This window comes from Callithrix jacchus, chromosome 5, assembly GCF_049354715.1.
Source record: "Callithrix jacchus isolate 240 chromosome 5, calJac240_pri, whole genome shotgun sequence".
Classification (NCBI taxonomy): domain Eukaryota; kingdom Metazoa; phylum Chordata; class Mammalia; order Primates; family Cebidae; genus Callithrix; species Callithrix jacchus.
Window position 1 is genome coordinate 13,335,106 of NC_133506.1, and position 101,407 is coordinate 13,436,512.

The following is a 101,407-nucleotide window of genomic DNA, read 5'->3' on the forward strand; positions in this document are numbered from 1 at the left end:
ATGTTCCCGACAAATGAATGGGAAAAGGCATAACCCTGTACATAGAGGATCTTGATGTTCTCCACAGTGCCCAGGAGCGGATGCGGCAGGACTCAAAACAGTAAAAATCAAGTTCAAGTTCCTGAAATGCACAGCCCAAATCCTCTAGCATCCCAGCATTGAGAAGGGCTAAGGTGAGAGTTGAGATGGAGAAATGTGTAGAAGTGGAGGTGGAAAATTGAGTCCCAGAAAACTTTCCAATTCAGATTCCCCACACTCATGATTTTGGTGGGAAAAATCTCATAGAAGAAGATTACAAGTTTAGACTGACAGTAAAACCACAGCCTCAGGGGGAAAAAGAGCAGTAATTATATACTTGGCCACATTTTATGGATTTAGATAAAAATCAGAGACATAGATCTTGGTCCCACCCTTCCTTGTCCATTTTAGGAGAGAACTGAGCCCCAGAGAGGGAAATTGGCTTGTCTGAGGTTACACAGCATTGAGTTCCTAGTTACCCAGTGAGAAGGAAAGCTGATCTAATTCTCACTGCTTCGCACTGCCTCTGGGCTTATTTGCACAGCTGGCCTGGTCTCTCCTGCCCTGATATTAGCAGAGTGAGTTTTTCCTGCAGGTATGGCTAAGAAAACACACCTGGTAAGCATCAAAACACTGGGCAGTTTCAGGGGCTCTGACCCCTGCTGTTCTCATCTCATCCCCAGAACTCCAGGAATAAATTCTCCCAATACAGACTGCCCCCAAGACCCAGAACTGGTATCTCCTAAGTGGGTCCTGTCCACCTCTCTTTACAGCTCTTGCAGCCTACAGTGGGGTGATGAGGGCTGACCCAGGTGACCAGTGACTCCTCAGCCGGCTGCCCCTGCCCTGCCCTCCACATGCCAGCCAGCTATGCTGAGGGGTTTTCCCCCAAATATGGAGTCGGAATGTACAAGCCTGAAGATTACATTCTTCTTTGACACCAGAGATAAGCCAGAGGAATGGGAGGGTGATTGTGGGAGGAGACGGTACCAGGTTGTCAAATCTCCGGGAAGAGCCAGCTCTCCTGAAATGGAATGTAGAAAAGAGGCTTTCAAGTGTTAGAAACCAAGATATCTGAGTGGGCTCACTGACGTGGCTGACCTGCCTCTGAGGAAATGATCTGAAGGAAATAAAGTAGTAATGGGTTGAGACCATGTTTATTTTCTTGTTGACGTGTCACTCACCAAGTCAGATTTCAGCATGACGATTGATGGAATGCTTCGAATTTTAAAAGATACCATTCAAGATCCTTTAAAAATCCACAGTGGAAAAGATTCAAACAGAAATGCGAGGTCAGACTCTAACCTGCCACTTTATTTTGCATGTGACTGTAGGAAGTGGGATGGGACAGTGAATAGGAAAATTTACAAATTATATTCTGGAATTTACCACAGCCAGAGGCAGCATACTAGATGAAAAGGACCTTAACTGGGACACAAGATGCTGGATTCTCATTTCATCACATCTACCATCTTTCTGGGTACAATGTCTGTGTTCTTAAACTTCTGTCTATCTCATAGTTTTCATCTGTAAAGTAAATGAAATTGACTTAGCATTCAGTATACATATCTTGAGACCATGCTGGTGCATGATCCAGGTGTCCAGTATATAACATGGGGGCTCAGAGATGAACAGGACTTGGACCGTGCCCTCAAGCAGTTCCCAGCCTAGAAGGGGTAGAAGACAGAAAGAAATCATGCACGGGGTGAGCACACTATCGCATCACAAAAAGTTCATCTGTGAGCTCTGTTGGTCCAGGAAGTGTGTACAGGTTGTTCACAGCTGCATCTGAGTATCTGGCAGCACCTGCACACAATAGATGCTTAAGAGAGATTTACTGGGCCAGGCATGGTGGCTCACACCTGTAATCCCAGCACTTTGGGAGGCCGAGGAGGGTGGATCACCTGAGGTCAGGAGTTGGAGAGCAGACTGGCCAACATGGTGAAACCCCATCTCTACTAAAAATACAAAAATTAGCTGGGTATGGTGGCACATGCCTGTAATCCCAGCTACTAAGGGCTATGAGGCAGGAGAATCGCTTGAACCCAGGAGGCAGAGGTTGCTGTGAGCCAAGATTGCACCATTGTACTCCAGCCTGGGCAACAAGCATGAAACTCCATCTCAAAAAAAAAAAAAAAAAAAAGAGAGAGAGAGAAAGAGAAAGAGATATACTGAATGAATGAATGACTGTGGCTGTGCCTTCTCCTTCTCCTGTTTCTGATCACCTACATTCCCTTATTTGGAATTTTCCACAGAAGAGCAGTCAGGGTTGTCTGTGCATTTATTTAGATTTCTAATATGTTAACAAAAATTCTTTCAAAAATAAAAGTGCTTGACAAACAAAGCAATGATTTGGGCTCTTGTGAAGCTCAAGTGTTGTTTATTCCCCATTGCTACAGAAACATGCAGATGCAGTGTGGATGTTCAATAACATTTTGTTGAATGAAAAAACACGTGCTGAATAGCCTATGAGCATGTGCTCAACATCATTTACCATAGAAATGCAAATTTAAGCCACAATGAAATACTATAGTATACCACCTGAATGGCCAAAATTGAAATGATTGACACTATCAAGTGATGCCTAGGATGTGGAGCAAATATAGGTTTTTTGTTTTTTTTTTTTTTTTAGGTGGGGTTTCACTAGGTTGTCCAGGCTACACTGAGACTCCTGGGCTCAAGTGATGCCTGGCTAGAACTCCTACACTGCTGGTGGGAATGTCAAATGGTATAGCTGCTTTGGAAAATAGCTTGGCAGTATCTATGAATGCTAAGCATATATGTATCCTATTACTCAGCAATTACACTCCTGGGTTTATACTCTAGAGAAATGAGTATGTATAGCCACCAAAATAATGTTTATAGCAACTTTATAAATGCTCCAAAATGGAAACAACCCAAGGGACCATCAATAGGAAAATTGATGCATAAATCATGTTATAGTCATACCGTGGGTTACTATACAGCCACAAAAAAGAAGAAACTATGCCACGCTTAACAACACAGATGAATGAATCTCATAGATGTTGTGTTGGATAACAGAGGCCAGACAGAAAAGAGTATACACTATACAGGTTTATTTTTATGGAATTCAAGAACAGGCAAAACTAGCCGATGGTCAGAATAATGGTGACCTCTTAAGAGCATCCTAGGCGGAGGACCTAGAATGTGAAAGGAATGGAGGCTTGATAAGGAATGGTGTGTTGAGCAAAGAGGAGGTTGAATATGGTGGAAGAGTGGGAGGATGGTAGGGGCCATGGAGGAGGAGTGCAGGGAGGAGAGATTGAAAAGGTTATTTGGGGTCATTTTGTGAAAGGCTCAGTGGTAGTCATTAGGGCTATTGCCCACATCGTTCAGATTTTCCCTCTTTTGGCTACTGGTGGGATTGTACTGCCTGGCCCTTTGTGGTTGGGTGGGGCCACGTTTCCTTGTTTTGTTCTTGCCAATGATTTGCAACAGGAAGGGATGTGTGTCACTTCCAGATAATGCCATCCAATTGTAGGTGTGAGGCCCTCCAAAGCTCTTTCTTCCTCACTGGCATGGCAGTTGGCACTATTTGGGCTGGTGGTTGCTTCATCAGCCTGGAGCTCCCCCAGGGCTGATCACAATGCATATATAGTATGAGAAATAAACCTTTGTGGTTTTAGGTTGCTTGTTACCACAGCATAGCCTGTTTATTTGGACTGATACAGGCCTTGATTACAGTGTCAGTTTCATTGTTTCATTCATTCATTCATTCATTCATTCATTCATCATGTTGAAGGCTGCTCTGCACTAGATACTGTTCTAAATGCCAGAGCAGACATAGTCCCTCCTCTTAAGGAGCTTTCCTTCTGTTGGGGAATACAATGTGAAAACAAATGAACAAGGTAATTATGGATTTTTACATTTTTATTTATTTTTAATGTTTTAATATCTGTGGGTGCATAGTGGGTAATTACAGATTGCAATAAGAGTTATAAAGGAAATAAACAGGGTGATGTAACATAAAGGAATTGGAAAGGAGAGTGGAGATGGTCATCAAGAAGGGTGACTTCATTTGAACTGAGACCTGAGGATGAGAGGGAGCTGCCGTGCACAGGGCCATAGGAATAATGTTCCAGGCAATGGCAAGAAAGAGCCTGCTCTGTCTGAGACACCCTTGTTGCTGTGTGGATTGCAGGCAAAAGCAAGCTGGAAAGTTACCTCAGGAAGGTGTTGAAAATGCCCATTGGGAGGGGGGATGTTGCCCCCAGAGTACTGACAGTAAAGGTGAAGACAAGCACACAGATTTGAACTATGTTTTGAAAGTAGAATCAACAGATCTGTTGGTGGATTGGAAGTGAGTTTTGTTAGGCTGGATAATAGTCCCCAACGATAACCAAGCGTTAGTCCCTGGAACATGTAAATGTTATCTTATACGACAAAAGGAACTTTGCATATGTAATTAAAGTGAAGACGTTGAGATGAGATGATTATCCTGGATTATCCCAGGGGGCCCTGAATGTAATCACTGATGTTCTTAGAAGAGGGAGGAAGAAGATCTCACTATAGAGAAAGCAATGTGAAGATGGAAGGGAGGCCGGGCACGGTGGCTAATGCCTGTAATCTCAATACCTTGGGAGGCCGAGGTGGGAGGTTTGCTTGAACCTGTGGCACTGATGATGTCGGGGTCACCACCTGATGTTGGGGTCATCACCTGATGTCGGGGTCACCACCTGAGATGTCAATCACCATCTGTGGAAGTCTGTCCTGCAGACCCTGACTCAGAGATGGATGAATAAAATACACTCTCAGACAGAATACAGTGTAAGAGTTGGGATATGGGGTCATCAGCTGCTCTCAGAGGGCAATTGTAGCTAATGACCCCTAGTTGCTGTTCCCCCTCACATTTATTCAACATAGACATAATAACGGAGGTTCTAATTCAACACACTTGTGGTTAAAAGAGTGGTTTTATGAATGATAAAAGCTTTTGGTTCCGGAGCCCAGAGTAAACACCAGTAACAGGTGATCCCCACCCCCACATTGACCTCCCCCGGAGGACCATCAGACACAAAGTTTACATGAGTAAACAAGTAGAGCAGAGACAAAGGAATGTGGGGTAAACAGACAGCTTCTATTATCCCTAATCTTCATCCTATGACCTAATTCTCTAAGATAAGAACTGGCTGCCTTCAGCCCATTCCATAAGTTAATAAAACCTTGTTGGCCTTCCAAAAGGTTTGAGACTATAATCTTACAACTTTTCCTAATATTGTCCTTAATGTTTTGCCAGCCACCCTGAGTGAATCTCTACATGAGCCCAGGAGTTTAAGGCCAGCCTGGGCAACATAGGGAGACCCACCCCTTACAAAAAGTTTAAAAATTAGCCAGGACCGGGCACCGTGGTGCATGCCTGTAGTCCCAGCTACTCGGGAGGCTGAGGTGGGAGGATCACTTGAGCCCAGGCGTTCTGGGCTATAGTGCGCTATGCTGACTGGGTGTCTGCACTAAGTTCGGCATCGATATGGCGACCTCCTGGGGTCGGGAGACCACCAGGTTGCCTAAGGAGGGATGAACCAGCCTAGGTTGGAAACAGAGCAAGTCAAAACTCCTGTATTGATCAGTAGTGAGATCACACCTGTGGAGAGCCCCTGCATTCCAGCCTGGGCAATATAGTGAGACCCCATCTCTAAAAAAAAAAAAAAAAAAGGTAAAATAAATAAATAAATAAATAAATAAAAATTCGCCAGGTATGTTGGTGCATGCCTGTGGTTCCAGCTAATCTGGAGGCTGAGGTGGGAGGCAGAGGCTACAGCGAGCTGTGATTGCACTACACTCCCAGCCTGGGTGACGGAGGGAGATCCTGTCTCAGAGAAACAAAACAACAACAACAAGAACAAAACCAAAGGAAGACGCTACACGATGACTTTGAAGATAGAGAAAGGTACCATGGAATGCAGGGAATGCAGCAAGGAACTGGGCGGGGTCCTCCGGAGGGTGTGTGGCTCTGCCGACACCTTGACTTTGGCCCCGGGAAACTTATTTCAGGGTTGTCCCCCCCAGAATTTTGAGACAATAAATGTGTGTGTTGTTGTTGTTGTTACTTTTATTGTTGTAGAATATATATGACATATTATCATTTAAACCATTTGTTAAGTGTGCACTCCAGTGGCATTAAATACATTCATAATGATATTGTGTAACCATCACCACTATCTATATCTGAAACATTTTCTATACCTGAAACATCCCCAACAAAAACTCTGTACCCATGAGACAAGTATTCTAGAACCTCTATTCTACTTTCTGTCTCTATATTCTAGGTACCTTATATAAGTGAAATCATCCAATATTTGTCCTTTGGTTTCTGGTTGAACTAAGCATAGTTTTCAAGGTTGATCCATGTTGCGGCACATGTCAAGATGTCATTCCTTTTTATGGCTGAATAATACTGTGTTGTTCATTCTCACACTGCTATAAGGAGGTACGTGAGACTGGGCAATTTGTAAAGAAAAGAGGTTTAATTGGTTTATGGTTCCACAGACTACACAGGAAGCTTGACTGAGGAGGCCACAGGGAGCTTTCACTCAAGGCAGAAGGCAAAGGCAGAGCAAGCATCTTCACACAGTTGGAGCAGGAGAAAGAGGAAGAGCGGGAGGTGCCGTACATGTCCAAACAACCAAATCTCGTGAGAACTCGATCATGAGAACAGCACCAAAGGCAGAAATCCACCCCCATGACCCAGTCACCTCCTACCAGGTCCCACCTCCAATATTGAGGATTACAGTTCGACATGAGATTTGGGTGGTGACACAAATCCAAACCATATCAAATATTGTGGGTTGGTTTCAGCCACCGAATTTGTGACAATTTGTTACAGCAGCTGCAGAAAACTCATACATGAGGGATGAGAGGAAAGAAAACATGAAGGAGGATCCCCAGGCTTCTGGCTGAGAACTGGGTGGATTGAGATGCCATTTCCTGGGACAGAGAGATCTGAGAGAGCAACCGTAGAGGGGTAGGGAAACCACAGGCTTATTTTGGCCATATGACATTTGAGATGCCTGTCAGGCCTCCAAAGGAAATGTTGAGGAGACAGTTGGCAACCCAGCTCTGGAATTCAGGGGAGAGCTGGGGCTACATTTGAGAGGCATCAGTGTGAGATGTTGCTTACAGCTAATAGATGGATAAGGTCACCTAGGGAAAATTAATGGAGAGAGAAGAGAAGCTTCATTCTATCCTTTGAAGGTGCTCAGAGGAGGAGGAATGAGCTAAGGGGCATGAGAAGGAGCAGTTAGGGAGGTAGAAGAAAACTCAGGAAAGTTTGGGATCATGAAAGACGGGAGGCCTGTGTTTCATTGAGGAGAGGATATCTGATCAGGTTTTTAGAGACTAATTAAGAGGAGACATTTATGACCTGGACAAGAGCAGGGTACCGAGACTGAAGCAGGAGAGGAATGAGTTAGAACACGGGAAAGCATGTGTTAGCCTTCTTAACTCTCTGGAGAAGTTTTGTGGTGAGATGGAGCAGAAAGATAGGGCAAGGAAGAGTTTAAAAATTGTTTAAGGTGGGGGACATTGTTGTGGTTATTTCTTGCTAACAAGTATCCCAAAACTTAGTGGTTTAAAACAAGTCATTATTCAGTATATCTTCACTTAATGTTGTTTATAGGTTCTTAGAACCTGTGACTTTAAATGAAACCATGTGTAATGAAACCAGTTTTGCTATTAGGTGAATTGATACAAACAAGAATTAAGTTCCTGTGGGATATTTCTGGTCACAAAACATCAGCAAACTTACAAATAAAACCAAAACACTTCTAATGTTAAATTTTAAAATAAATGTGAGCTATACATGTATTTAAGAAAGATCAGTCTGGGTGTGGTGGCTCACACTTGTAATTCTAGCACTTTGGGAGGCCGAGGTGTGTGGATCACCTCAGGTCAGGAGTTCAAGACCATCCTGGCCAACATGGCAAAACCCTGTCTCTAATAAAAAATACAAAAATTAGCTGGGCGCGGTGGCAGGCGCCTGTAATCCCAGCTACTCAGGAGGCTCAGGCAGGAGAATCACTTGAGCCTGGGAGGCAGAGATTGCAGTGAGCTGAGATTGCACCATTGAACTCCAGCCTGAAAGACAGAGGAAGGCTCTGTCTCAAAAAAGAAAGAGAAAGAGAAAGAAAGAAAGAAAGAAAAAGGAAGGAAGGAAGGAAGGAAGGAAGGAAGGAAGGAAGGAAGGAAAGGAGGGAGGAAGGAAGGAAGGAAGAAAGGAAGGAAGGAAGGAAAGAAGGAAGGAAGGAAAGTTAATAAAAACAAGTAAGATCATCATTTACCTGCTTATTCCAGTTCAGGGTAGCAGGTGGCTGGAGCCTTGCCCAGCAGCTCAGGGTGCAAGACTAGAGCCAGCCCTGGGCAGGACGCCACCCCATTGCAGGGTGCACTCACACACACATACACACTCACTCAGACGTGAGCTATGTAGACACACCAATGAACTTGATATGCACAACTTTGAGACATGGAAGGAAAGCAGAATGCCTGGAGAAAACCCACACAGACATGGGGAGAACCTGCAACTTCACAGAGACCATCGACTGATTTTTTTATCCTCATCAACATTATAACAAAATGATAATGAATGAAACAATATGAATTGAGGACCTGCTGTTTGATTCCATTATTTTGTGTGTTAGGAATTTGGTTAGAGACCCCCTAGATGATTCTTTGGCTCCATGTATCATTGACTGGGGTCATTGGTGGTATTGAGCTGTTGAAAGGGCTAGTTTTGAGGATTCAAGGTGGCTTCACTCACATACCTGGCACCTTGATGGGGATGGCCAGAAGGCTGGGCTCCACCAGGACTGTCGACTGGAGTACCAACATGTGACTTCTCTAGCATGGTGGCCCCAGGATAATTGAAGTTCTTGCACAGTGGCCTCAGGGCTCTAAGAAGGAGTGCTCCGGAAAACAGGACAGACGCTGCATGGCCTTCCATGACCTGTATGCTTGGAGGTCACATAGTATCCCTTTTGCTGTACTCTATTGGTCAATCTAGCCACAAACCCATCCAGATTTAATTAGTGGGGACGTAGATACCCCCCCTTTTTTTTGAGAGAGAGAGAGTCTTGCTCTGACATCCAGGCTAGAGTGCAGTAGTGCAATCTTGGCTCCATGCAACCTACGCCTCCCGGATTTAAGAGATTCTCCTGCCTCAGCCTCCCTAGTAGCTGGGATTATAGGCGCATGCCACCACTCATTTTTTGTATTTTCAGTAGAGATGGGGTTTTGTCATGTTGGCCAAGCTGGTCTTGAACTCCTGACCTCAAGTGATCTGCCCACCTTGAGCTCCCAAAGTGCTGGGATTACAGGCATGAGCCACCGCACCTGGCCATACCCCCTTCTTGATGGAAAGACTGTCAAGGACTTTGCAGCTGTGTTTAAACCCCCAACAGATGCAGAACATGTTTACAGATTAGATGAGAAGGCACCGGGGACGGAGGAGAGGTGAATGATGCAGAAGAGAGAAGAGGAAACTGCAGAAATAAAGTCCTTCAGAGGACACAAGGGGACAATACTCCGAAGGCACCCCTCACTGGAACAAGAGGGATTAAGACATGGTGAGGACAGGGGCACAGTGAAAAGATGAGGCTGGTCCCATATGATGATGTCGCACTGCTCGACAATGTGCAGGTGAGCTCAACAGCTGAGGGGTGGATGCAGAGGGCTGAGAAGAACAGAGGGTAGGACGTAGTAATCTCAGAAAATTGGAAAGTTAGGTACTTTTTTGAAGCAGATTTTAATAGTGATGGCATTTTGTCATTTCTGGAAAGATTAAAAATATATGATTATTAATCCTCAATCATACATTAATAACACAGTCTCTTTACTAGCAATTATTAATTGTGCCAAATAATTTATGGAATCCACAAGAGATACTCCAAATTCTAGGTGTTGCTGACCAACTCTTGTTCACCACACTTATTTTAGGAGGGAGGCAAATGCTATTATTTCCATTTTATTGCCGCAGAAATTACATTCAATTTCATAAGGTAAATCTGATAAAGGACGTAAGATTAGAACTTTGAGACCATTTTTGAGGGGTGAGTATTGAGAACATGAAGAATACTTGCTTGTATTACTTGAGAGGTTGTTTGAATTCCCAACTCTTAAGAGAGATAAGAAAGAGTATCTGGCAAAACTTAGTCTTCAGCAAAATTACTTAGTAGGTAAAATCTTTTTGCAAATGGTGCTTCCAGTATCAAAAACATGTTTGTAATTCATGTTCTGAAATTGCTTTCAGGAGGAGTTTCTGAAACACACATGCACACTCCACAATTATCAGGGTTATTTTTATTTATTAAATTACTCACCCAAATGTTTTATTTATCATAATCTCATAATTCACCTTATGTAGTCTCAGATATTTTCAAAAATCAAACCCCCATGAAAGTAGTGAAAATTCATCAACAGTGAGAAACTTACAGAGATGGAGAATCAGGCTTTGCTGAGAATTTTCCAAGGGTGGTTCCAAGGATGGTCTGATCAGCACCACTGCAAAGGTCCACACATACGTCACAGAATCCCACTATATCAGGCGTGACTCAAGTGTTAGTCACCCAAAGAAAATCTATGTCCTCCGACCTCCCCTTCTTCTGACACTCTTTATAGTTATCTACGAATTGGGTTTCCATTCATTCCATCAGTCAAGCTAGAGATTGTAGGGTCAAGTTGACCCTCTGCTCCATTACTCTAAAATTCATCGTTCATTGCTCACCACGATCAGTTAGAAATGTGTTCATTTTTAAGGTACAAAAACCCCACCTAACAACGGCTTAAATACATTCATTTATTTTTCTTACATAACAAAAAGTCCAGAACTAGGCAGCTACTGGCCTCTCTTCAGTTGTTCCATGATAACATGGACGTTTTCTGTTTTTAGGCTCTGCCATTTTTAATATATTCCTTCCATCCTCATTCCTGTTGCCTTCTGGGTGCAAGATGGCTGCTGCAACTCCAGTCATCACATCCACATTCAAGGCAGGAAGAATGAGAAGGTGAAGGGTAAAGCCGGCTGAATTTCCCTTCTATCAGGATGGAAAAACCTTTCCCAGAAATCTCCACAGAATATTTCCTCTTAGGCCTCATTTGTTAGAACTGGATCCCACACCCCCTTCCCAGCCCCACTAACCTGCAAAGGAAGCTGATAAGTTAGGGAGTAAGATTGTCATAATTGGCACAGACCATTGGTATACATCTATGACTGATCTGGAGACATTGATTCATCTCAAATCAAGTTCTGTTAGCAAGGAAGGAGGGAAGTGGCTTTGGTGGGTAAAAAATGGTGTTGACCACAATTGCAGTCTGCTTATTTTAGTTCTGAGGCAGCTCTCAAAACTCCTTATGTCTCTTTGCAAGGGTTGGCTCCAGCCCAGTGTCTGCTTGTCCTCAGGCGATCACAACAATCTGTGAACTGATTCTCCAACTTCTAGTGTGACCTGCCTTCTTGCAGCCATTCTCCATCAGCCCCTGGACTTAGATTTTAACAATGCAAACTTGATCACAGCATGTCATGGGGACGAGCATTCCCTGGCTCCCTCTCCTGATATCCCCTCTGCCAAATGTCACCCAACTGCTGCCCTTCTCTCCACTTGGCAAACTCTTACTCATTCTTAAAAGCCCCCTCCTCTGGGAAATCCTCTGTCTTTGATTCCGACAAAACTAATCACTCCATTCTTTTTGTTTTCATATGTCTTTTTCATATATTTAGAATGATGCATGTATTGCAGCATTATAGAGTTACAGATGCTCCTCAACTTACAATGGGGCTACATCCCAACAAACCCATCGTAAGTAAAAAATACGGCTTTTTTTTTCCACGATGGGTTTGCCCCCAGAACACCGGTGACAAGAAAGCCACACTTAAAAGCCAAAATGGGAAAGGAAAAGACTCTTATCGACATCATCATCATTGGACACGTAGATTTGGGCAAGTCCATCACTACTGGCCATCTGATCTCCAAATGCACTGACGCTGACAGAAGAAGCCATGGAAAAACTGAAGAAGGAGGCTGAGAAGATGGGAAGGCGCTCCTCCAAGTACACCTGGGTCTTGGATCCACTGACAGCTGAGTGTGAATGTGGCATCACCATTGGTATCTCTCTGTGGAAATTTGAGACCAGCAAGCACTACATGACTGCCATTGATGCCTCGAGACACAGGGACTATACCAAAAACATGATTACAGGGACATCTCAGGCTGACGGTGCTGTCCTGGTTGTTGCTGCTGGTGTTGGTGAATTTGAACCTGGTATCTCCAAGAGTAGGCGGACTGTGAGCTTGCCCTTCTAGCTTACACTCCAGATGTGAAACAACTAATTGTTGGTAGTCACAAAATGGATTCCACTGAGCCACCATACAGCCAGAAGAGATGTGAAGAAATTGTTAAGGAAGTCAGCACTTGCATTAAGAAAATTGGCTATAACTCTGATATAGCAGCATTTGTGCCAAATTCTGGTTGGAATGGTGACAACATGCTGGAGGTAAGTGCTGACACGCCTTAGTTCCATGGATGGAAACTCACCCCTAAAGACTGGCAATGCCTGGCTGGGTGCAGTGGCTCATGCCTGTAATCCCAGCACTTTGTGAGGCTGAGGAGGGTGGATCACCTGAGCTTAGGAGTTCAAGACCAGCCTGGGCAATATGGCAAAACCCCATCTCTACCAAAAATACAAAAAAATTTAGCCAGGTATGGTGTTGTGTGCCTGTGGTCTCAGCTACTTGGGAGGCAGAGGTGGGAGGATTGCTTGAGCCTGAAAGGTGGAGGTTGCAGTGAGCTGAGATGGCACTATTGCACTCCAGCCTGGGTGACAGAGTGAGACTCCATCTCAAAAACAAAACAAAAACAGAAATCATGAATACTAAGCAGCGCATGCCTCACAAATCCCTGTGGTCTCATATCTGACCAACTGTGCCCATGTGTGGCTCTTACCCCACGGTAATGTGTGCAGCCCCCTGTCTTAAAAGAGTGAACTTTGCTTGAGTTACATGCAATGGATTCAGCAGCTTCTTGCTAAGTGTTGGCTGCCTATTTGCTCTCCTGATGTCTACCTGATTAAAAGAACTGTATAAAAGGAACAAAAGGTCAGGGTAAAAACATTTCATGCAGCCTCGAGAAACAGAGCTCGGTCCCTAAGGAAAAGTTGCCTGTTTCTCGTGAGACTTGGCACCATTGCCATGCACTAGTGAGAGTTGTGCCAACCAGTTGTAGGAGTGAAAGGGTCTCTGATTTGGTGTCATCTCTGTCAGGAAAAAGGCAGAACTCTATTCTCCCCTTCTGAACTCTACCTCTCACCCAGATTTGCAAACAAATGTCATATTGGACCAACAGTGGGAAGCTGAGAACTTTTTAGTAGCAATTTTCATGATTTTGGCATTTGAAACCTAGTGTAAAGTCATCGGAAGAAAAAAGTGTCTATGGAGTTTTGTAGGTCTTACTTAAACATGTTCTGAGAAAAATCAACTCAGGGACATTGTCACAAGTAAAGACTATCTAGGGTCCTTGGCTCAGGAGGCCTTGCCATTCTCCTGGGAAATCAAGAGTGGTACTGAGGAGCATGCTCAAGTCAGATGATTTGCATACAGATCCTTGCTTCCCACATACTAGCTGAGTGACCTTGACAAGTTGCTTGACCTCTCTGTGCACAGTTCCAGTGTGTGCTGGAGCTGGTGTATCCCTGCTGGAGAGATGGATGTTTGCATGTCTTCCCAACTCTGTGTTCACTGACGCCATGTTGGCTGTGGTGGGAACTGTTACACCGCGGGAATTGGCACATCAGTGTTCTCCCAGCCCATAAAGTTGCAAACATTTACCGGTGCACCACTGCATGCTTCCTAATTTGCACAATGGGCTGACAGTACCCTGTCTCACCTAGGGGATGATGAATTGAATAGGAGGCCAAAGTGATACCCCTTAATACACACTAGCTTGCTAATTCATGTAGCCATGTAAATGTTTGCTATATTATTGTTGAGACTGCTTTTTGGAGAGGTGGAAGCTGATTTCACTTGCTCTATCATTGGTGTGCAAAGCCCCTTACCCTCCTGGGATCCCTCTTGCTCCTGGGGCCTATTTGACTGGTATGGCAACCTGTCAACTTACCCTGAAATTCAGCAAATTATTTAACTCAGTGGCCTGACTAGGATAATGGGGTTCTGTTGGTGGAGAGACACTGGAGTCTCTGAAGAAAAGCACATGCATGGTACAAAGGTCCCAGATTATTACACCCGAGTGGCCGATATAGCATGACCTGATTGTGGTGGAGATGGAATGCAATCAATGAAGGAGTGCAACGGCATGATCTCAGCTCACTGCAACCTCCACCTCCCAGGTTCAAACGATTCTCCTGTCTCAGCCTCCCAAGTAGCTGGAATTACAAGCGCACTCCACCACGCCCAGCTAATTTTTATATTTTTTGTAGAGATGGGAATTCTCCATGTTGGCCAGGCTGGTTTTGAACTCCTGACCTCAGGTAATCCACCTGCCTTGGCCTCCCAAAGTTCTGGGATTGCAGGCATGAGCCACTGCACCTAGCCAACTTCCATGAATTTTGAATAGCTTAATAGATATTGTATTAAAACACAAAAAACAAAAACCAGGAGACAGGGTGGTATAAAGACGAGAAAGACACACTCTGAAATGCTATCAGCTGTGTCTTAGGACACTGCTAGAGTGAGATAGATTTCTTATTCTACTTTTCGGGGATATCTCATCCTGCACTAGTCAGATGTTCCACAGTGATGCTGCTTAACACACTACTTTAGAACTCAGTGGCTTACAATAACAAGAATTTATTCCCACACCAATTGTCTGTGGGTCAGTTGATCTAGCTCGGCTTGGTGTAGGCTGTGGACTCCATTCAGCTCTGTTGCATGGATTCCATTCAGTGGCTCAGGTGATGACCTGGGGAATCCTGTTCTCACAGTGGATGCAAGAGTGCAAAGGAATTGCAAAAGCACAGCAGAGGCCACTGCTCACATCATGCCCACTAACATCCCATTGGCCAAAGGAGGTAAACGGCTAAGCCCAACATCAAGTGGGCAGGTAGTATATGCTACCCACGGTGGGAGAGGAGGGGGAGCCGATGTTTGCTGAACAATGGTCCAAACTGTCACACAAACCATCACACTTATTTGAAAATAAGCTGATGAAATACTTTTCCAATTAAAAGTATGTTCTTGTTAAAAATAATACTTTACATTTGTCTTGCATATTTTGGTTTTAAAAGCATTTTTGCATCATTCTCTCTTATATTTCTTCCAGTGACAGAGTGGAAAGGCAGCATCCCCATTTTACAAGATATGAAGATTCTGGCTGCATTATTTTCCTAGAACGGCTGTAATGAATTACCATAAGCCTGGTGGCTTGGAACAGAAATTTATTCTCCCACAGTTCTGGAGCCTAGAAGTCCTAAATCAAGATGGCAGCAGGGCCGTGCTGTTTCTGAAGGGCGCAGGGAGGAATCCTTCCTTGCCTCGTCCCGGCTTCTGGTGTTTGCTGGCCGTCTTTGGGACTCCTTGGCCTGTACCTGCATCACCCCTGCCTCTGTTTCCATCATCACATGGACTTTCCCCCTCTGTGCTGCTTTTCCTGTTTTTTTTTTTTTTTTTGAGATGGAGTTTTCCTCTTGTCTCCCAGGCTGGAGTGCAGTGGCGTGGTCTTGGCTCACTGCAACCTCTGCCTACCAAGTTCAAGTGATTCTCCTGCCTCATCCTGCCAGTAGCTGGGATTACAGGCACCCACCACCACGCCTGGCTAATTTTTGTATTTTTAGAAGAGATGGGTTTTTAATCATGTTGGCCAGGCTGGACTCGAACTCCTGATCTCAGGTCATGTACCCGCCTCAGCTTCCCAAAGTGCTGGGATTACAGGCATGAGCCACCCCACCCAGCCTCTCTTTTCCATTTTTAAAGAACACCAGTCATATTGAATTTAGGGCTCACCCTAATTCAGTATGACCTCATCTTAGCTTGATTACATCTGCAAAGACCTTATTTTCAAATAGGTCACATTCATAGGTTCTGTGTAGATGTGAATTTTGGGAAACATCATTAACTCAGTGCACTGGCTGGCAGAATTTATGACACCTACACCCTTTCTTGACAATTTCTCTGGTGTCTGACATCATCCCTGCCAAATCCATGCCACATCTCTAAGGCCAAAGCTTCTTAAACTTCTCTGGGCATGCATATAGCTGAGAGTCTTGTTAAGAGTCAGACTCTGACTCAGAATGGTCTAGGCAGACCTCAGAGGTGGGACTAGTGTGAGCTAAGGAGGTGCCCTGCACGACCCTGATGGGAAGGACCTCCTTAAATGCTGTGCCCAGGGTGCGTCACTATGCCACCCTAGTCCTGGCCTTGTGAGAGTCTGCCTTTCTGACAAGTGCTGCTGGGCCAAGGACCACACTTGGAGTTGCAGTCCACGTGGGTTTAATGCTTGGAATCTCACCCTCAATAGCAATGAAATTATTTCTATTTTGAAGTTGGATGTCTGTAACTCCTAGAAACGCAACAGTGATTCTGCTATATATATAAATTTTTAAAATAACACTGGGTCACAGGAGCTGGGCTGGCTGCCAATAATGTTGGTTCTTTAGTGACATTTCAGGAAGTTCAGTTGGTAGCACAGAGATCCAGGGCCCCTTTGTAGGCACCTGGTCAGACTTTCATCCCTAACCTTCCTGGGTTCCCAGAATATCCCACCGTTAGTCCTGCCTCCCGACCTCCGTAGCACTGCCTGGAAGAGGTCATTGCTGTCTTCCAATAGCCTCCCATACCAGATAGGGGATGGGCCCAAACCAGCTACCTCATCACCAGCAACAGAGCCTATGCACTGAGCCCCGATCCCAGGCCTTGTTGCAAGCCCTACTCTTTCCTTAAAGTTATATATATATGTATTTTTTTATTTATATAATACATATGTTTACGAATTTATTTTAAAATTTGATTTTTAGAGACAGAGTCATGCTTTGTTGCCCAGGCCGGAGTGCAGTGGTGCAGTCATAGCTGTCTGTATGTTTGAACCTCATTTGCCCTCCCTGTTACCAGAGGGACATAAATACCCATTGATGTCCATCAACAGAAATCTTGAGTCAGAGGACACAGAATGGGGGCATTGGGCCCTCCCCTCCTCCAGGGCTTCTGCTTCTCTCACACAGGGCTCTGCCTTCTCCACAGGGTCCAGTTTTGCCTCTGAGGGTTGTCAGAGCAGTCAGAGGCCTCACCCTCCAACTTCCAGGGATGAGAAAAGAGACACTATCCTGTTAAGTCCTCAGGCAGTGTTTGTCATTTTCAGTGGCTGGGGAGATGTGGTGATAGGATCTTTCCTCTGTAATGACCGAAGACACTGAGGCACATGGGGACTTATGGGTGTTTTTGGAGCTCACACAGTGAGTTGGAGAAAGAAGGTAAATCCTTTTAGTGGAAAGAATCTTCCCCACAGGTGATAGTCAGGAGCATTCTTATTCAGGTTTTTTAAAAAATTGGGACTCCTCTGAGATAACTGAGCCTTTAAAAAAATTATTATGATTATTTTAAATAGAGACAGGGTCTTGCTGTTGCCCAGGCTGGTCTTGAACTCCTAGGCTCAATCAATCCTCCTGCATTGGCTCCCCAAAATTCTGGGATTACAGATGTGAGCCATCACTGAGTCTTGATGAGATGAGTAGGCAAATGTCAGGATGTCTTTCTTGTTGTTTTTTGTTTTTTTTTTGAGATGATGTCTCACTCTGTCGCCCAGACTGGAGTGCAATGGCACGATCTTGGCTCATTGTAACCTCCACCTCCTGGGTTCAAGTGATTCTCCTGACTCAGCCTCCCGAGTAGCTGGGATTACGGGTGTGCACCACCACACCCGGCTAATTTTTGTGTTTTTAGTAGAAATGGGGTTTCTCCATGTTGGCCAGGTTGATCTTGAACTCCTGACCTAAGTGATCCACCTGCCTGGCCTCCCAAAGTGCTGGGATTACAGGTGTGAGCCATCATGCCCGGCCCAGGATGGCTTTTTCTAAACCATCCAGTGTAGTGGCATCTAAACTGGGTTCCATGAAACCCTGGGCTCGGGGTGGCTTAATTCATTAGGGTCCTACTTTCACTTATTACTTTTAGTGGCAAAAACGGCAATTACTTTTGCACTAACCTAATAGCAAGAAAAGTTCCTTGCTAAAGAAGTCTGAGAACCACCATCCCAAGAATAGACAGCTGAACTTCAGGGCTTACAGAGGCATTGGTGAGGACAGAACAAAAACCAGCTAATTTTTTTCCCTCTTTCTGATAGCATTCAATATTTCCACACAACTCCAGTGAGGTGCAAGGAATTGGAAAAACTTTAATGCAAGTGAGGGCCAAGGGCTGACCTTCAGATTCTCCAGCTATGATTTCCTAGACTCAAGAGACCTTGGACGTAGGGGGCATGAGAAGGGAAGATGGGTGAAATAATAAAGAGGAATGCTCCCCGCTTCCCTCTACCACTGAGAGATTCTTGGGTGACAGGGGTGGAGGGGAAGGAGGCAGGAAAGTCACATTTGTATGAGAGAATAATGAAAATGAATATAGAGATACTGAATGTAGAAGCCAAAATTGTTTTTTTCTTTTTTTTTTTTGAGATGGAGTTTTGCTCTTGTTACCCAGGCTGGAGTGCAATGGTGCGATCTCGGCTCACCGCAACCTCCGCCTCCTGTGTTCAGGCAATTCTCCTGCCTCAGCCTCCTGAGTAGCTGGGATTACAGGCATGCACCACTGTGCCCAGCTAATTTTTTGTATTTTTAGTAGAGACAGGGTTTCACCATGTTGACCAGGATGGTCTTGATCTCTTGACCTCGTGATCCACCTGTCTCGGCCTCCCAAAGTGCTGGGATTACAGGCGTGAGCCACCGTGCCCGGCCAAATTTTTTTTTTTTTTTTTTTTTTTTGAGAAAGAGTCACCCAGGCTGGAGTGTGATGGCATGATCATAGCTCGCTGCCACCTTGAACTCCTGAGGCTCAAGGGATCCTCTCATCTCAGCCTCCCAAGTAGCTAGGACTACAGGTGTGTGCCACCATGCCCAGCTAATTTAGAAAAACCTTCGTAGAGATGGGGTCTTACTGTGTTGCCCAAGCTGGTCTTGAACTCCAGAGCTCAGGTGAGCCTCCTGCCTTGACCTCCCAAACTGCTGGGATTACAAGGTGAGCCACTATGCCCAGCCCCAAAAAAGAAATTTTGTGAATTAAAAAAATTTTTAAGTGATTTTAGAAAACAGGTATTACAAAATATCTTGACTTCTTGTATCAAAAAATGAGTTTTCAAATTAAAGCCTCCTCATTTCCTTACTTTTCTGACCTTGGGACTAAAAGTAAAACTTTCCCAGAATTAAAAAAAAAAAACAAAAAAAACAAAATAACTCTCTAAGCACCTCATTTCTCTGGCTTCCAGACCTTTTTGGTCTAGCCTCCTGCAGCTAACTGCTCCTAATGCCCCTGGTTCTCTCTTACTGGTGTGAGCCTGAGCTTGGGAAAGCCTGCTCTGGAGCTGGGGTAACCGGCATTGGGTTTGCTGGGTTACAAACACTGCTCATTGGCTGTGTGACCTTGGACAGGTTCACCTTCTGAGCCTTCTCCTTTGTAAAGCAAGCCATTTCTACCCCCTATGGGCTGACGTCAGAATTGCACAAAGGAGTATCTATAAACTGCATGTCATTAAAGCAAAGTGCCCTCAACATCAGCGGTCAGAATCAGAGGCTTCTGCTACTGTATTGCTGCTGGATATTTTTTTTTGCTTTTTTTTTTTTTTTTTTTAAATATAGGCCTAGAAAGAGACAAAAGAGCTCACGATAAGGCAGGATATGCCAGAAAATTTGTGACCAAGTCAGTGAGAAAGGAGTTGAAACCACCGGTTAAGTGAGGTTTCTGAGGTGCTCTCGAGGACCCCCGCCCGTGATCTGCCACTCCCGATACCATGGGAGCAAAAGACTTGGAATCTTGGTGTTGTGAGGAGAGACACATTTCTAACAGAAAAAACGGTCACCTTCATGGAGACAGTAGGTTGGAGAGAACACAACAGGACCGTACTCAAATCTATATAAATTTTTTACTTACAAGTCATATAAGAGAATAAAAAATGCAGATTTCTGACTGTAGTGTACATAAGGAAGCAAACGATGCTGAAAGGCGCCCATTAATTTAAAATTTCATCATAGGAGGTTGGGTGACCTTTTGCATCCAATATAAAAAAGATGTTAAGTTGCTTTTTGGAACAGTAGCATTTAGGGTTTTCTTGTCACGCTTGTTTATTTCTGTGGGATGTTGCTGTGTGTCGCAGAAGAAATGCTCCCCTGAATGCTGTAACCAAACAAAGTTTGTTCCTTTGTTTGGTTACAGCTAATTGGCTCACTCTCTCAAGGCAAAACCGGTTAGTTCCTTTGTTTTCATGGAAATGTCAGACAACCACGAAAAGCCAGGGAAGTGCGTTGAACTGAAGGTCCGCTTTGGTGAATTAGGCAGAGATGTTCTCAGCAGCAAACAGGTAAAATCTGACATCAAGATACATTATTTTAATGCAGGGCCAGTTATAATCTTAAATAACTGGCAAGGTTCCAAAATGATAGAGTCCAGGACTGAGAAATGACCAACACCATGTATAACACCGTACACTGAGCACCTGTTTCTATAGAAAACATTTCAAATCAAGTTCTTTATGATGTAAACCACATTTCCCAAATGCCTAAGCCACTTCCGAGATTTAACAAGGCCTCAGAAATTCAGCGGGTGCCTGGGAGGCTTCATTCACATTCACCTCTAAGGAGAGGCTAAAAGAGGAATTTCCAGATGGCAGCTGCTGGCTCAGGACCTTGGGGCCCCTCGCCAAGGCTGTCTGTACGTGGCTCCCGGAATTGCTGAGGTCTCATTTGTCAGAGGGCTTTGTTGGGAAATAAAACAACAGCTGACGCTCGTGGGCCTCGGAACTCTGGCCAGGCTCCCGAAGAATGCATCCTAGGAGAAATAGGATTGGAGCCTTTGCCTTATACTTGCAGCCCAAATTCTTTGTGTGGCAGGAGAACATCTATAAAAAAATGATAAAATATTGTCTGATATTTCCCTTTACTTTGGGTACTGCTTTTAACCTTCTCAAAACCCACCCCTTCCACCTCTAACAAACCGAAATGGAAAATGACAATTCAGGCAGCTGTTAATTGGCTCACTCTTAAGGCAAGCATGGTCTCAAGGCAGAGATGACACAACAAAACACCGAGCGGGGGAAGCCTATTACTGGCTTGTGATTTACAAAAGCCAAAGGCCTTTACAGAGAAGGCCAGGAGTTGTACCAACATAGATGCCAAATCCAGGAGATTTGGTATCTGACCAGCAGTAAGAGGGATGCTTCCCCATGACCCAGACCAGCCCAAAGTCCCTGTGGTGGCAGCCAGTGGGGAGCCATCAGAGCTTGGACATGGTGGTCTTTGACAATAGGTCTGCCCTTCTCTCCCTGACCAGTTGGGATAGAGACCTGACTGGAATCCTTGATGCTGGGAGGTGTTTCTATGGACAGAGAGAACTGTGCCTGTCTTCCTGAATGCCAATGCAGAGTAGAAGCAGTTGAGATGTGGATCTGCATTGAGGAATGGGTTTTCCTGTACCCTTGTGTCACCCACGTCTTCACAAAGGACTTATTGATGGCCGAGAGACCTGTAGGAATGGAATGGGGCTTGCAGGTGGCAGGAGAAACCTGAGACCAATGACCAAGACCAGATGTGGGTCAGTGGTCATCTTGGCAGATAGCGCTGTGGACAGATGACACTGAGGGCCACTGCTCGGGCCTTTGGTCGTCAACTGCTACCTGGTAGCCCTGCCCCTCCCCTTTCTGCCCCTAGACTTGGCCTCCAGGGAAAATGTGTGTGTAGGAACTCCCTCTGCCATTTTGAAAAGACAGGAGCTAAAATCACTTCCATGAAGGACAGGTGTTTCATTTCATACCTGAGTTTGTAAAATGAGAATTGTACTTTATGATGTAAACCAGATACATGATTTTTACCTTTGTCTTCTCCATTGACTTAGTAATGAGACAGATCAGCACAAGGACAACTTCTAGTCATACAACTGGCAGCTTCTGCAAGTCACAGATCTGTAGCCACAGGCTGGGCCTTAGAGCAATCTTAGGGCACCCCCCTTTCTCCTGCCCACCTATTTTATAGAAAAAACAAGAGAGGCTCCTTCCTGGTAGCACAGAGCAAAGTAAGGAAAGGGACGTGCCAAAAGGGAAAAACCCAGTGGGTTTGAAATAAGGTGAGGCTCCGGGTGACCAGAGGTGAACGGATATTGTCAGTTAGTCCAGGATCTACGTGCTGAGCAAGTCATGGATCCCATCCCTCCAGGGAGGGGCGCCTTTGGCTTGCCCTGCTGGTGTGAGTCGAGCAGGCACGCGCTTGCTTCAATCCTGACCGCCGGTCAATTTGTGGAACAAGTCCTCATCAAGTGTTTCATTCTGGTCCTTGGAGCGGGTGGACAAGAAAATGTAGCCCCCAATGTACTCGTGCACAATCTTGCAATCTGCGCTCAGGCAGGTGAACGCAGTAGAGACGTTTTGGTCAAACTCGATTACCACCTGGAAGAGGAAGGCCCAGAGAAGTTTAAACTCTGACAAATGATGAGAAACGGGCACTTTGCCGGACTGGCCCCTGGAGCTGAGGGCTGCTGAGGTGGATGACAGATGGATATCCCCCTAAAACGCACAGAAAACCATCACTTCCATTAAACGCTTCCAGAAAACATCTTTGCTCTCTTTACGCCCTCTGGTGGTGTCAACTTTGCTGCACATCTGGTTAAAAAACTGCCAACACATTTTCTGTTTGTAGTTTAAATATAAGGATTTCCCAAGCACTCCCTGTGTTGAGGGGCAGTGTGCTATTTTATTTTATTTTTTGAGATGGAGTCTCTCTCTGTCACCCAGGCTGGAGTGCAGTGGAATGATCTCAGGTCACTGCAATCTCCACCTCCCAGGTTCAAGTGATTCTTGTGCCTTAGCCTCCCAGTGATGGGATTACAGGTGCAAGCCAATGCACCCAGCCTGCAGGCTCTTTAATGGATAATAAAAGGTCTGCTTGAATTTTCCTACCGCCACTGCCCTGAACCCTCTCCTAGATGAAAGTCATAAACTCTAAGCTCTAGGAGAAAGACTTAAAGACTTTGCTGTTTCTCAACCTTGGCTGCCCATTAAAATTACCTGCAGAACTTTAAAAATTACTAATGCCTAGCCCCTACTCCCAGAGATTTAGATTTAATTGGCCTTGGGTCTGGGCAGTGGTATTTTAAAGCTCTCCAGGTGATCCTAATATACATCAAGGCTTTAGAGCCTGAGAAGTCATCTAATCTCTGACGTTGACTTTACAAATAAGCACCCAGATGGTTATCAGAACTGCTCAGAGGAAGCCAGGGTTCTTCACAAATGTGTGGGCCTCTTATCATCCCTCTTCATCAATGACCTTCTATTGGAAAACGAGAATGCCAAGGGAATGAGGGAAGATTGACTATATCAGCAACATCAGGATGTTTTCATTAGTTCAAGAATGAATGAAACAGGGTCTCGTTTTGTTACCCAAGCTGGAGTGCAGTGGCACAATCATAGCTCACTGTAACCTTGAACCTCAAGTGATCCTCTCCTGCTGAGTAGTTGAAACTACAGGTGTACACTGTCACACCTGGCTAATTTGGCTTTTTAAATTTTTTAAAAATTTTCTGTAGAGATAGGGTCTCATTATGTTGCCCAGGCTGGTCTCGAACTTCTGGCCTCAACTGATCCTCCCACCTCAGCATCCCAAAGCACTGAAAAGAATGTTTTAAATTTGTGGCAGGATGCTAAGGTGCCTCTAACTGCATCTAGAATTTTCCATGATACAGGCCTGGCCTGAACTTAGCTTCTAGGTTGGGAGAGGACGGGAGGCTGTAACACAGGCTAAGGGTTTGAGGGCTCCTGGTTTTAAGAACTAAAGCTTGGCCAGGCATGGTGGTTCACATCTGTAACCCCAGCACTTTGGGAGGCTGAGGCAGGTAGATCACGAGGTCAGGAGTTCGAGACCAGCCTGACCAAAGTGATGAAACCCCCATCTCTACAAAAAATAGAAAAATTAGCTGGGCATGGTGGGACGTGCCTGTAATCCCAGCTACTTGGGAGGCTGAGGTAGGAGAACTGTTGTAAGCTGGGAGGCGGAGGTTGTGGTGAGCCGAGATCATGCCACTGCACTCTAGCCTGGGTGGCAGAGCAAAACTCTATCTCAAAAAAAAAAAAAAAAAAAAAAATGCGAAGCTTTTCTCAGTGAACGTTATGCACCTCACTTGCTTCTTCAGCAGTTTTTCCTTTTTGGGACTGGAGTGATCTCCAGGCGAGCAATTGAATCTTCGAGTCCTCAACCAGATTTCTTGGCAACCAGTTAGATGAGGACTTTTTTGGATTTATATTGCATAGCAGTTACAGCTCCAGTAGTTTCTGCTAAGTAATAATCAACCTAAATCCTATATAATCCTATGCTGAGTCAATAGAAATTAATCAAACTGCTCTTAGCAATTTTAGAACCTGTCTGTATTGGAAGTCTGAATGGAGACTAAGCCAGCTTCCAGTGCTAATGCAAGAGCATTTGGCCTGTGCTTGTTAGGAAGCTGCTCAGAATTGCATGATTACATAGCAGACAATTACCACATGCCTGTGGTTTCTTAGCTCTAAATAGAAGACCACCTTTTAAAAATCAGAATAATCTGCAATTCTGAGGGAACACACATTTATAGGCTCAACACTGAACATCAAAAACTTTCACTGTACCTGCCGGGTTTCCCAGTTTACATTCCACTGTTTGATATTTGTGAATCTCCACGTCGTCATTGGAATCCCGGTGGCGGCATCGATTTTAATCAACCTGTTATATGAAACTCCCAGAATCTCATCTTTCTTGCTTCCTTTAAATCTGAAAAGAATCATAATATTAGTTAAGAGAATCAACTGCTTTCTATAATATGATGTTCATTTCCATATAACTTCTTAAGGATACTACTGGTATTTCTAAATCATTTTGGAGGAATGGGCAATGGAAGATTAACTTTCTGCCGGGGGGCATTTTTATTGTGATATAAACAGCATGAAAAAAGAATGAAGGCTATCCGGCAGATGGTCTCTAAGTGAAATTGACATCAAAGTAAAATATGATGGAATCAAATACATTCATTCAAAATTATTACCGACTGTGTCAGGCACTGTTCTAGGCATGGGGATATAGCAGTGAGCTAAATGGAAGGAAAATTCCTGACTACAGGAGGGAGAAGATCATAAGCAGGACATACATATGCCAGACAGATCATGGAAGAAAATGAGGAGGGAGAAGATCATAAGCAGGACATACATATGCCAGACAGATCATGGAAGAAAATGAAGTTGGAGGGGTACGGGGAATACTGGCAATGAGGTGGTTACCATTTAAAACAGGGAGGTCAGGGAAGGTCAGTGAAAAGGTGACATTTAATAAAAAAAAAAAATGGATATGCATGAGGATGTAAGCCATGAGGATATCTGGGGAAAGAGTATTCCAGGCAAAGGGCACAGCTACTTTTTTTTTTTTTTAACGTGCTTAAGGACCTGCCAGGAGGCCCACGTGGCTGACGCAGTGAAGGAGGGGAGAGAAATACGAGTTCAAGAGGAAAGGTCTTGTAGGCCACTGTAAGGATCTGGTTTTTACTCGGAATGAGATAAGAAATCCTTCAGATGTTTTTTTAAAACGTGTACGTGTGTGTGTGTGTGTGTGTGTGTGTGTGTTGTAGAGACAGGGTCTCCTTATGTTGCGCAGGCTAGTCTTGAACTCCTGAACTCAGGCAATCCTCCTGCCTTTGCCTCCCAAAGTGCTGGGATTACAGGCATGAGCCACCATGCCCCTCCCAGATGGTTTTGAGCAGAGGCTTCACAAAATCTGATTTAAGATTTTAAAAGGATCCCTTTGGCTGCTAAGTTAAAAACTTAGGGGGACCAGGGTAGAGGCAGGAAGACCAAGCAGGATCACTCTGGATCGGCACTGTGGCGGTGGTGGTGGAGGAGGGGGAAGAAGTGGTCGGATTCTGTGTACTTCGACGGTAGAGTCGCTAGGAGTTGCCTACTGGCAGGATGCCGGTGTAAGAGAAAGAGCAGAGTAAAGAATGACTCCAAAGGATTTGGCTTGAGCGTCTAGTGGGAGGAATTGCCTTCTACTGAGATGAAGAAGAATGTAGGGTGGAGCCAGTTCAGGGGGAAAATCAGGAATTTTGGACGTGTTTAGGTGAGATGCTCCTTAGATATCAAAGGGTCATTGAATCTATGAATCTTCAGTTCAAGAGAGAGTTCTGGGCTCAAGTATACATTTCAGAATAACTGGCATATAAATGAAGTCAAAAGAACGGCTGCACCCGAGAGAGTGCGGAGAGATTGAGAGGAGGAATGCTTTAAGAACTGAGGCCTGGCTGAGTGTGGTGGTCCACACCTGCAATCCCTCCCAGCACTTTGGGAGGCCGACGAAAGAGGATTACTTGAGGCCAAGAGATTGAGACCAGACTGCGGAACATAGTGAGATCCCATCTCCTAAAAAAAAGTCAGCCAGGTGTGGTGGCTCGCAGGCCCCAGCTACTTGGAAGGCTGAGGTGAGAGGATCACGTGAGCCCAGGAGTTTGAGGTTACAGTGAGCCATGATTGTGCCACTGTGACAGAATGAGACCCTGTCTCTAATTAAAAAAAAAAAACTTTGGGAGGCCGAGGCGGGTGGATCACGAGGTCAAGAGATTGAGATCATCCTGGTCAATGTGGTGAAACCCCATCTCTACTAAAAATACAAAAAATTAGCTGGGCATGGTGGCGCGTGCCTGTAATCCCAGCTACTCAGGAGGCTGAGGCAGGAGAATTGCCTGAACCCAGGAGGCGGAGGTTGCGGTGAGCAGAAATCGCGCGATTGCGCTCCAGCCTGGGTAACAAGAGCGAAACTCCGTCTCAAAAAAAAAAAAAAAAGAAAAGAAAAAAAAGAATAAAACAAAAAACTGAGGACTGCGCACTCCGGTTTCTAACAGATTGGAAAGATGAGAAAGAACCAGCGAAGGAGACCAAAAGCACCGGTCACTGAGGGAGGAAAAAAGCCAGGAAAGTCAGCTGTGTTGGAAGGCAAATGAGGCAAGTTGCCAAGGGGGGTGGGGTGACTCACCGTGTCACATGCTGCTGAGAGGGCAGCTGGCGCAAGGACTGGGGGTTGACCTATGGGCTCAGCAACATGAACGAAAGTCATGGATGGTCAACAGGTGACCTTGATGACAGAAAGTAGCAGGGCCAGTGGGGTGGGGAGGGAGAGAAAAACCTAACGAGCGGATTCAAGAGAGAATGGAAGAAAGGAATTGGAGGTAGTGGGTAGGTACAATACATTAAAGAAGTTCTGCTGTGAAGTGGGGCAGAGAACGGGGACAGCAACTGGAGGGGATGAAAGGAGGGGGTACTGATGTGAAAATTGACATTGCAGGAGACAGAAAAGCATAATTTTAAAAAATTCCTAGTTGAGTAAGTCACTTTTTATATCATTATCTTCTTCTTTTTTTATTTTTTGAGATACCATTTCATTCTTGTTGCCCAGGCTCGAGTGCAATGGCACGATCTCAGCTCACTACAACCTCTGCCTCCTGGGTAGCTGGGATTACAGGCTGCACCACCATGCCCAGCCAGTTTTGTGTTTTTAGTAGAGACGGAGTTTCTCCATGCAGGCTGGTCTCGAACTCCCGACCTCAGGTGATCTGCCTGCCTTGGCCTCCCAAAGTGCTGGGATTACAGGCATGAGCCACTGCACCTGGCCTATGATTCTTATCTTCTGCATGTCACCCTTGATTAAAATCTACTCTACTTTTCTGGAATTATTTCCACTTTATTCCTTCATTTCACCATCTTAATGCTTAATATCACAAGTGAACCCACTTCTGACTCCACCTGCTTCTCTCTAACCTATGGGAATTCTCTGGGCTGCTCTCCATCAGCCAGGGAGTGCTGAAACAAAGATCTAGGTTTCTCAGGTGTGGGCAGACCCCGATTCCGCCAGCCATCCTACACACAGCAGGGCTGCTCCAGCCTTTGACTCTGGCCTTGGAAAAAGTAGATCTTCACCATACCTGGGGCCACTGCCTCAAAGCCTCACCTCCATAAACAGGCGTCAGAGGCAGAGGGAAGTGCAGGGGGAAATAGCTGGTAAAAGAGGCTTTGTCCCCAGAAAGTTCAGGCCCGCACCACATGTCACCACGTATCAGGCACTTTGCTTGCAGGCTGCACTGGATTCTCTCAGGTTTGGAATGCCCAGTGAACACACGCAGAAGTTGCGGCTTGGGGAGGGCAGCAGAAATGCCCAGGTCACAGAGCTAGCAGAGGCAGAGGTGGTACTGAAAGCTGGGCCTGGTCAGTTGAAGTGTTTGTGTGTTTTTCACTATGCAGGATTGACTGCAGGGTTACAGGTGAGTGTGTGTCTGCACATGGACATGTTTGCACATAGTGGGTATCCAGCACAACCCTGCCTTTTCTCATTCTTTTGCTGGGGTAAGTAAAACAGAAGGAGTTGCTTGTTTGGGACAAACATTGGGGACTGATGTCAAATGAGCTATTTCAGTGTTGCCTGTTTCTGTTTTAGAGACAGTCTCGCTGTGTCGCCTAGGCTGGAGTGCAGTGGCACCATCTCAGCTCTCTGCAACCTCCGCCTCCCAGTTTCAAGTAATTCTAGTGCCTCAGCCTCTTGAGTAGCTGGGACTACAGGCGTGCACCAGCACACCCAGCTAATTTTTTGTATTTTTAGTAGAGATGGGGTTTTGCCATGTTGCCCAGGGTGGTCTTGAACTCCTGAGCTCAGGCAGTCCACCCACTTTGGCCTCCCAAAGTGCTAGGATTACAGGCATGAGCCACTGCGCCTGGCCGGAAAGTCTGGATAGCATGGAGAAGTGCAGTCTTTGGAAAGGGCCAAGAAAACAAAAATTGTCAACGCTTAAAAATACAAACCAATTTTCCCACTCCCAAATAATAAGATGAGAAAGTGACAGAGAATACTTGCTGTACTGCGGGATTGGGTGTAGATTTCGCTTAAGCGTCAGTCTTCTCTACTGAACTGAAAATGTAATTTGATTTACAAGTGTGCTGTGGACATGTTTTGGGAAACCATTGATTGTTTACAGTGGGGCAGAGCCATAGCACTGGGCAGGGATGACACATGAGGACACAGGGCTTATGCCAGGGTGTGCGCTGGACTGGGAGGTGAACTTGGACAAGTCACCTAAGCTATTTTTCTGGGGGCAATAGATGGGCCTCCCATGTATCTTTCAGATCCAGAAATCTTCAGAGACCAGTGGGAACAGGGTTGCTATCTGAGAAAGCTGGGTAGAAATAAGGCAGGGCTTGCTGGGACCTCTCTAAAAACCTAAAAATTCTGCAAAGCCACACCACGAGACACAGTATGGTATGCAAAAGGGAGGAAGCTGACATGAAAGAAAGTCATAGCCAGGTGTGGTGGTTCACACCTGTAAACCCAGTGCTTTGGGAGACTGAGGTGGGAGGACTGCTTGAGATCAGGAGTTTGAGACCAGCCTGGGCGACAAAGTGAGATGGCCCTGATCTCTTAAAAGAAAAAGAAAAAAGGGCCGGGCGCGGTGGCTCAAGCCTGTAATCCCAGCACTTTGGGAGGCCGAGGCGGGTGGATCACGAGGTCGAGAGATTGAGACCATCCTGGTCAACGTGGTGAAACCCCGTCTCTACTAAAAATACAAAAAATTAGCTGGGTATGGTGGCGCATGCCTGTAATCCCAGCTACTTGGGAGGCTGAGGCAGGAGAATTGCCTGAACCCAGGATGCGGAGGTTGCGGTGAGCCGAGATCGCGCGATTGCACTCCAGCCTGGGTAACAAGAGCGAAACTCCGTCTCAAAAAAAAGAAAAAAGAAAAGAAAGTACAGATTTCATAAAATCAAAATGTGATGTTTTCCCTGTGGTTCTGCAAATGTAGTTATCCTAAAAGAACCCTCCTTTTAAAATTTCCTTTCCCACAGTTAGCTGAGCTTCTCGGTGTTGGCACTTAGAACAGAAGGTACGGAAAATGTTTATGAGCAGCTCAAAGTGTCAGGGTTATTTGTAAAAGGACAGTAATCTACAATAAAAAGAGTTCTGTATTCTATGCTAAATGAGAAAACTGGGGCTCCCCGAAAGCCACTGAAAATGGAATGGGAAGTGTGAGAAGCAAGTGAGCAGTGTAATCACCTGACAAGGTAGTAGGTGAGGCCGAACTCAGGCAGTGACTGCCACGCCTGGATGAACCGCAGCTTGGCTTCGACCAGGGGCATCTGGGCCACGTTCTGGTGCGCCTCCAGGATCCGGGCAGCCAGCTGAGCAGAAACAGACATCAACCTCTCCTCACATGCACCGGCTGCTCTGTAATCACCCTGTTAGTTCCCGATCCCCCGTCAGAACAGTACACACAAGGCCTGACTGCAGCTCTAGAAAGACAATCTGTTGTCATCCATTCATTCTCTCTTTCTCTTTCTCCCTCCCTCCCTCCCTCCCTCCCTCCCTCCCTCCCTCCCTCCCTCCTTCCTTCCTTCCTTCCTTCCTTCCTTCCTTCCTTCCTTCCTTCCTTCCTTCCTTTTTGAGATGGAATCTCACTCTGTCACCAAGGCTGGAGTACAGTGTCGCAATCTTGGTTCACTGCAACCTCTGCCTTCCGGGTTCAAGCGATTCTCCTGCCTCAGCTTCCTGAGTAGCTGGGACTACAGGCATGCACCACCAAGTCTGGCTAATTTTTGTATTTTCAGTAGAGATAGGGTTTCACTGTGTTGGTCAGGCTAGTCTCAAATTCATGACCTCGTGATCCACCCGCCTTGGCCTCGCAAAGTGCTGAGATTACAAGTGTGAGCCACCACGCCCAGCCCTCTCTTTTTCTACAAGATACAACAATCATCAGGAGAAGCAGGAAAAAGATGGCAGCACTGGAGAGCTCTGGGGTCTCTCTTTCTGAGGTCCGTAGAGTGTCCACAGACAATGGTTCTACATGAATCAGCTCATCTGTGCAACTTTTAACCCACACCTATAGAAGCATAATTTTAATTATTAATTTGTGAGAACTAAATAATTAAATTCAGTCTGGGAATACCTACATGTTCAGTCAGCAGAACAGTCACCTCTAACAAAATTAATAATTTCATAACATTATCTAATATTCAGGACATAGTCAAATTTCACCATCAGCTGACTTTTTCATGAGATACTCTTAATCAGATGGAATTAATCTCTCCCCCCCCCCTTTTTTTTTGAGACAGAGTCTTGCTCTGTCGCCCAGGTTGGAGTGCAGTGGTTCAGTCTCAGCTCACTGCTGCCTCTACCTCCTGGGCTCAAGCAATTCTCCTGCCTTAGCCTCCCAAGTAGTTGGGATTAAAGGTCTGCACTATTACGTCCGACTAATTTTTGTATTTTTAGTAGAGAAGGGATTTCACCATGTTGGCCAGGTTGGTCTTGAACTCCTGATCTCAAGTGATCCACCCACCCTGGCCTCCCAAATTGCTGGGATTACAGGCATGAGCCACCATGCCCAGCCAGAAATCCTTTTATTTTTGTTTGTATAAAGAATTTACTGCAAACAACTGCCCTAACAAGATTAACAGTACCTGTTTAGATTTGTGTTTTTTTGCACACCGTGGTGACACAAAACATTCTGGGTTCACATCCATTTTTTCGAAACTGGAAGTCAGCTGAGACGCAGAGTTCCTGTTTTTCATCCTCAGAAATGAAAGGATGTTGAGGACCTCTGGCTGGTAGGAGCTGTCTGCCATGGTTTTTCCCTTCGATGCCAACACACAGGCAGCCATCCATTGGGCGTATTGATTCTCCTGCAGCAGACACCAGAAGGCTGAGAAGCAAGCTCAAGTGCAAAGCCCCCTGCTGCTCACAGAGGGAGACTTGGGCTTTCTTCCCCATTACAGTGCAAAACCATCACCTCCCAAGCAAGATGTGAAGGGGCACACATTCTGAGTGGCTGCTCATCACCTAATGTAAACCTGACAGTAGCTTTTGAGTCCTGTGTTGAGTTTCTAGATGCAAAGGAGCTAGAGGATAGGAATGTCAACTTTGATAAATTGCAGGCAGGGAATTTTGCATTTAAAGATGATTCAAGGGCCAGGCGCGGTGGCTCATGCCTGTAATTCCAGCACTTTGGGAGACTGAGATGGGTGGATTGCTTGAGGTCAGGAGTTTGAGACCAGCCTGGCCAACATGGTGAAACCCTGTCTCTACTGAAAATGCAAAAATTAGCTGTGCATGGTGACAGATGCCTGTAATCCCAGCTACTCGTGAAGCTGAGGCAGGAGAATCCTTTGAACCTGGGAAGCGGAGGTTGCAGTGAGCTGAGATTGTCCCAATGCACTTGAGCCCAGGAGACAGAACAATATTTGGTCTCAAAAAAAAAAAAAAAAAAAAAGGCGGGGCACAGTAGCTCACACCTGCAATCCCAGTACTTTGGGAGGCTGAGGCAGGCGGATCATGAGGTCAGGAGATCAAGACCATCCTGGCTAATACAGTAAAACCTTGTCTCTACTAAAAAATATAAAAAATTAGCTGGATGAGGTAGTGCGGGCCTATACTCAGCTACTCGGGAGGCTGAGGCAGTGAGCCAAGATTGCACCACTGCACTCCAGCCTGGTGACAGAGGGAGATTCTGTCTAAAAAAAAAGATGAACCAAGGACACAATGAAGTGCCATGGAGCACAGATAGGTGAAACCCCAAACGATCAGAGTGCTTTCCTTGATACATATTTCCATTCCTATATCACATCTGATCTCTATGAGAAAAGAAATGATGAAAAAAAAACTAGCCTATTTCCTATATTATTTGTACCCTGGCCTATCCTTAGTAAAGACTCTAACTCTAAGGTAGCATTCATGGCCGTTATGGGACCTTAACAAGTCAGTGATGGCTTCTATTGTTGTTTAATGTCTGTGCTCATTTCTGACTTCAGAGAGTGAACAGGAGTGGTCCTCAGAAGTACAGGGGATGCAGTCAAAGAGGGGCAACAGTGGGTGAGGAACATTGAATTCACTGCCCCTGATATGGTTTGGCTCTGTGTCCCCACCCAAATCTCATGTTGAAATGTAATTCCCAGTGCTGGGGAGGGACCTGGTAGAAAGTGATTGGATTATGGGGGCGGATTTACCCCTTGCTGTTCTCGTGATATTGAGTGAGTTCTCATGAGATCTGATAAGTAAAAGTGTGTGGCACTTCCCCCTTCACACTCTCCCTCTCTTGTCACAATGTGAAGATGTGCTTGCTTCCCCTTCTCCTTCCACTAAGGTTGTAAGTTTTCTGAGGCCTCCCCAGCCATGCGTCCTGTACAGCCTGTAGAACTAGGAGTCAATTAAACCTCTTTTTTCTCCCGGTCTCAGGTAGTTCTTTATAGCAATGTGAGAATGGACTAATATGTCCCCCTACCCCCATTCACACCCTTCGCCATATAACTTTACAGTTCCTCCCACCAGGGACAGTGAAATTCCCATCCGTTGACTGCAGGCTGAGTCATGTCATCTGCTTTGGCCAATGGAATGTGGGTGGAAGTAACAATGTACCAACTTCAAGGCTAAGCTTTAGGAGCTGCATGTATTGCCATGTGCCCTCTCACACTTCTGCCTTCACCAGAGGAGACCTTCCCCAGGCATTCTGGGACCCAGAATGAATAAAATCAGCTTAATCAGAGGCTCAGTCCAGCTAAACCTGTGTCTCCAAACCCAAATGACCAGCTGACACCATCCTGGATCATCCAGTCCCCAGACTACCTTTCAGCACATCTTTCAGAAAACAATGTTTATTGTTTTTATTTTTTTGCGGGGGAAACAGAGTCTTGTTCTGCCACCCAGGCTGGAGTGCACTGGCACCAACTCAGCTCACTGCAAACTCTACATCCTGGGTTCAAGTGATTCTCCTGCCTTAGCCTCCCAAGTAGCTGGGATTACAGGCACCTGCCATCACAGCTGGCTAAGTTTTGTATTTTTAGTAAAGACAGATTTCACCATGTTGGCCAGGCTGGTGTCTAATTTCTGACCTCAGGTGATCCTCCCACCTTGGCCTCCCAAAGTGCTGAGATTACAGGTGTGAGCCACTGCATGGCCAATGTTCATTGTTGAATGTCATTGCGATTTTGTTACATTGTGATTGTCTGTTACACAGCAATAGCTGACTGACACAATAGTACTGTAATGTGAAAACATTTTTAGGTTTTGCTCTTATGCTTAGTAAAGGTGAAGTGACTTAACATTTTTGGGGTTTTACTCACATGGTCACATCTCAAATACATTTCATTCATACCATCGGCCACAGGAATTAGTAACTTGATTCCAAATTTTCTCCCTGCTACGTTTACATCTGGCACAACTTCACAGCCTGAAGGATAAAGATCAGGGAAAAAACCGAGTTCTGAAGCATCTGTTAGATAAACATCAGGTGTGTATCTAAAATAAAGACTGAATATAAGCCCCTCAGATTTGGTTTTGAAAAATGGAGGAGTAAGCTGCTAACATTCATTAATGGATAACTAGATGAGACTTAAGAACAATTAACATAGACAAAGAAAAATACTTTTACAGTTTTCTTAAATCAAAAAGTCAATTTCATTCATCTTTAGGTTAATGTTGGCTCTCCAAACTCATAGAAAAAATTATGACTATGAACTTTAAAATAAATCAAAGCAGAAGGAATTCTCTGATTGCCACAATAATGAGAGTTGAGTGTGCTGGTTAATTAAATATTTCAATTAATCGATAGTTATCAGGACACTCACAGTGACCTTCAGAAATTAGAATAAGCATTAAAGTGACACTAAATTAAATATAACTGTTCTGGAATACAGAAAGCTTTTCAAGATCTTACAGCACCTAATGTCCTATACTCTTGGACATGAATAAACTCTGGACACACAGAGAAAGACAGAACAGCAGAATGCAAATAAACATGTTTATTAGACTGCATTCAAGGCCCATGCTCTGAAGAGCAGCTGCAGCCAGGATGTCATTTGGAAAAAAAACAATGACCCAGGTATGGTGGTTCCTCTGGAAGTAAACTGCTTCATTGTGTAGGAACCCAGCCTATAATCTGCTACCTGGCTTTTTTATCACCCAGGCTGGAGAGCAGTGGCGTGATCTCAGTTCACTGCAACCTCTGCCTCTTGAGTTTAAGTGATTCTCCTACCTCATTCTCCCAAGTAGCTGGGACTACAGGCATGTGCCACCATACCTGGCTAATTTCTGTATTTTCAGTAGAGACAGGGTTCCACCATGCTGGCCAGGCTGATCTTGAACTCTTGACCTCAGATTATCCACCCACCTTGGCCTCCCAAAGTGCTGGGATTACAGGTTTGAGCCACTCACTGCGTCTGGCCTGCTTCCTGACTTATCATGAGTCACAGCAAGAATGTAGGTAGGGTACTCTTACCTCTAAGATTCAGTTTTTCTACTGGTTCTCCTTGTTCAAGTTCCTTATTTTTAAAATAGGCTATGGATGTGTCTTTAAAGACAAACCAATACTGTTTGAAAGCTTTTAGTAGTAACTTCTTGGGCCTGCAAATTAAAGGAGAGTAAACATTTAAATCACCATCCAGAAATGTAGAACATACTGCAGATTTCAAGCAGATCAGATGCTCTAGATGCCCTGTCAAACCAAACGCACTTCGTTTTTTCAAAAATGATTTTCAAATTGCTAATTTCTAAACACTAGAAATGAAGTGCTGATATGAGATGTAGATTTTAACACCAAGGCTCCACCTGGGGCCACACTTGGCTCTGCTACTGTCTGCATACGTGACCTGGGAAAGATCCTGCACTCACCTGGGCTGCATGTACTGCCTCTCTGTGCTGGGGACAGCCGTAATCTGGGAACCCAGGGCTTTTGTGAGGATAGAATGAGGTCATTTACATGAAGAGCTTATCACGGTGCCTGACACAACCGAAGTGCTTAACTGTGATGGTGTATGTGAGAAACCTGTGTGAATCTGGTGACATCTGGAATCTCAGCATACTTCTTGCATTTGAAAAAGGTGTCGATATGGACAGCCCGAGCTTCAGGTTATCAGACATACAAGTCAGATATAAACATGAGCAGCATTTTCCATAGTTTCTTCTTGGCTCTTAAGAGAAACTGTAAGAGAATTCTCAGTGAGCCAGGGAAGTCAGCGAATCTACAGCTGGTCAATATAGACTCTACTGTTACTAAAAACTGTTCTGAGGGACGATATCCAACAGTGGTACTAGTATCTGTTGGGGCCAGGAAACCTTATACCGTAGACTACACAAAGTTGGTGGTGCCAATGGTAAGTCTAAAGTTTGGGTCATTCAAAATAGGCAACGCGAGAATGAGCTAGGGGGTAGGACAGAGGTCAGAGATAGGTAGAGAAAAGAAATACTGGTTCTGTGGAAGCATCCCGGCCTTGGGGGCTGATCCGAATATCTCATGCCAGAGGGGTGGAATTCTGCATCAAGAATGGGAGAAGAGAGGAATCTTGGTGGTAACACCATTCATATGTAGTTCGGGCCAGTTTTTTTTTTTAACATGTCAGTACTAGTCTTTCCTTAGCTAAAAATGTATTATCCTTTCCAAAAACATAAGAGAAAAGGTGGACATTAAAAAAAGGTATATGCCGGGTACAGTGCCATAATCTCAGCACTTTGGAAGGCTGAAGTGAGAGAACTGCCTGAGGCCAGGAGTTCAGGACCAGCCTGGGCAACATAGCAAGATCCCACCTCTACAAAACAAGAAAAATTAGCCAGGCATGGTGGTGTGTCTATAGTCCCAGCTACGTGAGAGGATTGCTTAATCCTGGGCAGTTGAGGCTGCAGTGAGCTATGATCACACTGAGTGACAGAGTGAGGCCTTGTTTCTAAAAACAAAATAAATGAAATTAAAAAACCCAAGAATCCACCCCCAAGTATATTATAGAAGAATATTACATACAAGTTATACAAATAAATTTGAAAAACATTATATGAAGTTAACATTTTCAGGATTAAGAAAAAACACTGTATTAAAGTAGTATTTATTTGCTGGGTGCGGTGGCTCACACTTGTAATCCCAGCACTTTGGGAGGCCATGATGGGCAGATCAATTGAACTCAGGAGTTTGAGACCAATCTGGTCAACATGATGAAACCCCGACTCTACTAAAACTACAAAAATTAGCCAGCTGAGGTAGTGCACGCCTGTAATCCCAGCTACCCAGGAGGCTGAGGCAAGAGGATCACTTGAACCAGGAGGTGGAGGCTGCAGCAAGCTGAGATCAGGCCACTTCAGTCTGTGTGACAGAGCAAGACTCCATCTCAAAAAAAAGAGCTATCTTAACTATAGCCCTCAACAAGATAAATACAAGTTTTTTGTTTGTTTGTTTGTTTCTTTTGAGATAGAGTCTTGCTCTGTCACTCAGGCCAGAATGCAGTGGCATGATCATGGCTCACTGCAGCATCTGCCTCTCAGGTTCAAGTGATCCTTGTGCCTCAGCCTCCTGGGTAGCTGGGATTACAGGTGTGCCCCACCATGGCCAGCTAAGTTTTGTATTTTTATTAGAGTTGGGGTTTCACCATGTTGGCCAGACTGGTCTTGAACTCCTGAGCTCACGCGGTCTGCCCACCTTGGCCTCCCAAAGTTCTGGTATTAAAGGCGTGAGCCTCCATACCCAGGCAGTTCTAAGGAACATATTTAGAAGGTTGTTTATCTAATACTCAGATTCTCCAAAATGAATACTATTTTGAGAATAATAAAGATACAACCTTTATAGGAAGGCTACAGTCACCATTTGGTTTGTGAAGGGCTTGATTTGTCCTCTACAGAGAATGTGGTAACTCGTTTTTTTGTAGAACAATTATGAATACTTTATTAAGATATATTTGTGGATTCAAAGTTTTACTTTTTTTGTATCTGACTACAAAATGAGTGAAATGCGGTTACCACCATTTATGCCATGGAAGTAAAATGAATGACCCTGGCTGGGCGTGGTGGCTCACGCCTGTAATCCCAGCACTTTGGGAGGCCGAAGTGGGTGGATCACCTGAGTTCAGGAGTTCAAAACCAGCTTGGCCAACATGAAACTCCCTCTCTATAAAAATACTAAAATTAGCTGGGCATGATGGTGGGTGCCTATAATCCCAACTACTCAAGAGGCTAGGAGGGAGAATAGCTCCTTCCTGGGAGGTGGAGGTTACAGTGAGCTGAGATCATGCCATTGCACACCAGCCTGGGTGACAGAGTGAGACTCTGTCTCAAAAAAAAAAAAAAAAAAAAAAAGAATGAACCTATTGTTTGTGACCACATCTTACAATCACAGTAAAAAAAAAAAAAACAAAAACCAAAACCACACCTGTAGAAACCTAGTGACAAATATTGTTACCTTTGGATGCTTATTTTTCATTTATATCTGCTTCATTGTTCATTCTTTCCAAGCCTTTCTTTGCATCCTGTGTTAACAAAAGCAGCTTATGTTTCCTTTAAAGCCACTGCCCCAGTGAAGTGCCAGTTGGTTAAGAAAAGTCAACAAACCATAAAGTGAAATAAGGAACTGATAGGAATTCAAAGAGCCTTGTTTCTTTCATCCTAACACACCCTGGCACCTCGCAGAGGTGGCAGTCCATTCTTTCCATGAAAAAAAAACTTCTCTGCCTTTTTAGCAGTTTCAGGTTGACTTGAGGTGATGGGGGAGTTTATCAGAAGCACTTAAACAGGTAGATAAACTAAGGTGACTACTCTCTGAAAGCTAAGGATCAAAGTTCTAGAGAGAAATGGCTTTTAAACTATACAAGAGCTTTCAAATGGTATCAGAGTACTTAGCCTTCCAGCTGGATCCTCTTAGAATCATGTTTATTATTACTGATGACGGCCAGGTTCATGCCGCCATTCACTGAGCGTGTACTATGAGCCAGGTACCGTGCTTAATGTTTCAGATGCATTATTTCATTGAATCCCCTGACAAACCCGAGAGGAGGCATATTCTCATTTTATAGATTGGAAAATGGAGGCTCAGAGACATAATGTATTGCCCAAAGTCACCTACTGGTGTGTGTGGTAGAGCTAGGATTCAATCCGCTGTCTGTCTGATGGCAAAGCCCACACTTTCACCGTTGAACCATGAACCTGCCTCAGGGACATACAATTTAAACTCCTGCACTCTTTATTTTCAAGGCTTTGTTATGAGTAACTCCTTTTCCCCATTAAAGGTTACTTACCTAAATAATTTGAGATTATCTGCAAGTGTAGGGATATCAGTAATGTCCTCCTAAGAAAAAACAGATAACGTTTCAAAAGCAGGAACTTTGTAAGTGATGCTGACATTCGGCCTGGACTGTCCAATCAGGCAGTCACTTGCTGCAAGTGGCTATTTAATGAATTATTTTAAATTAAATTAAGTGAAAAACTCAGTTCTTCAGTTACACTCGCCATATTTCCAATAGTTAGCCGGGCGTGGGAGTAAGGAGGGTCGGAAAAAGAACGGGGACCTGTTGAGGTTCCCGAGGTGGCTGGCAAAGTTCTATTTCTTGATTTCGGTGGTGACTTGAGTAACAACTTAATACTAACTTGTTAAGCTGTACATGTATGTATTTTTCACTTTTCTGTTTGTGTCATAGATGACAAAAATAAAAAACAAGAGATGAAATAAATGAAAAAATGGATCAAGTACTCCCTGTAACTATCCTTCAAGTTAAGAATCTGAATTAGAAATGAATACTTTTATATGCAAACAAAAGATTTTATAATTTTTACATCAGAGTGGGGAGCTTCAGCTACACCCAGGTCACTGATTAAACTCTCAAAGTGAACCTGGTTCGAAGTTCATTCTGCAATGTAGGTTGGTACCTACATTTTCCAACTGAAAAGCCTATTGTCAGAGTCACATAAAAATATTAAGGGAGAAAAGAGATAACTTTTTATTTGTTCTAAGAAGAATTACATGCCTGTTGTATTTATTCAGTGGAGAAAGTAGACAACAGAGAACTCCAAGTTCATGGGCCTTACGTGTTTATAAACGTGAGACAGGGCCCCGCATCTCTACAGAATCTTGGCATTTAGCTTGCATTAAGTATTTGCTCCTGAATGAGATCAATTCCTTATTTTAGGACACTTAATGATAAGAGAACACACCGAATGCAGAAGAATGGAGTAACTCATTCTAATCCACAATTACTGTTTACATTCAGCATGGTGGACCCACCTCTCTGATTCAATGCAATTAATAATTATCCCCATGACCAACGTTAAACAAAAGGGTGGCACCTCGGGAGTGAATTAAATAGGAGAGGCATTTCAGTTATAAAGCTGACATTCACCTTTCATGGATAAGGAGCAAGATATGACAAAATCATTTCATTTCTTTATGTTTTATTGGAGGGTTTTTGTTTATCTCCTGAAGTCAAAAGCATTCAGAAACTCTTTACAATGTCCCAGAAAAAAGGCCACGACTTCTGTCAAGCTTGTCTAGTTGAAATGGATGACAAAGTCAATAGAAATAAGGTTTTTATCTGCAAAGAATTTTCTTGGCCGGTCACAGGCTCATGCCTGTAATCCTAACACTTTGGGAGGCTGAGGTGGGAGAGTCACTTGAGCCCTGGATTTAGAGACCAGCCTGGCAACATGACACAACATCGTCTCTACAAAAAATACAAAAATTGGCCAGGCACAGTGGTGTGTGCCTGTAGTCCCAGCTACTCAGGAGGCTGAGATGGGAGGACTGCTTGATCCCAGGAGGCTGAGGCTGCAGTGAGCCTTGATTACACTACTGCACTTCAGCTTGTCTCAGAAAAAAAAGAAACAATTTTCTCTATTCTAGTCTGGCGGCTGCCCCATGCAATAGACAGGATGGTATTTTCTAGACTTAAGTTGAGGGACCAATTCCACATTCCATGCTAGTGAAGTGGAGCCCTCAGCAGTGGCTCCCTCACACCATGCCAACTTATCCCTAGGAAGAAATACAACACAAAAGTATTATCATTAGTAGAAATGAAAATATAGTCCCTTACAGAGCTAAGCTGAGAAAAGTTAGTTAGTTCTTGCTAGGTTGAAGCTTGTTAGGTAAAGAGCATCTTTTTTTTTTTTTTTCCAAAATCGGATGACATATTCTCTTACTTCTAATAAATAAAGGTTTATCTATACTTGTCAATCAGTTAGAAGAAAGCCACAATTCTGGGTGATCAGAAAAAGTTCATACCAAAGGGCTGTCTGCTTTTCCACCTTCCAGGGTTACTTCCAGATTAGAAAGTGCTGCTTCTATTTCATCAACCTCGGACTCGCTTGTAAAATCCTGTATTTCAGCAGACAATGACAGCTTGCTAATGTGGTACTAAAATGAAAGCAGAGGTTTTAGAAATGTTACAAACAGAAATGTTATAAAACATTATAAAATGAAGCCATTAGCCATTTTTTTCTTTGAGGACTATTCCCTCAGAATACTGAACATCCCTGAGAGGAGGTCTCCTTCCTATGCACATGCAGGGAAAATGACATTTTAACCTGATAATTCTGAGGTTCAGGGTTAGTCATGTTCACAAGTAGTTCTTTCTCATCACTGATTGTGCTTATGGTAGGGAAGAGATAATAATTGCAAGACTAGTGTCTTACATAGCATGTGAGTGTGTGTGGATTATGAGGAGCGTTTTAAATTAAAAATTTGTTCTTGTCTGAAGAAGAAAGCAAGATAAAAAATACAATAAAAAATACAAAAAAATGGCTCCCCTTATTTTCAGCTATTTCTTCAAAGAATAATACATGAAAAAAAACTAGTATGAAGCATATGAAACTTTAAGCAGAACAAACTTGGTTTGTCACCTTTCAGAGAACAGGTACTGAAGTTCCCATACCTGTAGAGCTGCAAAGATCAACATTTCTTCCTCTGTGCAATCAATTTCTTCTAAGAGAATGGCCCACCTGGCTTGTTCATAGAGTTGGTTTATTCGGACAGCATCATACTAGAGACAAAAACAGAGGTATGTGTGTAATGAGATATATTTATATCCTACAATACAAAAATTCTGAAAAAACTGAGGGCATTCTCTGTTAATTAGATGCAAACTTTAGTTCAGAACAAACTTTAGTTCAGGTAGCTGAAAGGAGTATTTCTATTGTGCCACTTCCTCAGCCCTCTTTCTTAAAAGTTTTTTTTTTTTTTGAGACAGGGTCTCACCTTGTCACCTTGGCTGGAGTGCAGTGATGCAATCTTGGGTCACTGCAACCTCCACCTCTTGGGTTCATGCAATTTTTGTGCCCCAGCCTCCCAAGTAGCTGGGACTACAGGTGTGCACCACCACACCTGGCTAATGTTTATATTTTTTGTACAGACAGGGTTTCACCATGTTGCCTAGGCTGGTCTTGAACTCCTGTGCTCAAACGATCCACTCACCTCAGCCTCCCAAAGTGCTGGGTTTACAGGCGTGAGCCACTGTGCCTGCCCTCTCCAGCCCATTTTACTTCTATATTCAGAACTAACTTTCTCCAAATATTTTTCTATAGCTGCTGCTGCTTCCTCACAACTAAACTTTGATTCTATTATCCTCTTTCTTTTTTATTACTACATATTGGTAGTAAATAGATAGTAAAAATGGTTTACATAATAGGAGAAACACCTAATGTAGATGATGGGGTGATGTATGCAGCAAACCACCATGACACGTGCATATCTATGCAACCTGCACGTTCTACACATGTACCCCAGAACTTAAAGTATACTTAAAAAAAGCCCAGTGTAATAGAATTGATCCCCAAGCTGATCTGCAAGTTCAGTGCAATCCGAAGCAGAATCTGATAGGAATTTTTAAACAAAATTTTATACAAGCCAATTCTCAAGTTAAGTTGGAAGACACAATGTTCAGATATTGCCAAGAAATTGAAAATGAACAATGTTGAGTAAAGCACTTGTTCTCCCAGACATTAAAACCTATTATAAAGCTGCAATAATTAAAATGGTATGGTATGTTGATAAAGTGTCAATAAAGCCTTATTTAGAAACAGACTTATGTATGTATATAAATTTAATATAGAACATTAAATTTTATATAAAATATAAAATATTTATTTTATAAAAAAATATAAAAATAACATTTTATATCAGCAGGGGAAGAAAGAATTCAATACTATAAACACTGTTGAAAATGCCTAGCCTCTTGGGGAATAAAAATCAAAACAAAAAAATAACCTTACACTATCTAAAAATATAAATTACAGATGGATTAAATAATTTAAACATATAAAACCACAATCAGAAACTACTTCACACCTACTAGAATGGCTCTTATCTAAAAGACAGTGTTGGTGAGGATGTGGAGAAATTGGAACCCTTGTGCACAGCTAGGTGTAAAATGATGCAGCCTCTGTAGAAAAGTTTGTCAGTTCTTTAAAAAGTTAAACAGAATATGATCCAGCAGCTGGGCACAGTGGCTCATGCCTGTAATCCCAGCACTTTGGGAGGCTGGGGTGGGCGGATCACCTGAGGTCAGGAGTTCGAGACCAGTCTGACCAATATGGTGAAACCCCATCTTTAAAAAAAAAAAAAAAAAGAAAAAGAATAGGATCCAACAATCCTACTCCGAGAGGTACACTGAAACAAACAGAAAGCAGCATCCAAACAGTACTTGTACAACAATGTTTATAGCAACAATATTCATCATAGCCAAAAGGTAGAAAGAGCACAGATGTCCATCAACAGCTGAATGGATAAATAAAATGTGCTGTATACATGCAATAGAACACTATTCAGCCTTAAAAAAGAAAGGAATTCTGGCTAGGCATGGTGGCTCACACTTGTAATCGTAGCACTTTGGGAAGCAGAGGTGGGCAGATCAGTTGAGGTCACGAGTTTGAGACAAGCTTGGCCAACATGGTGAAACCCCATCTCTACTAAAAATACAAAAATTAGCCAAGCATGGTGGCAGGCACATGTAATCTCAGCTACTCGGGAGTCTGAGGTGGGAGAATCACTTGAACCTGGGAGGCAGAGGTTGCAGTGAGCTGAGATTGCGCCACTGCACTTCAGCCTGGGCAACAAGAGTGAGACTCTGTCTCAAAAACAAAAACAAAAAAAGAAAATGAAATTCTAATACATGATACGATGTAAATGAAGCTTGAAGATACTATGCTAAGTGAAATAAGCCAAATACAAAAGGACAAATACTGTATGACTTCACTTAATATGAACTGTCTAGCATAGGCAAATTCACAGAGACAGAAAGTAGAATAGAGGTTACCAGGGACAAGGGAGAGGAGATAATGGAGATTTATTGTTTAATGGGCACAAAGTTTCTTTTTGGGATGCTTTGTAAATGGACATTGGCCCAGCCTGGGCAACATATCAAGATAGCAAGACTCTTGTCTCTATTTTTTAAAAAAGTGCAGCATGACGATAGTCCCAGCTACTTGGGAGGCTGAGGCAGGAGGATTGCTTAAGGCCGGGAATTCAAGACCAGTCTAGACAACATGAAGAATCCTTGTTTCTACAAAAACAAAAAAAAAATTATCCAGGCATGGTGGCATGTTCAGCACATTTGTGTCCTGATAAATTACAGTTTAGCCTTTCTTTTGATTATGTTTCAGTGGTTAAAAAAAGTGAGTCTGACTTATTTATACTGATATGCAAGATAGCCATGAAATATTACGAAGTAAAAGAAGCAAGCTACAGAGCAGACAAATGATTCTATTTATCTAGAGGACACAAAGTCTTGAAAATCCATTCAAAAATACATTTCTAAATATGTGTAAAAAAGTCTGCAAAGATGGTTGGTCACAAAGCTGTTAACCGCGGCTGTCTCTTAGGAGAATGGTCTGTTTTCCGTTTTTACTCTAAAGAATTTATTTCTTATTATGTTTGATTTTTATTTTTAAAATTTTTATTTATTTATTTTGAGATGGAGTCTTACTCTGTTACCCAGGCTGGTGTGCAATGGTGTGATCTTGGCTCACTGCAACCTCTGCCACCTGTGCTCAAGCGATTCTCCTGCCTCAGTCTCCCGAGTAGCTGGGACTACAGGCGCCTGCCCACCATACCTGGCTAATTTTTTGTATTTTCAGTAGAGACGAGGTTTTGCCATGTTGGCCAAGTTGGTTTCAAACTCCTGACCTCAAGTGATCGGCCCGCTTCGGCCTCCCAAAGTGCTGGGATTACAGGCATAAGCCACGATGCCTGGCTGGAAGTGTTTTTGAAACTGGAATGGGTTGATGGTTAAAATCTGTATAAATTGACCAAAAATCATTGTAGACCAAAATTTCACCTAATGAGTGAATTTTATGTTATGTAAATTATAGTGCAATCAAAACATAACAACTAAAAAATCACATTCCAAAAACACCGTGCAGCCAATCTCTTCCCAAAAGACCCCTGCTGTAATTCAGTTTACAGATGGAATCTTAAATAGTGTGTGCAGCTACTGAAATTTGAATGAAATTAACACACCGTCATATCCAGCTGTACGTCTGTCAGTCACTCAGTCCCAGTGTTTACAATGCTAATGCTGCAGGAGTCCCAGTGGGAAGTTAAGTTACTCTATAAGGCTTCTCTCAATGCAGTGAATAAAAACTTTAACAATTTACTAAAATCTTCCATACCTGAACATCCTAACAACCTGCCACATGCCAAATAAAACAATTCTTTGAAAGAACATGAATTAAATAAAAGTTACCTGCATTTACAGAAAAACAGGGTCTGGGATAAGATGTCTTAACTAGCTATGAGATGAGCTCTTTCTCTTGCCAAGTAACACAGGACTTTTCTGATGCATGCAGCAAAGCTCTGGAGTTTCCTCTCTGGAGGTCTGTTCCCAATTCTCCAGAGACAAGGCTGCATCACAAGGTTCCAGATCTTTCACAGGTCATTAACAGGCAAACTTATAGGACTCCCCCGACCCCACCTCCTGGCCCTGAGAACTCTTTCAGTGGATTTTCCAGTGACTTAGAAACAGTTTCCTTGGTGGGATTGGCTATGCATACCCTCTCCTTGGCCCATTTTTTTGCTTAATTGAAAATAGAGCATGGCATGGTTTAGGTCTGTAATCCCAGCATTTTGAGAGGCTGAGGCTGGAGGATCACTTGAGGTCAAGAGTTCGAGACCAGCCTGGCCAACATGGTGAAATCCCGTCTCAACTAAAAATACAAAAATTGGCCAGGTGTGGTGGTGGATGCCTGTAGTCCCAGCTACTTGGGAGACCGAGGCAGGAGAATCGTTTGAACCCAGGAGGCAGAGGTTGCAGTGAGCCAAGAATGTGCCACTGCACCCAGCCTGGGCAACAGAGTGAAACTGTGTTTCAAACAAAAAAAAAAAGAAAAGAAAAAAGAAGAAAAGAAAATACAACCCTCAAGCTGGAACCACATGGATTCTGCCGCCTCTCCACTCCTTGAATCCCTGTTTCTCCCTGTCTAGTCGGTTCAGTAAACCCTCTACCCTCCTCCGTCATTCCACCAACCAACAATAAAAGCAAATAACAAAATGTACCTATCATAGTTTTCCTGCTGTTTCTTAAGAAAGGGTTACTATTTAGATCTAAGCACTTAAGATTCCCTATTAGCCCGGGAGCAGCTTTCAGAATCCTCCAGCCCTCTCATTAAAACAGATGTGCTTTTCCTGTACTAAACACTAAAATACTGTGAACTATTAGAACTATTATAAAGTGTGTGTTTTTTTAAATTCACACATTCTGAACACATTTAAAAAGGGGCAAAAGAGTATATGATCAATGAATCCATTTATGAATGGACTCAAAAGGGACAAAAGTATTCAATTCAAAAGTCAGTCCCCCTCTCTACCGCGTCCCCCAGAAATGGTAGCTTCTCTATGAGGTGTTTTGCATCTTTTAATAATATACCTGGAATCTGTTTCATATCAAAAAAGAAGAGATTCATTCTTTTTAAAAACAACATGGTATGAATGTATCAAAATGTATTTAACTGGTTCTCTAGCGATGGACATTTAGGTGGTTTCCAGTCTTTTCCTAAAACAAATAATGTAATAACCGTCTTCGTATACACACATGTCAGTTTGCATGTGTGAGTGTAACTGTGCTATAAATACCTGTAGGAGTGGATTGGCTGAATCAAAGCTATGCAGAATTACTGCCAAATTGCCTTCCATAAACTGATTGTACTTTGACCTACAAGGAGTATATGACAGAGCCTATTTCCTGACACTCTTGTCAAGATAGTATGTGAAATTTTTGATCTTTGCCACTATAAAGCATTGTAGTTCCTTTTCTATGAACAATATGTTTACATCCTTTGCCCACTAGGCCACTGGGTTGTTGATCTTCTTATTATTGATTTTTAGGAGCGCTTTACATATTAGAGAAATTAGTCTTTTGTTTGTAGTATGTGCTGTAAAGACTTTTACTTTGCTTATAATGTTTTTTGCCAGGTGTAAAATTTTCATTTTTTGAGTCTATTATTATTGTATTTATTTATTTTTTGAGACAGAGTTTTGCTCTTGTTGCCTAGGCTGTAGTGCAATGGTGTGACCTTGGCTCATTGCAATCTCTGCCTCCTGGGTTCAAGTGGTTCTTCTGAATTAGCCTCCCAAATAGCTGGGATTACAGGCGCATACCACCACACCTGGTTAACTTTTGTATTTTTAGTAGAGATGGGGTTTCACTACCTTGGCCAGGCTGGTCTTGAACTTCTAACCTCAGTGATCTGCCCACCTTGGCCTCCCAAATTGCTGCAATTGCAGGCATGAGCCACTGTGCCCAAGGAATCTATTATTTTTGAAATGTTAAATTCTAGCATTTTATGTATCTGAGATTTTAATCAGTACCTGTTACTAAGGACCTGTGGCCAGTATGAATCTCTCCTCTGAAAGCCAGAGCAGTTCCTACTTGTAGGGTGCCTTGTAAATTTGCAGTGGCTTCATGGGTGCTGTCTCCTCTTCTTAGAGTTGATTATAGCTGCCAGGAGAACACAAACTACATCTTTTTTTTTTTTTTGAGATGGAGTCTGTCTCTGTCGCCCAGGCTGGAGTACAATGGTGTGATCTGGCCTCACCACAACCTCCGCCTCCCAGGTTCAAGCGATTCTCCTGCCTCAGCCTCCCGAAGTAGTTGGGATTACAGGCACGTGCCACCATGCCCAGACAAGGTTTCTCCATGTTGGCCAGTCTGGTCTTGGACTCCCGACCTCAGGTGACCTGCCCACCTTGGCCTCCCAAAGTGCTGAAATTACAAGCATGAGCCACTGTGCCTAGCCTACATCACAAATTTCTATATCCCCCTATATGTATGCAGCACAGAGTAGGAGTCTTAAACTTGATTTTATTTCTAATATCAAGACGGGAGGGAAGGGAGCGCTACCATAGGTAGTAAAGTGGCTGAGGATCACTGTGTGCCCCAAAGCCATGTCCTGCTATCCTGAGTCTTCCTGTCACCTTTGGGTTGACAGTTTCTGTGTGGCTGTCAGATTCAAATAGGTTTCACTTCTTAGGCTACGAAGACAGAGCGCCTCACCAATTAAGCAAGCAGAGGCTGGAGGCCAAAGAGCCTGAGACAATAGCCCTCGCGACCCTCAGCTTCAGTGTCTTTGTCCCCTTCTGGAGTATGATTCATTTCCTTTCTTCCACTTTTTAGACAAATACATTTTTAACCCTGCTCCTCTATATTGATACCAATGATCTGCCATTATCTGGCTTATTTGACTGTGAAGTCACTTACATGTTCCTGATGTTTTTTCAGGGGGCGGATGACTGAGCTGCATTCTTTTTAGCTCAAGCTCAGTTCTGAAGCAGGAGACTGAATGGGGGAGTCTCTTGGCAAAGAAACTGCTGGAAGGGTCCCCAAGGGCTGAGTGATCCTATCATCAATCAGCTGCCTAAAGTGGGAAAGCCTGACTCACAGCATTGTGTGGTGGTGGGGGAGGGGAACGGGGGGAGCAAAGAAAGTATCAGATGTGGTCTCTGTCTCCAAGGACTTGGTTCTCTATTTGTAGAAAAAACATCCAGATGTGGAGTGATTAGAGGTGTGAGTCCTGAAACTGTGCAGTACTCCTCTGTGGCTCAGAGAAGGCAAAGTCCCATGTGACCAAAAGTATTAAAAAGCTCCTTTCTGGAAAGAGTGGAACCTGAATATGGTCTCAGTGCAGGGGTTCTGAACCTGGGGTTCTTGGACTTGGGAGTTTGATTACCAGGTGGTCCACAGCTTGTATGAGGAAACACAACCTCTCCATTTGCACCGACTTCTAATGGAAATTTAGCATTTCCTCTCATGATGAGCATGAGCCATGAGCCACAACACTGCAGAGTACTTACCACTCTGCGACCACCAGAACCAAGACTTTTTTCCTTCTGTATGTCAGTTGTTGCTGCTGTCTTCAAGTAATGCTCACCCACCTCACTACTTTGAAATTATGGTAGTTAAGAGAACTGGCATCAGATCTTATTTATTCAATTAACTAAAAATATATTACTAATATTACTATATACATTTTGAAAAAGGGTTTGGTCACTACAGTTCATTATAACTGTTTCATTTTGTAATCCCATGTATCTTATTAATTGGAAAACATTATTTTAATATACAACAGTTTTGAGTTCTCAGTACCCAACTTAGTTCCTGGCCTAAAGTAGTTGCTCAATAAATAAACATATAAACAAACAACAGATGGGGCAAAGATTTGAAGACATAAGATGGGACCAAATTATTGACTTAGCAATTAGAAAATGCATGGGCATATTTTATTTATATGTTCTCTATTTTCAGAAAAAAATGCAAGGCAGCTTATTAGAACAGACATCATACAACAAGATAGCTTAAATTAAGAATTAAGCAGGGAAAGACTAAAGTTGAGCCATGAATGAGGCTTAAAAATAAAATAAAAAGTATGGCTTTGGTTTTAGCAGACAATGCAAAAACAAAAACAAAAACAGAAAACCATGGACAGTTGCATAATTCACAGTACAGTTAAAAAAAAAAATGCCAAGCTAACTGTGTAGGAGAAGAAGCACAGTAATTTCTCCTGAAGATTTTATTGAAGAAAAGCCAAAATCTGCCCTTTTGCCATGATTCACTTATGCATTCCAGATACAAGCTTGGTCCTTGGGATAAAAATCAAGGACTGAGCAGGAACTTCTCCTTAGAAATGACAAGGAACAAGGTTTGTTCTGAAGATGCCAGTTGGGGAAACAGTGGAAGCTGAGGTGAGCCTTTGCAGAACAGACATAAAGTCAGAACCAAGGAGAAGGGGTAGAAACACTGCTGTAGAGGAAAGGGTCTGTACAGAGAGGCTGACCAAGGCAAGGTCCCCCAGGTGTCTGGCAGTAAATGGAAAAGAGCAACAAAACACACAAACTAGTGACGGGAGCATGGAACACAGTGACTCTGCGCGCTCAGAGGAGCAGTCATCCCGTTCACATCATTGACATTGGGCCATTGTACCGCCGACTCTCAGCTCTGCAAACCAGCTCAGCAGGAACAAGGAAGAGGCAGAAGTTCAAAGGGCTTACCTCACTCATACGTTATCCTGACAGACTTTAGGTGGGAGATGGGCAGTGAAAATAGAGTCGACAACCATCTGGGTGACCAGCAGAGAAAAAGGGATTACACGGATGATCCCTTTCCCTCAATTCCAGAGAGTAGGCACCGGAGTTCGGAGTCCTGTGTGTAGCATCATGTGGTCCTAGCTTGTTCATGGGAAGCTGCCTTTAACCCTGATGTCTGACAACTCCTTTCCTTCCTCAGCATTAAGAACTCCAGCTCTGTGAGCCGCTCTTGTCTTGTTTGACCATTCCTGCGAATGGAGAGGGGCAGTGCGTGGCCACGCTAGGCACTAAGATCCCTAGAGACTCCAGCTAACTCGGTAGCAGCTTACCGTGCTCAGTAGAAACCAAAGAATAAAAATTTAGAGACCAGGGTCCATGTATCACTCTCACCCAACAGGGCTAAACAGGCGATCACACAAATAAACTCATCCTCATTTTCATAACCAAATGCCTCAACTTGATATTTCTATGCATTCATATTAAAAAGACAAAGAGAACAGAGAAAAAGTTTCTTACTTTAGGATTCAAGTCGAAGAAAGAGTAGTATTTGAATCGTAACAGCAGCTGCTCATCCTCGTGGATGCCTTGTTCCATAAGGGAGCGTGAGGAGTCCAGCCAACTAGAAAACGATAGTGTGAGTTTTAGAGGCCAATCAATTTTACATATATCCATCATATTATTATGTTATATATTACATATTACATATATATCCTTAAACAAAATCAGGGTCATACAGATTGAGTAGCCCTAATTTGAAAACCTGAAATGCTCCAAAATCTGACACTTTCTGAGCGCTGACCTGATGCTCAAAAGACATGCTCACTGAAGCGGGTTTTTCTTTTTCTTTTCTTTTTTTTGAGCTGTAGTCTTGCTCTGTTGCCCAGGCTGGAGTGCAGTAGTGCGATGTTGGTTCACTGCAGCCTCCGCCGTCTGGGTTTAAGTGATTCTCCTGTCTCAGCCTCTTGAGTAGCTGGGACTACAGATGTGTGCCACCATGCCCAGCTAAGTTTTGCATTTTTAGTACAAAGCAAGTTTCTCCATGATGGCTAGTAAGGCTAGTCTTGAACTTCTGACTTCAGGTGATCTGCCTGCCTTGGCCTCCCAAAGTGCTGGAATTATAGGTGTGGGTCATTGTGTCCAGCCTCGCTGAAGCATTTTGAATTTCAGAATTTTGGATTAGGGATGCTCAGTTGGAGAGTATAATGCAAATATCCCCAAATTTTGAAAAAATATTTAAAAAATTGCCAAATCCAAAACACTTCTGGTCTCAAGCATTTTGGATAAGGGGTACTCAATCTGTATAACCAAAAACCACTAAGCATATAATAATAGCTTATATTTGCCTTTTATCTTATAGCTTTCAAAATGCTTTATAGATTTTTTTCTCATGGATACTCTAAAGTAATTCAATAAAGAGGCCAGGGCAGTTCTCATTATCTCATCTTTGTAGACGAAGAGACAAAGTCTGAATGACATTAGATCATCCTTAAAGGTCACAGGCCTCGCCTGGGTGTGGTGGCTCACACCTGTAATCCCAGCACTTTGGGAGGCCAAGGCGGGCAAATCACCCGAGGTCAGGAGTTCAAGACCAGTCTTGGCAACATGCTGAAACCCTGTCTCTACTAAAAATGCAAAAATCAGTCAGGCATGTGGCAACTGCCTATAATCTCAGCTACTCGGGAGGCTGAGGCAGGCAGGAGAATCGCTGGAACCCAGGAGGTGGAGGTTGCAGTGAGCCAAGATTGTGCCATTGCACTCCAGCATGGACGACAGTGTCTGGAAAAAAAAAAAAAGTCACAGGCCTGGTTATAGGGCCAGCTTGAGAATCCGTATGTCCTGAGTGCCCACACCACTTCTTTTACCAGATGGTTTACCCCAATGCCAGCTCTGTGTTACTGTCTAGAACTTTCTGCAATGAGAGAAATATTCATATCTGTGCTGTTCGATACATTAGCCCCAGCTGAATGTGGCTGTCAGTGCCTCATTTTAATTTTAATTAATTAAAAATCCAATCCACATTTAAATATCCACATGTGGCTAGGGGTTCCTGTACTACAATACATGGTGGAGTCCTAGACTTGAGAAATAAAAACTGGGAAATGGTGAGGGGTGGAGGAATGGAGATTAAAAATTAACAAAATAGGGCCGGGTGCAGTGGCTCAAGCCTGTAATCCCAGCACTTTGGGAGGCCGAGGCGGGTGGATCACGAGGTCAGCAGATCGAGACCATCCTGGTCAACATGGTGAAACCCTGTCTCTACTAAAAATTACAAAAAATTAGCTGGACACGGTGGCGTGTGCCTGTAATTCCAGCTATTCAGGAGGCTGAGGCAGAAGAATTGCCTGAACCCAGGGGGCGGAGGTTGCGGTGAGCCGAGATCGCGCCATTGCACCCCAGCCTGGGTAACAAGAGTGAAACTCTACCTCAAAAAAAAAAAAAAAAAAAAAAAAATTAACAAAATAAGAGGGAAATGAGTGTCATTCAATACCACTGAATAACAATGACTCGAACTTCTATTATGTTAGGCCCCGGTGGGCAAAGAAGATGACCAACATGAAATCACCTCCTAAAGGAGTTGACAGTCTGCTGGGGGAGACCAAGCCTCAAAATAAAGGGACAATGTGATGTCAGAGTGAGCAAAGTGTCAGGACAGAGCTACAAGGAGGGGGGCAATTTTGAAGGTCATCCTTGAGCAGGAGACAGCATGTGGCTGGGCCTTAAAGGACAGGCAGGGACTGACCAGTTGGTAAAGGGGTGTTATGTGTAAAATTTTTCTTTTTTTTTGATGAGCAAACTGAACTTTAATTTGTTTAGCTGAAAGGCTTGCTCTGCATTATTGGCACAGGCCACATCTATTTACACAGAATCATTGTGCAGTATTTACAGCAAGATGCTAGACACAGCATCATTCTGGATAAGCAATGGAGGGGTAAGAACAGGCTAGGGAATAAAGCTCTGAAATCAGTGTCAGCAGAAATCTGAAGGTATGAGTACAGGGAAGGATAAGGGCCAAATCATGAGCAAGGTTGGTGAGGTAGCCACGAGGGAGGAAGAGGAAACGTCAAACAACTTGTGGTGCAGAGATATGAGGGAAGAGTCCACTGGCACATAAAGTCTTAAAAATTATGATTTGGAGTGTGAAGAAGGAAAACTCTGCCATAAGCCAGCTCTGCGAGAAAAAAGAAGGCAGAACCTTACAGACAAAATCTTATCCTTCCCCTAAAAAAGTAATTCTGCTGATTAAATCTCTGGATAGAATGAGAAGGTTAAAAAAAAGAGACAGATGGATAGACACAGAATCTTAAATAGACCTAAGAGGCACAAAGTAAATACATTCAAGAGAGACACAGACAATGAAAGAGGAAAAGAACAGAAGCCCAGGCTCATCTAGAAATTAGAGTCATCCTATTAACTTCATAGCACCTTTCCTCACCTCATCTTCCCCAAAGCTCTTCCTCCACCCCAAATCTCTGAATTTCTAATTTTAACTTTTTAAGTAGAACTAGAAGGAGGCTGGTACATGAGAGACGCTCTAAGATTCCATCTCACCAATTTAGGTCCCCTCCTTATCGTGTACCAGAAAGTCAGGGCTTGAGTCGTAGCCAGGGATAGATTAGGGTGCGAAAAGACAGGATGGAGGACACGAGGCCACACAGCCCCACAACGCCAGAGGCCTAGTTTGTCTGGTGGAATGAAGACATCACAGGCATTTCTGACCACATCCAGCAGAAGTGGGGGATGACCTCTAAGGACTCGAGCCAGGAGCAGGACTTGGAGCTGAAGTTTCAGAGCCAGTTGGGGCAGACCTCCTCCTGGGGTCCCTGGTCCCCCAAGTCCCCAGTTTCAATTCCTCCTGAGACGCCTCCTCCGGAACCTTTCAGTTGCCGGCTACAAGCTGAAGACTCTTGTTCCATCAGTAGGCGAATCTCATAAGCATCACGGCTCAAATTCATGATGAGGGAAAACAAATAGTACCGGAATGAACGCTGGGCCCACTTCTCCTGATTCACACGAGGAGCCAGTCCAGACTTTCCAGCCCACAGGACATTGTCGCAGGCGAAGTACAAGGCTTGATTGAGGTGACTAACAGTGATGCAGAATCTCAGGACAACATCTGACAGGTGAACAGCTCTTTTGGCTGACTCAAGAGCATCTGCTGAGTTACCCAGGCGTAGAAGCTTTCTTCCAAGGCTCAGGTGGCCCTCCAGCTGTCTAATCTGTTTCTGTAACTCAGGACTGGCTCCATGCCTCTGCAGCGCATGGCCAAGAAGAGAGCAACCATACTGGGCGGCCCTACACAGCCGCTCCCGGGCTTGGCTCTGAGCACTGAAGCAGACCCAGGTGTCCATGACAGCAGCAGCCCCGGCGCCTATGTGTAAAATTTTTCTTTTTGGTGCCGCAAAGAAAAATTAGTACTGGCACCAAGGATTTTTTTAGCAAAGCATTTTTTTTTTTTACTTCCTGCAGAAAGGGAACCCCTGTTAGCAATTCCGCCACAAGAGTACAACGAACAAAGGAAAGCAGACATATTTATTTTTTATGCATTTGGGGTTGCTTTTACTACTGTGTTTGATTTCCATTGGCTGGAGCCAGACCTCACAATTTAAAATTTGATTGGCTAATAACTTGAAACTTTTTTAAACAGGTAAAAGCAATGGAGAGCAAAAAAAGGAAATCCAAATAGGGAAGGGGCAGAGGCCGCAGGCTGGGACATGCCTGTGAGCACATCCAGCACAGACATTTCAGACATACAAGGACATAGAATGTACTACGTGCCTGTAAGCATGTCTAACGCTACATAGGATAGGGCTTTTAGCAAAGAGCAAGAAGGGTTTTGAAGAAAGTGTTTAAAACAAACTTTTATACATTTTTTTTTTAAACAAGAAAGGAAACTTTGAAGAGGAATTTTTCTACCTCCCACAAAGGGAATGGTCCTGCAGGTGAGATAGTGACAGAAAGCGTGAGTGTGCACCTGGTGGCATGGGGTGGTAAGAGTGCAGGAGGGTGTGGAGACACTTCCTGGGGCCAGCTCTTCTAGGGAGCTGAATGCTGTTGACAAGTTTGACTTTATCTCGTAGGTAATAGGGAACAACGGAAATGGTAGTTTTAGAAATAGTCTGGGTATATTTTCTGAGACCATTTCAAACAGAGCTCAAGGACTTGCTCATTAGAATGCCTAAAGAGGAGAGTGGCATTCTACAAGCAACAGTGTAAGCCTGGTGGGCCACCTGGGATCTCCCCCACTGACCCCTGGGGACAACACACTTATTAACTCCCCTACATCTCATAAAATATGCTTTCCATATCTGCGGTGGCAAAGAATTAGTATTCACAGATAGTAAATGTATTGCTATCTATTGTAAATCTATTGTTACCCAAACATGTAGATTTAGACACACGTTAAATATACTGAAATGACCAAAGACTGAATTTTCCCCCTTTGTTACTAAAATCGGCACTGACTTTTGCAAATAAAGTACAATCCCTAGGCCTACCAACTTGAAAATGACACATGGCCCCCCATCCCTTACTATGTCGGCACTAGCTCAGGGAGAAGTCAAAGGAGCCATATCCTTACCCTGCATTGAGCTTGGCTTTATCAATCAGAGACCGAGGCTGGTACATATCCGCAAGTGCTTCTGGGGACTGCGGGGGTTGGCTGAATGCAAGGATGCTGCAGTTTTGCTCCGTCAAAGGGCTGTCACTGAACCAAGTCATGGTGGATGATGCTGGTGTTCCATTGACGGGGTCATATACAGGGGTCATGGTTTTACTGTATAAACCAGGACTTGCTGCAAGGCAAGGGGAGCATGAACTATGATATGAGAATCCAGGGATAGAAATCTTCAGGAAAATATTAACATTACTTACACTAAAATGAGTTTTAACTTTAAATGTTGGCACCATTTAAAATAATATAAGTCAAGCTGGACACTGTGGCCCACGTCTATAATCCTAGCTACTTGGGAGGCTAAGGTTGGAGGATTGCTTGAGCCTAGGACTTTGAAACCAGCCAGGGAAACACAGCAAGACTTCACCTCAAAAAACAAAAAAAAGGCCGGGCACGGTGGCTCACGCCTGTAATCCAGCACTGTGGGAGACTGAGACAGGTGGATCACCTGAAGTTGGGAGTTCAAGACTAGTCTGACCAACATGGAGAAACCCTGTCTCCACTAAAAATACAAAATTAGCTGGGCATGGTGGTACATGCCTGTAATCCCAGCTACTCGGGAGGCTGAGGCAGGAGAATCACTTGAACCCAGGAAGATGGAGGTTGTGGTGAGCCAAGATCATGCCATTGTACTCCAGCTTGGGCAAGAAGAGTGAAACTCCATCTCAAAACCACACACACACACACAACAAAACAAAAAAGATAATATGGATCATAATTGTAGAGAGATTAGTAATAGACAAGTAATAGTCTTATCTGTAAATTCAGCTCATCAAAAGACTTGGAAGTCAAATAAGCCTCCAAAAATCAACACAGACAAACATTGGGGACCACCTGTCTTTCTTTCTTTCTTTCTCTCTTTCTTTCTTTCTTTCTTTCTTTCTTTCTTTCTTTCTTTCTTTCTTTCTTTCTTTCTTTCTTTCTTTCTTTTCTTTCTCTTTCTTTCTTTTCTCTCTTTCTTTCGAGACGTAGTTTCGCTCTTGTTACCCAGGCTGGAGTGCAATGGCGCGATCTCAGCTCACTGCAACCTCTGCCTCCTGGGTTCAGGCAATTCTCCTGCCTCAGCCTCCTGAGTAGCTGGGATTACAGGCACGCGCCACCATGCCCAGCTAATTTTTTGTATTTTGAGTAGAGACGGGGTTTCACCATGTTGACCGAGATGGTCTTGATCTCTTGACCTCATGATCCACCCACCTCAGCCTCCTCAGCCTCCCTATAATCCCTGGGATTACAGGCTTGAGCCACCGCGCCCGGCCCTTCTTTCTTTTTTTTTTTTTGAGACAGAGTCTTACTCCAGGCTGGAGTGCATCCATCTCCTGGGTTCAAGTGATTCTCCTGCCTCAGCCTCCCGAGTAGCTGGGATTACAGGCAACTCCCACCACACCCAGCTACTTATCTTTTTTCTAAATATCACTCTTTATCCCAAATCTGTGGTCAGTGGTACTAAAATTTTGCATTCCTCAGCAACATCAGATATACAATTCAAATAATGAGTTATCAAGCATGCTTGTCAAAAAAAAAGTCTGAAACACATTTCTGTTAATTCTAAACTTAACTAGATAGCCTTTCCTATCACATCAGTTCTGCAATTTAATTTCTCCTTTGTTTGGAAGAGGTGGGAGGAGAGGTGGATTATCCTCTTGAATTTTACTCTACATTCAAACAACAAAACACTTGTCACAAATCTTACCTGGTGAACCAGAAGCTGTTGGAGAACTCTCTAGGTTTAGAATATCTTCAATTACAGGTTCCTTATTATTTTTGTCTTTTTTCTTCTTCTTCTTAAAATAGTCACCAGAAGGCTTTAACAAGGAAAGCTCTTCTGATCTTCTAATATCTAGAAATAAATTTTTTTTTTTAAAATGAAGAAAAAGAGAAAGTAAAAAGAAAAATCCTTCTAAGACTCAGAGTCATTTTGTGCATTTGAAATCATTTCTTAGGAAATTTCTGAAAAGTAAATGGGACTAAACTCCATTCCTTTTGAAGAAATAGAAGGGGAAAGGGGAACCGAGACTTCCAAAGTAGGTTGGGGGAGAAAATAGTGGAGGGAGATTCAGTCTAGTGAAATTTCTAGTTAAAAAAATTTATTATAAAAGTATTTCAAATGTATCTAAGGCAAAGGGAATGGTATAATGTCCCCTTCATGTGTTCCCTGCTCAGCTTCATAGCTTCATTAGCATTATGCTATTCTTATTACCTATTTACCACCAGCGTTACCTCTCTCTCCCCTTTCTTCCTGATATGGTTTGGCTGTGTCTCCACCCAAATCTCATCTTGAATTCCCACGTGTTGAGGGAGGTACCCAGAGGGAGGTAATTGAATCATGGGTGTGGGTCTTTCCTGTGCTGTTCTCGTGATAGTGATTAAGTCTCACAAGATCTGATGGTTTTTGTTGTTGTTGTTGTTTTTTTTTTTGAGACAGAGTGTTGCTCTTGTTTACCAGGCTGGAGTGCAGTAGCATGATTTTGGCTCACTGCAACCTCCGCCTTCCAATTTCAAGCAATTCTCCTGCCTGAGCCTCCCAAGTAGCTGAGATTACAGGTTCCCACCACCATGTCCGGCTAATTTTGCATTTTTTAATAGAGACAGGGTTTCATCATGTTGGCCAGGCTGGTCTCAAACTCCTGACCTTGTGATCTGCCCACCTCTGCCTCCCAGAGTGCTGGGATTACAGGCATGAGCCACCGTGCCTGGCTGATCTGATGGTTTTATAAGGAGTTTCCCTGCACAACCTCTCTCTACCTGCTGCCATCCATGTAAGATGTGACTTGCTCCTCCTCGCCTTCTGCCATGACGGTGAGGACTCCCCGGCCATGTGGAAATGTAAGTCCATTAAACCTCTTTCTTTTGTAAATCATCCAGTCTTGGGTATGTCTTTATCAGTAACATGAAAGTGAACTAATACATTTTTTCTTCCTTGCTCCCTCTGCCTTTCCTTTTTCCAGTTTTTTAAACAACCAACAAAGGTCCTGCTTCCTTTTTCTTTACAGACCACAGATCTTGAAAGTCTTTCTTTTATGCACTGCCTATCAGCTTATTTCATCCCTGTGGTGATGTCCTCATACCCTGCCCATATCTTCTTGGTCTTCACCTGGCTGCCATTGGAATCTAGACCATGTGTCTTTCTGCCAGAGGCTTTGCTCCAACAGCTGGCCAGGGTCTGCACTGCCTACCTACACATGCAACAGCCCACACATTCAGGGAATGAATGTTCCCCAAGAGTGGCCTTCAGTGACTGTCCACAGTGCTGCATAAACATCCTTACCCTGAGGCTATGTCTACACTCTCTCCCAGAAGTCACCAGCTGCTGAAGTGTGACTCGGTTGGTGATACTCTTCTTTTCTGTCTTACTTCCCTATACCCAGCAGTATTTCCTGGCATCACCTCCTAAATAAACTATTTGTATTTGAATCCTTATCTCAGGGTCTGCTTCTGGGAGCTGAAACTTTGATAATCTCCATTTCCCCCGTTAATCAAATATGTTTATAATTGTTGATTAGAATTGCTGATAACCTTTAATTACACTAGTGGCTATCATTCCAGGTAAAAGCCAATTAATGTGGACTTTTATTCTCTGGTCAGCTTTGTTGAAGGTAATTGCACTGATTCCATTAGATTCTTTCATCATTTCATTCATACACTGCTCAGTGTTAAGACTGAGCCTAGCAGTTTAGCTTGACTCTCCCCAGCAGCCAAAGACTGTCAGGTTGCAACACAGCTGTGACCATTCCAAATGCATAATTTATACACAAAACCCGGTCATGAATAAAAAATTTCCCTGTGAGCACTAAAAGCAAAACAACGAAATAGAAACACCTGTATCTTCAAGGCCAATATTTGTATCTTTTCTATTCTTCAAGGAAATAAACCACTAAACTGCTGAATTTTATTTCACTTCAGTTGATAAGGTATAAAATGCAATGATTAGAAACATGAAGTTGAGCCTTTAAAACTACCACAAAGAGATAATCAGGAAAAGAGAACATCTGACTGCTTCTGTTTATTTGAAAGCTTTAAGTTTTTGGCCTCAACTATGAGGTGTGCTTCTATTCTACTGTGGTCTATAGAATATACTATTTTATTTAATCATTTACTTTGTTTTCAAATCTTCATTAGAATATTGCCAAAAAGTAAGTTGTCCTCATGCTTGCCATGGACAAGACCACGACTTACATTCTGTAATGAAAGGTTCCTTTCATTTGTTCACTCAATAGAAATGTGTGCCGGGCATTGTGACTGGAGTGAGGAATGCAGACATGTTCAGAAAATGGTTCCTGCCCTCACTCCATTTCATATACCATACCAGCCCCCATTGCCCAACCCTGGCATTTCCAATCCTGCTGATAGGTTTTCTCTTTTTTTAAGTACTATCCACGCCATTTTAACCTCTTAAATTCTTTTTTTATTTGTTACATTTATATTTTAAAATTTGTTACATTTACATTTATTGGTGAGTGTCTGCCTCTGCCTGCTAAAAGGTAAGCTCCAGGTGGGCAGGAATTTTAGTTCTGTATCACTAGTGTATCCCCAGCATTCACCGCAATGCCTGGGACACAGTAGATGCTCAATAAGTATTGCTGAATGAGTGAATAAAGTAGTTTATGGTTTAATGGAAAAATGGATCACTCACTACATATTATCTATCCTGGGTTCAGATGTTGACTTTTGGTTTTGGAATCAATGAATATGCCTATAATACTTTCAAAAAATATAAAATGACAATACCTTCATGGTGTATTTCCTTCCCTTTATGGAGGTTTATAAAGAAAAGAATGGTTTGGTCTTTCTAAAAGAATAGTGTTGCCTTTATGACTGTTAAATTATAGGATACCAAATTTATAAGTAATTAGGTTTAAATTCACAATTAAGTATACTTTCATGCTTAATCACTTCATAAGTGCTTTTTGTGAAGTTATTTACTTGAGCCAGTTCTTAATGAAGCAATTAAGACTTTGTAACACCATTATCTCAAAAACAATTAAGATTCATAACTTTATGGTGATTAAGTATTTAATGCAATTCTTTTTTTTATCTTAAATACTGTATAATAATGTTTGAGTATAGCTTGGATAAATAAATTTGTGGGGGCAATCTTAATGATTTATCTTGTCTATTTACAAATCTCTCAAATCTCTTGTGGTATAGTTTTTTTTTTTTTTTTTTTTTTTTGAGACAGAGTCTCTCTTTGTCACCCAGCCTAGAGTACAATGGCATGATCTTGGCTCACTGTAACCTCTGTCTCCTGGGTTAAAGCAATTCTCCTGCCTCCACCTTCCAAGTATCTGGGACTATAAGCATGCATTACCATGCTCAGCTAAGTTTTGTATTTTTAGTAGAGATGGAGTTTCACTATGCTGGCCAGGATGGTCTTGATCTCTTGACCTCATGATCCTCCTGCCTTGGCCTCCCAAAGTGCTGAGATTATAGGCATGAACCACTGCACCTGGTCTGGAATAGTTTTAAGTTTTGTGGAGATGTACCTGATTTATGCCAATAATGTTCCACTTGGCTTAACTACACTTAAATGGCTGCAATATCCAGAACTGGGCTTAAACGTGTGCTTCCTAATAGGTGAATGTTCTCTAGCCCATTGCTTGAAGTATGCAGAATGCACACATAATTTTCCTGTTTTCCTTTGCAAGAGTCTAAAGGGCACAGGGGCCCTTCCAGGGTACTCACTCAGGGTTTTGCAGATATCACTGACAGCTTTAAAAACCACAGCTGAGAAGCTGACTCGCAACCTTACCATCTTCAAATTCGGCAGGCGAAGGCGCAGCATTTTATGCTGAGGGGTGAAGAGAAGCTTTGCATCTGCCTGGACCCCATATTTGTCCAGGGTCCAGTGGGTTTTCAGAAGCCAGCAACGCTTCTGTTCCCACCAAAGAGCAAAGTCTGACCAGTCTTGGGATATGTCTGCAAAAATGAAAACAAGTAAAATGAGAGAGAGCCCAGCATGGAGGGTCCTGGAGCTGCAGAGTCAATTTAATCGTGCGCAAAAAACGGAAACCAAAACTGATCTTCAGCTCTCCATCGCCTTTTACAATTCCAGCCTCAATAACCCATGGCTTCTTTCCAAAGTCTCCAGAGAAATAATAGGCACTGAACCTTACCATCATTTACATTTAAATACCGTGGAGGAAAAGAAATATAAAAATGTGTTCACGATGAACACTAAAGTTGTCTGCTAAAATCTCTCTGTGCCAGGGTCCTTTCTCAGAAGGCCAACAGCCCCTGACTGTGTTTAATCAAGATTATTTCTCTTATAGAAATGTATCCTTATACCACTGTGTCACAAGGGAGTATCAACAGGCCCCGAAGTCCACACAGAAGTACTGTACAACTGACATTTCATTCTTCTCAGTGATACCCACCTCTTTATCAGTACCACCATATCCAAAATGTTTAAACTGAAGTCAGAGTTAACATATTTTGTCCCTCTCAGTGTCAGTATCAATGTCAAATCTTTCCTCTCCTTTAACGTTGGCATTAAAATAGAATCTTTTCCCTTCATCAACGTTGGAGTCAATTTTCAATCTTTTATTTTGCAAAATGAAGAGCTATCTGTATCTTTGTTTTCTTATTTTTCTTTAAATGTTTCTCTCCCTCTCTCTCTCTCTCTCTTTTTTTTTTTGAGGCAGAGTCTTGCTCTGTTGCCCAGGCTGGAGTGCAGTGGTGCAATCTCAGCCCACCACAACCTCCGCCTCCTGCATTCAAGCAATTCTCCTGCATTAGCCTCATGAGTAGCGGAGACTACAAGCCTGTGCCACCATGCCTGGCTAATTTTTGTATTTTTAGTAGAGATGGGGTTTCACTATGTTGGCCAGGCTGGTCTCGAACTCCTGACCTTGTGATCCACCCGCCTCAACCTCCCAAAGTGCTGGGATTACAGATGTGAGCCACTGCACCTAACCAGAAAACTCTCCTCTTAATGCTGTTAGTAAAAGCATAAACTGGCACAAGCATTTTGGAAAACCTTATGAATCATCATTTTTTTATCTGAGCTACACCACCCGACAGAAATGATCACTGAAAGACAGGTGTTATAGCAGCTTTTTCTGTAAGTGCATGCGAATGGAAACAACCCAAATGTCCGTTAAGAGGTAAATGGATAAATAATTGTGGCATATTCATACAATGGAATCTTGTATAGCAATAAAAATGAAATAAAGCAATAGGCAACAATATGGATAACTGTCACAGACATGATTTTGAGTGAAAGAAAGTCAATGTATAAGAGTGTATCTTTTATAATCTAATTTGTGTAAAGTTCAAAATCAGGCCTATTATCCCTGTGGTGTTATTAGTCAGGAGAGTGGTTACCCTTGGCGACAGTGACTGGGAGAGGCCAAGGTATGGAGCTTGGGTGGGGAACAGGTGATGTTCTATTTCATGATCTGAGTGGTTACAAGACGTAGAGAACATTCATTGAACTGTTTAAGATAAGTGAATCCTTGTTTATAATAAGTGAACTTTTCTGTATGTATATTATACGTCAATAAGGACTTACTAAAAAAAAAAAAAAAACAAACTATCTTGCTAGAGTAAATGAAAAGTCAGCCTCCAAGGCCTTAAATAGAAGGTGAAATAAGCACAAAGAAAAGACAATGTTATTAAATTCTAGGTTGACAATGTTGACTCCTGATGTGAAGAATGTAATACTGAACATTTCTTTCCTTAAACAGGGAGAGTAGTCAGTGGTGGATAAGTGTTAAAAGACACTGAAGCACCAATTTATAACTAAGCTATCAAGTATAAACAGAGAATTAACACAGCATTCAAATGCCAAGGTACCTAAAGCCACATTAGATGTCACTAGTGGAATGGGTCCCATCCCTGTTGAAGTCCAGCATTATACCTACTGGGAACTTTACTTGGCACCAAAGACTCAAGTTTGTTTTTTCTTTTCTTTGAGACTGAGGCTTGCTCTTTCGCACTGGCTGGAGTGGAGCGGCACGATCTTGGCTCACTGCAACCTTCACCTCTTGGGTTCAAATGATTCTCTTGCCTCAGGTTTCTGAGTACCTGGGATTACAGGCGCCAACCACCATGCCTGGCTAATTTTTATATTTTTAGTAGAGATGGGGTTTTGCCACGTTGGCCAGGCTGTTATCGAACTCCTGACCTCAGGTGATCTGCCCACCTCGGCCTCGCAAAGGGCTGGGATTACAGGTGTGAGCCATAGCACCCAGCCTGGGCTCTCTATTTCTCTCTTTCCTCTGGGGTGAGGGGTGGGGGATTGCTCTCCAGGCCATTACAAGATAGATGATCAGAAAAATCTAGACCAGCCATTAGCAGTGATGCAACAGACAGGGTTTCAAATACAGAGAAACCATAAAGCAAGAGTAACTTACTGATCTGTTCTACTAACTTGAGCATCACTCCCCCGACATGAAGGTCTCCAGACACTCGCAGTGTGACATCTTTCTGCTCTTCTTCATTGGGATTATCAACGCGAACCACAAGCTCCCAGGAGGCAGATGTAAAGTCAGTGGATGACAGCATTGTGGCAAATGCTGGTGTCTTCTGAACACAAAGGCAGACATAGATTGGAATGTGGGAAGGAAACGGGACGTGCCAGTAGACTTGCAGAGCAAAATTTCTGTTTTTCGTTTTGTTTTTCATTTTAACCTCCTCTTCAAAAAACTCTGCAAAGTTTCTGATACTCCAGATATTAAATTTGGCATCTTAACTTTAAAGACAAAACATTTTATAAAAATGGTCTCAGACTGTCTAAATTTATGTACTTCATTTTTCCACTAGCCCACTCATCCAAGATCAGTTGGCTCTGTATTTCCTTTGTCCACCTAATGCTTCAATCTTCATTTCCTCTCTCTATTGGCTTCTTTTGACCTCTCAACTATTCTGGCAATAGGCAATCTTCCATGTTACCTTTTTAAAAAATCAATTTTATTAAGGTATAATTTGCATGTAGTAAAATGCACAGATTTTAAATATACTACCGTTCAATACATTTTGTTGTATGCAAATTATACTTCAATAAAGTTGATGCTTAAGGGATGTCATTAAAATCTCTTATCTCTAACATCTCTAATACAGGTATATTATTACATTCCTCCTACAAAAATTTATATTTTATAATAAAGCTCAAAAAATTTAAAAAGCCAAAATCCTATTTGAGTCATTGTAATACATAGTTTTATCTTAAGTGCATATAAAGATATGAGTCATTAATAATTATTGCCATGTATTTGATTTACTTGTTATTGTTTTATATCACATAAAAATTGATTATATAAATGTACCAATTAAGTTTTTGGATACATCTTTGGCAAAAGACTTAAAAACAGGAGTAACAGATGTAAAAAGCTCACTCTTCAAGGTACAGATGGGGGTGTGAACTTCAAACCCACAGTTTTCCCCTAACTGGAGAAGCTAGCAAGAGAGAACGTTCGCAACTGAAACGTTCTGGGGGTAACAGGAACACTGGAATCCAAAATTGGCAGAACTTAAACTAAACTTGAGATGTCAGTTCTCTCTTACTTTTAAACAGAAATAAATAATGCTACCACTCCTGGCTGTTTTAAACATTTAAAGTAAAGATCATTTAAATGATAATGAGTCTTTTTCACTTTACTGTGTAAAGCCAGCTTATGAGAAATCTGTGTTTTCATCAGGCCTATTTTTGAGAAACATCAATGCACTCAAATTCCTAAGAAAGGGCTCCTCTAACTGAGGGTGTACACAAATGCCCCAGGGATCCTATTAAAATGTACATTTTATTTATTTATTTATTTTATTATTTATTTATTTATTTATTTTGAGATGGAGTTTCGCTGTTGTTACCCAGACTGGAGTGCAATGGTACAATCTTGGCTCACCGCAACCTCCGCCTCCTGGGTTCAAGTAATTCTCCTGCCTCAGCCTCCCGAGTAGCTGGGACTACAGGCACGCACCACCATGCCCAGCTAATTTTTATATTTTTAGTAGAGATGGGGTTTCACCTTGTTGACCAGGCTGGTCTCGATCTCTTGACCTCGTGATCCACCTGCCTCGGCCTCCCAAAGTGCTGGGATTATAGGCATGAGCCACTGCGCCCGGCCTAAAATGCACATTCTATCAGCAGGTCTGGGGAGGGGCCATGCATTTCTTTCTTTCTCTTTTTTTTTTTTTTGGAGACGGTGTCTTGCTTTGTCACCCAAACTGGAGGTTGCCGTGATCTTGGCTCACTGCAACCTCCACCTCCCAGGTTCAAGCAATTCTGCCTCAGCCTCCTGAGTAGCTGGGATTACAAGCAGATGCCTGTAATCCCAGGTAATTTTTGTATTTTTAGTAGAGATGGGGTTTCACCATGTTGGCCAGGATGGTCTCGATCTCCTGACCTCATGAACTGCCCACCTCTGCCTCCCACAGTGCTGGCATTACAGGCATGAGCCACCACGCTCAGCAGGGCCATGCACTTCTTAACAGGCTCCAGATGCTGCTGGTTTGTGGCTATACGAAGTTCCTTCCTTCATATTCAATCAATATTAAGCCAGGGATGGCGGTAACATCCGAGAACATTACTTTTAATGATAATTCAACAACCAGTGTCATATCTGTTCTGTGTGTTCACTTGAAACTGCTCATTTGTAAGCATAAGAGAATCTCAAAATATGTTACACAGATACATTTAATACTCCAAATCTGAACAGATTTAGGACAGATTTTATGGTTAGAATCAAAGTTAAGAGTTCAGAAGTAGCTCCTTATGTTTTTATAGTCAGAAGCACGCAATGCATCTACTCCCCATGCACAGAGGCCCACACAGAACCCTCTGCATGAGGAGTGGTTTAGTCAGTGACTGCATTAGGCCTAACTGCTTGCCTCTGTCATCATCAGCTTCAGGTATCCTTTATCACCTACCGACTGGATGATGTGCTCTGTGTTAACTCCTATCTTCTGTTATCCCTTTTTCATCTTCCCAGCAATCTCACTTAGAAATGAGTAAACTCAGGCTCAGAGAGATGAAGCAACTTGCCTGAGGTCACGCAGCAAGTGAGATGCTGGAGCCCAGATGGAAATCCAGGTCTTTCTTTCTAACTTCAAACTCTTATCCACCACACTGGGAAACCACTTTAATAATGTTGTAATGCCAAAATGAAAGAAAACTCCTTCAACGGCGTGAACTGAATTCTCAGTTGCCTTTACTAAGCATTGCTATCAACATAAATCTTTCCCATGAGCAGACAAAAAAAGATACCCCTTCATGGTCAACCTCATAACTTGGCATTGAACTGTTTGTCTTTAAGAACCTTACAATTTCTCAAATGCTATGATTGGGAAGTCTAGTTATTTAAAATGTTTTGGGGCCTGGTGCGGTGGCTCACACTGTAATCCCAGAACTTTGGGAGGCTGAGGCGGTCAGGAGTTCGAGACCATCCTGGCCAACATGGTGAAACCCCGTCTCTATTGAAAAATACAAAAATTAGCTGGGCATGGTGGTGCGCGCCTGTAGTCTCAGCTACTCGGGAGGCTGAGGCAGGAGAATTGCTTGAATCCAGGAGGCGGAGGTTGCAGTGAGTGGAGATCAGGCCACTGCACTCCAGCCTGGGGCCTGGAGACAGAGTGAGACTCTGTCTCAAAAAAAAAAAAAAAAAAGTTTTGTATATAAAGAAAATAACTTTTAAAGGTGATTCCTTACTGCTTATTTCACTGGACAATCCTATATAAGGTCTTTTGTTTTCCTAACCTGGGTGATCAAAACATACGCATTTAGGTAATAGATAGATGCTGATTCCCCTTACAACAAAATGCAGGCTAAAATTAGACAAGCTGGTTTCCCCGCATTCCTCTCCTATCTTTCTGCGCCTTCATTTTTGAGTGAACTTCTAGTCTGCAGCAAGCTGTTACTTGTCAAGGATAGCAGCAAACTTCAGCCAGGAAAACGCATCTAAGGAGACCAAAACAAGAAGCAAAGCTACTGGTAGACGTGAAGCTCAACAGCCCTTCGCAGAAAATCAAGAAAGAAAGGAAAGCAGGGAAAGAGGGATGGAGGGATGGAGAGCAGGAAGGAGGAAAGAGAAGAAGGAGGGGGAAACAGTCCCCGACGCTTCCCCTGGAAGATCTGAAGGTGTTTGGTGCCCGAAGGCCACTCAGCCTGTCTTTTGCCAGCTCTGCAGGACCTGGGGCGGATGTTGGGTGGATAAGCATGCCCCTTACTCCCATTAAGGCAGCACCTATGGCTGGACTAAAGTTTGTTTTGTGCGGCCAGATAGATGCATAGGGCAGGAGAAGGTGGTCACATCCAGACGAAATTATTTTCAATCAACAGCCATTTAAGCACAAGAGGCTGCAGAAAGAAAGGGGATATGGGGATCAGGAGCCACTGGTGCCCATCAAAGCCTTCCAACCTCCAGCTCCCCAGCCCTAGTTCCGGAGCACCCACCTCCTTTCCAGGAGCCTGTTGCGTCCCGCTTCGCAGACGTGCACGTGGAGAGCTGAGTCCCGACAAACCACCCGGGGCAGAGCCGGGGAGGAGGCGCTGGCGAAGTGGGGTGCGGGGGGCGTCCAGTGTCGGCGGCTGCTCAGCTAAGGCTGCAGCAGGGGAGGGCTGGAGCCAGGGCGCGCGGGCGAAGCTGCGCCGGGACCTCCCGCTGAGGCTCGGTGTCCGCCGCCAGCCGGGCGCAATGTGCTAGGTGCACTGTCTCCGCCCTGCGCGGCCCCCAGCGGCCCGGCTGAGGGCAGCTGGCGGCGGGGCAGGCGAGGGCACGCCCAGCCCCGGGCCTGCTAGGTCTCGCTCCCCCGGAGAGGAGGCGCAGTCTGCAGATTTTTAAGGGCAAAGGGTGGCGGAAGGGCGGCCTGGCGGCGAGAAGCGGGACGCACGCTCACTCTGCAGCTCCTCTTGCGACCTCTCATCCTGTCGCTTTAAGGCCACCTCCAGTTTCTCTGTCCCCCAGGGCCCGCCGGGGACTGGCCCAGATGATTAAAGCCGCGCGGCCACTTCCTCTCCTTCCAGGCAAACCCGTCTCTCACACCCCGGGGCCTCCAGGCCGGGAGACTCCAGCCTTCCGGCTAGAATAGCTGTCTCCTTTAGAAAGAGCCCTGGAGCACCTGTGGTCATCGAGGGGAGGCAATAGAGCGATTCGTCTCTGAGTAAGAGGGTGTGTCGCGTGTGAGTCTCTCCAAGGCTGAGGCGCCCGACCCGGGGCGACTCCAGGAGACCCAAGGGCAGGCTCATGCGGAAGTCTGGGCCACATCTGGTGTGGCTCACCTCAGGATCATCACCCAGTTCCGCCGGTCCCCTTCCTGTTGGATTGATTTTTAAAGAAGGCCAGGGCCATCCAGGAAGGGTGGGTGACCTGGGCAATTTACACAACCTCTCCAAGCCTCCTTCGTTCATTTCATGCACGTTTGTTGAGTGCTTTCTGCTGGACAGGCAGGGGCCTGGGTTCCCAGAATACAGTGGTTAATAAAACTGACCTGGAAATGACAATTTCCTCATCTGTGAAGTGGGTAGAGGGCTAGTATGCCTGCCAGGCCACGGAGGAATTTCATGCAGTATAATACAGGCGTTAGCGATTTGCATCACAAGGCCTGTGATGTCTTAAATTTTAATTAAAAACTTACAAAATTTAGAAGTTGAATCTTTGTTTTTGCTTAAACCTCACCATATTCAGGAATTATTAAGGTTTGAAAGCGTATTTAATTTAAAAAGGTGAGTTGAACATTGTTGGCAAATATAGGATATTATAATTAAAATAAAATCAGTAAAAACTTGAAGCAGAATGTCTTCATTTGGTAGTTTGTCAACGATGGGAAGGGTTATCCAGTCCCACTTCCCTACCTGTGAACACCGTGAGAAGATCTACTCTCATCCTGGGTAGAAAGTATTTAATGCTCGCTCTCTGGAAACCCTGCTCATGGCCCATTAGAACTTAGACTTTGGTCCAGATTTTATGTGTGACCTTGAATGATGGTTCTATTTATAACAATATGTTTTTTTTTTTCAATGGAAATTTTCTGCATTGTGCTAAGAATTCAACTGGTTTTAAGCTTTCTTCTTGGCCTAAGTTAATTTTTAAACTTTTAATTATATGTAATGACTTGTGTGTATATAAATGTGTATTATATATACACACACCCATATATATACACAATATATATAGATAGCACAAATCATGAACGTATAGCTGAGTTTTCACACACGGAACACACCAATATACAGTGTATATAAAGACAGTAATGTATAAAGCGTGCCCAGTTGAAGAAACAGGACATCACCAGTCCTTGGAAGCCCCTTAGTGCCCCCTTTTAGTTGTTCCTTTCAGTTGTTACCGCTGCCCCCCACTCCCCCCAGGCCCAGGATAACCATTATCCTATCTTCTAACTCCTTAGATGGGTTTTGCTGGTCTTTGTACTTTATATAAATGGAAGCAGACCATATGCATTATTTCGTGTCTGGCTTCTTATGTTCAACATTATGTTTGTGAGTTTCATCCACGTTATGTATCCTAGGCTTTTTTTTTTTTTTGAGAAAGGGACTTGCTCTCCCCAGACCGGAGTGCAGTGGCACAATCATGGCTCACTGCAGCCTTGATGTCTCAGGCTCAAGTGATTCTCTAATCTCAGCCTCCTAAGCCGGAACTATGGGTGTGCACCACCATGTCTGGCTAATTCATTTGTGGAGACGGAGTCTTACTTTGTTGCCCAGGCTGGTCTTGAACTCCTGGGCTCAAGCCATCCTCCCATCTTGGCCTTCTAAGGTGTTGGGATTACAGGCATGAGCCACCATGCCCGGCTGTTTTAGGTCTAATTTAACTTTATGTTTTACTTACTACCCGGTTCCTGTTGTTCTTGTGACACAGGCCCAACCCATCTCCTAAGTTCCTGGGTTAGAAGTGGGTTAAAAAGTGTATTCTGAACTTCAACATTTTATACGTATATGTTAAGAAAATGCACACCCTGGGATGGGTGCAGTGGCTCACGCCTGTAATCCCAGCACTTTGGGAGGCAGAGGCAGGTGGATCATGAGGTCGGGAGTTCAAGATCAGCCTGGTCAAGATGGTGAAACCCCTTCTCTACTAAAAATACCAAAATTCGCCAGGTGTGGTGGCAGGTGCCTTTAATCCCAGCTGCGAGGGAGGCTAAGGCAGAGAATTGTTTGAATCCAAGAGGCGGAGGTTGCAGTGAGCCAAGATTGCACCACTGCACTTCGGCCTGGGCCACAGAGTGAGACTCCCAACTCAAAAGAAAAAGAGAAAATGCACACCTTTTTCCCCCCTTCAAAAACAAGCAGAGGTGGGCATGGTGGTTCACGTCTATAATCCCAGAGGTTTGGGAGGGTAAGGGGGGCGAATCACGAGGTCAAGAGATTGAAAACATCATGGCCAACATGGTGAAACCCCGTGTCTACTAAAAATAGAAAATTAGCTGGGCGTGGTGACACACCTGTAGTCCCAGCTACTCAGGAGGCTGAGGCAGGAGAAATGCTTGAATCTGGGAGTCAGAGATTGCAGTGAGCTGAGATCGCGCCACTGCACTCCAGCCTGGCTACAGAGCAAGACTCCGTCTCAAAAAAACAAAAACAGAAAAACAAGCAGAATCAATTCACTGAGTCTGGTAATTAACTCATACATATTAATCAGTAATGGATTGTTTATTCACTAGTCACTGTAATACTGTGAGCTAGACACCCTAATATGTGTTGAAAATGCTCAGATTAACTGGCACACACTTTGTCTTGGAATAGTAGGGGGATGCCAAGGAATACAGAAGGTGTGTACTTCTGCCAGGAGTTTGAAGTGGTCGGGAATATGAGAAAAGGCTTCAGAAAGGAGGTGATTTTTGAGATGGGATTTGAAACATTGGATAAGAGCTTCATAGTTACTCATAATAGCCTGAGGTTTCTAGAGAGCTGTTTTGAGGTATATATATATTTTAGTTAGCAGATAGTTGTGCTTCAGGTAGCAGATGGGTGGCAGATAAAGGGAAGCTCTATCTCTTGACTTTGAAATCTTATACATTCAAGGTGCGAATATTGAAAAAATCTGTTATCAATTACTCATTCACTGATAAACTCATCTTTGAGCTAGTACCTTCAAAAAGGGAAATCAACTGGGTGTGGTGGTTCAGGCCTGTAATCCCAGCACCTAGGAGGCCAACGCAGGAGGATCGCTTGAGCCCAGGAGTTCACGAACAGCCCGGGTGGCACAAAGAAACCCCTATCTTCACACAAAAAAATAATAAAAATTATGTGATGATCTGTGCAGCAAACCACCATGTTTGTTACCTATGTAACAAACCCGCACATCCTGCACCTGTACCCCTGAACTTACAATAAAAGTTGAAGAGGCTGGGCGCGGTGGCTCACGCCTGTAATCCCAGCACTTTGGGAGGCCGAGGCGGGTGGATCACGAGGTCAAGAGATCGAGACCATCCTGGTCAACATGGTGAAAATACAAAAATACAAAAAATTAGCTGGGCATGGTGGCACGTGCCTGTAATCCCAGCTACTCAGGAGGCTGAGGCAGAATTGCCTGAACCCAGGAGGCGGAGATTGCGGTGAGGCAAGATCGCGCCATTGCACTCCAGCCTGGGTAACAAGAGCGAAACTCCGGCTCAAAAAAAAAAAAAAAAAAAAGTTGAAGAAAAACTAAGTTTTACACAATAGAAATTAGCTTGGCATGGTGGTGTGTGCCTGTGATCCTAGCTGCTCAGGAGACTGAGGTGGGAGGGTTGCTTGAACCTGGGGAATCAAAGCTGCAGTAGGCCATGACTGCACCACTGCACTCCAGTCTGGGCAACAGAGCAACACCCTGTCTCAGTTAAAAAAAAAAAAAGGGAAGTCATGTGATGTCTGGGATATGATAGATTAGACTGGATGAGAAATGGGGCCATATTCCGTATTCAATGAACAAGAAAGGGAAGCGAATGAGTAGAGGCCTTTGAAAGTCTCAGCTACTTTAACTTGTTAAACACAAGCGGCTTTTTTCCTCTAGCACCTTTTGTTTTCTTTTGTTTTTTTTGAGATGGAGTTTCACTCTTGTTGCCCAGGCTGGAGGGCAATGGCATGATCTCAGCTCACCGCAACCTCCACCTCCTGAGTTCAAGCGATTGTCCTGCCTCAGCCTCCCAAGTAGCTGGGATTACAGGCATGCGCCACCACACCCGTAGAGACGGGGTTTCTCTATGTTGATCAGGCTGGTCTCGAACTCCCAAACTCAGGTGATCCACCTGCATCAGACTCCCAAAGTGCTGGGATTACAGGCGTGAGTCACCACGCCCGGCGCCTCTAGCACCTTTTCACTAAAAATTCTGGAGAGTTAATTTAGGTAGAATAAGAATGCTGCCAGAAGGAGAAAAGAAGTGGAGATGTTTTTTTTCCTGATTCATGGTTTTGATAAATACTTACCCAATATAAAGTTCTTTACTAAGTCTTCAGCTTATAAACCTGCTAAAAGTCTGATGACTTAGAAATGGCAATAGATACCTAAAATATATTTTTATTTGCATTGAGTCCTTGGCACATATAAAATGGAAGCTGTGTTCATGTGTGCAGAGAACATGTTTTGCTCAGTGCAAAGAAGCAGAATGTGCCTATTATCGCTACACCCTCCTCCCCAACTGGATGAATAATGAACACTCTCTACGCCCAGGCAAGTTCTAAAGTTTTCTCCTTGCCAGGATGAAAAGGGTGTGTCTCAGCATACCTATAGGGTTGAATGAGAAAGAGCAAAGAAGAGTGAAAATGCCTTTGCTGGGGGCTATGCTGGAGCCCACCTTTGAGAATGAGAGAAGCAAGAAATGGTGCCTCTTTCCTTCCAATCCTCTTTTCCTCTGTCCCCTTTTCTCCTTCCTTACATTGCATCCTTCTTAATCAAAGGGTACAAGGGAGTATACAGTGATAACTGAATCTTCCTCTCACCCCTGATCATTGAGTTCCCATTCCTGGAGATACTAGTTACCTGTTTCCCCTGAAATTTTCCAGAGATAGTCCGTGCATGTAGATGATTTCTGCTTCTTATGCAAGTGATAGTAGTCTATACATATTGTTCTGCATTTTGCTTTTCTCCCTTGAAAATATCTAGATGATTGTGGGAAACATCAGTCATATTCATGGCTGCCCATCATCCTTGGAATGTCCTCCTTAATATTTGTGGAAATCTTTATGTTTTAATCCCAATCTAGAAGTCAGAACTCAAATTCCCAACCTTGCTTGCAGCGAGGGCACAGGCCTATGACCTAAGCTCTGTCATTCATGTACACTCAGGCATGACTTTAATTTGGAAGTGTGTGAGGTGCAGAAACAGGATGTACTTGGAGTTTCCATCTTTCCTGATGTGAGTGGTGTCAGGTATGAGTGTGTGGTGGTAGCAGCAGTGGTGATATTTTTCTGGAGGCTGCAAGGTTAAAGTCCCAATGCAGAAGTGGGGTCAGTGCTGGTGGGTGGCAGTGACAGGTGCAATAACGTCAAGTTCAGATGCTTCAATGGTGATTCCCTCCTTGGGTTAGTCCTGTGGCATCATTTCAGACTTTGTTCTTGGTGATTGCTCCAAGCCTCCTTCTCCTGTTGTCCTGTCAGGTTGTGTCTACCACGACAGGGCAAGACTCTCACCTATGATGAGGATGATAACTTGCCTAATTATTTTTCTGTTTAAGCTAGCCATAGTGGATTCTGTTATTTGTGCCGAAGAACTCTTACTGACACAGAATGCGGTACTGGAAGTGGGATGCTAAAAGCAACAACACTAAAAGTAGAATTGACTCAGTGCAGCAGGTAGGGCTTTGAGCAAGGAGGGCACGCACATTACACGCTGGAAAGCTGGTGACTCAGTGGCAAAATTTTGCTTCAACTATCATATCCAATACTTGAAATGCACCTTGCAAGCTGGGTGAGGCTGTGGTAAGAGGGGAAATAGCAGGGAGCATTCAGAATGTTGCTTTACATTGATGACTTCTTGCTCTTTCAGCAGTCTTGAAAGAGCAGCTATACCCAGACCAGAGTCTGCCAGCTGACAGGAGCGGTGAGGAGAAACACTGCTTTGCCAGGACAGGCTCTCTGCTACAGCTGGAGGCCCAAGTTGACTGAGAGCCCCATAATTTGGGCTGAGAAAACAAACCACTTTCTTCAAACCAAAGCTGGAATCAGTAGCTATTGAAGGGAAATGAATAAAATACTTATAATAGCACTATTATGAGAGTAAACGAAAGAGCCCGTGTATGTGTAGCATGCCTTCAAGACGCTATTGTGATTTATATTAATGTATTATTATAATTATTATGGGTGTCTGCTGCTGTCTCGATTTCTACCTGACTACTGGGTTTAGAATATGGATGCAACTGCCAGCATGGTTGCTGTTCGGGAAACTCAGGCTTATACTTTTTGTAGCCCAGCAAATCGATCAGTATGCTTTAAATAAAGGGGAAGTAAGGGGAGATTGGAACATTGTTAATTTGTCATGGCTTCTAAACTGGAATTACACATACATACCTTTCACCATGGGACTCAGCAGTTCCTGCCATTGGAGTGGAGTGGACTTTCCTGCGCCTTGATTTTGCTTGGCCGTGTCTTGCTTTAGCCAACGAGCAGGTGTGATACAAGCAGAGGCTTGAAATGGTTTTGCGTTGGGGGTTTAGTTTGCTCTCCTCTTTGATACTCAGTCTTTCACCATGGGAAGATTGTCCTGCCTTGAGGAGATGGTTGATTCTACAGGTGGGGCAGAAAAGCACAAGATGAGTCTGGAATACCTTGTGATGCCAGACAATGAAGACGTCCTTGGAAACCGATGGGGGCACGTCAGAAGGACACAGGAGGCACCTGAAAGGAGCTCCTAAGGGCAGGTCTGGGACAATGGGAGTGGCAAAATATACAATGGTAGTAATGGATTATAGCCCATAGAATAGAATAAATATTCATCAGTCCCCATAACATCAACAAAAATGGGATACCAGCTAGGTTTTATTCCCCCCCCCCCCCCCGCAAGTTTAGAAATGTTAAGTGACTGGCTTGAGGCCACTGTGCTAATAGATGCCAGATTTGGGATTCAAACCCTGCCCCTGGAGCTTGTTGCGTGATGCTGCTCGAAGTCTCCATTCTCTGTGCATCTCTGTATGAGAGCAGGAACAGGAAGGCAGAATGTTGCCTTGTTCCACTTCTGCTGGGCACAAGCTTGTTAGACGTGACTCAATGTTTTTGCTATCAACTACAAAAGCACTGTGAGTACTGATTTTGGAGTTACAAATACATTATACCTAGTAGGTAAATTCACACTGTATGGAGATATAGATTTAATATCTAGAAGAAAGAGTGAAAAGAGAAAAGGTTGCCTCTGGTGGATGGGAGGGTGGATGGCAAGGAGAGGGGCTTGGGATTGTTTAGAATGAATAGTGTTCAAAAATATTTGGTATCTACTCCCTCTCCCAGCCCTCCTCCTCTCCTCCCAGAGGGCTGGTGAGAAATGTAATTTGTCATTATTGGGTCTTGCTTTCCCAATCTCCAGCATCTCAGGAAGATCCCAATTTTACTTTAGAAAAGTCAGAGCTTTCTGGAAGGGCTCTGTGGACTCCAGTTCCCATGGGTCTCTGGAAGTCTTCATCTTTTCTAAGCACTTACCTGAAGAAAGTGTCTGTTTTTTCTTCTGAGACCAGTTTGGGCCTGAGTCTTGCCCTGTGTCTTCCAAGGCCACCTCCCTGGCATCATTGTTCTGGGAAGGGGATGGTTCCTGGTGCAGGGCAACCTCAACTGCTCAGTAGGAATTGCAGATGGCACAGTTGCTTCTGATCCTTGATCTTTAGCAGGTGGGTGTAGGGGTAGAGGTGGGGGTGGGAATCAGAGGGGGATGAGCTCAAACCTGCAGTTTTCTGGCGTCCCCAGGCAGCCTTTAGCCATGACCACTTGTAAACACGCTCTACGTCCCAAGTACAGTGCCTAGTTCTTTGCCTACATGATCTTCTTTAATCCTCATAACCTAGGAGTAGTTCCTCGTTTTACAGATGATGAAATCGAAGCTTAGGGAGTTTAAGCAAATTGCCCAAGGTCACCCAGTTACTAAATGGCAAAGTTAGGATTTGATTTTACCCCATTTAACTTCCAAAACATTGCCCTCAATGGCTCACAAGACTGTTTATATACACACTGCAGGAGAAGAGTGGTTCTCCAAAGGATAAAGAGAGGCTGTGGCCAGAATTAGGGAGAACAGGTGAGGGAGCAAGAACAGGAGATCCTGAGCACCAATGCACCCAACCTACGTGTGCTTCTGGAGCCTCACAACCTGGGATGATGATTGGGAAATATGCGGCTTTTGTGCTCCATGGGCAACTCTTTGGCTCAAGACCCCTATGATGGGAAGTGCCAGTGGGTGAGTGGTTGTTCTATGCCTTTGAAGCCCTTTCTGGCTCCTTCTCAACTGCCCTAACACTAGCCTGCTCTATAATGAGGAGCTTTCCCTCTCCCTCTCCCACTCCCAATCCTGACTCCTGGCTCCCTCTTATCCTGCACCTGTATCACCAACTGAGGTGTCTGAATGAAGAAGATAGTGTGGTATGTCACCTGCAGGGATACTGTGGGTGAATGTGGTAGACCACTTTCCCATGGCACCCCCATTCCCTCCAGGCCCAGGGCTTTCAATGGCGAATATTTGCAGCACTCTGTCTGAAGGGGTCTCTAGCTAGGACGTTTCTTGGCTTAAAGGCAGAGCAGGCCAAAATACTGGGGAAATTAACACCCCTGGGAGTGGCCCTTAACTAATTAGAAACAACAGTTTGTGGATCAGTACCCTAGCATTATTGTCCATAGGGGGAACAACTCTGAAATCAATTCTACACAGTTCCCCAGTTTCCTGGAGACTGGGCCCCAGTTGTCCACCGCAATAATCTGCTCATGAACACACCTGTGGCTGGCTTCTTCCTTTTCCTATCTCATTTCCCCACCCACTTCAGGTGCTCCTTGTGATATGGTTAGGCTTTGTATCCCTACCCAAATCTCGTCTTGAATTATAATTCCCATAATCCCCATGTGTGGTGGAAGAGACCAGGTAGAGGTGATTGAATCACGGGGCGTGTCACGGGAGACACCAGGTGGAGGTTATTGAATCATTGGCACGAGGAGTCTTGGGAGAGACCAGGTGGAGGCAACTGAATCATCATCACGGTGCCGGGTGCTGTTCTCGTGATAATGAGAGAGGTCCACGAGATCTGATGGTTATATAAGGAGCTTCCCCCCGCTTCACTTGGTGTCGCTCCTTCCTGCTGCCTCGCGAAGGAGGTGCTTTGCTTCCCCTTCACCTTCTGCCGTGATTCTAAGTTTCCTGAGGTCTCCCAGCCACTCTGAACTGTGAGTCAATTAAACCTCTTTCCTTTATAAATTACCTACTCTTGGGCCGTTCTTTATAGCAGTATGATAATGAACAAATACACCCTGGGGTGGGTCACCTCCCAACTATGCCTTGAATTCTTGTCTCAGGGTCTGTGTATGGGTGGTCTACCACACAGTAACCCTGAAGTGGGACTGAAGTGCTTTGCCACAGCTGTTGAAAAGCAGTAGAGAAAGCTCTCGTCTGTATGAGTGTGCCCCGTAAGGGCTTCAGAACGCCCTGCCCCATCCCCACCCCCACCACCCCTCACACTGACTTTTTCCAAGAGATAGGCCAACATGGCAATGGCGCTGGATATGAATTAGCATAGACCCTTTGTTCTGAGAGCCCCCAGCTAAATTGGGGCTCCAATACCAGAGCAGCTAGCAGCCCTGCCAGGAGATGGAGGGGAGCTGAGCATGAGTGTCTGCACCTGCTTCGTACCGGATACTTTTATGTGGCGAATGGTCTGATGCCTAGTTGTCTCAACCGTGACCAGGGTGTCCCTTACATGGGAAACTTGTTTATACTGGCAGATGCTCTTGCAGCTCTTGCTGACCTGTGTCTGGTTTATGCCTGACTGACCATTTGCTGTGGCCTGGGATCCCGCCCTTGTGTTCTCCCTGGCATCCCAGGGAAAACCTGGCCTGGAGTAGCCCCTGGTTCAGATGGAAGGTGCAAATTCAGTACACCATCGCAATAGGAAATAAATTCAAAGATTTATTACATACTGGCCCTGAAGGCCCTCCATCCTCGGGTCATGGGAGGCAGAAATGAAGAGGAGGAGTCAGGCAGAAAGAGAGATAAAGAAAGTGAGCACGTACAGAAACGAGCAGTATATATTAGGGAGTAGGATATGGCTCAGTTCAAGTTCACCAGCAGATGTCTAAATGGTGCATTTAATGGAAGTGGAAGGAAAGCAGGGAGTCTATTCTGTTAGGTTGGAAAGACGTGGTGAAGTTCTTATCTCAGGCTACTGGCCTGGGCCGTCTGGGTGTGGTTTTCTACTTCTAATGCCCAGGCAGCAACCTTTGCTGTGTCATTCTCCTTATACCCCTCCTAAAAACATCCCACCCTGGAAGACTTGGTGATGTTGCTGTCACAGGGGAGAGAAACGGGGCCCCTGGTTAGAGCATAAGGATGACAACAAAGGCCTGAGCTTTACTCTATGTCTGGAAAACATGCAGATCATGGTAATGGGGATAGGGACTGTCATAGGTCAGGCTCCCTAGAGGCAGAGCTTGAGACAGGGATCCGTGGGCACATGGTTTATTGATGGCTCTCAAGGGAGAATGGGCATGGAGAGCAGGACAGGCAGGGGAAGGAACCAAGCTGGGGTGTGACTCCTGTCTTGTGTGACTCCAAGTCTAGCCTGGGCTTGTAGAGTAGTCTCTCCTTGAGATAAGTGGGCTGGCCTTGTGTACCCCTGCATCAGCCAGTTGGTGGTTGTGTGCCACCTCCAGGAGAGAGGAAGGTTACATCCTTTTGGGGGAGGTGGTGCCCATATATCAATAGGTCTTGCTGGAGAAAGGATGCAGCTCTGAAAAGATGCAGCTAAGAAAGGACGTAGCCACATACAGATCAGCGGGGAGGGCATGTCAGCCTGGTGAAGGGGGCCTGGGCAGGCTGCCGTTGGTGTTTATGATAGTTGGGGTGGACCTGGCAATTTTAAATAAAAAATCAATTTTAAATAAAAACCCAGGGTGGACCTGGGTTTTTTACTTAAAAATTTAAAAATTTTTAAGTTGACATGCGGTAATTGTACACATTGATGAGGTACATAGTGATGTTTCGATACCTATAATGTGTAGTGATCAGATCGGGGTGGTCAGCATATGCATAATCTCAGACACTTATTTCTTTGTGTTGGAAACATTCAATATCCATCTTATGGCTATTTGAAATTATGAACATGTTCTTTGTAGTTACTTTTTTTTTTTTTTACTTTTTTTTTTTGCTTTTAAAAATGTCGCTGAAGACCATTCTACAGTGCTATATAACACTAGCACTTATGCTGTTAGCTGGTGCAAACATCATTGTGGTTTTTGCCATTTTTTAAATAGCAAAAATGGTAATTTTTTGCACCAACTTAATAAATAGCTGTGATTTTGTATTCTCTAATGAAGCTCTCCCTATCATTTCCTTCCCCTTCCCAGCCTGTAGTATCCTCTGTTCTGTGCCTGGCTTATTTCCATTTAACGTTATATCCTCCAGTTCCATCCATCTTGCTGTGAATGACAGGATTTCATTCTTTTTTGTGGCTGAATAGTACTCCATTGTGTATACATGCCATGTTTTAAAAAACCCATTCATCTGCCATGTCTTGGCTATTGTGAACACCACTGCAATAACGATGAGGGCGCAGCTGGTTGGTGGTTTCTGTGATAAACTGTTACTGGGGACATGACTGCCTCAATCCCTTCTCTCCTCCTCAATCATATTCATAGTTAAGAACATGGATTAAAGAAGAAACGCAGAGAAAGAAGGCATTTCTTGGTTCATTCACTCGTTTGTTCAATCAGTATTTGATGGGTGTCTTCTAAGTGCCAAACGATTTCTAGGTGCTGGAGATAAAAGTGATGGATAAAAGTGGGGAATAAAATGATAAATTGCCCTCATGAACTTTGCAATACATATGTGAAAGTAGACATTACACCAATAACTAGGAAGATAAAATGTGAGGCATCTTCTCCCTCTCTCCTAATTTCCTTTTCCCTGAAATCTCTCTTTGGTTTGCTTGAAAGCTTTGACTTTGGAAAATTTACAAAGCACTTAGCACAGAAAGATAACTGGATTGGAAGAAAAGAACTTCACTTCCAGGGTTGAGTGGGATTTATGTCCACTAGATTCTAAAATCCTGGAGGGCACGAAGAGTGTATGTTTCAATTTATCACTTTATCCCCAGAGCCCGTTACCCAGTAGGCACGAAACAAATGTTTGCCAAATGATAATGAGGGGTTAGAATCACTCTTGTCATTTCCTGAGTTTCGACTGATTGAAATGTTTAAGGAAAATAATTTTTAAAAAGAAGTTAAGGACCAGATGCAGTGGCTCATGCCTGTAATCCCAGCAATTTGGGAGGCCGAGGCAGGAGGATCACTTGAAGTCAGGAGTTCAAGACCAGTCTGGCCAACATGGTGAAACCCTGACTCTATTAAAAAAAAAATAAAAGAATTTGTGGGCATAGTGGTGCGTGCCTGTAGTCCCAGCTACTCAGGAGGTTGAGGCAGGAGATGGAGGTTGCAGTGAGCTGAGTTTGAGCCACTACACTTCAGCCTGGGTGGCAGAGCAAGACCTGGCCTCAAAAAAGAAAGAAAAAAAAAAAAATTAAGCCTTAAGTACTGTTTTCACAGATTCTTGCAGCTGTTCTATGCCAGCCATAGCAAATGCAAGAAATCATCCCAGGAAACAAGATATGTAGTCTGAAGGATCTAGAATCGATAAGTTAGAGTTGAATGAATTTTAAGGGCTCCCAAAGAAATATGTACAAATACCAGGAAAGGATATAAGAAATACTAGTACTAATATTTAGAGTATTCTCAACACCTCCAAGCTTGGCAGGAGGGAGACAATCAAACGATTTGCAGTATATTTTCTAACTTTCTACAAAGGAGCACCTATGACCTGCCTGGCAACATTTTAAAGCAAATATTAAATAAATATTGGGGTTCCTTTGGGAGCACTCCCAAAAAGGGGGTAGAATATTTGCTTTAAAATGTATTTTCTTATATTTTAAGATGCATGTTTGCCAGGTGTGGTGGCTTATGTCTATAATCTCAGCACTTCGGGAGGCTGAGGTGGGAGGATCACTTGAGCCCAGGATTTATAGTGAGACCTCCATCTCTACAAAAAAATAATAGAATTAGCCTGGCACAGTGGTACACACTTGTCCAAGTGTTCCAGGGTGGCATGTTTTCAGGAGGGGTGTAACAAGAATGACACAGCAAAGGTTGCTCCCTGGGCATTAGAAGTAGAAAACCACATCCAGATGGCCCAAGCCAGTAGCCAGAGATAAGAACTTCACTGTGTCTTTCCAACCTAGCAGAGTAGACTCCCCGCTTTCCTGCCACTTCCATTAAATGGATCATTTTGACATCTGCCATTTAGAGACTGTCATAGGTCAGCCTCCCTAGAGGCAGAGCTTGAGAGATGGATCCATGGGCACGTGTAGTCCCAGCTACCTGGGAGGCTGAGGCAGGAGGATTGCTTGGTCCAGGGAGGGCAAGGCTGCAGTGAACTGTGATGGCACCATTCCACTCTAGCTTGGGTGACAGAGTAAGCCCGTGTCTCAAAACAAACCACAAACTAGTGTGTTGCTAGTGGAAGATGGAGAAATGTCCAACGTGAGAGTCCATTCCCCTCTCCTCAGAGCGCCTCCTGGATTCTTCCACTCCCTTCTTGGGAGAGCCCCCAAAAGGGACCCCAAGCTCTTTCTGTGGCCCTCTCACTGTCCTTTACTGAGAAGACACCAAAGGGAAATAAAAGGCAGTTTTTTGATATGTCTGGGAGGTGGGACGTTCAGTCTAGCAGCTTAGGACCCAACCAAGAGACACTGGGGCAGGTAGCTGTGTATGGAGGATATGAACAAATACAAACTCTGGCTTCCAGAAGATTCCCCGAGTCTTCCCAGATAAGGTGATTGCTGGTACCCAGACAGCCCTCAGGAGGCAGTCGGGAGGGTGGAGGTCACACCCCACACCTCCCAGTTGTTGAGTCTTTGGAAGCTTCTTAAAGTCCCTGACATGCAGAAACAAGTTACCCATTGTTCCCTACCCAGAAATGATAACCTTGCTAGTACTTTGATATAAGTTCTTTCAGTTATTTTCTCCTGTCTACATGTAGACAAATACACATAGAAAAATATTTTTTGACAATAATGGAGTGTCATGTTTATATTGTTTTGCAAACTGCTCTAAAGGATTAATGTCCACATATTTCTATCCTATTAAATATTGTCAGTCAGTGGATATTTGTTTACTCTCTGGTGTTAAGCTACTTGCTAAGGAATTTTAAAGATGTCTTTTAAAAAATTTTAAGGTCTGGGATACGTGTACAGAATGTGCGGGTTTGTTACATAGGTACATATGTGCCATGGTGGCTTGCTGCACCTATGAATCCATCTTCTAGATTCTGAGCCCCGCATGCCTTAGGTATTTGTCCTAGTGCTCTTCCTCCTCTTATTTCCTACCCTTCCTTAGGTCCCGGTGTGTGATGTTCCCCTCCCTGTGTCATGTGTTCTCATTGTTCAATTGCCACTTATAAGTGGGAACATGTGGTATTCGGCTTTCTGGTCCTGTGTTAGTTTGCTGAGAATGATGGCTTCCAGAAGCATCCATGTCCCTGCAAAGGACATGAACATGTCCTGTTTATGGCTGCATGGTATTCCATGGTATACATGTGCCACATTTTCTTTATCCAGTCTATCACTGATGGGCATTTCGGTTGGTTCCCAATTAAAGATGTGTTTATCAGAGTTCCTACTGTTACAGAGATTATAATTTAGCTAACAAGAGGACATACACGTTTAAATTGGTATAGCAATAAAACAATAAAATAACACATGACAGCACAATAAGAGTCTATGTAGTAGAGCTTGGGTAAGATCGTTGATAGGGATATAGACTCAGATGACTTGAAATTATCTCAGTGGTATTGTTCACTCTGAGTTTCACACAATCATTTTTAGTCTGCTCATCTACAAAATAGGAATGAGGATAAAAATGCTGATATTGAGGGCTTGTTTTGAGGATAAAATGATGATAATAATTATGGTAAGAGTGGCACTCGTATAGATCTTACCATGAGCTTGCCACTGTTCTAAGATTGTAACATGTATTAATCTAACATCATGGCAGCCCCATCAGTCGGGAGCCACAATTATCCCCATTTTACAGACGAGGCAGTGCAAGCACAGAGAAGCCAAGTAACCGGCTCAGCGTTGTACACTTAAGAAGTGTCAGGGTGGCTGTAGCCAATAATAATTTAATTGTACATTTAAAAATAAGTATAATTGGATCATTTGTAATACAGAAGATAAATGCTTGAGGGGACAGATACCCATTCTCTATGATGTAATTATTATATATTGCATGCCTTGATCAAAACAGCTAGTGTACCCCATAAATATATGCACCTACTGTGCATCCACAGATGTTAAAAAAATTAAAAAGAAGTGTGAAGATGAAATTTAAACCCAGGCAGCTGAGCTCTTGTATGGATTACATGTTTGAAACAGGTTTGAAACTGGAAAATGCTATGTAAGTGGGGTTATGACTTGTCACTGCTGTAAATGAAAAGCTCCAGACAAGGGCGCTCAGCAGCGAGAGGGATGGGCTCCAGTGCAGGGCAGTCACTGCGGTCACCACCGGGAAAGGCGGGCCTTTGAAATGGGGGCGGGGAGCTTCTCTACTTGGAAATCATCCGCCATCCTCATCTTTCATTAGATCAAGAGTGAAATCAGGAAGAAGGTTCATTGCAAGGGAAGAGACCCATTTCAAACTAGCCCAGGAAGAAAAGGAGTTTATTGGTCCTAGCTGGGAAGTTGGAGTCATGGCTGGATCCAGGGATTCACCCAAGAGGCTCACCTTCTTTCTTGCTATCTTTGGCTCTGTTCTCTTCTGTGGTGGCATCATTCTCAGGCTGGCCCCAGCTGGTGGAGAGATGACCTTCAGCAGCTCCAGCCCTGTAAGACAACATAGTTGGAGTCAATGGTTGCTTCTGCAGTGTTCTGGGAAGGCTTCTCACAGCCTGGCCTGAGGCACATGCCCACTCTCAGGGAAGTGGAACCAGCCTCAAGTGAACCCCGGAGACTGAGCAGACTCTCTAGAATAGGAGAGGAGTGAGTTCTCCAGAAAAATGGAATGCTGGGCAGACAGAAATCATGTCTGCTGCAGCCTTGCTACTCCAAATGTGGTCTTTGAGTAGCATCACCTGGGAGCTGTTAGAAAGGCAGGTTTTTGTGCCCCATCCCAGAGCCACTGAGCCAGAATCTGCATTCCAAGAAGGTCCCAGGGGATTGCTGTGCGTAATGAAGTCTAAGACACATTGCTGGACAGAAGGCTTTTAGAAAGAGGTGTGTGGTTTGCCTGTTTCTTTCTTATTCCATGTATACTACACCCATGTTTAAACAGTTGGCTGCCATCATAAAAGTGGTCCCAACCAGGAAATGTAGAAAAGGCAGGACAGGTAAGAGCAGTACTACCCTTCAATCTTAGCAAGAACCCACACGTTAGAGGCTCCTTGCCATGGCCTTCCTCTGGACACATTCGAGCCAGAAGGGAACTATGAGGCAGAGGAGAGTGTTCACCTGGAGTCCACCTCTGCCCTTCTAGACCTCACTTTGGGTACCTGGGGCTGAGGAATTCCATGTGCAAATGACCCGGAGCATGTTTCCAAGAGCTTCACAGGATCTTCTCCAGCCATTTGACTCTGACCACCCAGATTTCAACCTGCCCTTAAGAGTAGGAAGCAAATGTATGTACTTTAAGGGCTGATGGGTGGCCGAGGGGGCCTCGCTTTCCTTCAAACATGATCCGTGCTCCTTTCACCTCTCTCCCTTTCTCTCATTGCTCTTTCATTACCTGTAAAGCACACTGGATTTGGTGAAGGAAGGAAAAATGAATGATCCAAGAGAAAGGGAATGTGGAAGCAGTTTGTGGAACTGAATGACCCTACCGTAGCTCTCCAATATCATAACCTACTTCAGTACACATGTTTTTCTTTGTTCTTATGAAAAAACATTCGCTGCCTGGGTTTGGTCATTTAATACCTGCAGGACTTTTTACCTTGGCACGGAATCTCCAATTAGTCTGTTAGAGAAAACAGCCAGAATCATTTTCTTTACCTCCTTTCTATCTGGACTTGGCTGAGGTGCATGTGCATGAGGCCACTCATGATGTGGGATGCAGCCCGCAGTGGGGAGAACACGGATGGGCTGCCGGCCGGGGCCTGACTTGATATTAATCTGTAATAGGTGCAGTAAATATTTCATGAACGTGGCTCTCCGTGCATGCTTCTCTTTGCAGTAAAATACTAGAGGTGCTTTATCAATGGTTTCCACTAGATGTCGCTGTCGTTACAGATTTGTAAATCTTATCACCCCGCTTTACTTCCCACTTTGGTTTAATTTCATTCCATTTAGAACATAAATATGTCCATTTTTAGGTTGGAGGACAGATTTTCCTATATATGTTCTCAGAATTCTTTATTTTTATGTTGTCACTGACTTCCCGTTAGGTTTGTTGTTGTTCTTGCCCCTGTTGGGCATGGAAAGGTCTCTGTACACAGCAGGTGCTTAGTAACATTTGAATTGAATTGAAAAAGGGGAGTTTCTATGGATTTGAGAAGAATAGTGCCCTTCTATTTTAACTTGCTGGAGTATAATTTATTTTTAGTCAGGTTGTCACTCTGTTGCCCAGACTGGAGTGCAGTGGTGCCATCTCAACTTACTGCAGCCTCAACTTCTTGGGCTCAAGCAATCCTCCTGCCTCAGCCTCCCAAGTAGCTGGGCTACAGGATACGCTACCAAACCTGGCTCCTGGCTACTTTTTTTGTAGAGACGGGGTTTCCCTATGTTGCCTAGGCTGGTCTTGAACTTCTGGGCTAAATAGATCTGTCTACCTTGGCCTCCCAAAGTGCTGGGATTACAGGCATGAGCCACCACACCTGGCCATTATTTTTAAAACAATAAATAAATGCCTTGATTCAGGGTTTTAAGTCAAGTCTTAAGCCAAACTCCATGTGAATTCACATGGGGAAAAATCACTATACTCTAACAGAAATGTAATATTTCTTTTGATGGTAAATGCTGGCAACAAACACAGTGGCAGAAGTACCTGGGACCATGCTGCCAATAGAAACTGCATTATTGTAAACAATCTTTTAAAAAACCTTAAGTTCAGGGGTCATGTGCAGGTTCATGATATAGGTAAACTTGTGCTATGGGGGTTTGTTGTACAGATTATTTTGTTGCCTGGGTATTAATCCTAGTATCCGCTAGTTATTTTTCCTGATCCTCTCCCTCCTTCCATCCTCCACCCTCTGATAGGCCCCAATGTGTGTTGTTCCCCTCTATGTGTCCATGTGTTCTCATCATTTAGCTCCCATTTATAAGTGACAAGATGCAGTATTTGGTTTTCTGTTCCTGCATTACTTTATGAAGGATAATGGCTTCTACCTTCACCCATGTTCCTGCAAAGGACATGATCTCATTCATTTTTATGGCTGCATAGTATTCCATGGTGTATATGTACCAGGTTTTCTTTATCCAGTCTGTCACTAATGGGCATTTAGGTTGATTCCATGTCTTTGCTATTGTGAATAGTACTGCAGTGAAATACATGTGCATGTATCTTTATAATAGAACAATTTATATTCCTTTGAATATATACCCAGTAATGGGATTGCTGGGTCAAATGGCATCCGTTTTTAGGTCTTGGAGAAATCGTCACACTGCCTTCACAATGGTTGCACTAATTTGCACTCCCATCAACAGTATAAAAGAGTTCCTTTTTCTCAGCAACTTCGCCAGCATCTGTTATTTTTTGACTCTTTAGTCATAGCCATTCTGACTGGTGTGAGTTGGTATCTCACTGTGGTTTTGATTTGCATTTCTCTAATGAACAATGATGTTGAGCTTTTTTCCCATGTGATTGTTGGCTGCATGAATGTGTTCTTTTGAGAAGTGTCTGTTCATATCCTTTGCCCACTTTTTGATGGAGTTTCTTCTTTTTTTTTTGTAAGTTTAAGTTCCTTATAGATGCTGAATATCAGACCTGTGTCAAATGGCATAGCTTGCAAAAATTTTCTCCCATTCTGTAGGTTGTCTATTTACTCTGCTGATAGTTTCCTTTTCTGTGCAGATGCTCTTTAGTTTAGTTAGATCCCATTTGTCAATTTTTGCTTTGTTCCAATAGCTTTTGGTGTCTTCATCATGAAATCTTTGCCTATTCCTATGTTCTGAATGGTATTGCCTAGGACATCTTCCAGGGTTTTTATAGTTTTGGATTTTTACATTTAAGTCTTTAATGCATCTTGAGTTAATTTTTTGTATATGGTGTAAGGAAGGGGTCCAGTTTCCGTTTTCTACATATGACTAGCCAGTTGCAGCACCATTTATGAAATAGGGAGTCCTTTCACCATTGGCTTGATGTTGTCAGGTTTGTCAAGGATCAGATAGTTGTAGGTGTACAGCCTTATTTCTGGGTTCTCTATTCTGTCCATTTGTCTATTTGTCTGTTTTTGTATTAGCATCACGGTGCTTTGGTTACTGTATCCCTGTAGTATAATTTGAAGTTGGATAGTGTGATGCCTTCAGCTTTGTTCTTTTTATTGCACACAAGCTTGAAATATCATTTATATCATCTCCACTTTGAAGTTAAGGTAGTTACCACTTCAATTACAGTTCTTTTCGTATGTTAAAAAAGAACTACATGTATTACTACATCACACATTTGTTTTTAAAGTGTTGTAGTAACTGTACTCAGTGGAATTAGTTTCCTTTGTAGTCATATGTCTGATTTTATGCATTTGAAAGCATTATCCCGAGAAAGGGTCTACAGGCTTCACTAAACTGATGGTAAACAGAGTAATGGCTACCCAAAGATGTCCCTGTCCTAATCCCAAGAAACTGTGTAATGTTAATGTTATGTGGAAAGGAGGAATCACGATTGCAGATAGAACTAAGGTGGCTAATTAGCTGAACTTAAGATGAAGCAATTAATCCTGGAGCATCAAACTGTGACCAATGTCACCACAAGGGTCTTTATAAGTGAAAGAGGGAGGCAGGAGAGTTGGGGTTAGGGTCAGAAGATGGGGTGACAGAAACAGAGGTGGGTGTAAACTGATTCCTAGCTTTGACGACAGAAGGGGGCCATAAACCAGGGAGTGTGGCAGCCTCTGGAAGCTGGAAAAAATAAGGAAACAGCTGTTGATACCTTGATTTTTGGCCCCTGAGACTCGTTTGGACTTCTAGCATCCAGAACTGCAAGATAATAAATCTGTGCTGTTCCAGGCCACTGAATTCATGGTCATTTGTTATAGCAGCCATAGGAAACCCATATATTGAAAAGTCAGTGGCACAAAAACGGTTAGAAGCCCCCTGTGTTGAGACTAAAGATCAGAGAAGAACAGTTCCATGTGTGCTGGAGGTAGGGGAGATGGTCAATGAAGGAGCTGCCTATTGCTGCATGACAAACTGCTCCAACGTAGCAGCTCAATAAACATTATCTTACAGGTTCTGTGGGTCAGGATTTTTGGACTGGCTTTACTGGCTGGCTCTGGTTCGGGGTCTCTCATGATGTTTTAGTCACAATGTCAGCTGGGGCTGCCATTGTTGGAAGGCTGGACCAGGGCTGAAGAATCTGTATCCAGAATGGTGCGCTCACATGGCTGTAGGCAGGAGGCTTCTGCTCCATATTGGTGTTTGGCAGGAGGCCTTAGTTCCTCCTTACATGGACCTCTTCTCAGGGTGGCTTGAGTGTCCTCACAACATGGCTTCCTCCACCTCTTAAAGGAACTAGTATAAAAGAAGCTATGGATATATTTTAAAACTACACACTATTTCCCTGTTTGTTCCTTTAAAAAAATTTCTGTGAGCAAATCTATACCAGGAGCTGAAACCAAGATCATTTGGATTCAGAATGCAAATGATTGACAAGACTATGTATCTAGAAATTTTCATTTTTATTTAGTCCACTTAAAGCCTTAATTCAAATTATTTAATAGTAATTGAAGTCTCAAAGAAAAAAATAAATTTTCTTTTGTAGAAATTCTGTCTTTACCAACTTGGCCTGGGACAGTTTTTCTTTTTAAGATAAACTTTTAATTTTAGAATATTTAATAGTTTTGGAATTACAGAAAAGTTGCCAACTTCACACTTAGTTTCTCCTCATGGTAATGTCTTACATTACTATGGTACATTTGTGACAACAAGTGGACCAGTATTGACATACTACTTACTATTGACTAAAGCTTTTACTTTATGTGGATTTCATTAATTTTTGTTATTTTTTGAGACAGTCTTGCTCTGTTGCCTAGGCTTGAGTGCAATGGCATGATCTCAGCTCACTGCAACCTCTGCTTCCATGGTTCAAGTGATTCTCCTGCCTCAGCCTCTGAGTACCTGGGGTTACAGGGTGTGATTACCACCACACCTGGCTAATTTTTGAATTTTTAGTAGAGATGAGGTTTCACCATGTTGAACTCCTAGCCTCAAGTGATCTTCCCACCTTGACCTCCCAAAGTGTTAGGATTACAGGCATGAGCCACCACAGCTGGCTTGATTTCCTTAATTTTTACCCAATGTCAGAATAGTGCATTTTTTAGAGTGGAGGCTTTTTTTTTTTATTTTTTTTTATTTTTTTTTTTAGGTATCTCTGATGTCTTAATAGTACCAGGGCTTTTTGAAAACAGCAACAAAACCAAGATGTGCTGTGGCATAGAGGACAACAAACTCTGGGTGGATTTGAACTTGAATCTTGCCTGTTGTTGCCAGCTGAAGGTCCCTAGTCAAGTTACATCTCCTTCCTCACCTCAGTTTCCTCATCTGTAAAATAGGACTGAAGATACATAATAGGACGGTTGTGAAGATCAATTCATGAATATAAAGCAGCTTGGATAATTTTCGACACATTAGCCGGTTGGGGATAGCTATCACTATGTGGAACCAGGGTTTGGGAGGTAATCTGGCCCAGAACAAGATCCTTCCTGTGCAATGTGGAAAGCACAGGGTCCCCATCTGGGCCTGGGGCTAATGAATAAGGAAGGGCTCCTGCAGAGGTGGCATGAATTGCATCTTGAAGAATGGATGAGAGGTGGGTGGAGGAAGGAGCCCATGCCATGGGAAGAAGATGTGTGGGAAGAGAGAGCAGCCTGGCAGAGGTGATGGTGTGAAACAGCTTGGTAGCTTTGGGGCAGGCACTCAGTGGTGTGGGGCGGTTGCTATTTCTTTCTAACTTGAATGAGGTCTCTCTCTAGAGAGTGGTTATTAACTCTAGCCTTGCCCTGGCCGGGATCCCGGGGAGGTGGTGGTGGATGTTTAGACTGTGCCTTTCACAGGATACGTCATCCTAGTGGATGGCCTGGTACCTCTGTCTGACCTATGTCCAGTTTATTTCCATCAGGACTCCACTCTAGGAGAGCTCTAGCTGGGAGGACAATTTGGGTGTGCTGGTTATGTGAGACAGGGGGCAGCACAGCACAACACATGCTATAACAGAAGGTGTTTTTCCTACTTACAGACCTCAGAGAGGAGGGCAGCAGGCCTCTCTGGGCCAGTGTGAAGGGGAGCCAGCCGGGAACCACACACTCAACCAGAGGGTGGGGAGTGGGTGAGCAAGAGGAATCTGAGGGCTGGAGCCTTTGATGGGATCCAGGGCACTCCTGAGGCAGGCTTCCCATGGGGAGTTCTAATTGGTGGGTTTAGAGCAAGCAGGCATGACTTAGGTGGGGTCACCCTGCAGCTGAGAGGTGATCACCGTGGTCATCTGCACGTGCTGTGAGGTCTATGGGGAGAGTCAAGTAGGTTGTGACCAGCTGTCCCATAGGGAGGTGCTCACCAACAGGTGGTTGCATAAGGCAGATATCTGGATCAACTGCACCGAGGGAGTGGGAAGAGAACTGGAAATTCTGTCAAGAGTGATAACTCTGCTGCTGTGTGAGAAAGTTCAACTTATATTTACAGTGGACATGGAGGCAATGAGAAGTTAGAAGAATTCACTAGAGAGGTGAATGGCCAGGAGCTGGGCTGAGGGGGGCTTACAGGCTGTGGTGTAATGAACCATCACAAAGGACTCGGGACCCAGATGTTGAAGGTGGCAGAGACTGAAGGAGTCTGACCTCTCTGCCCCACCCCTGAATCACTGTTTGGAGGAGATGCCTAACAAAGTAGAATACTTATTTGGGAATTATATGAATGAGAAATAAACTTACATTGCATCAAGACACTGCTATTTAGGAGTTGTTATGACCATTAGCCTATCCTGACACAGTCTGTATGGACTGATGATATGGCAGAAAATAATATCTAACACACGGATTTGAGGTTTTAAAATTTTGTTCTAAATTTGCAACACCCTGGGAGATAACTTTGCCTGGTCGATCATGAAGGTCTACAAAACAAACTGTAGTCACTGCTATGTAACAGAGACCACAGTGGGATGATTCTAAATCATTTCCAAATCGTAGAGGCAGGGAGAAATGAAATGCAGAGGCTTTATGTTCAAGCTTAATTTACTTCATTACACAAAGATGAGACTTTAATTATGTTGTTTCCTTGGAAGAAAATTAAGGTATAGAAAGAACCTACTTTTTCACAATAGCATAAATTTAAGAAACACCTCATAAAGAGACAGACAAAAAGATTTTTATCAGACCGAAAGTGCCATCTTAATGCTCAATCCTGTATTAGAAGTGCAGCGACACAGTTTTATCAAGCATTTTTAAACAATCTTTCAAGAGAGCTTACTTGATTACTTATTTTCATATTTCTTCTTACTGTTTTTTTTTTAGACAGAGTCTTGCTCTGTCACCAGGCTGGAGTGCAGAGGCGTGATCTCGGCTCACTGCAGCCTCTGCCTCCCAGGTTCAAGTGATTCTCCTGCCTCAGCCTCCCGAGTAGCTGGGACTACAGGCATACCTACCATGCCCAGCTAATTCCTACATTTTTAGTAGAGATAGTTTCACCATGTTGGCCAGAATGGTCTTAGTCTCTTGACCTCGTGATCTGACTGCTCAGCCTCCCAAAGTGCTGGGATTACAGGCATGAGCCACTGCAGCTGGCCTAAGGAGACATTTTATTTGTATTTAGAATTGTCTTAGATTAGCTTAACATTTGATGCGTTAATTTTAATCTTCCCTCTTTTTAATTAAAATATACCTTTTCCCTATCATACTTTATCAATTCTACATCTTTCCCCTATAATGAAGCAGCTCACTGAAACCTATCATTCCCTATTTATAAACTTTTCAAAGAAGGAAACAAATTTCCTGAAAGAACACATCTATAAAACCTACAAAGACCATAAATTACATTTTTTATTGTATGTAATGAATCTTTTGGAATAACATAAAAATCAATGAATAGTGTGAAATTAGAGCAAAATTCTTTTAAGAAATTGCTGCTTATAAGCTGCCCTATGTTATGTTATTCTCAATCTTTCCTATACAATTCAAAGTTTTAGTTTTTAATCTTATTGTATAATTTTCTATTTCCTTTGTGAAAATTGATCTTACAAAGAAGGGTTTCAACTAAGCATTCCCTTGAAAAATACTTGGATAAAATGTGTTTCCTTTTCAGTATTCTAAGCTGTTCATAATGACTTTAAGTAATGTGCTGTAGGAAAAACTTGGAAAACTAAATAATCAGGCACAATGTTGTTCCATGTCATTTTCTGGAAATTATGCGCACTCTGCCTTTCATTCTTTAAAAACATTTAAAGAGAGATTACAGATAACTTACCCAAATGAGCATGATACATGATCTTTATAATGTGAAAGTCAAAATTAAAAATAGAGACAAACCTCTAAATTTAACATTTTATTTTGGAAATGAAAAATTCCAGTTTGGGGCATACACACAGACTATGTGGTCTTCAGCATGTCTGAAGAACCAAGAGCACTTTGGGAGTTTTATTGGAAAAAGAATTGCTGGCAAGCTCTGGTTGGTGAGTGTCTGAGTTCATTTAGTGTTGCTATAAAGGAAGACCAGAGGCTGAGTCATTTATGAAAAAAAGAGGTTTATTTTGTATGCAGTTCTGTAATCTGTACAAGAAACATGGCACTGACCTCTGCTCGACTTCTGGTAAGGCTTCAGGCTGCATCCACTCATGGCAAAAGGGAGCTCCTGTGTGTAGAGATCAAATGGTAAGAGAGGAAGCAAGAGACAGAGAGGGGAGGTGCCAGGCTCTGTTTAACAAGGGTTCTGATAGTATGAGAACTCACTCACTCCCCAAACCCCAGGAAGGGCATTAATCTATTCATGGGGGATCTGCCCTCCTGACCTAAACACTTCTCATTAGCTTCCTTCTTGGGCATGGGGGATCCAGTTTCAACATAAAGTTTGGAGTGGACAAATATCTAAACCACAGCAGTGAGTAATCTTGGGGTCATGGTAGATTGTTTTAGCAGCTAATAGGTGAAACTGGTCTTAGGGTTGTAGCAGACTGTTTGAGCAGCCAGCCTCATAAAAAACTTAATTCTTGGAGCGGGGGCTATATCCCCCAAGTGCTTTTCCCCCACCAGCCACTCAACTCTGATTTAGTCGGATAGGACGAGAATGACTCAATTCATATAATCCACTTTCATAATGAAGACAAAATGAGATGGGACGTAAGCGTGGGTGATTCAAATACTAACCTTTAAGTGTGTTATCTCTTTTTTCTGTTTCAACTTTTATTTTAGGGTTGGGGTACATGTGCAGGTTTGTCCCAAAGGTATATCATGTGATGCTGAAATCTGGGATATGACTGAACCTGTCATCCAGTGAGCATAGTACCAAATAGGTCATTCTCACCCCTTGCCCCGCTTTCTTTCTCCCCATTCTGGTAGTTCCCAGTGTCCATTGTTACCAACTTTAAGTCTCTGTGTACCCAGTGTTTAGCTCCCACTTACATGTGGGTTATGTAATATTTTGTTTTCCATTTCTGAATGATTCACTTAGGATAATGGACTCCAGGTGCGTCCATGTGGCTGCAAAGGACATGATTTTTTCTTTATGACAGCATAGTATTCCATGGAGTACTATGCCACATTTTCTTTATTCAGTCCACTGTTGATGGGCCCCTAGGTCGATTTCATGTCTTTACTATTCTGAATAGTGCTGCAGTAAACATGCAAGTGCACGTCTTCTTGGTAGAATGGTTTGTTTCTTTTTGAATATATATCCAGTAATGGGGTTGCTGGGTCAAGTGGTAGTTCTCATTTAAGTTCTTTGAGGAATCTCCAAACTGCTTTCCACAGTGGCTGGACTAATTTATATTCCAACAGTGTATGAGTGTTCCCTTTTCTCCACAGCCTCACTAACATCTGCTCCTTTTTGGCTTTTTAGCAACAGCCATTCTGACTGGTGTGGATTGGTATCTCACTGTGGTTCTGATTTGCGTTTTTCTGACCATTTGTGCTGATAGCGTTTTTCCATATGTTTGTTGGCTGCTTGTATGTCTTCGAGAAGTGTCTGCTCATGTCCTTTGACCCCCTTTTAATGGGGTTTTGTTTTTTGCTTATTGATTTAAGTTTCTTATAGATTCTTGATACTAGACCTTTGTTGAATGCATAATTTGTTAGTATTTTCTCCCATTTTGTGGACGATCTGTTTAATTCCTTGATAATTTCTCTTGCTGTGCAGAAACTCTTTTGTTTAATTAGGTCCCGATTATCGATTTTTGTTTTTGTTGCAATTGCTTTTGAGGACTTAGCCGTAAATTCTTTCCTAAGGCCAATATTGAGAAGGGTATTTCCTAGATTTTTTTTCTATAATTTTTAGTTCTAGGTATTACATTTAAATCTTTAGTCAATTTTTCTATGTGGTGATAGGAAGGGGTCCAGTTTTATTCTTCTGTGCATGGCTAGCCATTTATCCCAGCACAATATACTGAATAAAGAGTCATTTCCCCATTGCTTATTTTTTTCCAGTTTGCCAAAGATCAGGTGGTTGTAAGTGTGCAGCTTTATTTCTGGGTTCTCTATTTTGTTTCATTCATCTGTGTGTCTGTTTTTATACCAGTACCATGTTGTTGTTGTTTCTGAAGCTGTATTAGTCCATTTTCACACTGCTTTAAAGTACCCAAGACTGGATAACTTACAAAGGAGGCTTAATTGACTCACAGTTCTACATGGCTGGGGAGGCCTTAGGAAACTTAAAATCATGGTGGAAGGTGAAGGAGAGATGAATACCTTTTTCACAAGGTGTCAGGAGAGAGGAGAGAGTGTATGGAGGAGAAACTATCAAACACTTTTAAAACCATCAGATCTCATGAGAACTCACTCATCATGAGACTAGCATCAGGGAACCACCCTCATCATCCAATCACCTCCCACCAGGTCCCGCCCTTGACACATGGGAATTGGGATTATAATTTGACATGAGATTTTGGTGGGGACACAGCCAAATCGTATCAGTAGCCTTATAGTACAGTTTGAAGTCAGGTAATGTGATGCCTCTGGCTTTGTTCTTTTTACTTAGAGTTGCTTTGGCTAGTTGGACTCTTTTTTTGGTTCCATATGAATTTTAGAATAGCTTTTTCAAATTCTGTAAAAAATGATGTTGGTAGTTTGATACAAACAGCATTAAAACTATAAATTGCTTTAGGCATATGGTCATTTTAATGATATTGATTCTTCCAACCTATGAGCATGGAACATTTTCCCATTTGTTTGTGCATCTCTGATTATTTTTCAGCAGTGTTTTGTAGTTCCCCTTAAAGAGATGTTTCACCTCCTTGGTTGGTTGTATTCCTAGATATTTCATATTTTGGTGGCGATTGTGAATGGAATTGTGTTCTTGATTTGGCACTAACCTAGAATGTTACTGGTGTATAGAAATGCCACTGATTCTTAGACATTTACTTTGTATCCTGAAACTTCACTGAAGTCATTTAGCAGTTCCAGGGGCCTTTTGGCAGTCTTTAGGGTTTTTTAGATATACAATCATATTGTCAGTGAAGAGAGTTTAATATCTTCTTTTCCTATTGAGATGCCTTTTACTTCTTTCTTCTGCCTGATTGCTCCGGCTAGGACTTCCAGTACCATGTTGAATAGATGCAGTGAGAGTGGGCATCCTTGTCTTGTTCCAGTTCTCAAGGGGAATAGTTTCAGTTTCTGCTCATTCTGTGTGATGTTGACTGTGGGTTTTTCACAGATGGTTCTTTTTATTTTGAGTTATGTTCATGTGATGCCTAGTTTGTTGAGGGTTTTGTCATGAAAGGATATTGGCTTCTATTGAAAGTTTCTTCTGCATCTATTGAGATGATCATATGCTTTTTGTATTTAATTCTGTTTATGTAGTGAATCACATTTATTGATTTGTGTGTGCTGAACCCGCCTTGTATCCCAAGAAGAAAGCATACTTGATGGTGAATTAACTTTCTGATATGTTGCTGGGTTTAGTTTGCTAGTATTTTGTTGAGGATTTTTGTGTCTGTTTATTAGGGGTATTCACTTGAGGTTTTTTTTTTCACCGTGTCTCTGCCAGATTTTGGTATCAGAATTATGCTGGCTTTATAGATTGAGCTATGGAGGAGTCCTTCCTTTTTGATTTTTCGGAATAGTTTCAGTAGGGTTGGTACCAGTTTATCTTTGTGTATCTGGTAGAATTTGACTGTGAATCCGTCTGGCCAAGGGCTATTTTTGTTTCGGAGACTTTTATTACTGATTCAGTTTTTGAATTCATTATTGGTCTGTTCAGGTTTTCACGTTTTTTCCTGGTTCAATCTTGGGAACTTGTGTGTTTTGAGGGATTTTTCCATTTCCCACAGACTTTCTAATTTGTGTGCACAAATGTGTTCATAATAGTCTCTGAGGATCTTCTGTATTTCTGTCAAATTGGTTGTAATGTCACCTTTGTCATTTCTGATCGTGCTTGTTTGGATCTTCTCTTTTTTTTTTGAGATGGAGTTTCGCTCTCATTACCCAGGCTGGAGTGCAATGGCGCCATCTCAGCTCACCGCAACCTCCGCCTCCTGGGTTCAGGCAATTCTCCTGCCTCAGCCTCCCGAGTAGCTGGGATTACAGGCATGCACCACAACGCCCAGCTAATTTTTTTTGTATTTTTAGTAGAGACGGGGTTTCACCATGTTGACCAGGATGGTCTTGATCTCTTGACCTCGTGATCCACCCGCCTTGGCCTCCCAATTCTTTCTTTTTTAATCTAGCTAACCATCTTGTTTACTCTTTCAGAGTCAAGTTTTGGTTTCATTGATTTTTGTATAGGTTTTTTTTTTTTTCCTGAGACAGTCACACTCCATCACCTGGTGCCAGGCTGGAGTGCAGTGGCGTGACCTCGGCTTACTACAACCTCCACCTCCCGGGTTCAAGCAATTCTTCTGCCTCAGCCTCCTGAGTAGCAGACTACAGGTGCACGCCACCATGCCCAGCTAATTTTTTTTGTATTTTTAGTAGAGACTGGGTTTCACCATGTTGGCCAGTATGGTGTTGATCTCTTGACCTCATGATCCACCCGCCTTGGCCTCCCAAAGTGCTGGGATTACAGGCATGAGCCACTGTGCCCGGCATTGGTATAGATTTTTGAGTCTCCTAGTTCTGCTGTGATTTTTGCTTATTTCTTACCTTCTGGTTTTAGGGATGATTTGTTTTATTCTAGTTCCTCCAGATATGATGTTAATTTGAAATACTTCTGACTTGTTGATGTAGGCATTAGCACTATAAACTTTCTTAACACTGCTTTAGCTGTGTCCCTAAGATTTTGGTATGTTGTGTCTGTTTTCATTAGTTTTAAACAATTTTACATTTCTGCCTTAATTTCATTCTTTACGCAAAAGTCATTCAGGAGCAAGTTGTCTAATTTCCATGTAATTGTATGGTTTTGAGAGATCTTCTTGGTATTGATTTCTATTTTAATTGCATTGTGGTCTGAGAATGGTTGATATGATTTTGATTTTTTTTTTTAAATTTATCAAAACTTGCTTTATAGCCAAGCATATGGTTGATCTTAGAATATGTTCCATGTGCAGATTAGAAAAATGTATATTCTGTGGTTGGGTGGAGTGTTCTGCAGATGTTCATTAGGTCCAATTGATCAACTGTTCAGTTTAAGTCCAGAATTTCTTTTAGTTTCCTGCCTTGATAATCTACCTAATGTTTGTGGAGTGTCGAAGCCCTCCCCCCACATCTATTAATGTGTGGGTATCTAAATGTTTTTGTAGGTTAAGAACTTGTTGTATAAATATGGGTGACCCAATGTTGAGGGAGCATATGTTTAGAGTAGAGATGTCTTCTTGTTGAATTGAACCCTTTGGCATTATGTAATGCCCTTCTTTGTTCTTCTTGAGTTTTGTTGGTTTAAGGTCTGTTTTCTTTTTTGTTTGTTTGTTTTTTTTGAGATGGAGTTTTGGAATTTTGCTTTTGTTGCCAAGGCTGGACTGCAGTGGTGTGATCTTGGCTCACTGCAATCTTCGCCTCCTGGGTTCAAGTGATTCTCCTGTCTCAGCTTCCTGAGTAGCTGGGATTATAGGTGTCCACCACCATGGCTAAATTTTTGTATGTTTAGTAGAGATGGGGGTTTCTTCTCCCATGTTGGCCAGGCTGGTCTTGAGCTCCTGACCTCAGGTGATCACCCATCTCAGCCTCCCAAAGTGCTGGGTTACAGGTGTGAGCCACCACACCTGGCCTAAAGTCTGTTTTTTCTTTGATAAGAGTAGTGACTTCTGCTCTTCTTGATTTCTATTTGCATGATAAATCTTCTTCACCCTTTTACTTTGGGCCCGTGGATGTTGTTATATGTGAGATGTATCTTTTTAAGACAGCAGATGGTTGGGTCTTGTCTTTTTATCCAGTTTGCCACTTTTTGCCTTTTAAGTGGGGATGTTTAGAAAGTTTATATTCAAAGTTAGTATTGATATGTGAGATTTTGATTCTGTCATCATGTTATTGGCTGTTTGTTTTGCAGACTTGATTGTGTAGTTGCCTTATAGTGTCTGTGGGATATGCGCCTAAATGTGTTTCTGTATAGTGGGTATCCTTCTTTCATTTTTGTGAAATAATCTCGTCTTGTCAGGCTGGTCTAGTAGTAACAAATTCCCTTAATAACGTTTGCTTCTTTGAAAGGGATTTGGCAGGATACAAAAGTTTTGGTTGGAATTTCGTTTAAGTTTGTTTAAAGTCTGTGGTGTTTTAGTTTGTTTGTTTTTTGAGATGGAGTTACTGGATTCCTTGGGTTCCTTGGATTGGGTTTCAACTTCCTCCTGAATCTTGATGAGTTTCCTTGCTATCCAGATTTTGAATTCTATTTCTGTCATTTCAATCTGGTTAAGAGCCATCGTTGGGGAGTTAGTGTGCTCGTTTGGAGGTAACAGGACAATCTGAGCTTTTTAATTGTCAGAGTCCTTGTATTGATTCTTTCTCATTTGAGAAGGCTGGTGTTCCTTTTTCTTTTTGGATTTGCTTTTGTTGGAAAGGGCATTTTGTTTTTATACTTGTTGTTGCCTCTAAGGGTTTAACTGTGGTGTAAATAGAGCATGGTCAATTGGCTTAATTTCTGGGTGCTTTCAGATGGCCAAGGCTCTGTACAGGACCTTTATTCATGGCTAGATTCTTGTCCTGGGTTTCACAGGTGATGTATACTGGCAGAATATTTTTAGTGTCATAATTTGGACTGTGATCCAGTAGATGGTGCTTAAGAATAATGGGTGGCGGGCCGGGCGTGGTGGCTCAAGCCTGTAATCCCAGCACTTTGGGAGGCCGAGGCGGGTGGATCACGAGGTTAAGAGATTGAAACCATCCTGGTCAACATGGTGAAACCCCGTCTCTACTAAAAATACAAAAAATTAGCTGGGTACGGTGGTGCGTGCCTGTAATCCCAGCTACTCAGGAGGCTGAGGCAGGAGAATTGCCTGAACCCAGGAGGCAGAGGTTGTGGTGAGCTGAGATCGTGCCATTGCACTCCAACCTGGGTAACAAAAGCGAAACTCTGTCTCAAAAAAAAAAAAAAAAAAAAAGTAACGGGTGGCAGATAGGTTGTTACTCAGTGGTAGGGCTCCTTTGTATTTGTGTATTCATGACGGTGCTCTGTGGTGAGTAGTGGGAAGAGATGACTCCCTTGCCAGCTTCACTCCTGGGCCTCAGGGGAGCCCTCTCTGATTACTGGCATACTGCATGCATTCCTTTGTTATGCATTCCAGGCAGTGAGGCTCCCTTGGGCAGAGGTCATGGCTGGCAGATAGGCTACACCCTTCCCTGTCTGGCCTTGTGGAGAGAGGCATG

The 101,407-nt window shown here is 43.4% G+C and overlaps 1 protein-coding gene and 2 pseudogenes across 4 annotated transcripts; 1 reads left to right on the forward strand and 2 right to left on the reverse strand.

Moving 5' to 3' along the window:
- The first annotated feature begins 11,821 nt into the window (after positions 1–11,821).
- LOC100388081 (putative elongation factor 1-alpha-like 3) lies at positions 11,822–17,388 on the forward strand (annotated as a pseudogene).
- A 2,697-nt stretch (positions 17,389–20,085) lies between these two features.
- FERMT1 (FERM domain containing kindlin 1) lies at positions 20,086–68,795 on the reverse strand. 4 transcript variants are annotated; one of them, XM_078371331.1, is made up of 15 exons: positions 68,572–68,795; positions 64,555–64,706; positions 61,866–62,099; positions 57,877–58,023; positions 56,094–56,307; positions 51,032–51,134; positions 41,877–41,984; positions 41,228–41,359; positions 39,252–39,301; positions 35,480–35,604; positions 34,326–34,432; positions 31,671–31,892; positions 30,271–30,452; positions 24,822–24,963; positions 20,086–22,613 (listed from the first exon to the last, which is right to left on the reverse strand). In XM_078371331.1, exons 3-15 carry the CDS (start codon positions 61,963–61,965, stop codon positions 22,440–22,442), a joined length of 1,806 nt encoding a protein of 601 aa, XP_078227457.1. In that variant the 5' UTR covers positions 61,966–62,099; positions 64,555–64,706; positions 68,572–68,795; the 3' UTR covers positions 20,086–22,439. The 4 variants fall into 4 exon arrangements, with proteins under 4 accessions (XP_078227457.1, XP_078227456.1, XP_008993979.4 ...); XM_078371330.1 differs by having other exon boundaries at positions 64,538–64,706; XM_008995731.6 differs by having other exon boundaries at positions 30,271–30,395; positions 64,538–64,709.
- Positions 53,974–54,969, reverse strand: LOC144582453 (peroxisomal membrane protein 11B pseudogene; annotated as a pseudogene).
- Positions 68,796–101,407: the final 32,612 nt, after the last annotated feature.

Coding starts and splice junctions, on each gene's coding strand:
- FERMT1 (XM_078371330.1), bottom strand. CDS start 64,688: ATGCTGTCATCCACTGACTTTACATCTGCCTCCTGGGAGCTTGTGGTT. Junction 34,433..35,479: donor AGAAAAACTGAATCTTAGAG/GTAAGAGTACCC, acceptor TTTATCCTTCAG/GCTGTGAAGTTGTGCCAGAT. Junction 30,453..31,670: donor AAAAACACAAATCTAAACAG/GTACTGTTAATC, acceptor GGGAACTAACAG/GGTGATTACAGAGCAGCCGG.